At 51.4% G+C, this 141,226-nt stretch overlaps 2 protein-coding genes and 1 long non-coding RNA gene across 14 annotated transcripts; 1 reads left to right on the forward strand and 2 right to left on the reverse strand.

Annotated features, from left to right (window-relative positions):
* Positions 1-396: 396 nt before the first annotated feature.
* Positions 397-13,595, reverse strand: LRRC14B (leucine rich repeat containing 14B). Its single transcript, XM_049707089.1, has 6 exons — positions 13,455-13,595; positions 12,426-12,542; positions 11,988-12,192; positions 10,689-10,849; positions 5,043-6,160; positions 397-1,891 (listed from the first exon to the last, which is right to left on the reverse strand). The coding sequence occupies exons 5-6, from the start codon at positions 5,933-5,935 to the stop codon at positions 1,246-1,248; spliced, it is 1,539 nt and encodes a 512-aa protein (XP_049563046.1). The 5' UTR covers positions 5,936-6,160; positions 10,689-10,849; positions 11,988-12,192; positions 12,426-12,542; positions 13,455-13,595; the 3' UTR covers positions 397-1,245.
* A 975-nt stretch (positions 13,596-14,570) lies between these two features.
* Positions 14,571-73,695, reverse strand: PLEKHG4B (pleckstrin homology and RhoGEF domain containing G4B). 8 transcript variants are annotated; one of them, XR_007476150.1, is made up of 16 exons: positions 73,599-73,695; positions 50,792-50,989; positions 40,194-41,418; positions 37,837-38,028; positions 36,806-36,929; positions 33,000-33,093; positions 28,879-28,965; positions 26,689-26,805; positions 26,245-26,343; positions 25,508-25,650; positions 24,851-24,998; positions 20,750-20,863; positions 20,507-20,668; positions 17,052-17,172; positions 16,599-16,757; positions 15,509-15,654 (listed from the first exon to the last, which is right to left on the reverse strand). XR_007476150.1 is itself a non-coding variant. In XM_049707085.1 (14 exons), the coding sequence occupies exons 1-14, from the start codon at positions 73,647-73,649 to the stop codon at positions 15,547-15,549; spliced, it is 2,862 nt and encodes a 953-aa protein (XP_049563042.1). In that variant the 5' UTR covers positions 73,650-73,695; the 3' UTR covers positions 14,571-15,546. The 8 variants fall into 8 exon arrangements, 4 of the variants coding, with proteins under 4 accessions (XP_049563042.1, XP_049563041.1, XP_049563043.1 ...); XR_007476149.1 differs by having other exon boundaries at positions 16,599-16,848; XR_007476148.1 differs by lacking the exons at positions 16,599-16,757; positions 17,052-17,172 and adding an exon at positions 14,571-14,695 and having other exon boundaries at positions 15,422-15,654.
* LOC125963776 (uncharacterized) lies at positions 60,502-67,508 on the forward strand. Of its 5 annotated transcripts, XR_007476153.1 has the most exons (5): positions 60,502-63,326; positions 63,407-63,604; positions 63,731-63,780; positions 63,868-63,890; positions 63,983-67,508. It is a non-coding gene; the product is annotated as an uncharacterized LOC125963776 (long non-coding RNA). The 5 variants fall into 5 exon arrangements; XR_007476154.1 differs by lacking the exons at positions 63,731-63,780; positions 63,868-63,890 and having other exon boundaries at positions 63,407-63,598; positions 63,967-63,994; positions 64,035-67,508; XR_007476155.1 differs by lacking the exons at positions 63,731-63,780; positions 63,868-63,890 and having other exon boundaries at positions 60,502-63,362; positions 63,407-63,598; positions 63,967-67,508.
* Positions 73,696-141,226: the final 67,531 nt, after the last annotated feature.

The raw sequence follows: 141,226 nt of genomic DNA on the forward strand, positions 1-141,226 counted from the left end.
GGACACAGGTTCGAGCCCTGGTCCTGGAAGATCCCACATGCCACGGAGCCACTAAGCCCGTGCACCACAACTACTGAGCCTGTGCTCTATAGCCTGTGCGCCACAACTACTGAGCCCACGTCCTGCAACTACTGAAGCCCGCGCGCCTAGAGCCCGTGCTCCGCAAGAAGCCACCGCGATGAGAAGCCCGCGCACCGCAATGAACAGTAGCCCCCACTCGCCGCAACTAGTGAAAGCCCGTGCGCAGCGACGAAGACCCAACGCAGCCAAAAAAATAAATAAATTTATATATAAAAAAAAGAAAAAGACATGCCCAGTTTCATGAACATCTGGGAAACACAAATGAATGCAAGATATTTTTTTCGTCCATTAGATTGAAAAAGAAAGAAAACCACATCTGAATAAGCCACACTTTATTCGTATTTAATTACCCTAATACTCAGCACTGCACAAATCAGATCTCAGCAGAAACCAAGTCCAGACGTTGGCATTAACCACTCCTCAAGCACCAGGACTCAAACAGCTTCCGGAGGAGCCTTCCCGCCCTCCCCGCAGCAGCAGCCCCCGCCCGCCGGGCCTAGAGTCGGTGGAGGTGGGAGTGGGGGCGGCGGCGGGCGGGGCACCGCGGTCGTGCCCTCAGAGCCAGAGGCCGCCGGAGCCCGGGGCTCAGCCTGGCACCAACAGAGCGCACGCCTGCCGCCCAGTGGCCCGAGGGCAGGGGCAGAGCTGTCAACTACCAAAGCCCATGTCCTCGCTGGACGGGAGTTTGTAAACATCCAGACAGGGCAGCGCCGCACACCCGCGACGGGAAGGCGCCGGGCCGGCTCCCTGCCCCCCCGGACCCAGCCGCTGCGGCAAAGGGATGCGGCTTGCCCTCGGTTTTACTCTCTCCTCAGCTGCTCGCTTTCATCGCTGTGCCCCGGGAGGTGTCCTCTCACTTCCTCCCCCGCTCACGCCGGCCGGTCGTCCAGCCGCCCCGCCCCCCGCCCCGCCCCCTGCGGCCCGCACTTCACGCGGCTGCCGAGGCGCCGCGACCGGGACGGCCGCTCGCCGCGGGCTGCTTCTCTGGCGCCACCGCCGTGCTGGGCGCCGTGCTCCGTCACAGCTCCTGGGAGGCAGGGCCGTCGCTCCCGGAGCGCCTGAGGGATGCGCGTGCAGCTGCCACTAGGAGATGCGTCGGTGGTGGCGGGGGCGGAGGCTCCGTCCCAGCGCCGCCGCCGGGACCCGCCTCGTACAGTCTAGGGCCTACTCCATTTGCTTCAGCGCTCTGGAGAAGTTTTCCAGAGCAGTTTTGAAGGCTTGCAGCAAGAGCGTTCCGAGTTCATTGCTCGTTTCTTGAATGTCCGGGTCGAAGCTTCCGAAGAGGGGCGTGGAGACCCGGATGTCGTCGCGGCCGGCCCGCAGCAGCAGCGCGCGCAGGTCATCTGCGATCGCGCTGTATTTCTGCTGGTCGAATTTGGACATGGCCAGCTCGTCCTGTGGGTAGGCGCTGCCCTCGGGGTAGCAGTCCCTGGGCACCGGGAACTCCACGCTCTGCAGCCGGGGGAGCCCACAGAGCGCCACGAAAAGGCGCCGGAGCGCGCGGGCCGACATTGGGTTCCCCAGGAAGCGGAGCTCCTGCAGCCGGCGGCAGGGGCCCAGGGCCAGGCTCAGCGCGCCCACGTGCCGGTCCGCGAGGCCGCACTCCTCCAGGGTCAGGGCCCTCAGCGTCGGGGCGGCCTGGCCCAGCAGCCGGAAGAAGGTCGAGGGGAACAGGTCCACCAGGCAGTGCCCGCTGAGGTCCAGCACCTCCAGGTGGGCGGCGTGGGTGCAGTTCGCCAAGAAGGCCATGTCCGCGTGGTTCAGGGCGCAGTTGCCCAGGTCCAGCACTCTCAGCGGAGTCCGGAGGGGGCTGCGGGCAGGGCAGGAAACAGCGCGGTGAGAGCAGGCCCGGCAGGCGCTCTGGGGGCCACACACACCCTCCCTTGATTGCATTCAGCCCGAGAGCAGAAATGGGTTTTACCTTTTTAAGTAGTCGAACAAGTCAAAAGAAGAATATTTTGTGATACGTGAGAATTATATGAAATTCAGGTTTCAGTGCGGGTAAGTAACGCGTAATCAGAACAGCCACGACCTTCATTTACTTCCCGTTTGTGGCTGCCCTGGGGCAACGGCAGAGCTGGGTCAGTGTGAGACCATGCGTAGCCACTGGCTGCTGTAAAGACTTAACTTCACCCAAAGACAGGCCTGGCCTTTGTCCTCAGCAATTAAAGTGATCGATCTGTTTTGTCAGCAAGGCGTTGTGTGTTCCCAAGCTTGCTAAGGGGGCAGTGAGTTGCCTGTGGATTGGCAGGAAATGAAACACTGGCTTGGCTCTGCAAGAAGAGCCTGAGCCCACAGGATCAGGGCCGGGAGGGCCCTTGGAGCGCCCAGTCCACCCTCAGCACTGCCTGGGACCTCAGAGACCCTCCGTGCTCTCCTGTAGGTGTGTAGGGGGCGGCCACGCGGAAACGCACAGTCGGTGGCTCCCTGCCCAGAAGTTCTCAGAGTCGGGAACAGACCCATAGTGGCCCTCCGGGATCCTGGGCCTGGGTCTGGGGTCACCTGGCTGGGCACTGAGTGCCGGGGCCGGGGGGGTCCGCTCTATTCGCCTGCTGAGGCTGCCGCTCCCACCACCTCCTGCACCTGTACTCTGGGCGCTGAGGGTCGCGGGCCCACCCGCCGCCTCCACAGTCCACGCCGCAGCGGGCTCTGTGTCTCCTTGCCCGGCTCTGAGGAGGCTGTGGCTCAGGTCCTGAGCTATGGGGCGTGTTTCCACCTCCATCTCTCACGCCCACATCCATCCATGAGGGACCCTCTCCCCACCTGCACTGCTCGCAACCCCTTGGGGGGCTTCCTGTGTGGACAAGGGTCAGAGGACAGGCCTGACTGCGAACCGCGTCTGGGAGCTTGGATTTGGGGAGGGTCCCTCACTCAGCTGATAAGGGGTCCCTGGCCTGAGCTGTCTGCACAAGCAACGTGGTCCCTGCTGACACCTGCCTCCTCTGGGGTCTGGAATCTCGGCACATGCCAGGCTGAGGCGCCCACCCAACCAGCCCCCAGGAAAACCCCTGGCCTGGGTCTCTCATGACTCCCCCGTGGACGGCACCTCCCACGTGGCATTACAGTCCATGCTGGCTCCACTGCGACAGGACCCTGGACTCGTGCGCCGTCTCCCCGAACCCCTCCCCACAAGCCCTTTCCCTTGGCAGATTCTGCCCCGTCCGCCTGCTGTAATAAATCTTAGCAGTGAGTCCTCCCAGGGAGTCAGCAAACCTGGGTGGTCTCGGCGTGTCTGCTCTGTCTGCCACTCTCCCTGCCCCTCCAGCTGGGTCTGCTGTGTGGGCCAGTGAAGCCAGAGTGAGCTCTGTAATATGAAGCTGATCACCCACTGCCCTGCTCAGAGGCCTGGCTCTTCCATCCTTCTCCTCCGCTCCCTGCTCCCTTCTTCACCTGCCCAGGACCACAGCCCCCGTCCCCGCTGCCCCAGCCCCGCCCCATCCCTGCCTACGGCCCTGCCACACCCCCAGCTCCGGGCAGGCCCGCCCTGCCCCACCCCTGCCTACGGCCCTGCCACACCCCCAGCTCCTGCCCTTCACCTGCGGGGTTCCTGCCTAGCACATGCTCTCTGGGCCCTCCGCTGGCTCACTGTGCCTGGTCTCCGCTCAAAGGTCACCTTGGGACCTAGCCTTCCCTGACCACTCACCCATCTCCCTCCCACTTAGGCCTGACACACTCCACGCCTGGACCTTCTGGGGCCTTGGACAGGCTCTCAGCAACCAGCTGACTGAAGACCGAGCGTGTAGAACAGGTCAGAGTGTGACAGGCGATGTCAGGGCCGAGCTAACAAGATAGCCCTGCAGGCTTGTGACGTGTCGTCTGGCTTGTGGAACACGTTTCCCCAGAGCACAGGCACCTCTGGCTGAGGGCCCAGGCCAGCCAAACGCAGTACTGTCCTGAGGGTCCCAGGGAGCCGCCACATGGCAGAGTCGTATTTGTGTGTGGGCTCGAGGACCACCCCTTCCCCAATTGGGCGACTGGGTTCCAGGCGGGGAGGAGCAGGGATGGGGGATGGCGACGGGATCCCAGGTGCCCCCCAGGGGAGGAGAGGCAGTGTGGGCCCTGGCCAGCTGCGGCCAGCTACTTCTGGGTTTCCTTTGTATAGAAGAGAAATTCCTGTAAGCCACGGACTCCCTAAGCCAGAAAAGACATCCTTACACCCACTCAATGAGAAATGAGAAGAAATGAGAAATTTGATTCTCATCAAATTTCTCAAGAAATGAGAAGTTTGATTTTCCATAAATTTTCATGAGTATATTCACAGCTGGTGGCCGCCAAGGTGGCCCAACGGCCCTTGGGTATTGGGACCCTCGGTGGTGCCTCCCGTGGCCCAGTGACGGGCCCTCACCACGCAGCGTGCCGAAGCATCAGCACAGTGCTCTCCAGGGAAGGTCACGGGAGGCGGGCCTCCCTCCGGAGGGCCTCTGGCCCTCTGATCCGCAGCCTGTTGGGGGGCCCACGGGCCGGGCAGCCGAGGCCGCCTGCCGACAGCCATGAGAATGAGCGTGCAAGTGGGTGGCTCCGCTTTCCCGCCCCGACAAGCCTTCAGGGGAGACCACAGCTGCCCCCACCCGGCTCCTGTCTTGCCCTCGTAAGCCCCAGCACTGGGGTCATTTGTTACAATGACAGGTAATTAATACAAGGTAATGGCGTTACTTCTATGCTGTTTGCTTGCTGATGAGGACTCTTCTCTTTTTCTTGCGAACTGGAGGCGGTCTCCTTTGGGTCCTGGTGCTCCCGGGTTGCTCCCGGCACCAGCCCCAGCTGGGCCACCTCCCCCTCCGTCTGTCCCCTCCGGCTGCTCTGGGCTGGGCAAAAACTGAGGCGACGGGGGCTCGCGGCCTTGTGAGCGGCCAGGCCTGTTTACCGTCCCCTAGTGCGCCCTCAGCCCGGGCCCCGCGCCGCCCTGGCCTGGGCTGAGGGGCTGTGAGCAGATGCCCTCCTTCTGCTCACCCTAGACTCACCCGAGCAGTTTCTGGAGCTTCCCGGCCAGCGTGGAGAAGGCCACGCTCAACTCGGTGAGCTGCGTCATCCGGCTGAGCTCCCGGGCGATGGAGGTGAGCAGGGCGTCCTCGCCGTCAGGGGCGGGGGTGCTGGTAGGCGGCGCGTCGAAGGCCTTGGCGGGCAGGGTGAGCGACACCAGCCGGGGGAAGCCCAGCTGGGCCAGCAGCTGCTGCACGTGGCCGGCGTGCAGACGCACGTTGTGCACCACCTCCAGCCGGCGCAGCTCGCCCGGCCCCGCCAGACGCAGCACGTGCAGCAGCTGCCCGGGGCCCAGGCTGTCGGCCCGGAAGGAGAGGCAGCGCACGCGCAGTGGGGCAGGACCATCTGGCCCCAGGGCCCGCACCACCAAGTCGAAGTTACCCCCGGTGACGAAGATATCGGCGAGGACCTCTACGGGGCGCCGGGCCGCACGGGGCTCCGCCTGCAGCTCACAGCAGGTCCTGGCCAGCAGCTTGGTGCGGCCCCACCTGCCCAGCGCCCTCCCACAGGGACAGCCCTGCACCTGCACGTCTCGGATGCCCGTGAGGTCGGCCACCCGCAGACGCCGCCGGCCCCCGCCCCAGAGCGTGTGGTCTGCGAGGCCGCGCACGCAGGCCTCCAGGCAGGCCCTGCAGGCCCGGTCCCGCAGGTCCCCGGGGTGGTCTGCGCTGGGGCCCAGCAGAGCACCCAGCCGGAACTCCTCTAGCGGCCAGCGCTCCAGCAGAACGCGGATCACCTCCGCCTGCTCCAGCAAGTAGCTGGCTTTGAAGAGCAGCGGGTAGAGGTTGTGGGCCACCCCGTCCAGGCTCTGCCGGGCCGCCTGGGGGTGGGACGCCAAGGCCTCAGCAGAAATGAAGCGTAGTGACTGCATCATGCCCACCTGCAGCGGCTGGAGCCAGGACAGCGCTCTCCCCTGTGCTTCTCCCGAAGACGCGTCCCCTTCTCACCTATTTTTAGTTGCAGCTGCTGTGAGCAGCTTGCCTTGGACTGCGGTGAGCCAGCCCTCTGGTCATCTGACGGCTATTTTCGTCCTGGGTGCCTGTATGGCTTTGGCTGTGGAGGCGTCTGGTGGTGGCCGGCTTGTCCTGCTGGCGCTCAGCTGAGGAAAGCAGAGGTGCCTGAGTGCTTGGCTAGGGGGAGGGGGCTGGGCCCCTGGAATTACCGCCGTGTCCACTGCAGGGGTGGCCTGTCCGGGGGGTACCTCACCCCTCCATGGCGTGGGTCTGCCCCAACCCTGGGCCATCCCACAGGCCGGGAACTAACAAACCTTTTCTTGGACTCCCTTTGCCCCACGTCCAGAGTTAGGGACGCGGCAGTGGGCATGGGGTGGCATCTCTGATAACTGTTTCCTGACTTCAAGAGAAGCTAAATAAAGGCCCCATGAGGCGCCCGCACACTGCTTGGCACCCCCCTTCCTTTATCGTCACTGAGGACCGCGGCCGAGGCTTCCCCACCGTCCATGGGAGGGAGCTTGGCGCCCTCCAGCTGCAGGCCTCCCTGGGCTGAGCCCCAGGACCCACGCAGTGGGCGGGGCTGCAGATGACGTGCGGGGCCCCCAGGAGCTGGAAGCTCGCTCGCACGGCCTGGTGTCTGGTTCCTCGCTCTGGAGGGTGGCAGAGCATGTGCCCCAGACCACGCCGCTTTGGCTGAAGGAGTATTTTGAGCTAAGGGCGCTTGGCCCCCCCGCACCCCGTTTCTTCCTGAACAGAGATGGAATTCCGGGCAAGCCACCCTCCCTGAACCGGGAGGGGAGACATTCTCATCACCGGAGAGGGCGTCAGGATAGTTCACTGTCAAAGTTACTGTCCTGTGTGTTGTAGTTACTTTTCCACAATCAATCACCTCCTCGCTCAACTTAGTCCAGAAACACTTAGGCCACTGGGGTCTTCGTTTCCTTATGACGGCTCCCATGTCATCAAAAACCTATATTCAGTAAATCTGCGTGCTTTTCTCTCATGAGTCTGTTCTTTGTTACAGAGCCCCAGAAGAGAACCCAAGATGGACAGAGAAAAATTCTTCCTCCCTCCAGCTCCAGCTCTGACGGGTATTCGATCATCTCTGAATGACTTGACCTCCGCCCCACCCCCATATCACCATCATTGGAGGCAGGGCTGGAGCACTTAGCCTGACAGGCTACCCGGACAAGCGCTGCTCTGGGAGGGACCTCAGTGGGACAGAGAGAGAGACCGAGACAGTAAGATAGGGAAAGACAGAGAGACAGAGACCCACAAAGACAGAGATCAAGAGAGGGAGGAGGGGAGAGGCAGACAGAGGCACTAGGAGGGAGAAAGAGTCAGGGGCCAGGGGACATGCTGGGCTGTGTGTAGGGCTGTGGATATGGACGTGGGTGCAGGGGGTGCAGGTGCCGCTCATGGGGACCCACACGGGCCGGACCCCCCAGACCCCCCAACCCTACACTCAGGTGGGACCCTCCGTCAGACACAGTCCGGCTTGCCGTTCCCTCAGAGCCTCAGCAGTGCCTCCCCTAGGGAGGGGGCGGCATCGTGCTCCAGGGGCCCCAGCGTTGCCAGGCAGGCCAGGTGTGAGCGGAGATGGCGGGAACCCCCCCTGCCCTCACCCCCGATGGGAGGCAAGGACGTGCACCAGGCAGACCCCAGAGGGCGCTCTGCTGCCCACGCCCTGCCCCCTCAAAGTCGCAGGGGCTGCGCTCCCTAGGGGAGGCTTGTTGGTGACGTCCCTGACACAACAGAACCCCGTAGAAGAAGCACGACCATGTGGTAGAAAAAAATGTCCCATTTATTTATGTTCCTAAAGTTCGGAACAGTCAGCCCTGAAACAGGGTAACAAGGAAGAGAGTTTACAGCAGCCGGCAGATCACAAAGGCGAGGGCCGTGCCCCAGCCACCTGCTCCTGTTCTGGGTGGATGGTAGCTGATGTCGCCGCTGCCCCAGGATGGGGTCTGGGGGGGGCACCTGTGGCAGGAAGTGCGCTGAGTCCTGCATCTACCCAGGCTCTCCACCCTTGGGTGAGGGGGGGGCCCTCTCAGGGCCCCATCCACACGACAGGACCTCCCAGCACAGGCTGGATCAGAGCTTCCGGCCCAGCTGCTGTGCCCCCAACTCCACCTGGGGTCCACCTGGGACGCAGGGACCCTTGTCCCAGACTCACAGGTGGAGCCCAACTCGAGTGCCGCTGGCCACACACAGCTTGTTGAAAAGAAAACGAAACCGAGATTCCAGCTAAACTCAGGAAAGCTCCCCCTGTGTCCGGGACGCACCCCGTGGGGGCTGCACCTGGGGACTGCCGTCCATGGCCTGCATTGCCTGGAAGGCGGGGGAACATGCTCCCAGAGGGCCCCCTGCTCTGAGACACCCCACGTCCATTGTGGGACTCTGCTCGGGGGTCCACGTGATCCTACCCGGGCCTCTTGCAGCCTAGGAGTGTGGGAGCGTCCAGGGCATCACAGGGCGTCTTTGTAGGCAGGACAGCGGGGGGCCCATGACGTGATGCCCAGGCCCCGAGGGGTGTGCTGACTGGTGGCCCCGTGCCTGGCAGAGGACGTGGTCAGGAGCCTTGGCTTGAGTGTCTCCTTCCCAGACCTCGTGACCTGCCGTGCACACGTCAGGGTCGAGGTTCCTCTGCTCTGAGGGGGATTCTCCCTGAGGGGCCACATCTCATCCAGATGCGTCACAGCTGCCCAAAGAAGGACCTCTCTTACTCGGGTCCCCTCCTCCCCCAAGGTGCTCTCGGGCTCGGGACGTGCATCTTCTGAAGAAGCAGTTGGGGCCCAGCAAGGCCAGGGATAGGGCCCCAGAAACGAGTGCGTCCTCTAAGGCTGACACCCACAGGTCTGGGCGAGTGAGTGAGCAGTGTGCCGGCTGCAGCCTCAGCCAGCAGCCCTGGGCGTCCGAGTCCCAGGGGAAAGAGGTTCGGGCCCTGCAATGTGCCAGTTCAGTGTTCGCCGTTCTGACCCAGCACGTGAGTCTGACCTAGCACGTGAGTTCACCGTTCTGACACAGCACGTGTGCGTGTCTCCCCACGTGTCCCGCAAGCAGCCACGGTGTGAACGGGAGCACTTGGACAACTTCGCATGTGGTTTGTAGGAAACGGTCTACTTGACAGGCACAAGGAATCCACCTTTACCGGCAGACCTTCAATCAGATCTGGGCGCACGTTCGCAGCTGCAGGCCCTCAGTGCAGCCCAGCGCGGGAGCGGAGGGAGGGGCTGTGGGACAGGCGGGCCCCTGCCTGGGACGGTCTCCTGGCGCCCTTCACAGCCCCCCAAGACGCCCAGGCTCTGAGACCTCCGCGGAGGAAGTGGCCTCACAGATGAGGACCCTGCAGGGCCTCCTCCTAGAGACGGCGTGTGTCCCGCGGCTCCCACCCAGGGCGGTGCCGCGCACGGCGCGCGGGGTGTGTGGGGCGCGTGCGGGCTGTGGCGCACGCAGGGGACTCCCCCGCTGAGTCGGGCGTGGGGAGGGGTGACAGTGCCAGCTGCGCCGTCTGGCGAGCAGGGCGGGAGCCTCCTCTCGGGGGGGAGTCGGGGGGATGGGGGAGCAGCCAGGCCTGGCCCGCCGCCCCCTCCCGGCGTGCCGTTAACATCCGTGGTGCATCCGCGCTCTGGAAGCATCGGGACAAGGTGGAGACACGGTCGGGCAGCCTGGGTGGTGGCAGTGTGCCCAGCGCCTCAGGGATCACGGTGGAGCGTGTGGCCTTCCAGTCAAACCACCGTCCAGACGCCCGAGACGTGAGGGGTTTTGTCCTGGCAAAGGGATCAGGTCACTGTGAGTGACCCCGGGTGTGAGCACCAAGGACTGGTCCCTGGACTCTGGCTCAGCACACACTTAAAATCGGACCTCCCCTTCTGGTGCTGCCCAGGAGGGGGCCGGAGGCATCGCCCCAGAACCTGGGACGTGCCTGCAGAGAGGAGAGCTTTACGACCCCGTGTGGGTGAAGGCACTGAACCGGCAGGCCCGGCTGGTGACGAGCGGCTTCCTGTGGGATTGGTCCCCTCAGTCTCTCCTTTTCAGGGGATGATGTCTCTGTGTGTGCGTCCAGGGTTTCTGGGGTCTCCTGTGCTCCCTACTTGTGGGGTTAGGTGTCATGGCTCTCCTGACACCCCTGAAGGTAGAAACACACGTCTGCATCAATGCAGGGAAATACTGCGTCTTGCCCAGGACGCGATCCCGTCAGAAGGCGGGACTGGGGGCCGAGCAAGCGTCCCAGGGAGGGCAGAGCCCCTGAGCCTGGTCCATCTGGGGCTGGGTTCAGAAACCTCCTTGGCCAACCAGTAGCCCTCCTTCACCCAGGACTGCAGGGGCTCTAACAAGGCCCGCCTGGAGTCGGGGCTCGGACGAGCCTGGAACCAGCACATGCCGGATGGCACAGGTGCAGCCTCCGCACGGCAGGCAGAGTCCGGCTGATGCTTCAGGAGGCCTGCAAACCTCTCTAAGTGACTCAGAATCGCTGGAGACGGAGCCAGGCCTCTGGATCACAGGCAGCCCGCTGGGTGCCGGAGTGTGCGTGTGGGGTTGATTCACACACAGGATGGCCCACAAGGGGGGCTCTGTGTGGTCACCGGTGGCCCAGCATCTCTTGGGCGGCTACTGACCCCGCCACCCAGCACCTGGGCCTCTCTCGTGGGGGCCTAGAGGAGGGGTACTCACGGCCGTGATGAACTGGTCCCCGTCAGGCTGCTGCCGTGAGCCCTCCCGAGACACCCTGACAGTCCTCGTCAGACGACAGCTCCGCGAGCGGCAGGGACGGCCTGCGAGGCTGGGGCCGCTGTCCCCTGACGGGCGGTGGGAAGATTCGGAATTCCCGGTCTCTGCAGAGAGAAGTCCAGTGAGGACCGTCCTCCGGCCTGGCCGGCTGCCCCTCAGGCCTACTGTGCCCGGCACTCTGGCCCTGAGGCTTGCACAACGAGAATGATTTACAAGGTACAGATTTATAACCAGATGACCCGTGATGCCGGGCTAAAGCAGGAGGACGGCACTGCCGGAGGTCAGACACCACTTACGCTCATGAACAAGAGGTCTGTGACTTCGCTTTTCTGAAATCAGGAGGCCCAGTGCAGCCGGAAGGGGAAGACCGGGAGGGAGGTCGACCCCTCCCCCAGCAGGAAGCCTCACCCTGGGCGTTAAGAGTGAGCCCAAGCAGGGGACAACACAAAACGTGGCAAGAAGGGCCACGTGGCTTTGACAGAAAGCGGGACAGGACGGGACGGGAGGCGCGCTCCCAGGGGCCTGTCCTGTGCCAACCCAGACAGAGTCGCGGCCGCAGAGCCCAGGCCCGTGGGGTCACTCCCCAGGGTGGGGCCCCTGCCAGGGTGCAGCCACAACCTCGAGTGTGGCTGGCGGGTGGCTTCTGCGGGCCGTGCTGGGGATGGCAGACCTGAGCCCTCCGACACCCTTCCGCCTGGTCTTCCTGCCGGAAGAAGTCCCGCCTCCAGATCCTGGTCTGACCAGAGGCTGCCGCAGCCCAGATGGGGGCCACCCGCGGTCCTGGAGCCTGAGGGGCGTGTCCAGGAGAGCGCGGCCGCTCTGGGCGGGCGACGGTGCGTGCTCCCCGTGGCCGCTGCCTGTTCTGAGCAGCTCCCGCCCAGCGCTTCGCGCAGAGGCGCCTCTGCGGTGGTCGGGACGCCCTCAGGGGTGACTTCACGGTGGCAGTGGTGCATTTTGGGCTTCGGAGGGCACTTGGTTTGCTTTGTCTGGTTTCTCTTTTTGCTTGTTTTAAACTTGTTCCCTGTTCCCTTGTCTTGAGTGGAAATGGAATTTTTTTTTTTTAAGTAAATGAAAATTTCTAATCTGGAAACCTTTGACAGCGTACGAAATCGGGGAAACGATGAGCACGTACGCCGGCCCCAGGCACTCATGCACTCTCACGCACACACGCACTCACGCACTCTCGCACTCATGCACTCACTCACGCAGGGAAGGTCGGCCCCGCCTCCTGCTTCAGCTCACCCTGCTCCGTGCAGGTGTGCACGCCGCACGGACAGGGGTAGCGGGCGGGACTTGTGGGCGCGGGCAGGGGGCAGCGGCCCCCGGGCAGAGGAGGACCGGCTGCTGGAGGAGGACGTGCTGCTGTCTGAGAGGGTGGAGTGCGGTCTCTTGAGGGGGGCGGTGTGGTCACAGGAGGGCACAGCTGTGGACGCTCGGGTCCGTGCCTCTGGACGGGGACAGAAAACGAGGCTTTTGGCCTCTGCTGTAGAGGTGCAGCCTAGATTCAAGAACAAGATGGCCAGCCAGAAAACTACTAGGTTCCTTCCGCCGCGGTCACATCGGGCCTCATGGGGCCGCCACCCGTCCAGCCCGACATGTTGGTCCGTGGGGCCCGGCGCACTGCGGCGCCTGCGTCTGAGCTGGCGGGGCCGAGCGGGAGCTGGGGCTGTGGCCGCTAACCTGTTCCCTTCCCGGTGTAACTGACGGCCCGGTCGCTTATGGCCGCGTTGCTGGGCTTGACGTCCATGGATGGCTTGCTGCCTATCCCAGTGGACACCATCTCCTGTGTCCTGAGTTCTAAGATAGGAGCGTGTGGGGGAGTTTTCTAAGCAGCTCCCTGGGTTTAATTCCACCCTGAGTGTCTCTGGGGGACTGGACAGGCTGAGGTGCCCGTTCCGGCCTCTCTCAGGGAGCCCAAGGGGGTGAACCAGGAAAAAGGAAGACGTGGGACCATAGAAACTGGGTGTCCAACCGGGAGGGGCAGGTCTCCATCTGCGGATGAAGGGACATCCACTTGAAGTGGGACAGAGGCCTCCAGGCAGGGCATGGCTCCGGGAAAGACAAACTGACAGGTATCCGCCACGCTTGAAACTGAGAGGGGATCCAAGCACAGGGTGAGGGCCTGAGCACGAATGAATGCTCGGTAAACCAAGCAAAGAGAGAGGATGGCGATTACAGCGGGGGTGCCCAGAGGGAGGGGACACCAGGCCTTGGGGACGTGCTGCTCCTACCGGGCGCCCCGAGCAAGGCTGCTGCGTGCGTGTGTGCACACGTGTGTACATGTGTCTCTGGGTGTCTGCATGTGTCTCTGTGAACATGTGTGTCTGTGTGTGTCTGTGCATGTCTGTGTGCCTGTGTCTGTGTGCATGGGGGGGTCCACACTTAGAAGGACGTGGCAATGAGGAGGCCATGGGGCATCTCTGGTGACAGGTCAGGGCCCTGGCCAGGGTGGTAGCCTCCGAGTGCCAAGTGGTCGTGTTTGGATGTCAGGGCGTTAGCATATTAGGGTTTCTCAGGCCCAGCGGGGTGGTCAGAGCCGCCAGAAGGAGGGCCAGCTTGGAGGGGTTGCGATGAAGATGGCATGTGTGGCAGCCAGCCTGGATGAACTACCACTCTGAAGTAGACAGAGGTGTCCCAGTGATGAACTCAGGGGAGAGGAGGGACTGGGGGCAGACATGAAGGAGGAGGGAACGAGGTGGGGGGTCTTACCTGTGGGGAGACCACAGGCTGGCCATCGGCGCAGTGTCCAGGAGGCCGGGGCCTTGACCACAGGGAGAGCAGGAAGCTGACGCCACGGGTCTGAGGGCGTCTGGGAGCTGGGGCTGAGACCTCTCTCGGAGCGTGGGGGCCGGGGTCTTGCTTGTTGTTTTAAGGAGAAGTAAGTGTTCGGTGCTGATGGGCGGTGCTAAGGAGCCCCTCGGACCGACCACGAGCCCTGCGCCCAGCCCGAGCCCAGCCCGAGCTGGCCCTGCACGCCGAGTGCCCTCCAGCCGCTCTGCCCACCTCAGCTCCGCAGAGCCTGCCGCCACAGGACCTTCCCTATCACGTCCGTCCAGGAGGTCTTGACCTCCGCGGAGCTCGCCTGGCGAATGTAGGTGTCCTGGGATTTCTGCCGCCTGCGGAACCAGATCTCAAACCTCAAGCCACTGTCCCCGACGTTCTCCGTCATCCTGATCTGTGCCATCTGCAGCCACGAGCACCGCGAGGGACCTCAGATCCTGCCCTTTGGACAACTGACCGCTCTGGCTGACGCTTGACCCCAGTGCCTCCGTGCCGGAGGTCCCCTCACCCAGACACCGAGTGGTGTGGACGAGGCTGGGCCGGGAGCCCGTCGCCCCTGCCCCCCCGTTCCCCCTCGCCCCCACCCCCGCCATCCACACTGGCTCCCTTGTGAGGGCTCAGTGCCCCCCCCCCAGAAGGGCTCCCTGGCGCGTCATCACAGGACCCCTCCGATGAGCTCGCTGGCAGGGAAGGGGTTGTGGTGGGGCCTCTCCCGGGAGACTTCGCCCCCAGGGCCTGTCTGGGGGGAGGGGTGAGGCCCTGAGACCACCCAGGGGAAGGCCGCCTCTGTGCTCTGCCCACCTTCACCCAAACCTGAAATGGAGTCACCGACGAGGAGACATTTGTTTTCTAGCCCCTGGACTGGCACGTGGAACACGAAGGACAAATGGCTCCTTGTGGCTTCTAGAGGCCCCAGTCTCCAAAATTTAGCCGAAGAGCCGCAATAACAAATAACCTGGCGTTCCCTCCGGCCCCCAGCGCCCTCCCTGACGCGGTACCTTGAAGGACTGCTCGTACGCGTACACGTCGTGGCCTCCGTCCACCTTCTGGGTCTTGCTGAACAGGATGAGGTCTTCAAACAGGAACACACGCCTCAGGTGCTTCTTCCCTCGGCAGCAAACGAGGAACTCGTCCTGGCATATCAGCCGCCCCTGTTCCTTCAGATCCACCTGCAGGCAGGCCGGCCTCTCTCAGGGGGACGGGGCATGACCTGATCCCAGCCCTGCCCTCGCGCCCCTGTAACGAAGCCTCCACAAGGCGACGGCTGTGTGAGGGTCAACTGCGCCCAGCCAGGCCGCCCCTTCATGGGAGGTGCCCCCCTGCCTCCCGTGGACGGCCCTGTCCTGGGTGACGCCTGGGCTGTCCCAAATCGCTGGGCTGAGCTCACTGGACAGAGGGCTCGGGGGCCTTTGGGTCTGCGGTGGCCGCCTGGGGCCGATCTGTCGTCTTGGAACTCTTACTAACGCTGCTCTAACAAGGCGACCGCGTCTTCACTTGGGACGGGGAATTCGGGGCGGTCCTGCCTGACCGGGAGGTCCGCTCTTCCTCCTGGCCCTGGGCACTGGCCCCACCATGGCCCCCACAGGGGGCGAATCGGTAGGCTCAGGCCCACAGCCTAAGGCCAAGCTCAGTTTTTCCCATATCCAGTTATTTCAGAGTAGCCCCAAACACCGACGTTTAACATTGAGAGCCCGCCTGCCTCTCCTCCCGTGGCTCCCGCCCCAGCAGCCTCTCCCGGGCGTTCCCTTCCCCCTGGGCGGGGGTCTGGGGGGTCTCAAGTGTGGGCGCCTCCCCGCAGGCCTGTCCTATGGCCCTCAGCTCGCCCAGCGCCTGCTCACGGGTGGGGCAGCCGCCAGCCTCCTGGACCAGGGCCCGGAGCAGCAGTGCGTACTTGCCCACGCGCTGCACGGGCTTCAGCAAGTAGGAGGCCAGGTCCATCTTGTCACCCAGCTCCTGCTGCTTGTTCTGCAAGGCCGGGCGATAGGGTCAGCCCGGGCCAGGCCAGGCCAGGCAGCAAGGCTCACGGGCGGGACGACGGCCTTGAAGAAGGCGTTGCCGTGGCTGCAGAGCAGGGCGTCCGCCCGGGCTTGTTCTTGCTGTACAGCGCGTTGCTGCCAAGCTGCTCCTCCTGCGAAGGGAGGGCTGGGGTCAGAGGCCGCCCAGCTCCGCAGGGTCTCGCCGCAGTCGGGAGCGGGCACTCGGCTCCCCGGACGTGGTGGGAGCCCTAGACTCAGTCTCAAAATACCAGTTTTCAGGGAAGAGGCAAGAGGGGTGCTCAGGGGGTGGGCGCGAGGGAGGGTTTGAAATATTCATTAACAGTCAAGAACCAACTTTGGCTAAACATTTAAAATTCTCAAGATCGCTGTCAACATAAAACAACACGGAAGCTGCACACAATGGCTAAAAGCATTTTTTAAGAAATAGCTGAAAAGACACAACATGTGGGACGTGCTCCAGCACCGGTGCTTTTGTCATATTCATAGTTAACAATGCTGAACCAGGACTGTCACCTGCCCCCAGCACAGACGCTGCCCCGGTGCCCCAAACTGTGTTTGGTAACTAACTACTTGTTGAAAGAACCTTCTTTTCAGAGTAAATTAAGAATTTTATAACGACTCAATATTCATGGTTGAGAAGAGACTTATCAAAACCTCAGGTCTCCTCGGAATGATCTATACACCCATGCGGCTCTCAGAGCTGGTCAGGAGGGTCTGGCGCTCCTCTGGAAGGGGAGCTGGGCAGGCTCGCAGGAAGACCGTGACGGGGACCAGGTGGGCTTCCTACGTGCAGGGAGCAAACCGATTTTGGACGCTGCTTTGCGCCAGCTAGCTGTGAGGGGTGGGTTGTGGACAGGTTAGGTGTGATGACACAGGTGCAGCCCCAGTGCTGAGGGGCTCTCGACCAGGGTGCCGTCTGCTGACCCTGAGGCCCAAGTGTCCAGAGCCAGGTCATAACTGGCAGGGACGTATCTCCTGACCCGGACACAAGGGATCCACTCGCCTGAAACGTGGGCCGCTCCCAGCACGAGTGGGGCTGGCCTCACCCTGTTCACACAGTGGGCTGGGGACTCACATATCTCAGGAACGCGTGGCCCACGGCCCAGGGGCGGTGCCGGCAGTGCTCCAGCCCCGGGAGGAAGCGCCCGTGGTGGAAGGCGTACAGTCTCCCAGTTCCCGAAAATGACGCTGCGCTTCCCTCGGAGGTCCTGGGGCAGGTCCGTCCTTTCCATTTCTGGAAAATAGTTGTCGATGACATATCCTAAGGACCTAACATACTGCCTCTCCGTGGAGATCATCTCGGCCATCACGTGCTGCGTCGGCTGCTGAAAGACAGAGAGCCGAGGGGACGCTCAGGCCTCGCGTCATCAGCGTTATTCCTGCCTCGGAGGAAACCAGAGACTGAAACTCCAGAGTGATGAACGCGGTATGCACAGACGGGAGGCGCACAAAAGCACTGTCTCCCGTGGTTTCCCGTCTTTGGGGACGAGTAATTTGGAGGCGCTTCGCACCTGAGCTGTCCTCTCACCGGTACTGGAGGCGCTCCTCTGGCGTAGCGGAGCGCAGGGAGGTCACAGCAGAAGGAAAGCTGTGGCGACGTTTCCACGCTGCCGACCACGGCCTTTTCAGAAGAGAGATCCCTTCGGAAACTGGAAAGGAGAGATTCGCAGGCTCCCTAACTCCAACCCTGAATCCAGACGGCTTGATTCCAGCACCGACTTAGCGGGCAGCTCTGGCAGGAAGAAGATTCGCACGCCCGCAGCAGGGAGCCCTCTGCCAGGAAGGCTGTGCTGGGGATTTGCGGGAAAACCGGTTTCTGGCGCACACCGGCGGCTAACCTACCACAAGGCGTCCCTGAAAAGTCAGCTTTACTCAGGGACCTCTGACCCAGATGCACAGAAGCCGCTGCAGCAGAGGACGGAGAGTAGGCCTGGGGGCCAGTGTGCTGCGGAGATGGACAGTAGGCGGAGGGGCCTGTCTGGGCTGGAGGTCCCCACGCACACTACGCGTTTCTTCCCTATTTGAGAGCATCCCACCAGCCACCTTCTGAAACTACTCCATCCTAATGACACCAGTGGGGGTTGGTAGAGTTTTTCCTGCCATTATCTGTCTTTACTTTTTTTTTTTAATTGGAAGAAAAGCAGCTAACCATAGGAAATGCACCGTGGTCAGAATGCTGTGAGTTCATCCTGTTTGCAGCAGACCCTGGACGGCCCCTCTCACGCCTGCAGCACGGATTTTACAGGTGCTTCTTGTTTCTAGGAAGACGGCGCCTTCTGGTGGTGGGGGCCCTGGAGCCCTTGGCGGTGGCAGTGCCGACAAACACAGCTGCTGCCACGCGAGGTGCCCTTGTCACACCCACGCACGGCCGCTGAGTCACCTCCTGTAGACACTCGCCGAAAACAAGTGTTCTTCTTCAATATCCAGAAAAAAAATACACACTAGCATGGTCTGGGCATCTGGACCAAGTAAATGGAAATTGACTCATAAAGGATGGAAAGTTCTGGGGAAATGACTGCTGGCCAAGCGGCAGGAGCTCCCTCCAGACAGCTGGGTTTCCGGGAAGACGGGGCGGTCCACGCAAAGCTCCCGCCCTGGCCCCGGCATGTGGGAGGACTCGCTCCCTTGAAGGTTGTGTGCGAGGTCCCCACCGCCAGGCCTGGGCTTGGTGGGTCTGAGGCCCGTGAATGGCGGGAGGGGGACCCATCCCCAGCGGCAAAGGCAGGACAGCTTCGCCAACCTGCTCCCTCCCAGACCCAGGACGTGCACTCTGGGTGGCCAGGCGGCTCCCGGTGAGTGGACCACGCCTACCCCTGCCTTCTGCTGCCCAGACACCTTCAAAATGAGCTGGAAGGCCATCCACAGACACGCAGCTCTCCCTGCGCCTGCCCACACCCCACAAGGTCCACCTTTAACAAGGTGGTTGAAGGTTGTTTCAGAAGAGCATTTTGTAACCGTCTCAGTTCAGATTCGAGCTGCTCTCTGGAGGAAACACACGTGGACCCATCCGATGAGCAAAGGACACCAGGGGATGCCCCTCCAGCCAGGGCTCACTGCAAACAGGGACAAACAACCCAGAGGCTGGGAGGCCAGGCTGGCGTCACGGACTGTCACTGGGGTGGGCGGGGTCCTTGACCACTTTTTATCCAGACAGTTAACAAGAAGTATCTTTTTGCAAACATCTTCCTAAAGATTTAACAAAATAAACGGACATCTTCATTTGGGCAACAGATAAACGGGCACACACCTCTCACCTCAATACTTAGAGACTTTTTTTAAAAGCAATTTTTAAAGTAATTTCTTCACGTTGTGGGCTTGGTTTGCTTATTGTAATTTTCTAGAAATGGGCTCTAAACAACTAGAGTTGGTTGTTTAACCATCAGAGCGGGTGTGCTAGGCCACTACACGCCCCGAAAAAGGAGGCGGCTGTCAGAGATTCTGTTCTGAGCACAGGGAGATCACTAACGTCTTGTTTAAAATCAGACGTGAGTGCTTCAGCCTGGACCTGACGCGGAAGGCCCGGGGGGCGTCCGTGGGTTTCCCACGCTGGGGAAGGGCATTTCACGGCTCTGGGTCTCTAGACCCCACTGACCACTAGGCCCACAGGTTGAGGGCATCTGCCTCACCTTCTAGCTTGCCCTTCCCATCCTCCTCGGAGGGGTGGGTCCTGGAGGGAGAGGACAGACTCCGGTTCCGAGGGAGCCGAGGGCTCTCGGCACGTGGCCTCAGCGGGGGCCGCTTCTCTGAGGCCACAGCAGTGCCGATCACCTCCAGGCCTTTGATGAAGACCCCAGTGTGGCCCAGCCGGAGGGAGTCGCTGGGGCCACTGTCAAGCTGAGGAGTCGTGAAGCTTTGTGCTTTCTTCCTAATTTTCTGCGGGGGGTGCTTCCTGGGGTGGGCGGGGAGCAGGTGCCGCTGCTGTCCTGTGCGTGCACACCTGGGCGCAGGTGCTCGCCCTGCCCACACACAGCAGCTCGTCCGGCGAGGCCGGGCAGCAGTCAGGCCCACTCCCCAGCTCGGCCCTCGGGGTCAGCAGGAGGGGTCCAGGAAGGCTCAAGGGGCTGCCCCTCGGGTCCCTGGGCAAGCTCGTGCTTCAGGGGGCTCCAGCCCAGAGGCAGGGTGCCGGGGCCCGGGGCCTCTTCTCCAAGGGCCTCTTGCCAGTGGCGTCGGGTCTGCCGGCTCTGCAGCCACAAGGTTTGGCCCCGTGGCAGCGCCCACTGGCCGCCGGGGCCCACCACCACCACGCTCGCCCTGGGGAAGCTCTGCACGGCCTGCTGGCGACACCGCTTCAGATCCTCGGTGACCAGCTCTGGGTCCGGGTGCTCTAGGCACTGACTGCACCGCAGCGTCCGCCCGCTCACCTGCCCGGCACAGGAGGGCACCGGTCAGTGCAGTGAAGGACGGTCACGGCCAAGGCGGCCTGGGCGGCCTGAGCCAGCACCCTGAGTAAGCTCAGGTCACGCTCTGCCTGCTGACCAGGTCGCCCAAAGCGAGGACCAGGGTGAGCCAGAGGCCAGAGTGAGAGGAAGACCCTGTGCTCGCGGTGGCAACTGCCGGCCGGACTCGACCGTGGGCATCAGGGCTGGAGAGGCCGTGAGACGGTCCGCCTGGTGTGCGACCCATGGGCCAGGGACCTTGGGCTGAGAGTTCCAGGCCTGCCCTGGCCTCCTGGGTTCTGTGCTCCTGAGGAGTCTGGCCCTGGCGCCCTAACGGCAGGAATTCTAGGGCGCTAGCGAGAGTGCGGGTGCGGCTGTGCTGCAATCGTTCTGGGATCTTTGACAGTAAGTGGACTTTTATAACTGAGCCGGTAAACAGAAAGAACAGTTCACGAGTCCTCGTGGCCTGTCTGTCCGGTACAATAAATAAACCCCTCACAGGTCTACGGAGAGCCTGGCGGGGGGGCGCCCACCTCGCAGCGAATGTCCGCAGCAAGGACTGGGCAACGTGTGCACACCCTGGGAGGGACTGGGCTGGGGCTCTTACCGTCTCGCAGAACTCGGACCCGAGGGCCTGCCTGGCCAGCTCGCCCTCCCTCCGCTCAGCCAGGCCGGCCTTGGCGCTCAGACTCCTTCTGAAGTCCTGGGTCCCTTCCTCTGCACCTTGCAAGTCCTCTTCCATCAGCCGTAGCCCTTTCGGACGATATTGCTGCGGCCCAAGGAGCAAAGAATCAGAACAAGCCCCAGCAGTGCCCTGGGTGTCCCTGCATGTGTCCTGGTGGGCACCCACCGTCAGCCTGTCCGGGAGAGCCTGGGACGCCTGCCACTGCTTTGCATTCCCCAGAGACAGCAGCTCCAAAGGCCCGAGGAATTTCTCTCTTTCTTTTTCAAACCACGATGTGATCTACGTAGGAAAAGAAGGTTTTACTTTTAAATGTGCTAAGGAGTCCGGCCCTAAGACTTCGGAGGACAAAGGAGGTGTCAGATGCCGCCTCGGGGCCGGTGCATCTGATTCCTACAGCCACACGCCTCGTCTGAACGGCGTCTCCTGAGCGCATCCGAAGGCTACTCGGCCTCAGTCTGAACCACGGTTCTCACTTGTGACTTTTCAATCTGTGAGTGGGAGTGACGCTTGGGTTGGAGAGGGACTGGGATGACCACAGACCTCCACGGCTCACGTTTATAACTTTTAATTGTTTGGAGGTGGAAATTAAGATCATTGAAAAATGGATCCAGAAGTTTCAGTTTCAAAACTTGTTACTATGCTACACAAACTCCAGAAACATTCCTCAGGCTGGTGGCACCTGGGAGGGACGGAGGGGCGACGGCAGGCCTGCCTGCACCTACACAGTCCGATGTGGTCACGGTCATCACTTTAGAGACGCAGTTCCCATGGCAACAGCACTACGCTCACTGCGGGCACGTCAGAGGCAAACCCTCACAGGGCAATGCAGGGGCATCCGGTCGTTAGACACCCAGGAAGAAGTTTGCTATTAAAAAATGGAGCGATTGGGCTGGATCTATCAGGACAATAATTGTATTTAATGAACTCAGATGTATGAGCAGAGGAGAGAGACCAGAGTACATGCTCTTTGTGGACAGAGTCATGGAAAAAAACCATCAAACCTAGATTTTTGCAAGGAAGCACCTGCAGTCCTAGAACTGCCAGGTAGAGAAGAGGAAATGGTCAGCAGGGCAGAGGCACCTCAGAGGTGGAGTCCCACTTCCGACCTCGAGAAAAAATAAATTCCAGTCGGTTTGAAAAATTAAATGGAGAAATTCAAACCATGAAAGTCTTATAATGGAATACATTAGTCATTCTGTAACCGAAAGACAGGAAAAGCCACATAAACCATAAGCAAAGTTAAAGGACAAATTACAAATATCTGCAACACAATCAAAGGATTAGAAGTGACATAATGAAACTATTACAAACTGTAGGGAAATTGGCCAAGTACACGAAAAAGCAATTTATTAGGGAAGTAAAAATAACCAATAAATGTAGGAAGAAAAGGTTCAACTGCAGCATAAAAGATCCGAATGCAGACAATGATGAGACACTTTATCGTCACCTGTCAGATGGCAAACGAGAAAGCCGGCCTCGGAAGGCTGCCGAGAGCCCAGGCTGGGCCAGCTGTCTGGAAGGCTGCTGGAAGATGTCTGAAAACCTCAGGAGGTGCGCCCTGACCCTCCAATCCAGCCTAGGAATTTGCAAACAATCACCAAGTGTGAAGGATGTGCAGGTGGCGATGTGAAGGATGTGCAGGTGGCGATGTCTGTAATAGCGAACAGCAGGGCAGAGCCCCGGGGACTCCCACCGGCGTGCGTGCCCATGCGGCCCCACCTCAGGGCCCGCCAGAGGAGCGCGTGAGGCAGGATCTCACTGTGGTTAAAACCTAGGTCCTCTCTAGTTCTTCCACAGTGTGCGTGCAATTGCTTAGGAAAAAAAAGCAACTTAGCACACTATATAGGATGATCCCATTTTTAGGTTAAAGTGTATTTAGTTTTGGGTGAAGACGGCAGGCTAAAACTTATCTAACTTTGATCCCTCCTGGAACACTGCTAAAGCTTCAGTAACCTCTTTCAAGGTATAAAGGATGGGGACAACAGACAGGCTGGGAAGGAGGGACACTGGGGGCCCTGGGCATCCTGCGCAGGTGGCGCAGCTGACGAGGAGGTGAGGGAGACCTGGAGCTGCGAGAGGTGGGGGCCCCAGTGCACGCGCCGTCCACCCCGCAGCGCCCGGGTGCTCTCTGCACAGGGGCAGGCAGGCAGAGGTCACGGGAACACGGAGTCTCACCTCCTCCCTGACGTGCAGCCAGGCCCTCCCCTCGGGGGTCGGAGGCCGCATCTCTGGAGGAGCCCACGAGCCCAGGAGGTGGGCCCAGCAGGGGCCTCCAGCGGCCCCGCCCCACTCGGCAGCTGGGCAGGCAACCTAGGATCACCAGGAGAGCCTCCAGCCAGAACAGGCCTGCAGAAGCCCCCTCGGAGGGGAGAGAGGCTGGGCAGACACCACGACCAGTATTTCAGCCAAGAGTAAGTCAGGTGCTGTGAAGAAGGTCCATTGAGAGGAATAAACAAACAAAACCCCCATGGAAGTTAACAACGTTAGAGCAGAGGCAGAAACACACAAGTGGGGTTAGAAGATAAAGTCGATAAAATCTACTCTGAAAGTAGAGGAAAAGGCCAGCGACATGGAAAATGGAAAAGGAAGAAAACGAGCGGACCAGCAGGAAGCGTGGAATTTGGGAAACGGGGGTGCTCATCAAGAAACCCCAGAATCCCCAGAGCCTAGGGAGGCAAAGGAGGAGCCTCTGCTCACCAGGCGGAGGCGGCCTGAGGACCAGAGGTGGACGAGGTTCCCGGGAGAAAGCAGGGCCCAGCCCAAGGCCGAGAGTGCAGCAGAACAGACTCTCCACCGCAACCCGTGAGGCTAAATGACCAGTACGGTGCCTCTGTTCCGGCGGGAAAATAAACTACTGAGAACTGTGAAGGAGAAGAGACAGCATCGGATGTGCAGGTCTTAGAGTTTCCATCCTTCCTCTGGGAAGTCCTGGAGGGCATTTTATAATAAAATACATTAATATATAAGAAACAGTAGACCCCATAGGATGGAGGAGGCCCCAAAGGCCAGGGAATCGACCCTACGGGTAGACGGGGGACCCCACAGGATGGAGGAGCCCCAGGCAGGGCCCACCCCCAGGCTGGGGTGTCTCGAGTCAGCCATGCTCCAGGCTGCCACCACCGGGCCCAGGTGAGCTGGTCAGCCCCTTGTCTGTGCTTCCCTGCAGCCTGGATCAGCTGGGTCACCATCTCCCACCACCCAGGCCCCCCACTGGCCCGTGGCTGGGCGCTAGGGCTGTTTGTGGGGAGACCAGGGAGGGAAAATACACAGTGTGCAACCCCACTGTGACTGCTTGCTGTCCTGGGGACCAGCCTGGGGTGCCCTGGGGGTGGTGCCCCTCCCACCCTGACTGCCCCACGGTGACCAGACACTGGAGGACGCAGGGCCAGCTGAGGGTCCAGAGAGTCTCCAGCCACTCTTCACTGCCCCTATGCTGCTGGCTGGGCGGGGGGCCCTGGCTTCACATTCACTAACCAGGAAACAATGGCTGATAAAATAATAAGGATTTTACTTGAAAAACATAAGCTTTTGGAAATCGTTATATGCATATGAATATAAAGAAGATCTGGATTCAAATAGTGAGTGTTACACTGGTTATGTCAGGTAGCCCAGTGCCATACCTCCTGGAGCCCTGACTGTCACCTCCCCCTGGAGCCCTGACTGGTCACCTCTCCCAGGACACTGACCTGGTAGCCTCCCCACTGGAGCACTGACTGTCACCTCCCCCTAGTGCCTTGACTGGTCTCCTCCTCCTGGAGCCCTGTCACCTCCCCATGGAGCCCTGGCTGGTCACCTCTCCCGGACACTGACCTGGTCGCCTCCACCCTGGAGCCCTGTCACCTCCCCCTGGAGCCCTGACTGGTCACCTCCCCCTGGAGCCCTGACTGTCACTTCCCCCTGGCTCCCTGACTGGTCACCTCCCCCTGGAGCCCTGACTGGTCACCTCCCCCTGGAGCCCTGACTGGTCACCTCCCCCTGGAGCCCTGTCACCTCCCCCTGGCTCCCTGACTGGTCACCTCTCCTGGACACTGACCTGGTCGCCTCCCCCCTGGAGCTCTGACTGGTCACCTCCCCCTGGAGCCCTGACTGTCACCTCCCCCTGGCTCCCTGACTGGTCACCTCCCCCTGGAGCCCTGAATGTTCACCTCCCCCTGGAGCCCTGACTGGTCACCTCCCCCTGGCTCCCTGACTGGTCACCTCCCCCTGGAGCCCTGAATGGTCACCTCCCCCTGGAGCCCTGACTGGTCACCTCTCCCGGACACTGACCTGGTCACCTCCCCCCTGGAGCCCTGACTGGTGTCCTCGCTCCTGGAGCTCCTCCAGTGCCTGCAGACACCTGTTGGAGGCGAGGACCAGCCTGTGGACCTCTTCGTCTACTTGGTCGTACAGCCTGCAGGCAGCCTCGATGGTGTCCCTGGAAAGAGAAGGCAGCTGTCGGAGTGTTTGTTCACAGCAAGCCCCGAGTCGGTGACACCTGGTTACAAACACCAGCTGCACTCTGTACATCTGACAAAAACGGAAGCCCCCGAGGAGGCCCACAGCCTGAGCAGAGCATAAACACGCCTGTGAGCTGCGACACCCTGCCAGCCACAGGTGCGGGCACCCCGGAGGTGGCAGGGAAATGTGGGTGGGTGGACCCGGTGCCTGGGAGGCAACAGGCAAGGAAGCATTTGGTTAGGACGGATGCTGAATCCCAGGAAGTGACCCTTCTCCACTTGAGCCTTCCAAGGAATCTGCTAGGCTTCCTTCAGTTACAAAGGGAATTAATCTCTGGTCAGTCACAGTGTGTCCGTCAGAGGAATGGAGGTTTGAACTCCTTGGAGACACTGCAGGTGATGAAGACGGGCTTCCCGTGACTGGGCAGAGCACTGGGAATCGCCCCGGCTGGGCTGCGGTCCAGCGCTGCCCCAGCGGGACACTCACTGGTAGTCTTGGCCGGCGCCGTGCTCCTCCCTCCTCAGCCGTGCCAGCACGGTGCCGCCTTCCAGCCGGAGGGCCACCAGCCGCGCGTCTTCCAGGACATGCTTCATCATCGCCCTGTGCTTGCCGATCAACTCTGCGACCTCCTGCCCGGGGTAGGAGAAACGTGCTTGGAAGCCCTCCTCCAGTCCTCCCAAGCCTAGCGCTAATGGACACGTCAGTGTGACCCACGTCCTTGCTCTGTCAACCGAGCTAAAAGTGGGTGGGCTTGGCACACCCCACACGCCGCCCAGTCCCCGTAGGAACGTAGCACAGCTCCAGATGCCCTTGCCCAAGGGAAGGGAGATCTGAGGGCAGAAAGCAAGAGGGAAGCTTAAAGGCGGCAGCAGGAGGAGATGCTGGCATTTAGACGAGGCCGTGGATTTCACCGCGCACCCTGGGACCGGGAGGCATCTCCAGGGCCCTGGTTCCTAGGCTGTCGAGGTCCCTCCAGCCAGTCCACCTCTGTGTCTCCTGACAGCAAATCACTTGTGCCTCGGTGGCATGTCAGCAAATGTAGTGGTGATGTTTCTTTTCTGGGCAGAGTGGGATTTTTTTGGTCACAAGGGAAGTTTTTTGCTAATTGAAAGGGATCTATGAATGAAAAAGGGCTTGAAAATTTTTGCTGAGGATGATGGTTTTGACCCAACTGTTGTGTTCCCACCTATCTGTCAAATAAAATAAAATACACGAGAACCTACCTGTGCTGTGCTTGGGGTCCTGTGGGTGTTCAGGGAGTGGACTGAATTTTGTAGGAAAACAATGGCTTCCTCGCAGTTTGAGGTGAAGGGCTCCAGCTTCTATTGAGGTTTGAGAGCCAGGAGACAGAAAGACAGGTTCTGTTAGATGTTGAAACAAGCAGCTGTGAGTTCCCACATTTAAACCCATCTCAGGTTGCAAAGCCTGCCGTGCGGCCGCCCGGTGACCTCTGCACATCAATAGAAGTTCCTCCCCTGCCCAGGGAGGGGTTTCAGTGGCATTCTCAAGGGTGCCATGGTGTGGCTGTCCAGAAACAGACTGTTGATGGCGACTATGACAGGTGTGACACTTGGTGGGGGGATGCCCTTTTCTGATTTAAGTAAAAAACCCATCTAAGGAGAAGCCCAGGAGACTGGCATGTGCAGCAGCTGTGAGTTGCACCTTACCCGACGGAAGCAGATCCAGGCACTGTGGCTGTAGGGAAAGGAGCCCTCGAGGTCTGCAGTCAGCTGGGAGCTGTCGACAAATTTGTGCAGGGCCTTCAGGGAACCCACCAGCTCACACTGCCAAGGAAGGCATTCACTGGTCATGGCCATGGACGCAGCTCTCGGGAAAAACCACTAGAATGGCTCACTCCTGGGAAAACTGCGGGGTTACTCGGTTGGGAGGATTGAGAAGCAACTTTAGGGTTCAGCTATCCTGCCTGCTGGCGGCATTACTGGAGTATATGTGGGTGGACACAGGAATCTAACTGAGACGTGAAAGGAGAGACAGCAAAGAGAAATAGAGGAAAGACCAAAAGAATGGAAAAGTTGGGGAAGAACAGACGGCAAGATGTTAACAGGAAAAGGGAAAGGGCAGGACGAGGAAGGGAAAAGTGAGAGGATGAATCAAGGATGAGCTACTTCTGGTTTGGCAGAGTTGAACCTCCCCAGACAAAACCAGACTCTGGATAAAGTATAATGACAGCCATCCGAAAGCTCTGGAGGGTGAACAAAGCCACCATGGAGGCAACTGAAACTGGGTAAAGGGACTGGCATGGGGTGGCTCCCTGTTTTTGTGGCTTTGGCCTGAAGGCAGGCTGCCAATATGGTGAGGCTGGAGTGGCTGAAGCTCTGATAGAAAATGGGCATCTTTCTGGCCTAAACAGCCAGAGGATAGAGCTGGGGCAGAACGTGAAGGTCAATATCCACCCCACGGAGAAAGCTGGGGAAAGGGAGCTCCAGTTGTGTGCAATTGGACCTACTCAGTCTAATCAAGTTAAATGCATGCTAAAACAGCATTCTGTGAAGGTTTATAATAGAATCCAGAGTCTCTACAACAGAATATTCACAATGTTCAAAAGATAATCCAAAATTACTTGACACACAAAGAATCAGGAAAATGTGACTATTCTGAAGCTTCAGGAAAAGACAATCAACAGAGATCAACCCAGGAAAGACCACAGATGTTGTAATTAATTACGACAGGACTTTAAAACAGCTATTATAACTATGTCAATGATGTAAAGGAAAAGATGCTTGCAATTAATGAGACAATAGGAAATCTCAGCAGAAACATAGAAAATCTATTTTAAAACCCACTGAAAATTTTATAGCTGAAAAACACAATATCTGAACTAAAAAACTCACTGGATGGGCTTAATAGCTGAATGGAGTCAGTGACCTTGAAGATAGGTCAAGAGAAACAATCTGATCTGAAGAAAAGAGAAGAAAAAAAGTGAAAAAACCTCCCAGATTCTCAAAGACTTATGGGACAATATCACTACTGTATGTGTAACTGAAATCAAGAAAGAGAGGAGAGAATGAGCAGAAAAGACTCTTAAGAAATAATGATTGAAAACTTCCTAAATTTGGTGATAAACATAAACGTAAATGTTCAAGAAGTTCAGCCAAACTTAACAGGATAAATAAGGAGAAAACCATGCCGAGTCACGTTACAGTCAATTTGCTAAAAAAGAAGGAGAAAATCTTAGACGTGGCCAGAGAAAAACGACACATTTCCTATAGATGAACTTTTTTACTATGAACTTTTCATCGGAAACTAGGAAGGCCAGAAGACACCAGAACAACATCTTTAAAGTGCGGAAAAAACAAACAAACAAACTACTGTCAAGCCAGAGTTCTATATCTAGCGAAAATATCCTTCAAGAATGAAGGCTGGGAACTCCCTGGCGGTCCAGTGGTTAGGGCTCTGTGCTTCCACTGCAGGGGGCACGGGTTCGATTCCTGGTCAGGAACTAAGATCCCGCAAGCCACGTGGCATGGCCAAAAATAAGTAAAGAAAAATAAAGAAAAACAGAAAAGAAATCTGAGGGGAAGAGAGAACATTTTAAAAAAATGAATGAAGGCAAGGCAAAGGCATTTCCAGATAAAAGATAAAGAAGCAAGAAGAGAAGGAAAGAAACAAACGAGGTGGAGAAGAAAAGCCAGATTTTAAGGTTTTCTAATGTTATGCTCTGCAGGGGCCCTGCAAGAATTCACGGCATTGGAGACAGGTTTCCAGGCTCCTGTACGGAAGCAACTACATCTTACAGAAATTCTTCCGTGCGTTATCTCATCTAGGTGCCCTAATATTTAATTTTATGCATCAGTCAGGGTCTGTCTGTCAGTCATCAGTCAGTCTAAAACCATTACCTGAATTGTTGCATCCTTGTCAGGCCTAAATGCTGATTCTTTATCCACCAGCAGCAAAATACTATGAATTAAGGGAGGAGATGTGTTCTGAAATAAGAAATACTGATTAGCTTTCTAATTTTTAACTTCATTGAGTTAATAAAATTGTCCAATTTTTATTGGTTCTACTTTGATATGTTCCAAAAGTTCCTAAAATGCATAAAATGTAGTTGCCTTTGCTGTGAATATAAATTATTTGCCCTTATGAATTTTAAGGTAATCAGGTTTATTGATTATAATTAACATAGGATAAATTCACCCTTTTTTGTGTACAGTTCTCTAAGTTTTGACATAACTTATAGTCATGTAACCACCACCACAATGAAGAAATAAGACAGTTTAGCATCCCGCACATTTCTTCATGTGCCTTGTAGTCCAGCTCCGCAGTCCCTGGCAATCACCCATCTGTTTTCTGTCTCCGTAAACTGCCTTTCCATATATCATATGAGCGGACTCATGCAGTGCAGTATCGGCTTCTCTCACTTAGCACACTGCCCTGAGACGCATCCCCATTGCTGGGAGGTCAGTAGCTCACGCCTCTCACTGCTCATCATGTTACCTCGACTGCAGGCACCACAGTCTTGTCGTTCACTCAGCAGATGAAGGACATGTGTGTTGTTTCCAGTTTCTGGCAATCATAAACAAAGCCTGTAAACACTGTGTTTTCATTTCTTTTGTGTAACTATCCAGCCATTGGTTTGCCGGGTGCTATGGTTAAGTGTATGTTTAGCTTGTGACTAACAGCCAAATAGTCTTCCCGAGTGGCTACACTGTCCTGCATCCCACCAGCAACACCCCGGTCTTGTTCTTGTCAAGTTTGTGGTTGTAGTTGTATGTGTGATCTCATTTTGGTTTTAATTTGCATTTCTCCAGTGACTAAAGACGTTGAACATATATATATTTTTTTCTTTAGCGGTACGTGGGCCTCTCACTGCTGTGGCCTCTCCTGTTGCGGAGCACAGGCTCCGGACGCGCAGGCTCAGCGGCCGTGGCTCACGGGCCCAGCCGCTCCGCGGCACGTGGGATCTTCCCGGATCCAGGCACGAACTCGCGTCCACTGCATCGGCAGGCAGACTCCCAACCACTGCGCCACCAGGGAAGCCCTGACCATATTTTTATGTGCCTATTTCCCGTTCATCAATTGTTTTTGGTAAAGTCTGTTCAAATATTTTGCCCATATTTTACTGGACTTTTTTTCTCTTTCTATTGAGTTCTGAGACTTTATATATTCTAGATACAAGTCTTTTATCAGATATGTGTTTTGCAAACATTTTATCACAGTCTTGGCTTTGTATTTTCATTTTAGTAACAATGGCTTCTGAGGAGAAGTTTTAAATTTGGATGAAGTTCAATTTATCATTTTCTTCTTTTACAGATTATGCTGTTGGGGTCAGAGCTAAGAAATAGTTGACTAAACCAAGGTCATGAAGATTTTCTGTTTTCTTCTGGTGGTTTTGCAGTTTTAGATTTTACATGTAGGTCTAAGATCCATTTTCAGTTAATTTTTATATATCATATGAAGTATGTGTTGAAGATTTCTTTTTTCTCTTTTCTTTTGCATACAGATGTCCAATTGTTCTAACTCTATTGGTTGAAAAAAATCTTATTTTTAGAGAGTGTTTATGACTTTAATCAAACTCCTGTTTCTGTCTGCTAGATTATACTGAGGCCAGATCATTCCGCAATAAGATGCTTTTATTTACCCAGTGTTTCTTCATTCATATTCCCTAAGGCTTTACTTTTTAATACTTTCTTATAAACAAATTTTAGGCTTTTTTGTAATCCCCTAGTTTGAAATGAATTTACTGGATGAGCCTCAGGACTAACTGATATCTTATCTATTTTAAGTTCATCCTATGTACTTATATTTTTGTTAAGTGGCTTCTTGTGGATGACACGTTGTAAATATTTGTTGAATGAATAAGCCATAGAAAAGCCACAGAAAAGAACAATCTTGTTTTCCTATTTTAGAGCCATATTCTATTTCTCTTACTCAGTTTAGCTAAAATTTTGAGTTATCCTGCATTAAAACTACAAACAGTTTGGAAAAGTGTTTTATATTTCTTATATATTCCTATTTGAGTGAATTTTTACTATTAGGATTTGTTACTATTCCAAAGAGAATTAATGTTAATTCTCAGATAAGAGAGAACAGTTAATGATTTATGACAATTACCATGTTAATAAGGTAATAGTTACCTGCTGTGAGTGGGGTAAGGGATGCGCAAAGTCCCAGGAGTTTCTTCCACCAAGGGAAAAAAGTCACTATTCCCTTTTCAAAATGGAAAGCTTTTTATGGTATCTGAACTTTAATAATTTAACAAATTTGAAGTATACTTACTTGAGGTAAATATGAAGAACAGCTGAAAGTTTTTGCCCTTTGTAAAAATATTTAAGTACTTTTATACATCCCTCAAAATTTAAATTGAAAATGGACACATGATCCTTAAATTCCAGCTCATTTCCATTCCTCTCATTTGCATCGGAAATCTTGCTGTCAGCTGAGCCAAAAACAGGGCAGAGGTCTGCAGGCCAGCTTTCTCTGCAAGGCCCTCAGGGCTGTCTGAAAGCCAGCTTTGTGGAACAGTTATGTCCAGACATGGAAAAGAATTGGATCTCCTCTCGTAACCCCATCATGAAGCTCCTTAGACTATTCGCGTGTGATAAAAGGTCCCAGACGTAGCTGACGTTTCCCCAGCTCCTAGCTTCTGCTCTGGGAGTTGCGTGGGTGGTCAGGGACCACCGCTCTCAGGCCTGACTCCCGCATGGGACCCGAGTGGCCCAGGATTTAAGGGAAGTCTGAACAAAAAGAAATGCTGAGGAAACCGGTAAGTGGCCAGGTCCGATCTGCCTAGATCTCAGGTCAACAGCTAGGGTGGGGAAGCGCGGCAGACTTTCTGCGAAGGGCTCGCTCGTCTCCGCCTGAGGCTGGAGCCCTGATTTCCACGGGCTCTTCATGGTTGATGATATTCACGTTCCCATCGGATGCCAAAGGAGCAGAGCTGCCAGTCCTCCCGCTTTAGGAAACGCCCGCAGAGTGTGCAGACGTGCATCTGCGTCTTCCTGGCTGTCTGGCCCTGCTCTGCTCCGTCCCGCACACAACACACACGCGGTACAGCACGCGGCACGGCATACAGCACGCTGTGCCCACCTCTCCCCTCGCCTGGAAGTTCGGAGCCTCTCCCCAAGCCGCTCCGGCCTGGCCTCCCCCGAGCCCCGCCCCGCGCAGAGCCTGTCTGCTGGGCCCCTCTTTGCTTTCCCCAGACTCTGCTCTCCAGCTGGTCAGACTTGCTCCAACCTCACTCACTAAATCTTTCTTTGAAAGAACTTCTGTTCGGCGTCCCTAAAATGTAGGCGCCTGGGTGAGAACAGTGACCAGTGCTGTACCATTAGAGATGGAACAGAGGAAACGGTGCTCAGGAGCCGCCGGAGCAGCTGCAGCTCCAGGTGCCTCTGAGAGCCTGGACCCCAGCACAGCGCTTGGCACACAGGAGCCCTGTGTGCACACATCTGAGGGAGACTGAATGTTCTCAGGCTCCCATCTGGCCCTGGGTCCCTGAAACATGCAGTGGTGCCTCTCTCCCTGTTCCAGGGACTCCCTGGATTCTACTCATGACCTGGAATCCAGGCTTGGGGCTTCCTGAGGCCACCGCTAGACCACTGGCCTTGACCCCGTCCCAGAGGGCTCCGGGACTCCTGGCCGCCCAATGACCAGGGCCCGCACCCCACAGTGAGTGGCGGCCGCCCCTGCAGGCCTCCATTCCTGTCTGGGAGGGTGACTAACTACCCTGCACCCGGATTTAGTCGGACAGTAGACACGGAGACGGTGTGAAGGGACGTCATCACCGTTCCTGCTGAGTCAGAGCACAAAGCAGAACGTCTGCACGGCTGACCCTGGCCAGCTGGACTTGAAGGTCTGCAGCGAGGCCGGGAGGGGGCAGAAGCAGGAACCTGCTTTGCTCCTTCCACCTCTAAGCACAGGCCCCTCCCCACATCTCCAGATTCACACGAGGGAGGTGGCGGCCGCTGACCCCCTGTGCCTGGAGAAGCTCAGCGCCCCAGGACGGGACCCACCTGCTCACCTGCAGGGCTGCCAGGGCCTGGGAGAGGGCGGGGGCGGCCAGGCTCTTGCGTGCGTCCACCAGGATGACCAGCCCCAGCTCCCGCACCTCTTTCCTGGAGAAAGAAAGACAGGACGTGTTAAATCTTGTCCAGAGCGAGCTTCCCTGTCTCTCCACGAGACGCGTCCCCACCGAGATGCTCTTGGCTCTACGAGTTCGGGACTCTTGGCTTGATACACATCCGCCTTCCGCTTCCTGAGGAATCAGCTGCTTCTCAGTTGGAGGTAGGGCAAGCGGGACTCACTGTGGTGGACCAGCAGTGGGGAGGTCTGCTTTCTCTCTCCTGCCCACCGACATCCACGCAGGTGCAGCTCTGGGTGAGTGAAGCAGGGCCTTCATCCAGGAGCCAGAGGTTCCTGGGAGTCTTTGTACTCGTTTGTGTGTTTGGGTTGATGCAGGGCTGCAGAGCATCCCCTGAAACTAAAAATCTCGCCACGTGCTTTTGAAAACCCCGTTGTCTGTATTGTGTGATCAGAAGCTTCAGTTCCAGATTCAATAGGAAAGAATAATAGGCCGGGACAAGTTGGTATATTCATTCTTCAGAACTTTCAGTGTCCCTGGGAACCGCCTTCCACTGTAGCTTCCGGTGTCAGCGAGTGTTCTAACTCAGCTGCCTGTCTGGACGCTGATCTCTAGATGCACACGCAGCAGTGCTGAGCCCGGGCCCTGATGCCTGCTTACACAACGCTGCAGAGCTGCACAGCTTTAGTGCCATGTTCCTGTTCGCCCCCCAGTCAGGTGTGTTCCATTTGGGGTAAAACTGCTAAAGAGCATTTGAAGGGTGTTTCTTGGGGAGGCCAGGTACGAGGACAGAAGTGGGGCTGCGGAGCCCAAGCTGACGCGTCTGGTGCTGGCGGCTCCTCAAGGCCCAGGTGGGAGCAGGCAGGTGGACGCTATGTCTCTGCCCAGGGACTTCTCGGTGCCCACCTGCTTGGCCACACGGGTCCTGGTCAGTGCTGTCAGGAGCTGGGCGAGATGCTGCATTTCGTCGGAGGGTCTCGTGTCCACCCTGCCGGTCAGACCGGAGGCCTCCAGCAGGGACGGCTGGATCTCGCTCTGTCGTCGTGGGCCTCCCTTCTCTGGCGCCCCCGGCCCTGGGGTTTCCCTTCATCTGCCAAGTCAGTCGTGGCCCCAGAGCCCGGCAAGTGGCCTCACCAGGACCACCGGGGCAGTCGTGCTCAGTGACTCACAGGCTCTCCTCTACGACGTCACCCACTTGGCGGCTGGCAGGACAGCCCCGCCCTTCCTGGGGGCTGTTCCCGGGGTCAGACGGCCGCTGGACCCTGGTCCTGAGTGGCTGAGACGGACCCCTTTGCTCATTCCTGCATCCACATTGGTACCAACTGGAACCCCAGAGCAGATCCCCTCCCCTTCTGCCTGCCCCTGCTCTGGATCCCCTGACGCCTCTGCTTCACCCTCACTCCCAGCGGCAGGCAGCCTCCAGGCCCCCCAGTCTGGCCCCTTGGGGTCCCTGATCCACCCCAGGCCGCTGTGCAGACCTGCCTGGATGTCTCGGTCTGCATTTCTGCGGAAGCCTCCGAACTGTCTTCCTGAAGCTGCAGGCCGCTCGGCCTGCCACACGCCATGGTCTTCGGCCCAGGGGGGCCTGCTGTCTTCACAGCGTCTTCCGTCCTCACAAAGTGCCCGACGGCTCCAGGCCTTGTGTGTGCTCTTGCTTCCCCTCTTGTCTGCAAACCCTCTCCCTCCTCCAGGACACAGTATGTCTGGGAAGTCCCTCTCGGCACTGTGGGCTTGTCTCACCATGGGAGCTGCGACAATTCGGGTTCACCTGTGTGTCTCCATCAGGGCAGGAACTTCTGCTGTTCCCTTTTGTATTCCCAGGTAAGTGTGGATGGCAGGATGGATGGGTGGATTCCTGCATGGCGCAGGAGGGTGCATGGATAACAGCCAAGATCCTTTCCGAGTTTAAGGTTCTGTGTATCTAAGAGTTTGACGGTAGTCCTTTCACGAGGCCAACTCATAGGAATGCGGGGCTCCTTGTAACACACCTGCAGGAACCGACGATGAGACTCTCCCGGGCGCTCCTCCCAAAGGTGCGGCATCTCAGGTGCCTCTTCCCAAGAGCTGAGGGCAGTGGCTTCTCCCGGTGCTGCTCTCTATCAGGACGTTCACGGTTACAGCCCTTGTTGGGGAATAACCAGACAAACCTTCGGGCTCCAGAACAAGCTCCCCTAAGTCTTCAGAAACATTCTTCTCCCAGGTCTTCATGTGCAGGTGAGCAGCGGCGCACTGTCTGCACCGTCTGTGGCAAAGTGGAAAAAGCAGGGGTCTGGACGTCCAGCTCAGCCCCGGTCCCACAGACTCCACAGCAGTCTCACTCCTTTCTCTCGGGGGGCCCTGGTCAACCAGGACCTCCCTGCAGTGGTCAAAGGAAAGCTTCTGGTAAATAGAAAATGTCATTATTCTAGGGCTTTGAAGGTGTTTACCTGAGGCTTATAGAGTATGAACTAGTGCAAGGATGAAAGTAATTTTTTTCAGAGTCGTTTCCTTATATTTTGAAATCTCTGCTGAAAGATAAGTTTGAAATCCTAGGCTCAGCGCAGTGAAAGTAGGCCCTGCAGATAACTGCGAGCCTCGCTCTGCGAAGGAGCCTGGGGGATGCGGTATTTTAAGTCCTTTCCTGCCTGTGTGTCCCACACTGACTGTACCCGTGCTACTTCAGAAAAAATTTCAACAGAAAGTCAATACCCCACAAACAAGCATGAGGTCACGGGTGGTCCTGTACCAGGAACGCTCCCACGTCACGCGAGGGCACACCAGGTAGCATGTTCCCACACGTGCGCACACGTGGCCATGAGTCACCCAGCACGCTCTCACGTGAGGTCATGTGACTTCACTCTAGGGACTGCAGAGAGATTATTTCTAGCCCCTCTAGCACACCCACGAGACATCCCTCCATCACGGCACACTACCGACTCCAGCCAAGGGCAGGGCTGGGACTCGGGGCCGGGATTCAAACCTGGGCCGTTGACCTTAGGACTGAGCCCTGGGGCTACGTCCACCCGGCACCGTGGAGGCTCTTGGTCTGATGGCCGTGAGGGAGCCCGAAGCCCGTCTGCACCTGTTGGGGGTTAGGGGCCCCAAACAATGCGCGTGACTCCGGTTCTCCATCCGCCCCCATCTCTGTCCTTGGTCCGTGGAGAGCCCTGGGGAGGGTCACCCAAGCGTGTCTGCTTCCTTGTGTAGGGCGCAGGAGGCAAGGTCCCCTGGAATTCCACACCAGGAAGGTGCGGCTCTGGAGGGGCTGGTGCACTTTCTTCCTGGCGCGTGTGCTGCTGGTTGCCCGGAGGCCCAGCGATGCCACAAGGCCTAGTTCGTGGTCAGTCTTTCCTGCTTTCTGGCACCAGGTACCTCCTATTTGTACAATTTCTTCACCCGGTTATACTAAATATTCTGTTTCTATCAGCTCGTGTCTTTAATCAAGGTCACTTCAAATCTTTTTTAGAAAGACGTGGAGCATAAAACATGTAGACAAATAATGCTTAAAGCCAGTACTGCACAAGGAAGAGCAACGCAGAACTCAGGCCTGCATTCGGAGGACAGGGGTCCAGGTGCACGGGAGGGACGGGGTGCGTGGGGGGCGGCACGTGAGAGCCCGGCACGAGGGCCCGGAAGGAGGGGGAGGTGGGAGACGGGACCTGCCGCAGTGACGCGCCAGACGGCAGAGCCCGGGAGCCACCCGAGATTACACCTCAGCTGGGTTTATCCTCAAAGGGTCTGAAAACTGGAGGCTGGCTCAGTCCCACCTGGGGATGGTGTGGAGGTACTTCAGCAGACGGGTTAGCTCGGCACTGGACATGTGTTCGCTGGACCAGAGTGGGCCCCTTGTACAGACCTGCACCACCGCTCTTCCCTGACGGTCTCGGGTTCCTGCAGAAACAGAGGTGCTGGAGGAGGTCACTGAGAGGATGTGACCGCTAGCCGACCCCCGAGCTGGACCCAGGCCCCTGTGCTCCTCCGCCCTCCTCGTTCCCGGAACCTGCCTCAAGACGCACCTTGGAGATAACGGTGTGGCATCGAGACCGACTGGAGAGTAACATGACTGAGCCCAGTTAAGGCCTCCCTCCAGGTGAACTTTAAGACTCTGGTGGGCGGGGCGGAGATCTTGAGGCCGCCCATACAAGCCTAGTGTACAAGTTACCTGCCACCTGCCAATGTGGAGCGTGGCCTCTTTCTTCGGTCTCTCTCTGCCCTCTGTGGGCAATTCCAGATTCCACCCGGGAAGGTCCCAGAGGCTGTGAACTAACAAGGGGCCATCGTGAAAGGGGGCAGCCCCCACAGGGACACCCGCGGCTTCAAGCTCGAGGAGATGGAGCCAGGATCTGCAAACACTATTTGAGTTACCGGCTTAGATGTGAGATCTGCTGGGAGGGTAGAGCCCGGCATTCACCTGGGCAGATGACAGCCAAGCTCACCTGGGAGGGTGAGGCCCACTGCCATGCTCTGACTGTTTGTAACCCCCCAAATTCATATGCTGAAATCTTAATACCTGATTTGATGGAATTTGGAAGTGAGGCCTGTGGGAGGGGCTTTGGTCCTGAGGGTGGAGCCCACATGAATGGGATTAATGCCCTTATAAAAGAGACCCCTTGCCCACCTGCCATGTGAGGACACGGTGAAAAGGTGCTGACTGTGAACCAGGAAGGGGCCCTCACCGGCACCCACCACGCTGCGCCTTGACCGTGGACATCCAGCCTCTAGGGCCGTGGTAAGTGAAGTTGTGTTGTTAAGAAGCCGCTGGCCTGTGGTGTGTTGTTAGCAAGACAGCCATGCTCACCTGGGAGGGTGACCGCCCCGGACTGCAGCAGCTCCTGGTTGAGTTCCAGCTCCTGCCTGGGCGCCCGGCTGGGCAGGTCTCCTGTGCCAGGTGCCCACGCTTCACCCTCGGGGCACAGCGGCTCAGCAAGCAGGTCCGAACACCGGCTGGGGCTGCTTCCTCGGAAGCTGCTGCCCTCTGCAGAGACATCAGCTGCACAAAGCAAAGAGACCTGGTCAACGATAACGTGCTTCTCTGGCCTGAAGGCAGCTACAAATGCAAGGAGAAAACAGGAGACCTGTGAACTTGTCCCATTTCTGGTGGGAAAGGTCAGTGAGCACATCTGCAGGTCAGGCTTTTCCTGAGGAGTAATGAATAAATCACATAACTAAACGGGTTCTCAGATCCTGACAACCAGAAAACACCCAAGGGAGAAACATTTTATACCGAATGATGTCACGGATCGTGACCGCAACCTCCTGCATCACCCCAGAGATTGAGGCCTCGAGCTCACACATAACCTCAGAGGGGGCGTCCTCACCCTCCACGCTGTGTAAAAGAAGGGATTCTCCCTCGGCCATCATGTCAGAAGGGGGCCTCGCTTTCACTCGTCCCCTCAGAGAAAGGGTCCTTGCTTCATACATCAACTCAGAGAGGAGGCTTCACCCTCACACATCCGCTCAGTGAGAGGAGCCTCGACCTCAGGAATCACCTCAGACAGGTGGTCGCTGCCTCACACGCCTCTCCAGAGGGAGGCACCACCCTCATGCATCTCCTCAGTGTGGGGGTCTGGCCATATACATGCCTCAGAGAGAGCTTCCTCGCCTCACACACCTCTTGAGAAACGGGATCTTCACGCACGTATCACCTCTGAGACGGGGGCCTCATCCTCCAAACACACCACTTCAATGAGAAAGGTTTCTTTTCGCCCTCACACATCTCCTCAGAGAGTGGGTCCTCGAGTCACTTGTCACAAAAGAGAATGGGGCCTTGCCCTCCAGTGTCACCTCATAGAGGGGTGCCTGGACCTCAAGAATCACCTCAGAGAGGGGGGGTTGCACCCTCACACAACATGTCAGAGAGGGGTTCCTCATCCTTAAGAATGATCTCAGAGAGGGTGTTTCACCCTCACAAATCTCCTCAGACAAGTTCTCACCTCACACATCTGCTAAGACACAGGGTCCTCGCTGTCACACGTCACCTCAGAGAGGGGGGCCTTGTCCTCATGCATCATTGCGACTCCTTTTTGAGCATCACCTCAGGGAGAAGGGGCCACGTCCACCAGCATCACTCAGAGAGTGGGTTCCTGGCCCTCACACATCACCTCAGAGAGGGGGGCCTCACCCTCACACGTCACCTCAGAGAGGGGGGCCCCCTCCTTGAGAATCACCTCAGAGAGGGGGGCTTCACCCTCACACGTCACCTCAGAAGAGGGGGGCCCCCTCCTTGAGAATCACCTCAGAGAGGGGGGCTTCACCCTCACACGTCACCTCGGAGAGGGGGGCTTCACCCTCACACGTCACCTCAGAGAGGGGGGCTTCACCCTCACACATCACCTCAGAGAGGGGGGCCTCACCCTCACACGTCACCTCAGAGAGGGGGGCCCCCTCCTTGAGAATCACCTCAGAGAGGGGGGCTTCACCCTCACACGTCACCTCGGAGAGGGGGGCTTCACCCTCACACGTCACCTCAGAGAGGGGGGGCCTCCTTTTTGAGCACCACCTCAGAGAAAGTGGGGCCTCAGCCTCACACATCTCCTCAGAGATGGGTCCTCGCTCTCGTGCATCTCCTCAGAGAGGGGGGCTTCACTCTCACACAAATGCGACCTTATTTGGAAAAGGCTCTTTGCAGAAGTGAACTAGTGAAGTTTAGGGTGGGCCCTAAATTGAATGATAGGTGTCTTTACAAGAGAAAGGAGAGGGAGCTTGGAGGCACAGTGAGACACAGGGTGAAGGGCAATGAATTTGGCCAAGGGATGCCTGGGGCTCCAGTAGCCAGAAGAGGCAGGAAGGACCCTCCCCTGGAGCCTCTGGAGAGAGTGGGACCCTGGGACACCTTGATCTTGGACTTTAGGACCAGAACCGTGAGGATAATTTTCTGTTGTTCAGAGCCACGAAGTCTGTGGTACCTTGCTGTGGCAGCCCCGGAAATGAATACATGTAAGCATTTTCAACAGTTGATACGGACATGGAGACAGGCTTCTACTGAATCAAGTGACCAGACCAATTGTCACAGGTGGGAGAGGGGAGGAGGAGGAGGGGAGTGGGGGGGGGAGGAGTGGGGGGGGAGAGTGGGGGGGGGAGAGTGGGGGGGAGGAGAGTGGGGGAGGGGAGTGTGTGGGGGAGGGGAGGGGGAGGGGAGCGGGGGTGGACATTTACCTTCCTCTCCTGTGCAGCTGGGACTCTCCACTGTGCCTGGACAGCTGGAGCCTGTGGTTCTGGTCCCCACAGCTTGTCCTCCCAGGAGACCCCCAGGCCTGGTGCTGGCTAAGTGCTGGGAGGCCCGCCAGGTGTCACCTCGGGAGCTTCTGAGGGACCTATCCCAGGATCGAGACCTCCTGGGAAGGGTCCTCCCTGCAGCTCCTGGACCATTCTCTTGTCTCGGGATCTCCTGGGGGTCTCCCGCAGGGCCAGGGATCTCTTTCTGGGTAAGACTGGCCACTGCCCCGGCCCCCCTGGCCCTGCGGCCGTGGGTCTGGGAGCCACAGGCCTCATCCCCGATGGATTCCTCAGAGCTGGAGCCCAGGGGCATAGGGTTCTGCAGGGCCTCCATGTAGGACTTCCTGAACCAGCGTCTGGCCTCCACACTGGCTGGGGTTCTGGGCGGCCGCCTCCTAGAGCTCGGGCTGCCCCCCTCTGCGTGGAAGGCGAGGGCCTTGGAGCCGTCCTTCTTGTCCATGGGGTCCAGCCTCCCTCCTGGTCCTTCAGGGCTCTCAGGACACTCCCAGGGGTCCTGCTCTGAGGGGCCAACACCCCTGAGGCCTCCACTGGGACTCCCGGACAGGGTCCCGGGGCTTTCGCACTCAGCCCTTCTTGGGGAAGGAAGACGGCGGGGCTGGTTACTGTTGGGATGCCCACCGCAGTGGGGCAGGGTTGGGGTGTGCTTGGAAGGTGTGCCTCCCTGGGGAGCGGGGCTGGCCACGGTTGGCGCCGGGGCTGGAGCCTCCGAGGTGCTGTCGGGTGGTGGCTGCTGAGGACCAGGACCGCTGGGGCAGCTGGGCAGGTTGGTTCCGGTGGTGGGGACAAAGACAGGGTCTGTGACGTTGTTCCAGGGGGTGCGGTAGACCACCGAGCCCAAGGTCAGCAAGCAGTTTTGCAAGGGGACACCGTTCTGCTCCCCGTTCACCAGTTCCAGGAACTCTCCCGTGAAGACACAGCCGTACATGGTCTCAGGGACAATGACTTCCTCCGAGCCTTGTCCAAGCCGGGAAAGGCGTTTCAAGACCAGTCTGGCGGGCTGCCTCCCCGCCGCCACAGTGATCTGCAGGTAGAAGTCCCCAGGCCTGAGCCTGACTCCGCGCAGGGGCGCCAGCTGCACCACCACCTTCTCGTGGATGCACAGCGGCCACCCTTCGTGCAGGAAGAGGAGGCCTGCGTACCTGGCCTGGGACAAGAGAGGGATGCAGGGAGATTAGCGGCTGACGTGGAATCTGTCAGAGCCCCTGGCCTCTGTCCAGCAGGATGGTGGGCGACTGGGCCTCCCAGCACCCCAGAACAACAAAGGGATCAGGACTGAAGACAGGGCGTTAGAAACGCATTTGTACTGCTCTTCCTGGGTGGCTGGGGGAGGCGGGCAGCTGGGGATGGGGAGACACCGCAGGCACAGTCTCAACCCCAGGGGCTGTGGGGCGAGCCGCTCCCAGGGCCGGCCCCACCTGGGCAGGGCTGGGCTTTCACCCTCTCGCCCCTGCAGCCCTTGGTCTAAGCTCGCGGCACCCACGGGCAGCCCCCAGCCTCTGGAACTGCAGGGTGGGGACCATGGTGAGAGGGCACGGATCTAGGGCCCCGATCTAGGGCCCCCACATCACGCCAGCTCCCACCCACAGCAGCCGTCCTTTCTGCTTATTTGAAGGGGTCACTGGAGTTTGCAACCAAGCTGTCAATGATGGGGTGAGTCCTTAACCACCTCTTTGAGAAGAACTTGCTCTAGAAAAAAGGTTTCGACTTCAGGATGGATGAGCCAGTGTCTCCGTGGGGCAGGAGGGTGTCAGGCTGTTAGGGAACAGCGGTGGGACGCCCACCTGCCAGAGCTGCAGACACAGGTTCTGAAACGGGATCACAGTCTCCTGTTTGGGTTTAGTTCCAGCATTTTTTTTTTGCAGCTTTCCCTACTCCAGCGCTGACTTACTGCACAAACCCTAATTAAATAATACAGAAAATGAAAAAGAAGAGAGGGCTTCCCTGGTGGCACAGTGGTTGAGAGTCCGCCTGCCGATGCAGGGGACGCGGGTTCATGCCCCGGTCCGGGAAGACCCCACATGCCGCGGAGCGGCTGGGCCCGTGAGCCATGTCCGCTGGGCCTGCATGTCCGGAGCCTGTGCTCCGCAACGGGAGAGGCCACAACAGTGAGAGGCCCGCGTACTGCAAAAAAAAAAAAAAAAACTCATCCTAATATACCTCTAGAGACTTTTAACTTTTCTGTGCCCTTATCCACTGTTTATTATTATTAGTTATTTAAACTGCAATAGTAATGTAGACAGAATTTGGTATTCTTGTCAGCAGTCACCCTAAGCGAGCACTTCTGTTACTCAGTTACCATCCTGATGGCTACTTAACGATCCTCTATTGTCAGAACCAACAGTGCTTCTGTGGATTTCTATTGTAAATTAAAAATGCAAGGAACTTGTTCATGATATCATTTTCATGATATTCTTTTAAATTATCATTTTCTGGGATTAGGATTACAGGATCAAAGGCTATGAATGTCTTTTATGATTCTTGACAGTATGACCAATTTGTCATCAAGAGACATACTGTCAGCAGTGGGGTATCACAGTAAGGTATCACCGTGCCCACTGATTAGCAGCGTAAGGCTTTACATCAAGAAACTGTTTCCTGAATTAACACGTATGCTGTGGAATATTGTTGTTTTAATTCACATCACGTGACTGTGAAGCCAACGGTTTCCTGATGCTTGTTTTCTGTGAATTCTCATGTACTTTTGCTCTTTCTATGAATCGTGGTCCTATTTTTGCCTTAGTTACTGCGAGATTTAAAAAAAACATTTAACAGACAGTAATTTTTTTGCCCTCATCGTTAGCGGACACGTATCCACCACAGTTCTGAAAGGCAAACTCTCTACAGTTTTGATTGTAAATCTTTCTACTCCTCTGGAATCCAAATTCAACAGATGCTATAAATATAGTCATGTTCTGAATAGTTCCAGTTCTGAGAAAACTCCAGGTTGAAAAGGAGCTTTCTTTCTCCCATTTCAACGCCTTCTCTAAATGGTTGTTTGAGACTTCCCTGGCGGTCCAGTGGTTAGGGCTCCATGCTCTCACTGCTGAGGGCCCGGGTTCAGTCCCTGATCAGGGAACTAAGATCCTACAAGCCGGGCGGTGCAACCAAAAAAAAAAAACCCAAAAAGAACCCAAAACAAATCAAAAAAAGGTTGTTTGAGGTGTTTCAAGGAAGAGGTGTTAGAACCAAAGCTTTTTTATTCAGAAGGAGGTGGGTGGGCTTCACTGTTTAAGAGCTACAGTTCAGCTGCTAAAAACAAGTGCAGACTCTTTCTTTATAAGGAGCTTTCACAAAGCGGTTCAGGAACCTGCATGTCACAAGATCACAGCAGGTTTTCAATCATCATAGACGCATCACATCAGTTATTACAATATTCCAAAAATCTCAGCATTCCTTTCCCGCTTGGGTGACTAAAACCAAAACAAAACACAACTTTTCTGGTCCCTTGGAAAAGCCAGAACAGGGGCTTGGCTGTGGATTAAATGTGAAAACTACTGCTGAGCTTCCCTGGGCCCTTGACAGCTTCACACACTGCTGCTCCGTGCAGACCATCCACTGTCCAGGCTGTCCTGGGCAAGGGGGCAGGCGACCTTCCTGGGCCTGACTGGGCACAGCGGGACGAGCTTCCCTCTGCGTGTGTCCATGGAACACTGTCCCAACTATCTGCCTGTTGGGGTCCTGTCTCCCTGACCCTGTGGCAGAGGATGGTGCCCAGGTGGTCCGCTCAACAACGTATTACCAGGCTCCAGAAGCACCTGAACATATTTGTTCAAATTTCAGGAAGACTGACCAGCCTCCCAGATGGTGACTAGGTGTTCTTCAACGTGCCCTTGGCCTGAGCTCTGTGCATGGGGTCTGGCTGCCACATGCAACTTGCTGCCTCCTCAGTGTCTGTATGTTTCAGCCAGGGCTGAGAATTACACACCCAGGTCCGGAGCAGTCAGTTAAAGCTGCCATAGGCTACAACATCACCTTTTATCTCCAACTTTTTAAGGTTTCCTTTCTATCTTGCTAATTGGGGATGTTTCCAAAGTGAAGAAAGTAGAACAAGCAGAACTGCCCTGTATCCACACTCACGGGCCTTCAACAGCACAACACGCTGAGGTCACTGCATGTCCTCTTGCGCTTGTTTTATTTATTTATTTGTGGCTGCATTGGGTCTTCCTTGCTGCGTGTGGGCTTTCTCTAGTTGCGGCGAGCAGACTCCTCGTTGCGGTGGCTTCTCTTGTTGCGGAGCACGGGCTCTAGGCACATGGGCTTCAGTAGTTGTGGCACGTGGGCTCAGTAGTTGTGGCTCGCAGGCTCTAGAGCGCAGGCTCAGAAGTTGCGGCGCACAGGCTTAGCCACTCCGCGGCATGTGGGATATTCCCAGACCAGGGCTTGAACCCGTGTCCCCTGCATTGGCAGTTGGATTCTTAACCACTGCGCCACCAGGGAAGTCCCTTGTGCTTGTTTTTAAAATGTATGTTAAAAAACACAGGTATAAAAGAAACTTACAACCTTTTTTTGGCTTAATATTATATCACAATCTGTGTATACTAATCCATCAAATTTATACATTATTGATTTAACCTTTCTCCTAAAATGTATACCTGTTTTTTACTATTATAAGTAACATTGCAACACATATTATTGGGAATGAGTCTGGACCTGCATTTTATTTATTTATTTTGTTTGTTTGTTTGTTTTTTTTTGCAGTACACGGGCCTCTCACTGCTGTGGCCTCTCCCATTGCGGAGCACAGGCTCCGGACGCGCAGGCCCAGCGGCCATGGCTCACGGGCCCAGCCGCTCCGCGGCATGTGGGATCTTCCCGGACTGGGGCACGAACCCGTGTCCCCTGCGTGGCAGGCGGACTCTCAACCACTGCGCCACCAGGGAAGCCCTGGACCTGCTTTTAGATCACTTGCTGTGGCTAAACTTTCTGAGTCAAATTGTGCATGACAATTTAAAGATTCTGCATTCATTAAAACAACTGCTTTCCAGAGAGGTCATCTCAATTTTCACCATGATGAGAAGAGCGTCACCTTGTCTATCGTACTGAACTCTCTCTGCTCTGAATACTAACCTGTCTATTTTTCTGCTCATTAGTAAGCAAAAATTTGTGTCTTGTCATTTGCTTTGCATTTCTCAGACCACATGGTATGTCTGTTTTGATTCTTTTACTTTCAGTCTTTGGATTGTCTTTGCATTTAAAGGGCAATTCTTATAACTAGCATTTAGTTGGTCTTGCCTTTTTTCCAGTCTGACAATCTCTGTATTTTAGTTGGAATGTTAAATTCACTTAATGACATTTAATATAATTATTGACATGGCTGGATTAAATCTATCATCTTGGCATAAAATTTCTATTTGCCCTACCTTTGTACCTTTGTTCTTCCTTTTATCTCCTCTTCTATTTTTTAGATTCCATTTATTTCCTCTATTGAACTTTTAGTTATACCTATCTGTGTTATTTTTAGTGGTTGTTCTCAATATTACGATATGCATCTTTAACTTATCACAGTCTATCTTAAAGCAATAGTTTATTATTTTAAAACAATGTAAGAACCTTACAGCAGTAAGGTAAAATAATGACGTTTCCAGATAAATAAAAGAGTAGACTAGCACAGATGCTATGCAAGAAATGCTAAAGCTATAATTTCAAATTTATAACTTTAGCATTATAAAGCTATAATGCTAAATGCTATAATTCGATTTACTCCCTTCCGCAGTTTGTGCTTTTGCTGTCATATGTCTTATTGCTACATTTGTTATAAATCCCACAATATATTGCTTTAAGTGGTCAGTAATTTTTTGTGTGTGTGTGTGGTCGCTAATTTTTAAAAGAAATTCACACTTACAAATTTAACCTTTCTTTGTGCTCATTTTTCTGTAGATCTGAGCTTCTGCCTGATACCATATCCCTTCAGACTCTAGACCTCCCTTTAGCATTTCTTGCATAGCATCTGTGCTAGTCTACTCTTTTATTTATCTGGAAATGTCATTACTTTATCTTCCTGTTGAGAGAGATTTTTTGCTGTATATAGAATTTTAAGTTGACTTTTCTTCCTTTAACTTTTTAAAGATATTTTTCCATTGTCTTCTGAAGTCCAATGCTTCTGATAAAAAGCCACCATCATTCTTATCGCTGCCCCTGTATGTTAAGATTTCCCCTTGATGATGGGTTTTCAGCATTTAATTACAATGTGTCTAAGTGTTGTTCTGTTGGTATTTAACCTGCTCCGGGTCTGATGAGCTTCCTGGATCTATGTGTTAGATCTGTGTTTTTTAACAAATTGTTAAATTATCCAACAATATTTCTTTGAATATTTTTTCGGCCCTATTTTCTCACTCCTCCCCTTCTGGGAATCCTCTTGCACATGTGTCTGACCTGATACTCCCGTAAGTTACTAACGCTTGCTCACCTTTTCCCCTCCTCTCTCTCCTCTCTGTGCTTCCATCTGCTTCGTTTCTTCAGGCATGTCTTCAAATCATGTATCCTACCTTTTGCTGCATCCAGTCTGCATTAGTCCCATCCAGTAAGTTTTTTTTTTTTATTGCAGTTACAGTATTTTTAGTTCTAAGATTTCCATTTTGTCCTCATTTTACAGTTTCCAAATCGTTCCTGAAATTCTTCATCCACTTCATCCATATTTACTTGTAGATTATTTAATATGTTTATCATAGTTTTTAGAAAGTCGGCCTTCTAATTCCAAACCTGGGTAGTCTGTGAGTCTCTTTCTATTGACAATTTTTTCTCCTTTTTATGGGTTGATAATCTGGTGCCTTTGCACATTTTGTAATTTTTAAATTTTATGCCTGAACTTTTGCCTAAAGCTGATAGTTTTTAGAAAGAGGAAAGCTTTACTCTGTTAGACAGCTAGGATGAAGGGTTTATCAGTTTAAAGCACTTAGAAACAGAGCAAGTTGGGGGTGGGTTGTGGCTTTAAACTCTCCAGGAGCCCAGTGAGGTATCTCTTCACTTTTCAGCTCAGCCCCGACTCTCTTGGCCACCAAGAATAGCTTATAAAATTTACATTGCTTGAGGCTTGGTTCAACTTTCAGAAATTTCGGTTTACCAACTGTTTCAAGTGCTCCAGTGGTTGGGTTCACAACTCTCCATCCAGGGAGGCCTGGTACCAACTGCTGCTGGACTTCTGAACTGGGACATGTTAAAACTATGAGACGAAAATTTTAAGACCGTGAGACCATGAGACCATGAGACCATGAGAGTTGGAAATCACACTTTGAAACTGTGTGATTTTAAGATTTTGATATATTTTGCTTTCTGGTCCCACCCCTCGGTCTCCACTTATTCTGTCAGAGAATTTCTAGGGTTAGTAGAGAGGATCATCGTTACATTCGAGGCTCCTCCAGACTCCAACCTGGTGCTCCAGCCCTGAGGTCTCTGAAGCCCGGTTCCTCCTGGTCTGAGCAGAGACGGTCCTTCTCTGGCAGCTCGTCGCCCGTCCTCCCTGAAGCCTCAGTGACTCGCCCCAGGGATGAACGCGTCTTCTGCTCTTTGCTCACTTAGGAAGGCACTGCCACTCCACGGTTAAGTTCTTTTAGCTCTTTGTGTATCCACAGGTCTTGGATGGCTTTAAAGGAAGGTGTAATTGTTTGGTTCATATCAGAATTTCTTGTTGTTTTGGCAAGAGTAAAGGTCTTTCATACACTTCTACATCCTAGATGGAAATACGACTCACCTGTTCATCAGCTCTGTTTTGCCAGTTTCCTTTGTGGTTCTCTGTTAGGAGTACCTTTACAAATTTCCAAATAGAAGGGTGTCTTTTAAAAACTTGATTTCTAGCTTTATTGCTTTGTGGTCTTAAGAAATCAATTCTTTGGTATTTGTTACCATGTTATTGCTAATGGTCAATTCTGGTCAAATTTGGTAAATGTATATGAATGCTTAAGAATGTATGTTCTTTAATATTCTCTAATTGTATACATTCTTGAGATAAATGTATATCTTCTAATGGTAAAACATGGCTAGAATTTTATCAAATTTGGTTAAGTTTGGAGAAGGTTCCATCTGTGCTTGGGAACTATATGTATTCTAAAATTGCTGGGCTCAGCACTCCGCGCATGCCCGTTAGCAGAGAGAGCTATCGTGTTCAGATGTTTATCTTAAGTAATATGTGGCTGCTTTTCCTCTTTGCTTTGGAGGGAGGCGAAATCTCCCACTTGTAATTCCCTCAGTTTATGCTTCAAGCATTTTCAGGCTGTGTTGTTAGGAGTTTACGGATTGTTACACCTTCCTGGTTGTTAGCAGTATTATTATCGAATGGTCCTCTAGCCCTATCAATGCATTTGCCTTTTACTATATTTAGTTTGTCATGAACATCGCTACATCCATTATCCTTGGTTAGAATTCTGCTGGCCTACCATTTTCAACCTGTTATTATATATGTTGTACTTTTATTTCCATGTTTTTATCTTGTTTATTCCCTTCTCCTTTTCTGATTTCCATTTGATTTCATTTTTTAAGTTCTAATCCCTTGCCCCTGCTTTCCCCCCTTGCAGAAACATTCTGTTTTATTTCTTTCTGATTACTTTTCTTTTTTTTCTTTTTTTTTTTTTTTTTTTGCAGTACGCGGGCCTCTCACTGCTGTGGCCTCTCCCGTTGCAGAGCACAGGCTCCGGACGCGCAGGCCCAGCGGCCATGGCTCATGGGCCCAGCCGCTCCATGGCATGTGGGATCCTCCCGGACCAGGGCACGAACCTGCGTCCCCTGCATCGGCAGGCGGACTCTCAACCACTGCGCCACCAGGGAAGCCTTCTGATTACTTTTCTTTAAACTTCTCCAAGCATTTTTTTGACACAAACCGTGATGAAACAAAGTTACAAATAAGTCAGCCAGTGATTTTAAGCCTGTCTGGTTTCTACAGAGGGATGGGAAAATAGTGGTCATCGAACTCTCAGGTTAACATAGAAACTTACCGTAAAATTAATATGATTAATAATGATCTCCAAGCCACATGCTTCGATGACACTTGGTAAATGAATAAAAAGTGCATTGAATTTACATTAACTAAAGTATTTTTATATTCACAGTTGTCAAGATAAGTTCATTTTCTCCGATGTCATACAGATGATCAAATTTTAATTTCTTAATTAAAAAGCAATATAAATATGAAAATAGTAAGGCTGTCCCTAAATTTCATTTTATGCTTTTTAAATACTTATAAATATGCATCATATTAAAGAGTAACATTATTCATATGGCTTTTTCAGAAGATAAGCAGTTTGGAAGTGGGAAGGGTGATGACTTGTTAAAATGGAAGGAAAAAGAATATTAGAAGAAAGAAGACAAAACATTAGCTCAGAAGAGCTCTTCAAGACACGCCTTTGAAAGGGAGCAAGTGTTTTCAGATCCAACTTAACGCAGCTTGGTTGTGTGTGCTGCTTTTTTCTCCTGACAGGCAAATTTCTCTGCTTCTTCCCTATCAATAAACACCCTTTACATGTGCAAAAGGTACATAATCATGAAGGAAATACCCTAGGCAGACTACTGCGAACCAAGAATTAAATCGAGGATATCCATGGTCATTTCTCTACCACACTCAGTTAAAAGGCATTCAAAGAGTTTAAGAAATCAAAGTAGCCCAGTGGTAGTTTTTCAAAAAGCCCTAATTCAATATGAATGGAGCAGTAGAAGGTGCTGATTAATAAATGTCTTACTTTTTAAGATCTAGCCATGAATCTCTGCAGCAGTTCACTGCAACATACTGCAACGTGGCTGTCATTAGTTTTAACACTGCCTCAGAAACAACCTACAATAAAAATATCCTCCAAATAACTAAACACATAAGAGATTCACTCAGCAGGGTCTGTCTGTGTTACTGGAACTGCTCCCGTACGTCCTGAGATGACTACTCAGGAGGGGGACTCAGTCCCTTCGTACATAGACTGCAGCGAGAGTCCCCTGGGGCACCAGAGAGAAGCCTGCGGACAGTGGGCTCCGTGCTCACTGGCAGGTTGAGAAGCCCTGTTTCTGGGACATAGGCCTTATTTCACCAATTATTTGGAACCAGGGAAAGGTGGAGCCAGAAGCCAAAGGGAGTAAGCGGAGCCAGTGCCCAAAGGACCAATGGAACAGAGGAAAATGGGACGGTTTCCCCAGTCATGTGTTTAAATGCTACCAAAACAATGGCTGAGACTACAATTTATTTTTATTTTTTAATAATACCCTGCTTTCTTTCAGAAAGAAATCAACAAATGCTCACTTGAAGGATGTCCGCTTAACCCCTGGATTAGTCTGAAATGCACAGAAGCATATCCTCCTCCTTTGCTTCCTTCACCAGTATATTCCCCTGGATCTAAAATCCCTACAGCTCAGATGAGGTATTTTCCAGCTACCAGATTAAAACCCTGCCTGTCTCTTCTCCCTAGTCAAAAGTGAGCGGGCGGGCCTCACACGGGCCCCATCCCCGAGGAGGTACTCACACGGGCTCCATCCCCGAGGAGGTACTCACACGGGCTCCATCCCCGAGGAGGTACTCACACGGGCTCCATCCCCGAGGAGGTACTCACACGGGCCTCCCGCTGCAGGTGCTGCAGGGCCCTCTTGGCTGGGATGAGGAAGTCCAGGAGGCAGCGCAGCCCATCCCCACTGTAGAGCTTCTCGGCCACGCTGAGCAGCTGCCAGAGCACTGTGGCTGCCGTGGCCTCAGAAGGTGGGTAGAGGGCAGAGAGCGTGTTCTGTATGTAGGTGTCGAGGGATTCCAGGTCCTGAGGTGGAAGAGAGGTTTGCGAAATTTAATACATCTAATAAGACAGGTGCACTGGACACCTTCACAGGCTAGCACTGAGGTGTCCACTGTGAAGGCACCTGCTGTATGTCCGGGGATGTGAGTTATCTTTGTGAAACACAGGAGGTATGGGCGAATCCCCAGCACAGAGAAGAGTTCCTGTCGGGGAGGATCGGTTGGTCCTCACGTTGTCACAGAGCAGAAGCATCTGAGGAAGTGCTCATGTCTGTAACGGGTACACCTGACACCTGTGCCCACGAGGGGAACCCTACCTAATGCCTGTGAGTGACGGCTGTCATTGTTATCACGGGAGGCACCACCAAGTTTGGTCTGACATAAGTTCCATCCCATCAAATTCTGAAACATGCACCTTAAATGATGCATTTTAGGATCTTCCGTGGAGCGTGGGGAATTTCTCAGGGGCTTCCCCCTTCCCCAGCACTCCTGGCTCTGCATAGGGAATGGGGGGCCCTTGTGGGGAGGACAGAGCTGGTCCATATGCCATTTTATACTCAGAAAAGAAGTTCATCCTAGGAAATACATTTTACTTGTACCGATGATTTTTTTTTAATTTAAATAGAAACCATTAGGGCATCCTGCATCATAATCCCAGAATTGTGCTCATTCAGTCATTCCAAAAACAGCTATCATTGGTATCTGATTTCCCCTTTAAATTTTGGTGCAACATGCTTTTATATAAAGACAGAGAGCTTTTAGTTTAAAAAATACTTAATTCTATTTTTAGATGTAACATTTCCTGAGGAATGCCATAAGGTTTATTTGTTTGGAGAGGAAATGCAAGGCCATAAATAACAGTTAAAAGCCAAAGAGGTTAAAATTGCATAATTGATTTTTAAAGGAACAATGATTACTGTCTGAGACTCCTCTGAATGGTAATCATACTTTCCCAAGGAAACTGAAAATAAAGCAGTGCATCCTCTTAAGTCTGCAGTAAATGAGGACTCGAAGAGAAGCCATCTGTGCTGCCCGAGAGCCGAGAGCCGAGAGCCAGGAGCCGGGAGCCAGCAGCCGGGAGCCGGCAGCCGGGAGCCGAGGGCCGAGGGCCGGGAGGCGGGAGGCGGGAGGCGGGAGCTGGCAGCCGGCAGCCGGGAGCCGTGTGCTGCAGGGTCGGTTCAGAGGCTGGAAGCCCTCCACCTCCCCATCAGCCTGGTGAGGCCCCCAGGCCCGCACAGGCCTTCCTGCCACGTCCTGTCCCCTGCCAGACAGGGCCACTCCCTTGTCAGTAGGAATTCTCTAAATACTGATTTTTCCCCAAAGTGCCACGTGCTCTGGCTTCCAAGAACTCAAATCACACCTGAGCCACAGACAAACGTCAGTCTAGGGACTGAACGGAGCTGGTCTGGAGTGGGGGCAGGCCTCAGCCTCCCCGGAAGTTACTAGAGATCCAAACCGGCTGGAAGGAGGTGGGGTGTGGCCCGGAGCACAGTCTCTAAGGGCCTATTTTGAATTGAAATGCAAACTTCAGGCCCTCCCTGGGAGAGACACCGCTCAGATGCCCTAACCCAGGCCCATTCCTCCCCCGGACCCGCGGGGCAGGTCCTGACTCCTCGGTCGCCCGTGGTCAGCAGGATATCGGCCCCCACCTCACCAGCTCACCTTCTGCAAACTGACCAGTGTCGGGGGGAAGGGAACGCTCCTTGAGATCCCACAGCCTTGGTCACCCACGGGGCAGCAACGGCCTCCCCGGCCGCTTCTCTGCCCTTCGGTTCCCGTGGTGACGGGGTCTGGGCCCGCACTCAGCCTGGGGGACACCCCTCCACCAGCCCCCATGCCCTGTGTGGTCCCCCCACTCGGAGTCTGGTCCTGGCAAGAGCTGCCCAAGGGGAGCTGCCTGCCGTCCGAGAGGCCACTTCCCAGGTTAGGTCAGTCGAGGAAGCCTCGGGACAGCCAAGGGAGCGGCTCCTCCAAGACTCTCCGGCTCCTCCAAGACTCTCCCGAGGGCGCTGCCTGCGCAGCCCTGTCCGACTGTCGCCGCTCTCTGGGAACTGCTGTGGGAGCCCCCTGCCACCCTGGTGACGGGGCTCACTCCTGTCCTTGGGAAGAGAGTTCTGATGCACCAGCCAGGTTACCTGACCGGAGGTGGACATCCAGGGCCTGCAGCCCAGAACAGACACGAACCACCCTGCAGCCTGAAGGGTGCCCCAGGCTGGCGTGCTCGGTATAGGCAAATGTTCCTACTTGCACACAAATTATAGCAGGCGGCAGCAGACATACAGGAGCCTGAGAGCAGAGAGGCAGGAACTATTACATTATAGCAAAACCACATTACCTTGAATACATTCAATTCTGCTTAAGAAAACAGCAAAGTATACAGTATGTTTCAGAAAGATTTCCATAAGAAATTCTTAAAAAGAGAACATTGTTTTAGTATCGTAAAGGGTGAAGTTCCATCATCTGGTACATTTGTCTGTTTAGCAACGTCTTCCCTGATGTTCGCTGGGCTGTGCGTGTGTGTGTGTCTGTGTGTGAGCATGTGGGGTGTCTGTGCATGCGGGCGTCTATGTGTGTGCCTTTGTGGGGTGTCTCTGTGTGTGTGTACACCTAGATAAGTAGGGAGCCAAGTGGGCAAATCCTTAAAATAGTCCCCAGGCCTCTGGGTGCAGAGGCAGAGGAGGGAGAGTGGACACAGGGAGGGAGGATGTCCGTTGAGCATTTCTGTTTCCACCTGGCCCCGCTCTCCATATGGTACAACTCACCCATTCACCAAAACCTGGCAAACCAGCAAATCATCCCAAGTAGACAGGAAAGGGCTGACTTCTGAAACGACTCAGGATTCCCGTCTGAAGCAAATGCACATACGGACATGGCTGGCTTCAGAGCGTAGGACTATGCCTGTTTACTTGATCATAAGTCTAACCGTGCCTTAGACTGTGACAAGTGTGAACACACATTAGTGGGATGGCTGAGACAGCACTGGGGTGAAGACATTTGATTACCATTCCGCTGCACTGAGAATCCTGTGTTATCTGGCCGACAGCAGAACTGCTTTTGCCTTTTAACAACAGAAAATTTACATCTAGAGAAACATTGTAAAGCTTCACTCTTGACGAAGGATTTTTTTCCCCCGCTAAGTTTAGTAAAATTGGGGTGACATGAGAGTGACTTCGTGGCAGTAAGCTCCTCCTGCCCTGCGCCTGCAGGAGAGGACGCAGTCTCGGTGCACAGGCCCGCCCCGTGACCCTCTAAGCTCGCGTGTGCTGCAGGAGAGGAGACAGAGGCTGGGGCCTAGTGGCGGCCAGTCGCAGGGACTCGGGAAAGATGCCCGCTGGAAACAACCTGCTTCTCCCTCCCGGGGGCAAGCAACAGGCAAATGTCACAGCAAACGGAGTCTCTTCTCACTTGGAGGCTTGTGCTGACTGAAGGATGCCAGCTGCACGGGCGAGGGACCAGCAGGGTGCCCGTCCAGGGGCCGGCTGGCTGCAGAGATGCAGCTGAGGCTGGCCCGCTGTGCGGTGCTCACGTTTTAATTCAAGTGCAGCGTCCCTGAGGATGAGTGAGGGTGTGAACCCAGGATGGAGCCGCAGGCCGTCTGCAGCCGTGGCAAGGCAGCGCACACGTCAGGAGAGGGTCTGCAGGGGCCACCCCAGGGAAGGCACCCAAGACGACAGAGTGCTGGGTAGAGAGGGTCCCCAGAAGGTGGCGCACAGACCAGGTTCCGAGACCCTCCCCCACTATCCTGAACAGACATGCGCTGGCCTCTGACCCAGTGCAGCCCCTCACATAGCGATGGGGACAGAGAGTGCAAGGAAGTCAGAGGCATCGGCACAGCCACCTTGGGGACGCCTGCCCTGCGGCCACCCTGACGACCAAGGAGCCCAGATGCCCAATCTTGTGGGTGACCCCTTGACGTCTGGGTCATCACGCCCAGGGACAGTAGGGCGCGTCTAGGACACAGGACGCGGTCTTAGATGGGGTAAGGGGAAGACCGGGCAGCCAGTCCTGTCCACCCCCCTCAGCCAGGCTGGGGGGCTTCTCCAGGACACAGTCATGTCACCTCGCTCTGAAAATCCACAGTGTGCTGATGTCAGGGTGCAGAGAGCAAACAGAAAGTGGCCTGGGGCACCGTCCCAGAGGCACCATCCCTGGGTGGCTGGGTTTGGGGGAGGGCAGTGGTCACAAAGGGCCCCCTTCTCGTCTGGGAGTCGGCCCCTCCTGCATCCCCATGACCAGCCCCCAGCCATACCCCAGATGGCGCACAGCCTAGGATGGGACCATCGGAGCTGGGGTGCCTGTCAGCCAGGCACTTCCACCCCAGAAATTCACCACTGTGGCCTTTGCCTTGGCCAGATTTTATAAATAAAACTCAGGCTGTAAGGGCGGCAGCAGGTACCCATCATGGGACACTGGAACCCTTCCGGCAGTCCGTCCGAGCAGGGGCCCCGGGGGTGGGAGGGGTGCCCACAGTGGGCCTCCCTGTGGCCCACTTTCCATCAATGGCCACTTTCTCAGCCCCATCGGCATGAATGAGGAGGCTGGCATGCAACCCACACTCCCCCGGAGGGCTGCTCTGGGCAGCCGACCTGGTTACAGCCACTCAGCTACTCTTAACAGAGGCCTCCTTCCTGCAAGGGCCCAGTGATGGCCCCCGGTGTCCTGTCCAGGGCCCCGATGGCCATCTCTGATTTCCTGTGTGCAGAGACCCAGAAACCACCTTTGAGTCAAAGGAAACCTGTCTAGGAAGCCTGGTCCCCTTGGCTGCGCTGGCGTGCTAGCCTGTCTATACCAGATCTGGCTGCATCCAGCCTGTCCACTCCCGGCCCTGCTCTCCACTGGCCAGCGGCTGCGTGTTAGGGCTTCGTGGCCCTCCCGGCTGTGGAGGCTGAAGATGCTCCTAAGCCCAGACCCGTCCAGGGAGGGAAGCGTGGGGAAGGGACAGCGCCTGGCCTCCTGAGGCCCGCGCTCTAGGCTCCCGGAAGAGTTCGGGGGTCACCGAAGGCCTCGTGCGCCCCAAACCCCGCTGGCCCAGCTTCAGAGGCCCCGGGCCTTGGTGAGCAGCCGCCTCCGGCACACGTCTAGCTCTCCTGACCCGCGTTCTAACGACATTGGCACAGGAAGCCTCCGGGAGACTGCGGATGCCAGCAGCTGGGGAGGGGGCTCCAGGGAGCCCTCGACTGCTGAGACCCTTTCTCTCTGAATTCCACAGCCCATCCAACAGCCACCTCTTAAACCTCGGTTATAACTGAGCCCAGGGTGGTGACTGTGCAGGAGGGGCATGGCTTCACTGCTCTCACTGCAGTGCCTGTCCTCCCTGAAGCCCAGGGACACTGGCCCACCTGGGACCCAGGTCTGATGCTACAGTCCCACCCAGAATTCTCAGGACCTGGGGGTGGCCTGGCTGAGCACTGGGCCTCGTGGTGACGTCTCATGCTGGTGACGGACACCACTGTGATCTGGCCAGAGGCCCCCTTCCCATACCAGGCTATGTCCTCAGGATGCCCACGGCTGGCCCAGCTCCTTCCCTCTGTCCACACCAACACAGCCAGCAAGCCCCTGCCCAGGGAAACTCTGCCCTTCACTAACTCACAGTCTGCAGGGGAGGGGATCCCCAAAACCTGACCCCAGGGAACGAGGCCAGATCCAGGGGCAGGACATGCAGGCGGGGGCACGGGGCAAGCAGACAGGCAAGCCCGGAGTCCAGGCTGGCCTTGCCACGGAAGCAGGGGGCAGCTGTGGGCGAGAAGTATTCCAGGGATCCCTTCTCTCTTCCTGCGATAGCCAGGTGCTATCCAGGAACCCACAGCAGGAGGACAGGATGCGGCGAGGGCCCGAGTGCCTGGGACGGGAGATGGGCAGCTGAGAGGGGCCAGGGCCCGAGTGCCTGGGACGGGAGATGGGCAGCTGAGAGGGGCCAGGGCCCGAGTGCCTGGGACGGGAGATGGGCAGCTGAGAGGGGCCAGGGCCCGAGTGCCTGGGACGCGAGATGGGCAGCTGAGAGGGGCCAGGGCCCGAGTGCCTGGGACGCGAGATGGGCAGCTGAGAGGGGCCAGGGCCCGAGTGCCTGGGACGGGAGATGGGCAGCTGAGAGGGGCCAGGGCCCGAGTGCCTGGGACGCGAGATGGGCAGCTGAGAGGGGCCAGGGCCCGAGTGCCTGGGACGCGAGATGGGCAGCTGAGAGGGGCCAGGGCCCGAGTGCCTGGGACGGGAGATGGGCAGCTGAGAGGGGCCAGGGCCCGAGTGCCTGGGACGGGAGATGGGCAGCTGAGAGGGGCCAGGGCCCGAGTGCCTGGGACGCGAGATGGGCAGCTGAGAGGGGCCAGGGCCCGAGTGCCTGGGACGGGAGATGGGCAGCTGAGAGGGGCCAGGGCCCGAGTGCCTGGGACGGGAGATGGGCAGCTGAGAGGGGCCAGGGCCCGAGTGCCTGGGACGGGAGATGGGCAGCTGAGAGGGGCCAGGGCCCGAGTGCCTGGGACGGGAGATGGGCAGCTGAGAGGGGCCAGGGCCCGAGTGCCTGGGACGGGAGATGGGCAGCTGAGAGGGGCCAGGGCCCGAGTGCCTGGGACGCGAGATGGGCAGCTGAGAGGGGCCAGGGCCCGAGTGCCTGGGACGGGAGATGGGCAGCTGAGAGGGGCCAGGGCCCGAGTGCCTGGGACGGGAGATGGGCAGCTGAGAGGGGCCAGGGCCCGAGTGCCTGGGACGGGAGATGGGCAGCTGAGAGGGGCCAGGGCCCGAGTACCTGGGACGGGAGATGGGCAGCTGAGAGGGGGGGTTCAGCAGCGTCCAGTGGGCCAAGGAGGATGTCTGCGTGGGCTAGGTTCCCAGAAGGAAGTGTCCCGTGGACGCCAGGGGCTGTCCTCGCGGGCACACGCCCTCCTCCAGCAGTGAGAGAGGCTGAGGCTGGAGCTGACTTTACAGCTGCCGAGATTGATAATGAGCCCGTTGTGTTTAATTCCTACAGCCTGAGAGTGGCAGGTCTGCGCCAGCACGTCCCAGGGGGCAGGCCCCAGAAAGCCACATATCCCAGCCTGCTGCCTACAATCCGCACTGAGCAAATCTCAGAGCAAGTCAAGCGGACAGGATGCACCCCGTACCTCGGCCTTCCCACATGCACACACACACGCACACACACACGCACACACGCATACACTCCCACACGCCCACACTCCCACGTACACACATGCATACACACACACATGCATGCACCCATGAGAACTGTGCCCTGCACCTTCATCTCCTTCTCACGCACAATGCACACACATGCACTCCCACCCTCGCCCCACTCCTGCCATGCACCTCCCTGGACTCTGTGTCTCACTTCTGCAGCCTTGTTTTCCATCAAGATCTGCTCTGGATCCAGCAGCGCGTGTAGCTGGCAGAGAAGAGGCATGAGAAAACACTCTCTAATTTGAAACTTTTAAAAATGCAGTGCTAAATACTTGTTACATTAAACATTAAATACTGCTTACAGATTTTATCAAACTAACAACAAAGGTATTAAAATAAATAAACATGCTAGTATTAAAAAAACCCAACTCTTTGTATTTAGGCCTAAAGTGTTTTTAAAATCCCAAAAGGAAAATTTCAGTCTAAGGACCAGGACCTTCATCTGAAGAAATGAGGGGGCTGGACGTGGACCTGCCCCAGTGTCTCCACAGAGCAGCCTGTGTTTCCTCAGGTCACTGAAAATAATTAAGGAAGGAACCACCTTATGCTATTCCTAGCTCTTTCATATTCAAACAAGGGTCCTTAAATTTCATGGCAGTCAGCAAAGCCTCTAAGAGAGCCTGTTCTCTGAGCTGCGGTTGGCTCTCCAGCCCTCCCTGTCTTTTCTGATATTAATGACTTGCCGGTTTAGGGTCTTGAGTGAGCGTAAACCAGGGTTCCTACACCTGCGATTTCCTTCCTGAACTGGACCTTCCACAGCTATCTGTTAGAGCGCCCCAACGTTGCTAAGGTTACCGGCTGCAGAGGAAGCAGCGGGCCTAACAGAGATGGGGGTCTCTAGTTAAACCCCTTGCAGGTGTCAAGACAGATGCAAAAGGCGGTTGTTTCCAGCGAAATTCTGGCTCCTCTGAGCAGATGTCCAGGAGTTGGGTTCTAAGGGTTCAATGAACTATGAAGCCAGAGCAGGGTTTCATAACAAGGGGCAGGAATACCGCTAGGCCCGCGGGAAGCAGCCTCGGCAGCTCCTGCCACCTGGTCGACTCTCAGGTGCCGATGGGTCCCAGAGTCAGAGATGCACATGGGAACCAGCTCTAGTGAGGCCCTTCATGTGATGATCCCGAGGTGGGGGGGCTAGGCGTCCATCCACGGGGGACTGGAGGTTTAGGACGGCCTTGCTGCAGCTGCCTCTAAGCGGAGGGCCTGGGGGAAGGGAGGTTTACAAGATCAACATTGGTGTGACCTGCCTGTCCTTGGCTGGGGAAGCAGGAGCTGGACCGCTCCATCCAGCCACCACCTTTGGGCCTTTCCTGGGCCGCGGCGGCAGCACCTGACACCTGTGGGGTGAAGCTCCTCTCCCGGCCAGTGCTTCTTGGGCCCTGACCCTTGGGCCATTGTAGCTCACCTCACACCCTCCACAAATGCTTCTCGGCCTCCCTAATCCAGGCGAGCTCAGATCGCTCACTTAGCACTTAACTGTCTTCTCGTCCCGTGTCTCCAAACCAGGGTCTGCTTTCAGCCAGTGCACCGTGTGGCCCACCCTGCCTGTTGATGGAGCGGAGTTACAGCCACAGCATCTTTAGAAGAGAAAGGCAGAGGAATGTTGGACCAAACGTTTATGACAAAGAAGCTCGGACTCTAAGAGAGCTTAACTTACATGGAAAGATCCCTCTGGGGGGCAGTCAGTCTCCAGGATGCTGGACAGAGCAAATGTGTTCCACTAAGGTGCCGAGCTGGCAGAAAACAGGGCAAACCCTCCGTGGGGCTGTTGTTCAGGGACCCCTGCTTCCCCAGGGAGGACGGTGCGCCCTGCCCGCCCGCATCAGGCGTGGCCGCGTGGATGCCAGTTCTGGCAGAAGCTCTGCAAGCAGGCTCGTGCTCCACCTTGAACCTTCCACGAGCCGCGCAGCACCAGAGGGGGCCATTCCATGATTTACCTGATCACAGATAGAGTCGATGTGATGATTCCTGGGACTCAGGGTCACTGGTGACCACAGCGTCCGGGGGACACCTCCCACGAGGGCGGGCAGGGCACACATCTCCACCGAGGGGCCCCCTGGACAGGTGTTCTGCAGTGCACCTGCAGGGACAGAGCTGTCTCCACAATCCTGAGCTGGAGCTTCCTGGGTGACCGAGTCCCGAGAGGTGGGACCGGGAGCAGAGCATCATGAGGCATCGAGAAGCTCCCAAACTTGGGAGCTGTGAAGGTCTTGGGAGGGTCTTTCACACAGCATCCGTCAGACAATGATGGACGCACATGGGAAGCCCGATCACATGTTCACTTGGTCTTTACCCAGGACAGAAGCAGCTGCGAACACAAAGTCCCAGACCAAAGCCTGCCCTGGGCTCAGGAACCCATTGCACCAGCAGAGCCTGCCCTGGGCTCAGGAACCCACTGCACCAGCAGTGACCAGGGAGCGACCCCTGCTTACTGTTCACCTGCTGATCCCACGGTGGTCAGTCCAACAGACATGGTCCTGCCCTCAGCACAGAGGGGAAACGGACCTACCGGGGAAGCAAAGGAAGGAAGGGCCAGAGGGGGCTGGTGTGGAGGGGCCAAGGAAGAGGGGTCTGGCCAGGTGGTGGAGGGCATCCCCTGGCTGAGGCGAGGGCGTGTAAATGTCAACCCTGGTCTATAGCAGCTGTGGCACAGCACAGAGTCCCCGAGATTTCTGCACTTCTGTTTTCTCCATTTGTAAAATGGAAAGGTTACGATGAATCTACTCCACCAATTATTCCACAAGGTAACAACGTATTTCATCTTGAAAGGACTTCAGAGCTTTTCATTTTTTAGTACAAAATGCAAACTGACAATGAAATGTTGGCTTTTAAGGCATTTAGGCTGAATTTAGCTCTTAGTTCATTTAGTTCTTTGAAGGTGTTCGATAAAAAGTGTGCAGAACTGCCATTAACCACCATCAGTCCAGATTGGTGTCCTCGTGATGAAATATGATTTCAGCTGGAAGTAAAAGTTTTGTTCATTCTAAACCAGAAAAGGTCACGTCAACTTAGAAAATCTCCCGTATTCTTCATTACAGCAAACCAAACTTTTCTACCCCGGGTCCTCCGTGGAGACCCAGTCCCAGCAGAGTGTGCGCGAGCTTCGGGGCCTGCAGACGAGTTTGGGCTGCTCGGCCAATGGACACCGTTTGCCTCTGCAGCCATATTTACAGTTCTTTTGGAGAAAAATTGATAGGAGCCATTCTTTCCTGCTTAATTTATCTGGAAAACCCTTTGTCAGGAAAGAAAAGTGCTCTTGAAATTTGTCAGCTCAATCAGACGTGTGGCTTCTCACGTACAAAGATAAAAACTCATTTTCATCCCTCCAAGGTTTTGTTGTCCTTTTTTGTTCACATCACTGTTAAACTGAGCCAAAACAAAACGCCTTCAAAAGCAGGTTCCCTTTTGCCTGAGTCCAGCTGCTTTGCGGGCGTCTGTCTGCGTGGCATCCTGTCTTCAGCCAGCACACCTGGCCTCCCTACGCCTTTCGCATGTTTCCAACAGAGAAAAAACTAATTCCAGACGACATTCAATGGACGACTGAAATTAATTTTTCTAAATTGTAGATCTCACAGCCGATTTCACCTAAATCACCAATTACATGTTTTTTTTTTCTTTGCTTGCTTTTGTTTTCACACTTTTGGATTACATTCCTACATAAATAAAGAAGCAGCAGGTACAGAGACGGGAAGTGGGAGTGTGATATTGTATGTTTGTACTACTAGGTTTAAAGTGTTACCTAACATCTTTCCAAAGCATCCCTGAGTGGGGACCCCCGACCACAGCTGTGACACAGCAGCTGCGAGGAAAGTTGGGAACTAGTCTCACTGGGGTTCTTCAAACAAGGGTGCAGGAACCCTGGAAGAGTGCCCCTCAGGCTGGCCCTGCTCCTCGCCTGATGGCGCCCTGAAGGTAGCTGCTACCGGATCCTAACTCGACACTAACCACTGAGGTAGGAAGCCCACAACGTCTGGGCTTTTACACGTGGCTCCTGTGCTTTCTTAAAGGACCTCATGATTTAGCCTTAATCTTTAGTTTGGTGGGACAGGTGAAGACTGCTGACACTGGGCTGAGGTTGTTTGGGAATTGGGGCTGGGCCTGGGCCTGCGCTGGAGCACCCTTGCTTTTTCCAGAAGGAAGGTGGGGTGAAAGCTTCAAGTCTGCAGACATTCTAGCAGGGAAAGCGCTACAGGGACACCTCACGAGGCCGTATTGGAGTGCAGGAATGTAGAGGTAAGTGACAGCATGTTTAAGCAAAATTTAAGGTATTTTATGGGAAATGCAAACTCTATATGCATGATTAGAAGAACAAAACAGATATTCTAATAAGAAACCTGTACTGTGTGTACTTGCAATGCTAAACGGTGCTTTTCATGCACCCTCCCTGCCACCGAACTGCCCCAAGAAAGTGACCACAAAGCATAATGGTCCCAGGCACAGACAGGCAGGGCATGTGTGGCTCCTGCCATGTGAATGGGCCCTGGGTTTCCTGAGAAAGGGACCTGAGAGGGACAGAGAAGGACTTGTCACACAAAACTGGGAGGGATGTCGACTCTGAAGATGAAGCTAACCCTGGAGCCCCAAAGCACACTCTGAAAGGGCCTGGCAGGCACTTCCAACTCCTGGAATTACACAACAGCGGGAGCCCTGGGGGCAGACACAGTAGAGAGGGGGTGGTGCTGGTGGTGCAAACTAGAAGCTCCCAGTGGCGGCCAGGCTCAGAGTGCGAGGAGTCTGACGGGCAGAGCCGGACAAGTGCCGGCTGGTGGCTCTGCTGGGGGCCGCGTAGGCAGCATGTCTGCACAGCCTGGCTCTCGGGCGCTCACTGGGAGTCACAAGCCTGGTCCACAAGGAGGTGGGCAAACACCTGTGCATGAGCACTCCTCACCCACGGAGAAGAACGGCCCCAGGAGGTGGAGATACCCCAAGCCACAGACCGGCAACCAGGGCAGGGTTTCCCACACAGTTTGGGTTTTCACCTGTGGTCAAGGCAATAGCTCTCTCTTTCTCCTCAAAGTGTTCGAATTTGGACAATAAATGATATGGCTAGTCTGCTTATAACATGTGGGTTTCCTTGAGCCCATAAGGGGATAGCTGTCAGCTCAAGTCCCAAAGTTTAACCCTGAATTTTCAGTTTGATTGCTACTATAAATGGGTATACCACACTGAACAAAAGGAGGGAGTGAGTGAGTGTGGAGGTGAGTGTGGAGGTGAGGGTGGAGGTGAGTGTGGCGGTGAGGGAGGGTGGGGGTGAGCGTGGAGGTGAGGGAGGGTGGAGGTGAGTGTGGAGGTGAGAGTGGAGGTAAGGGAGGGTGGAGGTGAGGGAGGGTGGAGGTGAGGGTGGAGGTGAGGGAGGGTGGAGGTGAGGGTGGAGGTGAAGGTGGAGGTGAGGGAGGGTGGAGGTGAGGGTGGAGGTGAGGGTGGAGGTGAGGGAGGGTGGAGGTGAGGGTGGAGGTGAGGGAGGGTGGAGGTGAGGGTGGAGGTGAAGGTGGAGGTGAGGGAGGGGAGGTGAGGGTGGAGGTGAGGGAGGGTGGAGGTGAGGGAGGGTGGAGGTGAGGGTGGAGGTGAGGGAGGGTGGAGGTGAGGGTGGAGGTGAGGGAAGGTGGAGGTGAGGGTGGAGGTGAAGGTGGAGGTGAGGGAGGGGAGGTGAGGGTGGAGGTGAGGGTGGAGTTGAGGGAGGGTGGAGGTGAGTGTGGAGGTGAGAGTGGAGGTGAGCATAGAGGTGAGGGTGGAGGTGAGTGTGGAGGTGAGGGAGGGTGGAGGTGAGCGTGGAGGTGAGTGTAGAGGTGAGGGCGGGTGGAGGTGAGTGTGGAGGTGAGTGTGGAGGTGAGTGTGGAGGTGAGCGAGGGTGGAGGTGAGGGTGGAGGTGAGGGTGGAGGTGAGGGAGGGTGGCGATGAGTGTGGAGGTGAATGTGGAGGTTAGCGTGGAGGTGAGGGTGGAGGTGAGGGTGGAGGTGAGTGTGGAGGTGAGGGTGGAGGTGGGGGTGGAGGTGAGTGAGGGTGGAGATGAGTGAGGAGTGGGTTTTTTTGTTTTAGTTTCCATTTATAATTCTGTTTTAAGCCGATTCAGGATATGTTGAACCTCACTTTATGAAGACTCTGTGCTGGGTCCGCCCATGTATTCAATGGCTCAGGAATTTGATGAGACACTAGTAAATATTTGACATCTGTGCCCTCAGAGGACAGTGTTTCAGTAGCAGAAGGCCTGACCCGGGTTACTGAATCCTCACAAGGACTGGCGGCAATTCTGCAAATAATGGCAGTAAATCCTGAGTGAGGTGGGAACGTAGCGCAGGGGTGTGTGTAGTCGAGCAAGTCGCAGGGGTGTGAAAATAACACCCCTGCGTGCAAGGAAACCGGAGTGTGTGAGGTTGGGACCCGCACCCGGGTCTCTGATCAGTGCTGTGCAGAAGCCCCTCTCCTCCCAGAGCGGGACCGCTGCTCTCCCCCGTCACTTGCTACATTTTACTGACCGTGTTTGAATTCAAGAGGCAAAACACATGGGCCCTGAAATATGTCACTCTGTGAACTAAGGGGGAAGGAAAAGGGAGAATGGAGATCAGTGGAACCCTACTCACGCAGGGCTGGGCCTGGCAGGGATGATGCACTTCGGCAGGAAGAGCGAGAGGTGTCAGTCTCCACCCAGCAGCTTGCTGTAAGTGTATGAGGTTGGGGGTTAACAGAAGACCCCTGATGCCGTCACAGAGCGGTGACACCCAGGTCTGTCCTAGACCAGCCGGAGCAGGGTCCAGAGAGGAAGTCGTGCCGCCACTAGGAATGGGAGGTGCAAGACTCAGGAGGCCTTTACCAGATTTGTTCCTAACAACCACCCCTCCAGGACTGCAAAGGGAAAAGCCACGTGCAACACCACCACCTGGGCAGCGCTCGAAGGCTGTGAGCACCTAGGAGATCTAAGCCAGCAGTGAAGAGGCTGCTGTCCTAGTATAATTCCCGTGCACAGAGGTAAGTGGGCCAGAGGCCAGTGGGTGCACAGGCTGCACAGAGCTCAGGCGTCCTGAGGATCTAGGGCCCAGGGAAGAACTAAGAGCGCCGCCCCTGTAAGGCGAGGGGCAGGAGACCCGGGGAGGGGTTGGCCACTGCCAGCACCCCATGCAGCCTGCCCGAGACCCCCAAACTCATGGTGGTTGTGAACCATTTGGAGTGTGGTTGGAAGGCATCTGTTTCCTCTAGCTGGGAAGAGTGTGATGGATCTAGATGGGCTGACAGGAGGGACAAAATATTAACTGATGTGAAAACACGGAAGACAAAGCTTACGGGAATATTGAAATAACATCTGTACTTTTTGGCAGCGTGAAATTGGCTAATAAAAGCATCTATGAGTGTTGGCATTTCAGGATTTGAGAGGTGGGCCCTCGTTTGCCTAAGCACCGTTGAAGGGGCTGCCGAAACCCACTGCAGGGTCCAGGTGCCTCTCTCCAACTGTCGCTCCAGCCTGGACCAGGTGCTCTGCTTCCTCTCCCCTTGTGGTTTGAGCAGAAATCCCACAGGAAGCACAGCGTCAGGGGACACTTCCTCCCAGGCCTGGTACCGATGTGCTAACCCTGTGTTTCTGCTCTTTCCTCACTCCTTTCCTGTGGTCTTTCTCATGATACACTGGTCACAGAGGCACCACTCTCCTGGATCACTAAATATTTTCCACTCTCAACACCAAAGTGCATTTACGGAGTACCTACTGTGTGCTAAGCACCCTGAAGGATACAAAGATCAATGTCCTGAGCTGATAGCCTAGTAGCGGGTGTATCACAAGAAAGTGAAAACTACAGTACTGAGGCGGGTATTATCACAGGAGAGGACACAAGCACCTCTTGGATGCTTGATTGTACCCCAAAGACAACATGATGGAAACGTGTGAACTCTGGTATGTGTCAGACACTGCTTAAGCATTTTATACGGATTAACCTCATCACAGTCCTTCCCCAAATGGCTTTTTACCCAGTAGCTACATTTTGAAGTCTTAAACTTCTGCAGATTTCCTAGTAATTTTATATTTTGGCCTTCGACACAAACTTGTTTCTTAAAGAGGTTACTTCTTATTTCAAAACATACATTCTTAAGAATTAATCTTCTACAATATAATGAAATCTTAAAGCAGAGTTATAAAATTTGTTCCAAATTCTCAACAAAATACTAGGAAACCATATCTAACAGCATATTACAAGGATTATTGACCATGACCAAGTGGGATTTAGTCCAGGAATGCAAGGGTGGTTCAACAATCAGTCAATATAATACTCCACATGAACAGAATGAAGGAAAAGCCCCTATGATCATCTCTAATGATGCTGAAAAAGCATTTGACAAACTCTAACACTTTCCTGATAAAAACACCCAGAAAACTAGGAATAGAAAGGCTCTTCCTCAACATGATAAAAAGGCACTTATCAGTGCCCACAGCTAATTTCATACTCAACAGTGAAAGACCAAAAGGCTTTCCTCTAACAACAGGAACTAGGCAAGGATGCCCACTTTCTCCACTGCTATGCAACACTGCCCTGGAAGTTCTAGCCAGAGCAATTAGGCAAGAAAAAAATTAATGGCAAATTAATTTAGAAACGAAGAAGTAAAACTATCTCTATTTGCAGATGACATGATCTTATATATAGAAAATCACAAAGAATCTACAAATAAAGCTACTAGAGCTAATAAGTAGATTCAGCAAAGTTGCAGGGTATGAGATACAAAATCAACATGCAAAAATCAGTTGTGCTTCTCTACACTAGCAATGAGAATCCAAAAAGGAAATGAAGAAAACAATTCCATTCTATAATAGCATCTAAAAAGAATAAAATACTGAAGAATACATTTAACCCAAGAGATGAAAGACTTGTACACTGAAAACTCCAAAGCATTACTGGGAGAAATTAAAGAAACCTAATTAAATGGAAAAACATTCCTGGTTCATGGATTGGAAGGCTTAACACTGTTAAGATGTCAATACCATTCAAAGTGATCTACAAATTCAATGCCATTTCTATCAAACTTTCAATTGCTTTTTTTCTAGAAATGGGGAAAAAAATCTTCAAATTAATATGGAATTTCAAGGGGTCCTGAGTAGCTAAAGGAATCTTGAAAAAGAAGGACAAATTTGGAGGACTCACACTTCCTGCTTTCAAAACCTGCTACGAAGCTACAGTAATCAAAATAGTGTGGTTTTGGCATAAAGACGGACACATAGACCAATGGAATAGAACTGAGGGTTCAGAAATAAACCCCCCAAACTACAGCCAACTGACTTTCAACCAGGGTTCCAAGACTATTCAATTGGGAAAAAATAAGTTCTTCAAAAAATGGTGATGGGGCTTCCCTGGTGGCGCAGATGGTTGAGAGTCCGCCTGCCGATGCAGGGGACACGGGTTCATGCCCCGGTCCAGGAAAATCCCACATGCCGCGGAGCGGCTGGGCGCGTGAGCCATGGCCGCTGAGCCTGCGCATCCGGAGCCTGTGCTCCGCAACGGGAGAGGCCACAACAGTGAGAGGCCCGCGTACCAGAAAAAAAAAAAAATGGTGATGGGAAAAGTGGATATCCATATACAAAATAATTAAGTTGGCCCCCTATCTCACACCACACACAAAAATCAACTAGAAATGAGTCAACGACCTAAATGTAAGCACTGAAGCTACAAAATTCTTAGAAGAAAACATAGGGATAAATCTTCATGACCTTGTATGTGGCATGACCTTGTATGTTTTCTTAGATACGACACCACAAGCATGAACAACGAAAGAAAAAATATATAAATTAAATTTTATCCAAATTTAAAACTTTTGTGCATCAAAAGATACTATCAAGAAAGTAAAAGGATAGCCAACAGATGGGAGAAAATATTTGCAAATCATCTATCTGTTAAGAGTCTAGTGTCCAGCGTATATAAAGAACTCTTAGAACTCAACAATAAAAAGACAAACAACTCAATTTAAAATGGGCAAAGAACTTGAATAGACATTTCTCCAAAGAAGATATGCAGATGGTCAACAAGCACATGAAAATAAGTTTAACATCAGTAGTCATTAGGGAAATGCAAACCAGAACTACAATATCACTTCATACCCACGAGGGTGACTATAAAACTGGAAAATAAAAAGTCTTGGTGAAGCGGTGGAGAAACTGGAACCCTCATACATTGCTGGGAAAATGTAAAATGATTAGGCTGCTGTGAAAAAAAAACCTGGTGGTTCATCAAAAAGTTAAACATAGTTGGGGACTTCCCTGGTGGTCCAGTGGTTAGGACTCTGAGCTTCCACTGCAGGGGGCATGGGTTTGATCCTGGTCGGGGAACTAAGGTCCCACATGCCACGCGGCAAGGCCAAAAAAAAAGTTAAACACAGAATTACCATATGACCCTGAAGGTATATACCCAATAAATGAAATAAATGAAAATATATGTACACACAAAAACTTGTAAAGACATAATCATAGCAGCATTATTCATAAAACCTAAAGGATGGAAACAGTCCAATGTCCATCAACAGATAAATGGATAAACCAAATTTATGGTCCATCCATACAATGGAATATTAATTTTTTTTAACTTTTAAAAAAATATTTATTTTGGCCGCGCCAGGTCTTAATTGTGGCATGTGAACTCTTAGTTGCCGCGTCCATGTGGGATCTAGTTCCCCGACCAGGGATCAAATCTGGGCCCCCTGCATTGGGAGTGTGGAGTCTTACCCACTGTGCCACCAGGGAAGTCCCCTACAATGGAATATTATTCAGCCATAAAAGGAATGAAGTTCTGATAATGATACAACATGGGTGAAACTTGAGGACATTATGTTCAGTGCAGTAAACCAATCATAAAAAGACAGATACCGTATGATTCCACTTACACTCAGTGGTACTTAGTGTAGTCACAATCATAAGGACAGAAAGTAGAATGGTGGTTGCCAGGCTCTGGGGGCAGGGCGGAGTCAGGAGTTACTGTTCAATAGGTGTAGAGTTTCAGATTTACAAGACCAGGGAGTCATGGGAATGGACGGCGGTGATGGTGCACAACAATGTGAATGTATGTAATACCACTGAACTAAAAAATGGTTAAAATGGTAAATTTCATGCTATATGTATTTTAACACACAAAAAAGTCACATATTTTATGATTCCACTTATATGGAATATTCAGAGTAGACAAATCCATAGAGACAGAGAGCACATTAGTGGTTCCAGGGGCTGAGCAGAGGGTGGAATGGGAGAAGCTGCCTAAGGGGTGTGGGGTTTTGCTTTGGGCTGTAGGAATGTTCTGGAACTAGACAGAGGTGGTGGTTGCACAGCATTGTGAATGTACTAAATGCCGCCAGATTGTTTGATTTAAAATGGCTACATTTGTGTCATGTGAATTTCACCTCAGCTGTTTTTTAAAGAATTAGTTCTGGTACCTTCCAGTAATTGTGATGGTAGTTTCCTTCTCATATGTGGCTTTTGTTGCTCTGTCCCCCCAACAACCCTTCCACATGCTCCTCCTATTTAAACATGTGCTTTCGGGGGAGCTTATACTGGGCTTTGAGGCTCGTCTGCTCGGTTCACATCGCCGTGATTCTCTGGGTTGCCGTCTCTGGATGGGCAAGAATCAGTTTGACGCTCATTCCTTACCCAGCGTGGTACTCTGGGCTGACTAAATGCTTCTTCCAGTTACCTTTTCTTTAGTCTCTTTGAATAATCCATAGGGAAAGCTCTGGGACCCTTGAACTCAAGTGGAGCTCATGACCTATTGATCTGGGCACTTTCACAAAGCATTTCTTTAAAAAATTCACAAATACATTGTTAAAATAGCACATAATTGTAGTTGTAACTCCTCTTCCCTGGTGATATCTTTGAGCATCAACATACCTTAAAGATAACTTCAATGAATATTTTGCCTTAAGTGATTCAAGGAAATATTATAACTCAATCGTTTTTCTCTCTTATTTGTATGAAAATCTCTCTTCCTCTCTACCACAGTCACAGAATAGCCAACATTTACTGAGCACTTACTGTATGCTAGACAGTATTCTAAAAACATCGTAATACTATTATCTTCCCCATTCTAAAGATGGTGAGGTTGAGGGGCTTACCTGCCCACCCACTCAGTGGGGGAACCAGAACTGAACCCAAGCCACTATGGCCACATAGCCTGCATCCCTAACCACCAAGCCCACTGCTTCCATCCACACTGCCCTGTGTCTCATTCTAGCCAGAGACAGAGCCCAAGAGCTCTCAGAAACTCTTTCCAACCTCTTCACTCTCCGGGCAAGGCCACCTGATGGCCCGCAGCTAATTCCAAACCACTTGACAATGAAGGGAAGGGTCAGCCTTTTCCATTCACTGAAAATTCATTCAGGCATTTCTTCTCTTCTGCACCGTGCACTATCATCTCCACCTCAAAAACTACATGCAAAGTTCATTCATTATGTCACACCAGGTATTGCCAAGCTGTTCTCTGTACTTGCCTTGAACCTGCTTTACTAGATTGCACTCAGGCAAGTAAAGCTTCCCAGAATCAGCTGTAACCTGGCTGCTCCCTCTGAGGCCGTTACTTTATTCTTAAAAATCTCAGGAATCGTGTTAGCTCAGGTCACCGGGCAAGCCCTGCATCTGTGTAGCCCCGTGAGGTTGCGACTGGGCAGGGGAGTGACAGTGAGCTTCAGAGGAGGGGATACAGTTGCCACCTTGTGACAAATACTTGTTGAGCACCTACTGTGTGCCATGCACTACTCCAGGCACCAGGGAAATACGGGGAATGAAATAAAGCCGGTGCTGCCTGGGGGAGCAGGCTACTGAGGGTAGTCAGGATAGGGTGATGTCAGTTCAAATCGTTGTGGGGCGGGGGACTGTGGAGGGGGCTGCGGCACATGACCCAGGGGAGCTTTCTGAGGCTAACGCGTACCAGGGTTGGGGGTCCCACGTTGGGGGGCTGCAGGCAGGTGAGACTTCGCCAGGGGAGGTGCACATACTCATTACCTGGCAGACTTGCACAGTTTTAGTGCAGAACTTCAAATTAATTCCTGTCCCAAACTGTTGTTGGCATTAGATTTAATCCCTATCCTAGGTCTCAGAAACATAAGTAGTTTTAAAGTCATATAAAATAAACTCACCACAAAGTGAGTTTTCCACAACCTGATTTTCTCACTTTTGGGGAAAGTTCTGTAAGGTTGGACACTTGTCTAAAAGTATCTGAAAGCTCTGTCTTTGAGAATTTGGGCCCAGGTTTGAACTGAGACACCTGGAAAGTTGTCCCAGATATCAGGACAGAGACAGCCTTCAACTCAGGAACATTCAGCTCGGTGATGACCTGGGTTTCCTTTCAAGAAGCATCAACTCATCCACTTTAAAATTAGACGCTATGGTGCTCCAAGAGGTGGGTGGCCACAGGTTATCCTGTAAGTGAACAGACTGAAACTCCAAGAGGCTGAACCACCGGCCCAAAGGCTGACAGATAACAGCGGGTGGATATGGGTGCACATTCAATCCAACACCCCAGGCCTGTTCTCTGGGCACCAGGTGGAGGTCCAGAGCCTCTTCTCCACTCCCAAGGCACCTGCCCTCCTTGACCCCCTTGTAGGGTAAATGGCAATTGTGGGATGCCTTCTGCTCACAGGATCCCAGATTCCCAAGGCTTCTCAGGACCAACAGGTTCAGGGCAGGACTTGCCACCTTGCAGCCCACCCCTCTGTCCCACCACCCTCCTGACCCCTTCGGAAGTGTGCTGGGCTCTTAGGTCAGACCAACTGTCTCTCTGGGATCATTTTTCTTGGCTGGACCAGTGAGCACTGGCCGCTGCACACCTGCTGAGTGCCAGGCCCTGTAAGGGGCAGAGGGATGCAGGTAAAGAAGCTGCAATCCCGAGGCGAGCAGGGCACAGAAGCCCTGTTCTGACAGGGCAGGAGGATCAATACAGAGCAGAGGCACCACTGCCCCGGGCACAGCCGTGTGGAGAGGAAAGCCACCGCTTCCAGGCCGCTTCCTGGCTGGGAGCCACAGGTCAAGTGCGGAAGCCTGGCTTTCCACCATTTGTAGAATGGGTACCCTGTCCTGGAGGATGGCTGTTAGGGCTGGGTGGCTCTAAGTGACTTGATTTTTGTTCAAGCACAAAGAGAGGACACATTAGTTCTGTTTGGAAGGAGGAGGCATGGGAACTGGGCTTGAATGATTCTCATTAAAAGAATGCCGTGATCTGGGAGTCTGGGGTCTCCTGTGTTTGCCTGGATGATACAACCTGTGAACACACATCTCAGAGTCTCGGGGCAAATTCAGGCCGACTTTCTTTCCTTAGACCAGCATTTTTGGGATGCTTTACAAGTAATAAAGTATTCAGGTGAGACCACCACCAAGCTCATGAACTACAGACACAAAGGTCCACATTTCACAAAGGCGATTTCAGACTAGACCTACACAGGGGCCCCTCTAACGGGATAAAACCACAGGTCACCTGCACCCAAGCCCCCAGTCCCCTGGAAAGGTCAGGGCTCTGTTCTCTGTGGCCCACCTGGGCAAGTCCACTTGTGATCCCAACCCAGACCACTGCTCCTGTTTGCAGACTGGATGCCAAACTATGAGATCAAAACAGGGCATCTCCTCAGAAGCAGAAGTGGGTGCATTATCTCTGTGGGGGATGCCCAGCCCTCCAGTACAGGGATGTGGCTCCACTAGGAATGCAAACATCTTAGAATTTGAAGGTGTCCACTGAGAGCAAACGGTGGCCTCCGAAGTTCCTCCTGATGCAGAGAGCCTGGGAGCTGGAGGGTTAGGGTCAGGAAGCCAAACCTCACTTCTGTCCACTTTGAAATCTCTTTTCAGGACGCTGAAGCCGACTTGATGCTCAGTTGTTAATTATGCAGTTTCAGCTACCTTCAACTTATTTTTTAAATTATGTGTTTTAAGTCTTAATTAGACACCTGAAAGTACCAGCTAAACTTTTAAAGTGAAAATGCTGTTGGGTAACAGGAGTAGAGTGTAATTACTGTACCAAAACACTCTGTAATCTAGTTCACAGGAAAAAGGGAAAGACAGACCCGACGCACTTTTTGCAGTTCACAGGAAGAAAACAAGACAGCTTCCACCACACTATTCTAGACCTGAAATCACTGTCTTCTTTACTAGGCAATGTTCATTATTTAAATCGACTGCCTTTCCAATATAAGTCTATCCTGGATTTTTTAAGTAAAAGTTCTTTGTCTTCGTGCACAAAGTTCATTGGTTTGTCCCACCAGTTTTGAGGTAATGAATAACTCAGGAACATTCTCATTGTTGGCGACAACTTCACAAGCGTCTTTTTGTCCTAGCCCCCTCCCCTGCACTCCCTTCACACCCCAGGAATGCAAATCTGTCTTGAAAAGCATACTTCTCTCATAAATATTCATGAGGTTAAGGGAAAAGTTTGCTAACCCTTCGTTTAAGTGACCGGAAAAAGTGAAAGCTCCCTCCCGCCGCCGCAGCCGCGGCCTCAGGACCCTCCCCACAGCCGCCGGCCGTCCCCTACCTTGTTGCCCGAGCCCCGGTCGCCCCGGCCGAGCGCCGCGCTGAGGGCCATGGTGGCGCCGCCTTTGTCCCGGCCGCGGGGAGGACAGCGCTCGGAAGGCCCGCCCGCGGGGCGTGGGAAGGCGGCGGGCTAGGGGCGGACCCTCCCGGCCGCGCCCCCTGCCCGCCTCACAGGTGGGGCGGGGGCGGGGCCTGGGGCCTCGGGGGACGGGGAGGGGCGCCTCTCCCCCAGGGGCTCCGGCACGAAAGTGGGAGGGGGTCCCACCCCGGGGGCTACGGGGCGGGAAGAGGCGGACCCTCCCGGCCGCGCCCCCTGCCCGCCTCACCCGTGGGGCGGAGGGGCGGGGCCCGGGACCGCGTGGGGACGGGGAGGGCCGCCTCTCCCCCGGGGGCTCCGGGGCGAAAGTGGGAGGGGGTCCCACCACTGGGACTTCCGGGGCAAAGGTTGGAGGGGGTCTCACGCCGGGGGCTACGGGGCGGGAAGAGGCGGACCCTCCCGGCAGCGCCCCCTGCCCGCCTCACCCGTGGGGCGGAGGGGCGGGGCCCGGGACCGCGGCAGGGGCGGGGGGAAGGGGCCTTTCACCCCCAGGGGCTCCGGGGCGAAGGCTGGGGCGGCTTTCATCCCCGGGGACTCCGAGGTAGGAGGGGTCGTCTCTCCCCTGGGGGCTCCGGGGAGAAGGTTGGGGGGGGGGTCTCACTCCCGGGGGCTCCGGGACTGGGTGTTGGAGGGGGTCTCATCCCCGGAGGCTGCTGGGCGAGGCAGGTTGGGGGCGTCTCAGCCCGGGGGTGTGGGCGGCCTTGTAGGTGCCTCGGGCCGCACCCTCACCTGGGAGAAGACCCCGCAGGGGCGGAAGGCTGGGGGCGAGCTCCTCCCTCCCCGAGCAGGGGCGGGGGCGGAATTCTTTGTGACTTTTATTCTCGCAGAGCCTGGGGACCTACCATTTTGTTCGCAGACCAGTGGCAGTGGCGCTGCACCCGGTTTCCGTGGGTGTAGACAGACTGGACTCTGATTTCTGCTGGTGAACGCTATTGGATTTTGATTTCCCCCAGTGTAGATAGATTCACACCTGACATGCAACGGTGTAGACAGACTAGTGAAGATAACTGGACCCTGATTTCCACTGGTGTAGGTGGAGCGGACCGATTTCCGCCGGTGTGGAAGGACCGGCCTTCTCTTCCCGCCAAGCGAGCTCCCTGGCTTATGGGACACTCTCTGACGGGTAAACAGAACTCGTGAGCCTCTGGGCCTCAGCGAGAGGCCACGTTCCCCTCCTTGGGGAGTCGGGCGCGCGGACAGTTGAACAGGCTCTCACTGGCTTTGCAACTGGAATGCCTGGGTTTCTGGAGAACCTACAGAAACAAAGTACCCCCACCTCCAGCCCCAGCCCGGGGAGACAGACGCCTTCCTTGTAGCTAGGCGACTGTAGGGCTCTGGCTTGAGGAGCACTTGCTGTGTGCTGGGGATGCAGCCGGGTTCTGAGAGGAACCCGTCCCCTCGGCGGGGGGGCGTGTCTCCCCACCCTGTCCTGTACTGTGTCCCGACTAGAAACAGGGACACTGACTCAGTGCCCCCACTGCGGACAAACGCCCTCATTTAGAGATAAAGTTCAGTTGTGCTGGAGCTGCATGGCTTCAGGTACAGAGTGAAAGGAGCTGAGGGCGGCGGGATGAGTTCTGCCCCCTCACCCAGTACCGGTTCTTTGAATTCCTCTGTGGCTCCTCTGTTCTGCTTCCTGGAACCTCCAGCCCTTCCCGCTGGGCCCAAGCAGACTCAGCCCCGTCTCAGTGCTGGGGTGTTACTCATTGTCTGCACCTCCCTGAGGCCCCCTGCCCCATCCTCTGCTCACCCCTTACCTGCCCATGACACTGCAGAAACAGGAGCCACATAAACCTCGACATAAACAGGCGCTGCATAAATCTCTGTGGTCCCAAAGCACCTGCCAGGCCAGAACTGGGCTATGTTGGCATGCCTCCAGAACAGGGGACATTGTCCCTGTTCAGCGCCTCCAGGATCCGGGAGCTGACGTCAGGGGAGGACAGCAGTGGCCTGGATGCCTGGTTAGGGTGCAGCTCTGGAATCTCACTCTTACCGGAGATTTTGGGGCCCATAGGGGTTGTGCCTCTGTTGCATCTAGGCAAAGCTGGGCCTGCACTGGGAAAGCCCAGGAGTCCTCATGCGCCGTCTCCAGCCGCAATTTCTAAGGATCTGATTCTTTCTTTGCTGTGTATCCATAGAGTCAGGGATGTCTTCTAAGAAGTTTTCCCCAAAACTGGGACTATTGAAATGGCTCAGTTTATTCAGAAGGTATTTATTGGTCACCTACTTCTGGCCAGTCACTGCATGGCACCTGTCAGGCCCCTTGGGGATCTGACATTCCAATGGAGAGAGACAATAAACCAATGAACAGAGAATACCTCTGAATAAGGCAGATGGTCAAGCCAGAGAAGACTGTTCAGGGACCAGAAGAAAGGGAGGGAGGGAGCTGCTTGTGATTTCCAGGCAGAAGGAGCCACCTGTGTAAAGGCCCTGAGGCCGGAATAGATCTGGTGTGCTTGAGGGACAGCAGGAAAGCCGGTGTACCCAGGAGCACGGTGAATGAGGGCACGCATATGCGGAGGAGACAAGGCTGGAAAGGCTGAAGGGATGAGTAAGTCCTAGTGATGAGTTTTGTTTTATTCTGAGTGTTGTGGGAAACCACCGTGGAGAGAGTTTGGAGAGGAAGCAACATTATCGGATACATTCCAAACATCTCACCTGGCTGCAGTGTGGACACCACAGCTGCCTGAGGCAGGAAGAACGGTCAGGAAGCCCCACTGCCAGGATCCTGGTGAGAGCGATGGGAGCTGGCTTAAGGTAGGAATGCCAGAGGTTGTGAAAAATGGTCAAAGCAGGATCTATGTAAAGGCAGAGAGAGCTGAGAGGAGTGACCCATCTCTGGCTCTGGGGAGTGAGGGAGAAAGAAGCTGAGGAGGAAGGTGGCAGGCAGAGAATTAGCTGATCGTGGCCTCTGCGAAACGCTTCACATGCTCCCCTGGAGACCGCCAAACCACATGCCCCAGACATTACAGATGTGCCTGTTTTTGCTTTTCCGTGCACCACATAAGACGTGAGAGGAGCCACGGGAGTAGTGGCTGTCTCAGCAGATTGGCAGTGGAGGTGATTGGTTCCTCTGGGGCAGTTCATGTCTTGTCCCTGGCAGCACTGTTGTCGAGCAGAAGGGAACAGGGCAGTGGGGATTTTCCTAACACAATCCTATAGCATTATCCGTAGTTCCTCCAGGTTGCTGACGTTTCTGGCTATTCCTGGTTCCCTGACCCTCTCAGAGATGGTATAGTCCACCTGATATGTTCTTTTTTTTAATGGAAATATCGTTAATTTACAATGTTGTGTTAATTTCTGCTGTACAGCAAAGTGATTCTTTTTCATATGCTTTTCCATGATGGTTTATCTGAGGATATTGAACGTTCCCTGTGCTGTACAGTAGGACCTTGTTTATCCCACCTGATATCTTCCGTACTGCTTAAATTAGCTACAGTGGATTCTGCTGTCTGCAGTTAAGAATCAGCACCAAGACAGCAGCTCAGGGATTTGGGGCCTGATCAGCAGGTGGAAGGTGATACCATTTACTGAGATGGGAGAGACTGGGGGAGAAGCAGATTTGGGAGGAGAAGACACATTAACACTGAGATGCTGTTAGACGTGTTGAGTGGACGGATTGCTGTGTGAGTTTGGCACTGAGAGGGGAGGTCAGGTTGGAAATCAGATCTGGAAGTATCCACACATAGGCATGTTTAGAGATGAGGGAACTAAATGTGCAGACAGAAGGGCAGAGGGACCAGGGCTGAGCTGAGCAACATGACGTCACAAGAGCAGATGGTCCTCCTTCTGAAACTCTTCCAAAAAACCGAAGAGGAGGGGATATTTCCCAGCTCATTCTCTGCAGCCAAAGCATAACAAGAAAAGAAACCTGCAGGCCAATATCTCTGATGAATAAAAATGCAAAAAGATCAATAAAATTGTAGCAAATAGAATCCAATAGTATATTAGAAAGATTATTCACCATGAACAAATGAAATTTATCCCAGGAATACAAGGGTGGTTCAACCTAAGAAAATCAATCAATGAAACGCATCACATTCACAGAACAAAGGGAAAAAAAGGATCATTTCGATTGATGCAGAAAAGGCATTTTAAAAATTCCAACATCTTTTCACGATAAAAGCTCTCAGAAAACTAGGATTAGAGAGAAAATTCTTCAACAGATTAAGCAGTATTTACGGAAAACCCACAGTTAACAACACACACAATGGTGAAAGGCTGAAAGCTCGCTCCTTAATAAGATCAGGACTCAGACAAGGATGCATGCTTTTAGTACTTCTATTCAACATTGTACTGGAACTTCTAGCCAGTACAGAGAACAGAAAGAGCTGTTACAGATAGCAAAAAGAAATAAAAGGCATTCAGACTGGAAAGGAAGAGGTAAATTGTCTGTATTCACAGTGACATGATCCTATATATATAGAAAAGGCTAAAGAATCCACAACTAATAGACAATTCAGCGAAGTTGCAGGGTACAAAATCAACACACGAATCAGCTGTGTTTCTGTACACCATCAATGAAAAATCCAAAAGAGAAATTTAAAAACTAATTCCACTAATATAGCATCTAAAAGAATTAAATACTTAGGAATATATCTAATCAAGGAGATGAAAGAGTTGTATGCTGAAAACTACAAAACATTGCTGAAAGAAATTAACGATGACCTAAATAAATGGAAAGACATCAGTTGTTCGTGGATAGGAAGAGTTAACATCATCAAGACGTCAATACTACCCAAAAATGATCTACAGATTCAAGACAATTCCTATCAAAATTCCAGCAGGCTTTTTCACAGAAATGGAAACTCTGATCCTCAAATCCACATGGAAATGCAAGTGGCTACTGATAGCAAAAACAATCTTGAAAAACAGAAAAAGTTGGAAGACTCACAGAACCTGAATTTGAAACTTACTACAAACTTACTATTGAAACTTACTACTATGTCTGGCATAAGGACAGACATATAGACCAATGGAACAGAACAGAGAGCCTAGAAATAAACTCTTACATATATGGTCTAATAATTTTCAACAAGTGTGCCAAGAACATTTAGTGGGGTAAGGACAGTCTTTTCAACAAGTGATGCTGGGAAGATTGGATATACACATGCCAAATAATAAATTTGGGCCCTTATCTCGTACCATATACAAAAATTAACTAAAAAATGGGTCAAGGGGGAATCCCCTGGCGGTCCAGTGGTTAGGAGTTGGCATATTTACTGCCGGGGCCCGGATTCGACCCCTGGTCGGGGAACTAAGATCCTATAAGCCAAGAGGCCAAAAAAAAAAAAAAAGAAAAGAAAGAAAGAAAGAAAAAAAATGGGTCAAAAAACCTAAATGTAAGAACTAAAGGTATAAAATTCTTTTTTTTTTTTACATCTTTATTGGAGTATAATTGCTTTACAATGGTGTGTTAGTTTCTGCTTTATAACAAAGTGAATCAGTTATACATGTATAATTCTTAGAAAAATACAGGGATAAATCTGAATGGCCTTGGATTTGGTGGTGGTTTCTTAAACTGACACCAAAAGCACAAGCAACAGAAGAAAAAAATATATAAATTGGACTTCATCAAAATTAAGAACTTTTGTCCATCAAAGGACATTGTCAAGAAAGTGAAAAGACAACTCACAGAATGGGAGAAAATATTTGTGAATTATGTATTCTATAAATTATTAATATCCAGAATATATAAGGAGCTCCTAAAAACAACAGGGACAAATGACCCATTTACAATGTGCAAAGGACTTAAATAGACATTTCTCCAAAGAAGATATACAGATGGTCAACAAGTACATGGTAAGGTGTTCAGCCTCATCAGTCATTAGGGAAATGTAGATCAAAACCATAATGAGATACCACTTCACACCCACTGGGGTGACTATAAAAAAGGGGGGAATAATAAGTGTAGCTGAGGATGTGGAGAAATTCGAATCAGTGTACACGGCCCTTGAAATGTGAAGTGGTTCAGCCTGCATGGAAAACAGTCTGGTATTTCCTCAAAAAGTTAAACACAGAGTCACTATGTAACACGGCAATTCCATTCCTGAGTATATGCCCAAGAGAAATGGAAATATAAGGTCACACAAAAATGTGTACACAGATGTTCATAGCAGCCCTGTTCACAATAGCCAGAAGGTGGAAAAAATCCAAAGTCCGTCGTTCATAGACGAATGGTAAACAAAATGTGGTCCATTCATACAATGGACTATTATTCAGCCGTAGAAGGGAATGAAGTTCGAATGCACCCTACAACGTGGATGAGCCTTAAAAACATTTTGCTAACTCAAAGAAGCAGGCACAAAAGCCATACATTGTATGATTCTATTTGTGTGAGACATGCAGAGCGAATAAAGCCAAAGCAAATGGTTGTTTGCCAGGGGCTGGTGAGAGGGCCTGATGGGGAGCGACTGCTAAATGGGTATGAGGTTTCCTTTTTGGGAGATGAAAATGTTCTGGAGCTAGAGAGTGGTGATGGTTGTGTGACATTCTGAATGTACTAAATGTCACTGAATTGTACACTTTAAAATGGTTAAAATGGTGAATTTTATGTTATGTGCATTTTACCTCAGTAAAAATAAATTGCAAATAAACTGAAGAACTAAATATGAGAAGCAAAAGCTTAAAAAAGAAAAGAAGAACATTATAAACTTGGAATAGGGAAGTATTTAATAAATGATGAGGCACAAAGCTCAGACAATGAATAAAATGATTGATGTATTTGACTACATTAAAATTTCATACTGCTGGGTGATAAATTTAAAAGGTGAGCCATAAAATGGGAGGTGTTTGAAACTGTCATAGCCAACTAGTGATCAGAGTACAGAATACATAAGGGGCTCCTGAAAACTTATAATGGGAAAATCGGCAAATTATGAATTGGCATTTCAAAATGTCAGTCTTGAAGTTGGCATTAAACCCTAATGCTCAAGAAACAAAAAATGTTCACTCTTTCTAGTAATTAGGAAAATGCAAGTGTAAACAAGCTTTCATTTCATACCTGTCATTTGGCAAAATACTGAAGGCCTAAAAATATTTAAAGTTAAAAATATTTTTTCTAAAATGTAATATAAAGCTAAAATATTTCATATTTTTTAATACTGAGATTAAAAAACCCCAGGTGTTTTGTTTGCTCAGTGTTGGCGGATGTGGCAGTGAATTCACGTCAGCAGATCGCCTCAAGGCTCACGCCTGCGAGGGCAGTGGAGTCACAAGTCCTCACCCAGCACCACAAGGGCTCAGGGTCAGAGGCATCCTAAGTGCATCAACGTGAGAATGGAAAAGCGAATTGTGACCTGTGTGCAGCGGAATACAGCGCATACAGTGAATGAACACAGAGAAGCCTCAAAAGCAATGTTGAGTAAAACAGACACCAAATTACAAAAGGATCAGAACGGTATGGTGTCATTTAGGTAACCCTAGAAATACCCGTAATGCTCTGGGACTGCTACCAACACACGCCCATGCGGTTAAAAGCATAAATTGTGCGTGGAGTGACACACAAGGTTTTATTCCAGGAGCATCCAGTGCTAGCGTCTGCCCAGATCTGCTTTTTCTCTGTGTGGGATGTTGCATGAGGAACCCCCAGGCTCATTGAGAGCTGCACTGTCTGGGGTTTCTGCTATGGGAGCTGCCGAGGGCTGGGCTACGGATCAAATTGCTTTTCAACTTTAAAATTCTATTCTAGTCTGCATTTGCTATGGCTTTCATTTTAAGCTGTAATCAGAAATTATCTTGGGAAATATACTGGCCACAGACACCAATTTTATGTGAAACAGGTGTGTGTCTTGGGAAGGCAGAGGATGGGTGGGGAGTGTATCAAACGAGACTTCCATAAAGGAGCAGCCCGTGCCACCCTCATCGGTGCGGGGCTCCTGCCCAGGGAGCCCCTTGAGGGAGGCTGCACACGTATGGGGTGTGGTGGAAGTTCCCTGCAATGACAGCTCCACCCTCAGGCCAGAGGAAACCCTGTGCGGCCAGCTTGGGTGCACTCCTCGGAGCAGCTGTGTGCACTGACCAAGGGCAACGCAGACCTCAGCAAACCGTGGTGATGCCAGCGCCATCCCGGTTCAGTTCTTTGTGCCTTCCCACATGGACCTCCCGCCCCCTGTAGGCTCCGTCACACCCACCTGGCTTCTTCCCAGCCTCCCTTCCTTCCTGGCCCCAGGGCTCCTCTGCGTCGGGCGGCTCGCCCCATCTGTGCTGTGAATTTTTCACCCCTTATTTCCCAAGGTAAAGGAAATGCAGAGAGTGGTAGACAGAGGGGAAGTGTACTTGGGGAGTGGGTGTGGGGGCCATGAGGTCTGCCTTCCAGGGAAGCAGCAAGGAGACGAGGGAGGCGCTTGTGGGCCCAGTCGCCTCTCCTGTGCACCTGCTCTTCTTTGGGTTCTGAGTTGGTCACAGGCAGATGCAAGCCCTGCCCTCAGAGGCCTCCAGTCCCAGTGAGAGAGAGGCCCCAACCAAAGAAAGGACTAAACAAGTTGTGAGAGCACCAGGAGGAGACAGGAGGGAGTGGGGCTGGGGTCCACGTCAGGCTGAAGGGAGAGAGCGGCTCACCGCCCAGAGGTCAGAGGCCAGGCCCACCTCGCAGAAAGAGCAGCCGGCAGGGTGTCCCCGAGGCAGGATGAGCGCAGTGCGTTCCGAGCCTGCCAAGAGCCAGTGTGACCCAGAAGAGAGTCGGGGAGGGGCTGGGGACCCGGCCAGTGTGGCCTTGGGCGGCCCTGGGGGGAGGCCCGTGGCTATCTGCTGGCTGTCCACAGCAGGAAATAGGAAGTGTCCGGGTGTGGGATGGGTGACAGGGCTCCAGCCCTGGCAGGCTGTGGCCACAGCTGCCGTTAGCTTTTAGTGTTTGAGCTTTTAGGTTCTGTTGTTTGTTCATTTAGAAGTCTTAGATAGACATTTTGAACATGTTCAGTGACCCAGATTTGTTGTGAACTCTTCAATAGCTTGTTTGTAGAACATTTAAACTTTTCATAGTTTTCGTTTTACAGACCTCACTTACATTTAAAAAGTGGAAAATTCATTTCGTTTTGTTTCAATCCCTTGTTGTTCCAATAGATTATAGCAAAGAATATGATAACGGGAAATATGTCCACGGTCACCAAACATCACAGAGCAGCCCTGCCAAACGGATGTGACGGCCACTCAGGGACACAGCGGCACAAAGATGGACTCTTCTTGGACCCAGCACGGGACTTTCCTTTTGAGCCCATGTGCCCTCGACAAGGGGCCAGCTGCCGACCCTGTTCACGGGTCACCAAGCATGCTGGCCGCTGGCTGTGAGGGGAGAGCGTTTGTCTCCCTGGCAGCCCTGTCCACACAGCCCTGAGGGGAAATCCCCATGTCCTGAGTACCTGATTCTTCTTTTCCAGAAACACTTAAACAATTGCTTGCTGTGGACAAAGTAGGAAAGCAAGGATGATCAACAAGTGCCTGTGTGAAGCAGCTGAAAGTTTTACTAAAGTACAACAAGAAAAGAGCTGCATTTGTTTAAAAGTTTTGCTGCCGTGTTTACATGTTTTTTCCTCAAACTATTGGCATTTGAAATTTCAATAACGATTAGAATTCTAAGACCACTGAGATAAAGCATTTTTAACATGTTAAAAGTTTCTAACACATTCATTTGCTGATTCTTCCAAGAAAAAAATAGTAGCTACCCGCCTTGGTCACTAGCAGTGCATCTTGGAGCATATAAATTAAAATTATTTTCATTTCAGAAAGAGTCAAAACCAAACAGTATGAAATCCACCTGCTGTAAACCTGCACACCTGTCTCCAGGGCACTCAGTGGGAGACTCAGGGAGCGGTGTGCTCACACCAGCCCCGCTGACGCACCAGAGCACAAATGGACATGTTCCTCGCTCCCTGGAGTGGGAGTTTGTTCAGAGCAGGGCCACACGAGAGGACAGGAGGACCCACGTGCACGCAAAGCATGGCGTGGGCTCAGAAGCTGCAGGCCCAGACACCGAGCGCCAACCAGCTCTGGGCTTCAAGGACATGGCAGGGCTCTGAGGTGCTGCGGGAGGCGTCGCAGCCTGCCTCTTCCTGCTACAGAAGCTTGCTGACTGCCACGGAGCTCGGTCTGAGCTGCCTTGGGTGGAGAGTGAGGGGGAGGGGCTCACAGAGCCGGCAGGACACCCCACCCCGTCCTGCAATGAGGACAGCAATGGCCGGCAGGCCAGCTGTGCCCATAGGGACTCCACACATGCTGTTCCCCATGCTGTTCCCACCATCGGGACGGCTCTCTCCCCACCATGCCCCACCCAAGTCCTGCTCATCCGCAGGTATCAGCTTCAGCCTCCTTTTGCGAATCACTGGGTCCCTCCGGAAGGCTCTCTCTGCAGCTGCTGCTGTTCCCAGTGTAACTTTGCATGTTATAACTCAGTTGTCCGCCTTCCCCACTAGGGCTTTGCTCCGGCAGGGCAGCACCTGTCCCCCTCCCCGTCCCCATACCCCAAGAGCCTACAGAGGAGGGACGTACGGTGGAAAGAGGGCCTTCAAGCAGCACCTCCGGTAAGTCTGCTGAGCTCAGGGAAGCCAGCTGGCACCGTCTTCTGAGTGAGGGACTAGAGCAAGGGCAGTCGGTGCAGGCGAGAGGCAGGGCTGGCTGCAGAGTGACGTCAGGAACACACTGGAGAAGACCTGCCATTGGCGCGCTCAGCGCACTCTGCCTGCAGGGCTGCAGAGGGGCCCGAGCTTGATGCTGGAATCCATGGGAACCTGGCATTAAACCTAGGACAACGCGCAGTGCAATTCCTCTAGTATGAAAATAGTATTGTGAGTTCCTTATCAAGCAAAGCGGGTGCTCCGGGAACATGGCCACGGGAATGGAAAAAGCTGCCAGAGAGACACTCTAGGCCCATGGGGCTGAGAAGCCCAAGAGGCACCCCCGCGACTGTCCTCACTACAGGATGCTGGGGGGTGTCCTGTGTCCTCCCAGTGTCCTCACTGCAGGACGGGGTGGGGTGCCCTACGTCCCCCCGGTTTCCTCACTGCAGGGGTGTGATGGGAAGCAAGCTGTTAGGGCCTCACTCCTGTTGCGTCCAGCACTTTCTGGTCGGTGCCCGTAGACCATTTCTCTTGTCCACCAGAATGATCGATACTGGTCCATACACTGCCTTTGGTGCACAAGATCCCAGCCCAGCTCCAAGCCGGCAACTGTGCTGAACTCCTGCGAGGGGAGCCGGGCCCCCATCCCTGGGCGAGGGCCTAGAAAGGGAATAGGAAGCAGGCTGGCATCTGAAAGCTTCCGCTAGCTGCATATAAAAAGGTGAACAGAGGTAAACATAAACAGATGAAATATATTTTAATAATATATTTTCGTGTAACTCAACATGGAGAAAACATTGTACTATAACTCCTTACTGATCAGGGTTGAAATTACTGAGATATTTTGTGTTTTTTTCTGCACTGGGCTTATGAATCCATGTGTTCCTCAGTTCCTCCGAGTCCAAGCTCGTACCGCTCACCTCACCACACGGCAGGCCAACCAATCGAGAGACAGGTGTTGTGGCACAAAGAGCAGCGACTTTACTTGGAAAGCAAGCAGACCGAGAAGACAGTGACATCCTAAAGAAATGTCTTGCCTAGAGTTGGATGTTAGTTTCTTTTATGCTACGAAGAGGGGAGGGGTGGGAGGAGGTATGGTCCTTGCACATGTCTTCTTGGTGCCGGCCAGACCCCGGAGGGGGTGTGTTAAATTCTTTGTTCTTGCAGCCATTCACATGTGGGCCTGGTCAAGATATTCCTGTGAGCTAAATGAAGGTGTTTTAGCTTAATGCTCGGGCATGGGAAGCAGGGTTTCCCGAAAGGGGCCATTTTGTATGCTTTAAGGTTATAGGCAACATGCCTTTAGTGATTAACTTGCAGCAAAAACAATAGAAATACAAAGGTTAAAGTAAAAGAAACAGATCCAATATGGAGTCAGATTTGTTCTTCCCTATTACACATTCACAGGCTCTCACTTTGAAGGAGCCACAGTTCAACTGCTCGACCGCCACGTGTGGCCGTGCCTCCTGCCCTGGGCACTGTGGGCTTTCAGGTTGCCCGTTGCCCTCAGCCTGCAGCCATAGAGGGGCCCCCAGGCCACATCAACCTGATCTGTTCTTACCTCTTGCTGCATTGAGGGCCAGGTGTCCCACCTGGGATCCTGATGCCCGGCTGGGCACTGAGGCCGTGTGGACCGCCTGCCCTGCCTTCCTAGCCTGGCCTTGCCCTCCGCCAGGTCCCTCCCGCTGCCAGCCTCCAGGATCCCCCCCCGAACGTACTGACACCTGGCCCTGTCAACGTGTCAGAAAGGAAAGAATTTCCATGAAGTTATTTATGAAACCTACCTTGACAAGTCAGTCTGCTGCTTTGAACTAAAAGACAGTGTAAAAGCCAACTAAGTGCAATGTTTTGAGATTTCCTGCAATCTGACCATTTTATTCATGGAAGATGAGTTAATGAATTCCATTAAAACCACACTGTTCAGTAACTGCAAGCAGTGCTCTGGAGATAACTCTCATCGATTCCTTTCACAATGGCCCCTCTTGAACATCTTGATTGTTTCTACTCTCGGAACCTTGGTTCCAAAGAGACCTTTCCCATGGATTCCTGACGACAGTGAAATCCGTGGGGTGCCCTGAAGGCGGGGCTGCAGGATGGAGCCTCTGGGCTCAGCCTCTTTGATCTAGCATCTCCTTGTTAAGATAAGGCACTTTAAGATCATAGTGGCTCCTGACTAGAAAAACAGGACCGAAGTGTTCTGTGGTGGGAGCTAAGTTCAGAGATCTGACCTGTGAGTGACCCCCCAGGGCCACACTTTCCACAAGAGGTTCGTTGTCCAGGGCCTGCTGACTAGTGACAGGAGTTAGCTCTTCGCTGTGAGGTTTCTCCTAGATAAAACTTGGTTTTTTTCCCTTTTGCTTACATATTATTTATTTTCCCAGGCAGACAGATTTCTATAGTTTTGACTAAACTGCTACGCTCTTTAAACTGGCTTTGCTTTGGCATGTGTGTATTTCTGGTTATCTTGATTTGATGTATTGTATCCTGGCCTCTCAATTAAATTTGAGAGACACCTTTTTTTTTTTTAAGTTAAATGTGCTAGACACTCGATTTCTTGGTGAAGATGCAGGGAATGCCCTCGCCCCATGCCCCGCAGGTCTGGGTGATCAGGGCAAGGGAGGCCCAAGCAGAGGCCAGGGCCGGGAAGGGGGCTGCGGCGGCTTTAGGGCTCCAGTTTTATTTCCCTTCTCTCGGGGATTACAGCCCTGCCGCGCCCATTTTCCAAAGTCTCTAAGCAGCTACTGCTGTCTTGTTCAGTTTTCTCGTTGCTTACATGGTTCACAGCTCAGACCAACAGCAAGACCTGGAAATCTTGGTTCCCTACCTGCCTCCTCCCCGAACACAGCGCGTTGTGGGTTTCTGGCGAGCCCTGATTTGGAAGCAAACTATGCAAAGGCCCACGCGGACCTTCTCATTCACTTTCTTTTTTCGCAGACGATAGACACTGTGTGGGCTGCCCAGCGCCCTGCTTGTGTCTTGGGGAGCCCTCCACTCTTCCACATGGGGACCCTCCTCTTGCCTTTTTAACCAAAAAAACATTATTTATTTGGTTGTGCCGGATCTTAGTTGCAGTACATGGGCTCTTTAGTTGCGGCTCCAGGGCTTCTTAGTTGCGGCACGTGGGTTCCTTAATTGTGGCATGCAAACTCTTAGTTGCGGCATGCATGTGGGATCTAGTTCCCTCTTCAGGGATCGAACCCAGGCCACCTGCATTGGGACTGCGGAGTGTTACCCACTGCGCCGCCGGGGAAGTCACCCCTCCTGCTCTTTATGTGCATAGTTCTGCATATGCAGATGCACTGCAGTTTATTCAGCCAGTTCCCTGCTGAGAGACATTTGGGTTGTTTCTAATATTTTGCTTTTACAAATATTGCTTTAGGTGAAGACCTCAGGCATATAACATTTTGACTTGTGGAGGTGTACCTTCAGGATAGATTCCTAGAAGTGGGATTGCCAGGTCAAAGGGCAATGTACCCATAACTTTGTTAGATGGAATCAAATTCTTCTCATTGATAACATACTCTTTGTTTTTTTTCCATTTGAAATGAGTTGGTTTAATTCCAGGTGGAACAGAATTCAGGATAGAACAGAACCCGAAGAACACACATTCTGGGCTGGGTTTACTCTGATCTCACAGATGAGGTAGAAATGGCTGTGAAGAACTAAAGAAAAGATGAGCCACTGTATGTTTCTTAAATGTACAATAGGTTTTGACACAACACTTTATTCTAGCTGTAGGTGGCAACAGATGTTATGGCAGGGAATCCAGATGTTTACGCAAGAGTGGGGCTAAGGATCATCATTGCCTCGGGCAGAAGGAAAAGCTTATTTTTTTGGCCAGATTTCTGAATTCCCCCCGTGGCAGGGGCCCTTCCCCGCGGCTTCCCTTTTAGCCCCTGGCGTTCCCTCTGCCCATCCTCCTGTTTCTGCGGGAATGCCTCACCTTCCTCATCACCCCCTTGGCCGGCTTCCTGGGCTGCTCCAGGGGCTGCTTCTTTCAGCTTTGCCACCGGACGTGGCACCTGCCGCCCGTTCCCCAGACCCTGCCTCTGAAGCTGGTAACACGCTCTTTGCCCATATTCTTCCACAGCTTCTCCAGCGGAGCATTTCGTCAGAATTCCGGATTTTTTTCGCCTCGATAGACGAGAACTAATTCATGATGTCAGTGTAATGTGATTTGCATTTCTCTATTATTGGTGAAATCAAGCATCTTTCTCTATGTTCAAGGGCATTTCTCTTTTATTAGTGGAATCAAGTGTCTTTATGTTCACGGGCATTTCTCTATTATTAGTGGAATCGAGCGTCTTTTCCTATGTTCAAGGGCATTTCTCTATTATTAGTGGAATCGAGCATCTTTCTCTATGCTCACGGGCTGTTCGCTGTCTTTTCTGGGAACAGACTGTCTGTGTATTTTGCCTAGTTTTTTTTAAAGGGCTTTAAGTTTTTTTATTTTCGATTTTTAAAAGCTCTTTATGTATTAGGAGTATTAGCCGCCCCTTAAAAAATGATGTAATACTTGCAAATTTTTGTTTTAATTTATTTATTTTATTTTTGGGTCTTCGTTGCTGTGCGCGGACTTTCTCTAGTTGCCGCGAGCTGGGACTACTTTTCATTGCGGTGCGCGGGCTTCTCGTTGCAGTGGCTTCTCTTGTTGTGGAGCATGGGTTCTAGGCACGTGGGCTTCAGTAGTTGTGGTTCGCGGGCTCTAGAGCGCAGGCTCAGTAGTTGTGGCGCACGGGCTTAGTTGCTCCAAGGCATGTGGGATCTTCCCGGACCAGGGCTCGAACCCGTGTCTCCTGCGTTGGCAGGCGGATTCTTAACCATTGCGCCACCAGGGAAACCCCGTTAGCCCCCAATTTTTTAATGAGATAAGTTGTGTGGTTTTCTGCCAGTCATTTGGATTTGTCTTTGCTCACGGGACCACCAATTCCTTCCTGAAATGTCCTCTGCCCTTGGCCTCTGGCTCCCTCTGGCTGCCTGGCTGCCGCTCCTCTGAGGCCCTTCTCTCTCTTCCTGCCAATGTCTGTGTCCTGTGCTCTACCCTCTTCTCTCCCGGCACCCTCTCTGGATGGTCTCACTTGGAACCCAGCCTCAGTGAGAACCTCTGTGCACATCTCCCAATCCGCACCACTAGCTCGGACTCTCTGCCCATCTGCCCCATCGTCACTAGACCCTCCACTCACATGTCTGCCAAGCATTCAGGCTGCGTGGGCCCCAGGCTAGAGTCAGACACACACTTACCTTGTGACCGCGCTCCTGGAGGCGGCACCCCTCTCTTAGGCAGAGATCTTGTGGTCCCAGTTCTCTGAGCTTCCCTACATCACACCTACAGGTTCCTGCTCGGATTCTGGGTGGGGCAATGTCTTCTCTTTTTACAAACTTTGTGGTGCTCTGAGAAGTTCTCAATATCCTGGTCCAGGGAGATCTTGACTGGGGGTTGAGGGTTCCACTGGGCAGGACGACCCCACCTCAGAGGCTTGGTGGCATCTGCTTCCTTTGACTTGCTTGGGATCCAGTGCCCTCGACTAAACGTCATGCTTCTGCGCCCTGGGAAGGGCCATCGTGGCTCACATAAGTAGGAGCTTCCTCCCGGGCATTTTTCCTCAGCACCTACACCACACTCCTCACCGTGCACTTCAACCTCCAGGCCCCTTCTGCACCTGGAGTGCTGTGTGCCCCCAGGAGGCTCTGATCCTGCAAATCCAGAACCCTATGGGACACTTGGGCAGTGAGTTTTTCACCCAAGTATAGATGTGCCCAGCCTGGCGTAGCTGGACAGAGGTTGCATCTGCACAATGGGGTTTCCTCAGCATGAGGAGAGTTAAACTCCTCTCTTGGCCCCAGAAGAAACCCTGTCTAATTGACTCTCTTTAGAGCAGAATTCTCAGCGCTCTGAGGATCCTTAACGGGCACCTAAAACCTAATGTAACCAAAATGGCACTTAAGCTCTTCATCTGAAACTTGCCCCGTGTCAGCACCCACTGTCTCAGCAGCAGCTCACCTGCCCACCTGATTAAGGCAGAAATCCAGATCTTATCTACAATTTCTCCCTTTCTCTCAGTCCCCACACCTGTTTGGTTCCCAGTCCCACCCTGTATAGGACCACTTTTTTTCTTTGTGGCATCAAAACTCATGTCCTCAAGCATCAGCGGCCCCAGGGGCCTGCAGGGCTGGACTCGTGGTGTGGAGTGAGGGAGGTGGCCTGGGTGCACAGAGTGGATGGCAGAGCAGACGTGCTATGTAGCACCCTTGCATTGTTGCCGTGTGGCGACGGCCCAGTGCTGGTAAATCTTCTGATTTTTTTCAGAAGCTAGGACTCTGGATTTGAAAACTGAAATTTCCTTTTCTTCCCTTTCTTTGGCAATCATCTGGGCGTGCCAGCCTCCTCCCTGATTTTTATTTTATTTTCTTCTCCATTCCCTACCCTAATGTCTCCGCAGCGTCTTAGACCCCTGAGCGAAAGCGTTGAGAACATGTCTTAGGTTATGTGCATATCCTTCATGCCCTGCTTGTGTGTGTGTGCTTTTGGTCTCTGTGCACGTTACTGGGCTGCAGACCTTGCACCTCTCGCTCAGTGCAATCTCAGTGCGACGTTACATGTGCACAGTGCAGCTGTCCTGTGTAGGCGCCTGCCCCGCCCAGCTCGCCTGCCCCGTGATGGGCCGGAAGGAGCCTCCAGCTCCCAGGTAAAGCTGCGACGGGCACCCTTGTCTCTTCAGGAACGGCCTGGAGCTGCAGTGCTGTGTCATGGGACACGTGTGTTCAACAGTACCAAGTGCTGACAGATTGCACTCCAGAAAATGCTTCACCGGTTTACACTCCTCCGGCCTCCACGTGCCCCACCCTTGCCTTGCCAACCTTTGTACATGCACAGGGGTAAAGTGACATGTGATTTTTGTTTTAATTCACTCCGTTTGAACAGTACTCAAAATAGCTTTATAAACAAAACTTTTCATGAGAAAAATGTTGCACAAGCAAAGGGAAATTTCTTCTGCGCTGAATACTTGCCTCCATGACTATCCTGTGAAAAGGTGAGACATTTAGACCTTTCATAACTTATGTGATAGAAAGTGGAGCTGTTACAGTTCTCTGAGGGCAGTAAATTTCATCCTGGCATTTGAAACTTTGCTTGCAATTTTGGAATCAGAAAAGATATTCAAACAGCTGTTTGAGTAGAAAGACCAATGAAGAAATACAGTGTGGAAGGCTATTTTAAGTTCTGCTATGATTATTTTATCTTCTTCTAAATCTCTCTTAATAAAAAATCTGTTATTTTATCACTTTCTTTGGTAATAGTTGATGAAACCATTCATTTCCTATTCCCAGCTGTTGGCATATACTGCTTTATACCTGACTCTCCACCATTCCCACGTTGAGCGAACACTTGCGTGTCGCACCAAGAGCTCCAGAAACTTGCAGTCGCTCTTGGTTGCTACTAGGATTAACTTAAGTTCACAATATGGAAAAATCATGCTTCAACCTTAATGTTGTGACTTTTAACGTGGGTACTTCCTGATAGAGAGACCAGCCAGTAGACAAAAGTGTATTTATTACTTCATTGTCTTAGATACATTTTTTAAAATTGGAGTATAATTGCTCTATAATGTTGTGTTAGTTTCTGCCGTACAGCGAAGTGAATCAGCTGTATGTATACATATACCCCCTCCCTCTTGTGCCTCCCTCCCTCCCCCCAATCCCATCCATCTAGGTCATCACCGAGCACCAAGCTGAGCTCCCAGTGCCATACAGCAGGTTCCCACTAGCTATCTATTTTACACATGGCAGCGTATATATGTCAATCCTAATCTCCCACTTCTTCCCACCTTCCCCTTCCCCCTCTGCGTCCTCATGTTCATTCTCTACGTCTGCGTCTCTGTTCCTGCCCTGCAAATGGGCTCATCTGTACCACTTTTCTAGATTCCACATTTATTAGGTACATTTTTGATTTATCGTTTTTTAGAGAATGTCAGGGACGCACAAACTGATGTGTGAGGATTTCTAGGTTAATATGTGAGAGTTTTGGGGTAGTATTGATACACCTCACTCTTCTGTCCTGTGGCCTCCTCAGGACCCACGAAGGGAACACAGAAGGGATGCTGCTGTGCTCCTGGCATCCTTGTCCCAGGTAAGCTGAGGCTTTCCTCCCCTTTCCTAAAAGTCATTTGTCTTTGCTATAGGTAAGCATATTATCTTCCTTGGCCTGGTGCTTCACTGCTCTTCTAAAACCCACCCGTGGAACCTCAGTTCTTCTTTCCTATACAATGGGCACCAGAAGGCCCAGTGTGGCAGGTGGTGAAATTTCCTCTCTGTGAACTCCTGAGGCCTGGGCATCAGCATGTTCTCACAAGGATCATAGTGTTCCTTGTCTCTTCCCTACGTAACATTTACACACACAGTCAGTTCACATCTTCTCACCCACTGTCAGAAATGCGTTGGGCCCACAGAATGTTCAAGAGAAATAAATAACTACATCTTTCTTCCAGGAACTCATAATTTCACATGGGGACACCATCAATAGTAGTGAAAATGAATAATTGCTTACTGTGTGCCAGGCTGTGTGCTAAGCCCTTTACGTTAATTTTCTTAAGTAAGTTCTCTTCCACAAACTATAGTGCAAGCAGACTGGGCTGCTGCTTTTATCCCGGGAATAATTCTGGGGTCTGGGGACATAGGAGCCAGTATGTCACGGGCAAGGAAACTTTGCGGGTATGAGGACAAACTAGGCACACTTTTGATGTGTTTGTGTTGGCTGGCATGGTAAAAGGGAATCTGGAGGAGCCCTGAAGGGTAGAGTGCATCTTCCCGGCCCACCAGTTTCCCACATGGTGCTCCTGTTAAGTATACAGCAGCACTGGGCATTCTGAGCATTGCGGTGTCTCAAAGTCCCGTGGGATGCAGAGGCCTGACCCCACCATCAACACCTTTGAACCAGAGGTGAAGTGAAACTAAAGAATCAACCCAGACCTAATGCTGTTTAATTGGAAGAGATCACCCTTCACCCTTGTTGCCTGACAGAGGAAATAGTGAACGCTTTCTGGGAGAAACATTTTCTGTCTCTACTGTAGAGTGTCTGGGATACAAAATCAATTTTGAGACATGAAGCAGCAGGAGAAGGTGACCCATAATCAAGAAGGACACCCACAGATGACTCATGTGTTGAAATCAGCAGAGAAGGACTTAAAAATAATGAATCATAAATGTGCTAAAGGACTTAGAGGAAATGATGGAGAAAAGTGGGTGAAAAGATAGTGTAGTTCAGCAAAAAAATGGGAACTAGAAAGAACCAACTGGAAAATTGAGATCTGAAAAATACAGTATTGAAATGGAAGAATTAATTCAGTCTGTCTGGGCAGAGTGGTAAAAGGAACCATGAATTTGAAGACAGGTCAATAGAAATTATCCAAACTGAAGCTCCAAACTGAAGCACAAAGAGTAAAAGGAATGGATAAAACTAACCAGGCATCCAAGACCTGTTGGATATTATCGAAAAGTCTAACTTAGGTATAATTAGAGTCCTGAAAGGAGAGGAGAGGAAACAGGGAAAGAAATATTTTCCAAAATTGATGAAAGATGTCGATACACAAGTCCAAGAAGCTGAGGAACCCCAAGCATGATAAATACAAAGAAAGCCACCCCTAGACCTACCATGGTCATCACAGGACGAGTTACCTGGAAGCGGATGCTGAGACGGCATCAAACGTGCAAGATGCTTGTTAGGGAGTGTGGTAGCCCTAGATGGCCTCCAGTAACCCTTGCCTCCTGGTGTTCGTGCCCTGTGAAATCCCCGATCCACGACTGTGAGGTGGATCTAGTGAGTTTCAATTTTCATTATAACTTTTGATTTTGAAAAGTTTGCACTCAAAAGACCTTGCAAAAATAGCACAGAAATTTCCTGTGTACTCTACTCAGCTTTACCCAATGATAATATCTTACATAGTCATAGCATACTGGTAAATCAAGGAAACTGATTTTTGTACGATTTTATTAACTTAGTTACAGAACTTATTTGGACTTTGCCAGCTTTTACATGCACTCTTTGTTGTATAGTTCTATCAGGTTTTTTTAAAAAATAAATTTATTATTTATTTATTATTTTTAGCTGCACTGGGTCTTCGTTGCTGCACGCAGGCTTTCTCTAGTTGTGGCTAGTGGGGGTTACTCTTCGTTGCGGTGCATGGGCTTCTCATTGCAGTGGCTTGTCTTGTTGCGGAGCACGGGCTCTAGGCATGCGGGCTTCAGTAGTTGTGGCTCGTGGGCGTCAGTAGTGTGGCTTGTGGGCTCTAGAGTGCAGGCTCAGCAGTTGTGGTGCACGGGATTAGTTGCTCCGTGGCATGTGGGATCTTCCCGGACCAGGGCTCGAACCCGTGTCCCTTGCATTGGCAGGTGGATTCTTAACCACTGCGCAACCAGAGAAGCCCCTATCAGGGGCATTTGAATAAACATCACCACAATCAGGATACAGAAATGTTCCCACTTCACAAAGAAACTATCTCATGTTATTCCTTAATAGTCACACCCTTCCCTCAGCCCTAACCCCTGGCCACTACTGATCTGTTCTCTAATACCATAATTTTATCACTTTGAGAATATTAATGGATTATACAGCATGTAACGACTCATAATGTCCTGAGATCCACCCAAGTAGCTGCGTGTATCAATAATTTATTTCTTTTTACTGTTAGGCAGTGTTCTATTGTATGGATATACCACAGTTTATCTATTCACCCATTGAAGGATATTTGAGTTTCCTGTTTTTGGCTATTATAAGCAAATCTGCTGTGAACACTTGTGTACAGGGTTTTGAGTGAACCTAAGTTTTTAATTTCTCTAGGATAAATACCCAAGAATCAAGTTGCTCTAGTCACGTGTCCACCAAAACCTCCAGCAAGCTATTCACTTCTTACCCATCTAATCTGATCAACATAATTTCATCAATGAAATGGATCAGTGTTGTGCTCTGCAGCATGCCATGATGTTCAGATCTCTTTGGACCATATTTTGACAGAGGTGAGAGAGTAAATGTATATTGTCCATTCCATGTGAATGTGAACTGTTTCTATTTTCTGAATGGGATAGAAGAGAATACAAGTACCTGGTGCCCAAGACAGGATCCTTTCATTTACCACCATCATCAGCCATGTTTTTCAGCAAATGGAAGAACTTCTTGCTGTCGCGGGAGGACAGCAAGAGCATCGGGTGGGTGGCTGCAGCCCTGACCTTATGTGAATCCTCTCCGACCTTGGGCTTCAGATTCTGTGCTGTGCAGCGGGCTGTCATTGACGTGGAATCTCATACTTTCACCGAGCCAGCATCTGTCCTCATGTCCACGTGCAGCACCTAGCTTTCCTTTGGGAACTACATCTCACCTGCTTCCAGTCCAAACAGTTTCAGAGGGCTGACCCATGTTCCACCCACCTGGAAGATGAATGTATGATCCTCGTCTAGACAATCCCAGTTTCAGTCCTCTGCCTGCTGTCTTTGGTTCAAGGATGAGAATGTGACCCAAGCCAGGCCAAAGGCATTCAAAGTAATGTGTTTGCATGGAGCCTTAGGGAGGGAGAAACCCTTCCCAGTAGAAGGCACGTCGAGTGTGTGTCATCCTGCAGATGCAGTGAGGGAGACAGCGCCTGTGAACGGGGCCCCCAAGGCCCTCAGCAGGACTGACAGTTGGAGAGGGACCAGGCCACACTATGAGAATGTGAGCCCTTGGACCTGATACCTCCAACCCCACTCTCAACTTGTCTCTTGGAAGCAATAAGTTATTTCTGTCATTTAAAAATAATATTAATTTATTTTACTTGAGTAAGCATGTCTAAACTCTTGTAATTAAAAAAGTCCTGAGATGTCAGGACCAATGGTTCCTGAGACACCCTCTGGCACCGTGTCCTCACTGGGTGGGCATGTCGGGGGGAGATGAAGATACTGGGTGGGGTCAGATCTAAGGGGAGCTGCCAATCCACTCTGTGTCTGTTTCTTCTGTGTCCCAGGAGAGGGAAACACCAGAACAATGAGAGGAGAGCTCGCTGGGAAAAAGGGTCATAGCATGGTTAATTGGTCTGCTTGTATTTTCCATATTTTAGTTTCATTTTATTTGTGTGTTATTAGGAAATCACCCTTTTATTCTAGATTTACAGGGTGATGCAATAGCTTGTTCGTATTTGACTTTTAATTTCACCTCTCATTCTAGTTTTCTACGGAATTGTCACAGTTAATGAACAAATATGGATACCTTATTATGAACTAAAATCCGTATTTTATTCAGGTTCCCTTCATTCTCCCTTTTTCTGTCCTAGGATCCCACCCAGGCTATCACATGGCATTTCGTCATAGTGTCACTTTCGTATGTTCATGGCTCTGACCTTTTCTCACACTGCCCTTCTCTCAGTGGCCTAGGCGGACTAGCCGGGCTCCGTGCAGACTGTCCCGAGTGGGGATTTGCCTGGTGTTTTTCTTGTGATTAGAATGGGGTCGTGGGTTTTGAGGAAGCAGATCACAGGGATAAAGTGCTATCTCATTACTTTGTACCATGGGAACATACGTCAAGGCAACTTACCACTGTTCATGTTAACTTTGCCTTCCTGGCTCAGGTAGTGTTTGTCAGATTTTCCCCAAGTCTGTACTGTGTGTCTTCCTTGGGATGAAGTTACTATGCGGCCCGCACACTCCAGGAGAGGGGAGTCAGCCCCGCCTCCTTAATGAATGGCTGAGTATCTACAGCAACTCTTTGGAACCCTTCCACGTAGGAGATTTCTATTCAGCGCTCCTGAGGAAAAGAAACCTCCACTGCGTAATTATTTATTTTAACCGGTGTGGATGCCCACTCGGGTAGTTATTTTAAGCTTTTGGTTAGAAGCCAGCAGTACAGTATATGCCTGCTCAGTTCATTCCTGCTCTGGCGAGTCAGAGCTCTTTCCATTGGCTCCTGCTTTCCTCTGACATAATTCCGTCTTGGGGGTTTCTTTCTTTCTTGGTACACATCTTTTTATGTGCTTGTTCACCATTTGCATTTTTTGTCTGGTCCTTGTTGAAGTCCTTTTCCATTTTAAAATTTGGGTTGTCTTTTTGTTGATGATTTGTATAAGTTCTTGATGTATTCTGAAGAAAAGTCTCTTGTTAGCTATATCCTGTGCAAATACTTTTTTCCGTTCTGTGGGCTGTGTTTTCACTTTCTGGATAGCACCTTTTGATGCACAAAAGTTTTTAAAATTGAGGAAATGTAAACTATCCATTGTCACATGGGTATTGTAACCATTGGCCTTTGCTTATCTGTAACATCCTGCTCCGAGGGTAAGAAACCTGGCTTCCGCCATTTGTCCTTCATTGAATCCATTGCTTGCTCCACTTCGGATTACAGATGCAGTGGTTTCAGTATTGTTAGCCTCTACCACCTTGGGAAAGAACTTACAGAGTCCAGTGTTTACGCATGGCACAATTTGCCCTTGTACTGCAGATTCCGTTCCCTCCCAAAGCTAACTAGCTCAAGTACCTTTCGTTCCACCACCAACAGTGGGTTTTCTTCAGTGAAGGACTCTCATGTTTTATGACAGGAGGCAAGGAGCACAATTAAAGGCAAGGCACCCTCAAGTTAGAGTTATTTCCTTGGATGTTCACATTTAAAGACTCAGTTCTCAGGACCAGGAGGACAGCTCTTGCTGGCAGAAGGTTCTGAGGAAGGATGGAAGCATCTTAAAGGAGAGCTTCTGGGGCCAGTATCCTATTATCAGAGGTGTAGGGCAATTACCATTTAAGTGTTTCTTCTTTCTAGAGTGTAGGACAGTTCTTTTCCCAACGCCCAGACATAAGAAGAAAGTGGAGACTTTGATATCCGTAAGAAGGTTGTGTGGGCTTTGAATTCCTCCTAGAGCTGCATTTCTGCTTCTGTATAGGTGAGATTAGTAAAGCACGGAGGGTTGTTTTTTTTAAAAAATAAATTTATTTATTTATTTTTGGCTGTGTTGGGTCTTCGCTGCTGTGCATGGGCTTTCTCTAGTTGTGGCGAGCGGGGGCTACTCTTCGTTGTGGTGTGCAGGCTTCTCATCGTGGTGGCTTCTCTTGTTGTGGAGCACGGGCTCTAGGCGTGCGGGCTTCAGTAGTTGCAGCACGTGGGCTCCAGTAGTTGTGGCTCGTGGGCTCTAGAGTGCAGGCTCCGTAGTTGTGGCACACGGGCTTCGCTGCTCTGCGGCATGTGGGATCTTCCCGGACCAGGGCTCGAACCCGTGTCCCCTGCATTGGCAGGCAGATTCTTAACCACTGCGCCACCAGGGAAGTCCCAGATCGTTGTTTTTAATTCTTTGAAGAATTGCATATCCTACTCAATGATAACTTCAAGAGGCTGACCTGCCCATCTGGAGGATGGCATGAGCACAGTGTATATATGGGTGGGATGATTGATGGTGTACAAGGATTTTAAGTTTTGTTTTGGTTTGGTTTATTTTGCCACGCCATGTGGCTTGCAGGATCTTAGTTCCCCAACCAGGGATTGAATCCAGGCTCACGGCAGTGAAAGCACCAAGTCTTAACCACTGGACAGCCAGGGAATTCTCTTTAACTTTTGTTCTAAATCTGATTTCTGTTCTTTGTTTTGTTAAGGAAGTGTTCTTAGGCTCTCCATGATACTCCTTTGTCTTTCTTTTAATTTGATCATCTGAGAGGTTTCAATAGGATCTTTGTTTTAAGGTGAAAACCTAAAAAAAAAAAAAAAATCCTTGCAAATATTGTTTTATCAGGTGTTTGGCCAGGACAACCGGCAAATTCTCCTCGCAGTATTGAACCTGTTTCTTCCTTGCAGGGGGTCTCCAAGGGTATACCTATTCCAAATGTGAGTCAAAACCAATAAGCCTTTTTTTTTTGGCAGTACGCAGGCCTCTCACTGTTGTGGCCTCTCCCGTTGCGGAGCACAGGCTCCGGACGCGCAGGCTCAGCGGCCATGGCTCACGGGCACAGCCGCTCCACGGCATGTGGGATCTTCCCAGACCGGGGCACGAACCCGTGTCCCCTGCATCGGCAGGTGGACTCTCAACCACTGTGCCACCAGGGAAGCCCCAATAAGCCTTTTAAAAAATTAATTAATTAATTAATTTTGGCTGCTCCAGGTCTTAGTTTCGGCATGCGGACTCTTAGTTGCGGCACGCAGGATCTAGTTCCCCAACCAGGGATCAAACCCAGGCCCCCTGTATTGGGAGCACAGACCCTTACCCACTGGACCACCAGGGAAGTCCCCAATAAACCTTTTCATAGCTTAATCATGGACAAGATGTCACTAAAGAGGGTGAAAAAAGAGCAGCTCCCACGATCCAGAGTCACTCCCAAAGACAGCCCAAAGAAATAAAGAGTAGATGAACAAGAGGAAAGGGTTATTTCTACAGCCAAGAGCCAACCAAAAAAGTAACTGACATGTTAAATGGTGAAAGTTAAAAGCTTATAAACCTAACTTAATAGCAGAAAGGGAGAGGGGAGAATTGGCTTCTATGGGAAGAACAGATGGGTTTCTTCAGGAAAGACAGCAGGTTCTTTGGAATACAACGGGTTATAAGAAAGTTTGTGATCGTGTTTGTCTGTCTGTGCGTGAGTGTTCTCTGCATCTTCTTCAGGGTCATAAAACACCTCACAGAAGGGATTTATGGTAGGTTTATTTTGGTCTCTCTCCTGGGAATAGAAGCCACCCTGAAGAAGGAACTTATGGCCGTGGTCATTTCTCAAAAGTTTCTGCTTTTATTCAGATGAGGGGAACTCCGAGAAGGCTTTTTTTCTGTATCTGTTGAATGTCAAGTACATTCAGGTATGAATGGTCTTTATACCAATCGTGGGGCTCCGCCTGACTCTCCATACCTCCAACGTTTTCTTCTTTTTCGAGATTCCTTGATCTCTTTTGAGCCCCTTGCATTTTTCACGTGAATTTTAGATTGGTTGTCAGTTTCTGCAAAACACAACCTGGGATTTTGGTAGCAATTCTTTGACTCTTTAGATCTATTCATGGAGTACCTCCACCTTAACAGAATTAAGCCTTCTGACCCATGACTATGGGGTTATTTTCCAGAAATTTAGAATTTTTTCTTAATTTATTTAACAAGCTATTGTTGTTTTCAGTGTGCAAGTCTTTTTGCGTTTTCTCAATGTCATCAGAGCAGTGTACAAGTCTTATCCACCTTTTTCCTCACTTCTACTGAATGCTGATTCAGAACATACACAACCTCCTGGAGAAACTTGCCCCAACCCTGCCGTGTACTGCCACCTAGCTGGCCTGGAACTGAGTCACCAAAAGCCTTTGTAATTTACTTAATTCTTAATTCCTTTAGAATTCATTATTGTCATAAGTATTTATTGTCCTTGTAATAAATCATTTTAAAATAAAAAAGAAATAATGTACTTTAGTTACTCCATAGATGAATACAAATGGATCACACGACATACGACTTTAATCTTTGTAGAATTATTAAAGTACTACACACATTATAAAAATTGAAGTATCACCTAAGGGAGAAGAGGAGAGCTTTGCAAACCCCACCCCCAGAGGCGACTGTCATGGATGGCTTGGTGCATCTCTCTCAGGCTCTGTCTCTCCTTCTGTCTCTCTATCTCTCTCTCTCTCTCTCACACACAAGCAGATTCATTTACATCTATGTTGATTTCACATATATGCAGTCTTACAGATGGGATCCTGGGTGCAGACGGTTGGTTTACATGCATCCCACATATAAACCCTGAAGTCTCCCCTGTCGTCAGGTAGAGACCCTGCAACCACTTTCCCAGCTGCACAGCATCCATTCATCCGTGTGGACCAGGACTGATGGATCTCACCCCCTCTCCGTGAACATTAGTGTTGTTTCCGATCACCTGTTTCAGCCAGTGCTGTGATGAGTATCCTTGAAATGACATCTTTGAAAAATGGTGCAGGGATTGTAGTGGGATCGACTCTAAGAATCAGCACTGCTAGTAAAGGGTCACACCTGTGGGACTTTGATGGGTCCTGCACACTGTTCTCCCAGAGAGGAGTGTCTGGTCACTCTTCCCTCTAGGGGATCTGCTGGGGCCTCTTCTTCCTCACTTTGTCCCCTGGGCTGGTGGTCACCAGACTAGAAACCTGCCAGCGTGATGGTGACGAAAGCTGTCTCCATAGTGTTTATGTTTGCATGTGTCCTCATCTGAGAGGCTGAGCATCTCTCACATACACTGGCCATATGCACGGCCTCTCAGTGGAATTGCATGTGTTTGCTCTCTTTTTAGAACATTGATCTTCAAGAGGTTTTTGGAGCACAGGTATTCTCCGGCCTTGGTTATGAGGAATGCTTTTCCAGTTTGTGTGTTGGCTTCTGCAAATCAGTTCATTCTGGGAACCTTCTGTCGTGACTACTGTGGTGCTAGTCAGCTTTGTGATGACAAAGCCAACTCCTCTCCCTGCATGTTTATGAGAAAAGGCCTGAGTCTGAGCCGCTATAGATTCTCTAGATATCTTGGCACATGGACCGAGCCCCACCCTCCCATCCTGCCAGACCCCTTGTACAAACACCTCCATTTGAAGAGTTCTTTCTTTGAAGAGCACACGCCCCTCCCCCCCAATACCCAACAAACAAGCAGACAGACATCCAGCTGGCCTCCTTCCACCTCAACCTCTCCAGAGAGCCCTCTCTTAGAAATACCTTAAGCTCAATGACACACCGCTCTCTCCCTTTCTCTGGCACCATGCCAACCCCGGGTGAGCCCCGTCTTACGTGGGCATGACGGCACCATTCAGGTGAGCTGGAGACAGTACCCCGAAGTGGCCTGATGGTACCACCGTACATTGAAAATGGCCTACACACCAAATCGGCCTTAAACACGGTGGTTCAGAGACCAGAGATGTGCATGTGTCTCCGATAAAATCACTGCTCAGGAGACCCCAGCGTCTGTCAGCGATCTTCTCCACATTTCACTGACCTTTACTCTTCCTTTTTTCAGCTGATATCTTGCTAGATCATTCATGGAGAAGTTAGATCCCATTTGGCAAGAGCAGAATCATCTTCCCAACACATGAGAAGAGAACAGGCACAGGCCCGCACCCATCTTATCCCTCCTTGCCTGCCCCGCCCGTCATGTCAGAAACATGTGTCCCTCCTCTTGTCAGAAGCCTAACCCCAGGTAAAAGGACTTAGATGTAAAGGAAACCAGAATATTGTCTTGAGCTACGGACACTTCAAAAAACAAAGCAAAACCATCTCCTCCTCCCTCCACAATACAGCAGGTGCAGAAGGGCGTTCTGAGCCTTCTCCTCTTTCTTCCTGGAAGCAGCAGATAACATGTCCCCCCGCCCCACCCCCAGGAAGACGCCTTCCCTCTGCTGGAAGGAGAGTGACATTGCGATCGTTAAGGGCAGAGAGTGGAGAGTGAGAGAATTCTGTACAAACAGACCTTGTTCAACCTAATTCTCAACCTCCTTAGCCTCCCCACATAGTGTAGTTCCTTTTCCACAATCGTCTCTCTGTGTTCAACCCAACAGAAAAGAATTTAGGTTTCGCCACTTCTCTGGGTCTTTCTTCATTTCCTTAGGAGGGCGCCCTGGGTCAGGTAAAACTTGTGGGAAATAAATGCGTATGGTTCTGTCCTGTGAGTCTGTTTCACGCCCATTTAATTCTCAGGACCAGCCGTCAGCTCTAAGAGGGTGGAGGTCAGGTTCGGTCTCGGCCACATCTTCCCCGCCGGCATCTTTGAATTCTACCTCCTTCCTTGGCTTGACTCCTCAGCATGCTGACATGCTCTCAGCGACCATCTTCAGAAGCTCTGTGAACGTGGGCTGGGTCTTTCAAAATGAAACGCATTCTTCCTCTACGATCCAGCCCTCAAACTCCTTGGTACTGATGGACCTAAATGAGTCGAATGCTTCCATCTACACAGAAACTTGCCTCTGGACGTTTACGGCAGCTTTATTCATAACTGCCAGAACTTGGAAGCAACCAAGATGTCCTTCGGGAGGTGAATGGACAGATAGACGGGGCTCCATCCATGCAGCAGAATGTTCTTCTCACTGAAAAGAAAAATGAGAGAGAGAGGGAGCCACGGGGTGACAGGTGGGGCACCTTAACTGCATGTCACTCACTGAAAGAAGCCAATCTGGAAAGGTGCCACAGCTTAGGGTACCAACTACCTATGACATTCGGGAAAAGGCGAACCACGGAAAGGGTGGGTTGCTAGGGGTTTGTGGCAGGGTTAAGGGGTGGGGTATGATAAACAGGTCAAGCACAGAGGATTTTCAAGGCAGTGAAACTATTCATTGTGATACATTCATGGCGAGATACATTTGTCAAAACCCATAGAATGTACAACACCAGGAGTGAACCCTAGTGTAAACTCTGGACTCTGATGACCATGATGTGTCCATGTAGATTCAGTGATAATGACCAACACACAGAATGTTGATAGGCTAGTTGGGGAGAGGGAAACTCTGAGCACCTGTGTGGGTGGCGGGGAGGGGGTGGATGGAGAGAGCAGTAACAGCAGAGCAGGGGGCACGTGGCACCTCTCTGTACTCTGCCCAATTTTGCTGTGAATTCAAAACTTCTTTAAAAAAATAATAAACCCCATTTAAACAAAGAAACAAATGAACATTCCAGTAGCATCACATGACTCCTCCTCTTCAAGTCCTCAATTTGCCTGGGCCACTTGAGAGTCAAACTTCAGGAGGCACTTGGCCTTTCAATCAGCATCCTTTCAAAGTTTCATCTGATGCCCGCTCTTTATCTCACTACACTCTTTTTTACACATTTTTAATTAAAAAAAATTTTTTTGGGGCTGCAGCGTGCAGCTTGCCGGATCTTAGTTCCCTGACCAGGGATTGAACCTGCGCCCTCAGTAGTGAAAGCACAGAGTCCTAACCAGTGGACCACCAGGGAACTCCCCAACACTTTTTAAAAAATATGTTTATTTATTTATTTGGCTGCACCGGGTGTTTGTTACAGCACGCGGAATCTTTTAGTTACTGCATGTGGGCTCTAGTTCCCTGACCAGGGATCGAACCCAGGCCCCCTGCATTGGGAGCACAGAGTCTTAACCACTGGACCACCAGGGAAGTCCCTCTTTTTTTAAAAAAAATATTTACTTATATATTTGGTTGCATCGGGTTTTAGTTGCAGCAGGTGGGCTCCTTAGTTGCAGCACGTGGGCTCCTTAGTTGCAGCATGTGGGCTTCTTAGTTGTGGCATGAGAACTCTTAGTTGTGGCATGCATGTGGGTTCTAGTTCCCTGACCAGGGATCAAACCCCGGCCCCCTGCATTGGGAGCGCAGAGTCTTATCCACTGCGCCACCAGGGAAGTTCCCCCTCCTCTTTTTAAGTAGTATTTTTTCTTCTTTTTTAAAATTGAGGTATACTTGACAGGCAATATTATATATTAGTTTTCTGGAACACAACATAGTGACTTGATATTTTTATACTCTACAAAATGATCACCAAGATAAGTCTAGTTACAATTTGTCACCATACAATGTTATTACAGTATTATGGACGTTATTCCCTATGCTGTAAATCACACCCCAGGACATTTGTTTTATAACTGGGATTTGGAACTTCTCAATCTTTCTCAACTATTGCACTCATCCCTCCACTCCCTCCCATCTGGCAGCCACCAGCGTGTTGTTGGCATCTATGAGTCCATTTCTGTTTTGTGGTGTTTGTTCATTTGTTTTGTTTTGTAGATTCTACATATAAGTGATATCGTAAGGTAATTGTCTTTCTCTGTCTGCTACATCTCACTTAGCATAATGCCCTCTAGGTCCATTCATGTTGTCATATGATTTCATTCTTTTTTATGGCTGAGTAATATTCCAGTGTGTGTGTGTGTGTGTGTGTGTGTGTGTGTGTGTGTCCAGTTTTCATACATATATATGAAAACTTCTTTATCCAATTGTCTATTGATGGACACTTTGGTGGCTTCCACATCTTGACTATTGCCAATAAAGCTGCCATGAACATAAGGGTGCATATATCTTTCTGAATTTGTGTTTTGGTTTCCTTCAGACAGATACCCCCAAGTGTAATTCCTGCAACATATGGTAGGTCTATTTTTAATTACTTGAGGAACCTCCATACTGTTTTCCATAGTGGTTGTACAAATGAACATTCCCAACAAAAGTGCATGAGCATTCCCTTTTCTCCACATCCTGAGCAAGACTTGTTATTTGTTGTCTTTTAGATGGTAGCCATTCTTTGAGGTGTGAGCTGATAATCTCACTGTGGTTTGGATGTGCATTTCCCTGATGATGAGTGATGCTGACCATCTTTTCATGTGTCTTTTGGTCAACTGTATATATTCTTTGGAAACATGTTTGGTCTTCTGCCAATTTTTTATTTGGGTTTTTGTTTTTTGGAGGCTAACTTGTGTAAGTGAGTTCTTGGTCTATTTTGTGTATGAACCACTTACCAGACATATTGTTTGTAAATATTTCTCACATTCAGTAGGCTGCCTTTTTTGTTTTGTGGATGGTTTCCTTTGCCATTGAAAAACTTTTCAGTTGGATGGAGTCCCATTGCCATATTTTGCCTTTGTTTCCCTTGCTTGAGGAGACAGGTCCAAAAAGTATTGGTAAGACTGATGTCAAAGAGTGTACTGCCTATGTTTTCTTCTAGGAGTTTTATGGCTTATGTCTTTGTTCTAGTTCACCTAAAAATTCCATTGGTATTTTTCTAGAAATGGCATTGAATCTCTAGATAGCCTTGGGGTGTGGAATCATTTTTTTTTTTTTTTGCGGTACGCGGGCCTCTCACTGTTGTGGCCTCTTTCGTTGCGGAGCACAGGCTCTGGACGTGCAAGCTCAGCGGCCGTGGCACACGGGCCCAGCCGTTCTGCGGCATGTGGGATCTTCCCGGACCGGGGCATGAACCTGTGTCCCCTGCATCGGCAGGCGGACTCTCAACCACTGCGCCACGAGGGAAGCCCTGGAATCATTTTAACAATACGAATTCTTCTAATCCATGAGCATGGTATGTCTTTCCATTTGTGTCGTCTTCAGTCTCTTTCATCAATGTCTTCCAGTTTTCTGAGTACAGGTCTTTCACCTCCTCGGTTAGATGTATTCCCAGGCATTTTATCTTGTTAATGTCACTGTCCATGGGGTTGTTTTCTTAATTTCTCATTCTGGCATTTTGTTGTGAGTGTATAGAGATGCAAGCGATCTCTGTAGATTGATTTTGTGTGCTGCAACTTAACTTTGCTTCCTGATGAGTTCTATTTGGTTTTGGGTGTCATCTTCAAGGTTTTCTGTATAGCGTACCCTGTCATCTGCAAACAGTGACAGTTTTACTTTTTCTTCTGCCATGAGATTCCTTTTATTTTTTTAAATCTCATTACTATGACTAGGACTTCTTAGACCATGTCAAATGAAAGTGGCTGGAATGGTCAGGGCTAGAGTTAGGTTTAAGCATAACTGGCCCTCTTCCCCTTCCTCTCTCTCCATGTCTCTGACACCTCCATGAAGGACAGGACTAGTCCACAGTCACAAATGGCTCAGGGAGTTGAGCTGGACCATTGTTTTTCTGCCCCCTAGTCCTGGGCATAGTTTTGTGTACTGTCTGTGTATCTTCTTTGGCCAGGTGTCCATTCAGATCTTTCCCTATTTTAATTGGGTTGTTTGTGTTAGAGTTATTTGTGTTTTGAGACAAAACCTTTATGAGATATGTGTTTGCAAATATTTTTCTCCTGGTTTGTGACTTGTCTTTTGATTTTCTGAGTAAGGTCATTCACAGAGTACAAATCTTTAATTAAGTCCATGTTATTGCTTGTTTTCATTTTTATATTGCCTTTTTGTGTTGTGTGTTAGAACTCCAAAGCTCATGATTTACATGGGCAAACCCAAGCTCATGTCAATTTTCTTCTATAATTTGAATAGTTTTGTATTTAAAATTTGTCTGTGGGGACTTCCATGGTGGCGCAGTTGTTAAGAGTCCGCCTGCCAATTCAGGGGACACGGGCTTGAGCCCTGGTCCAGGAAGATCCCGCATGCCGCAGAGCAACTAAGCCTGCGCGGCACGACTACTGAAGCCCACGCGCCTAGCTGTGCTCCCCAACAAGAGAAGCCACCACAATGAAAAGCCCGTGCACCGCAACGAAGAGTAGCCCCGCTGGATGCAACTACAGAAAGCCCACGTGCAGCAACGAAGACCCAATGCAGTGAAAAATAAATTATAAAATAAAATAAAATTTGCCTCTGAATAACTTTGAGTGAATTTGGTATAAGTTGTAAAGTTTGCATCTACATTCATTTCATTCCAAATGGTTTCCAATTAGTTGTTCCTCAACTAATTTTAGAAAACTTTTGGAATAGAGACTCCACTTCAGTTTGAATTTCCAGTTTAATGGATTCAGCAGTTCTGTCAGTAGGGCGCGCTGTCTCCAGTGACCTGTGAAGGAGGCGCTGCCTGCACTTCCTGCACTGACCACATGGTGGCGCCAAGCTCCCCTCTCTGACCCGCAGCGTATGCCCGTTCCCCGCGGACTCGATTCTGAGCGCAGCTGAGAGGCGTTGTGCCTCCTCAGGCGCGGGGGCGGGGGCTTCGGGTGGGACGCCCGGCTCAGCGTCTCTGCTGAGAGGAGCTCGGCCTCCGTTGCCTTAGGACTCGCTGGGGTTTCGGCTTCAGGACAAAGTGGGGCTGCGTCCACGCTGACTAGGGAACAGGTTTCCTGAGGACCCAGGTGATGCCTGAGGGAAAGGTGAGGAGACAGTGAGGAAAAGTGGGGAGAAGCTTCCTGTGGGCGACTGACGGCCGAGGGGGTCCCTCTTCATGTGACCGAGGCAGGGCTCGGTGTGCAAAGCTGGGTTTTGGTCAGGTTTGTGTGCAGGGTAGCCAGCATGAGTTATGGGGTGTCCAGTTTCCCAGCACCATTTACTGTGGGGAGTGTCGTGCTCCGTGGTGTGTCCTTGGTCCCTGTGTCATGAATTAACTGACCCCGTCCGTGTGGGCTGAATTCTGGACTCTCCGTCCTGTTCCTCTGGTCCCTGTGCCTGTTTTGAGCCAGTTCCGCGCTGGTTTGGGGACTGTAGCTTCGTGATGAGGTGTGAAGTCAGGGAGGGAGATGCCTGCGGCCCGTTCTCCTTTCTCAGGGTCGCTTTGGCTATTTGTGGTCCTTTGTGGTTCCACACAGATACTAGGAGGATTTGCTCTATTTTGGGGGAAAATACCGTGGAATTTTGGGAGGGGTTGCATTCACTGTGTCCATTGCTTTGGGTAGAATGGGTATTTTAACAATATTAATTGTTCCATTCCCTGAGAACAGGATGTCTTTCCATTTATTCGTGTGTTTTTCAATTTCTCCATCAATGTCTTAAAGTTTTCAGGGTGCAGATCTTTCACATCCTTGGTTAACTTTATTCCCAGGTATTTTGTTCTTTTTGATGCAGTTGTTAATAGGGTTGCCTTCTTTCTCTTTCTGATGGTTCATTATTAGTGTTTAGAAATGCAACTGATTTCTGTGTATTGATTTTGCAACTTTACTGAATTCATTTATTAGTTCTAATAGCTTTTTTGTGGAATGAAGTGGAAAATTGGAATTCAAAAATCCCACTGTTCTACCGTATCCAGGTCGTCCACAACACGGAGGACAGTGGCTCCTAATATAACCTTCCCCCAGTGCCTCTAAATGACATGTGGACTTTGGGTGAACTGGATCTGGGTAAAGCTTGGCTTCTATATGGAAGTTTGATGTTTTCTCTGCTTTTCTGGCGTGCTATTGACATACATGATGTTTTGAAAAGTAATTTACTTTCCAGTAATTTCAAACATACAACTTTACATCCATAAAACAAGTCTTGTACCTTGATTAAATATACTCCTAAATATTGATGTTGACATTATTTAAAACGGAATTGTTTTCATAAATTCTTTTTCAGATTATTTTTTGCTAGCGTATACATATAAGACAGATTTTCATGAATTGATATTTTGTTCTATGACTTTGCTTAATTAGTTGATTAGCTCAAATAATTTCTTTGCTGATTATAGGTAGTTTTATATATAAGATGATGTGACCTATGTTCTGTGAAGAGACACAGTTTTAATTTTTCCATTCACCCACGGATGCCTTTCAGTTTTTCCTCAAGAGTCTGAGTAGAACTTCCAGTACACTACTGAGTAACGGTGATGGAGGCCAGCTTCCTGGCCTTGCTCCTGATTTCAGGAGTAAATCTTTCAGTGTTTAACGTTGAGCATGATGTTTGCTGTGGCTTTTTGTACCACTCTTTTCCATATTGAACAAATTTCCTTTTAGTCCTGCTTTCTTGAGTGTTTATCATGAAATAACACTGGATTTTCACTGTAGTTTTTTTGCATTAATTGATATGATTATGTGTTTTTACGTCACACCATTATTGTGCTTTAATACATTGCTTACTTTTAATATGTTGAGCAACCTGAAACTTCTGGTGTAGAGATACTTGCTTATGGCATTATCCATTTAAAGTTCTGTTGGTTTCATGTTGCTATTATTTTGTGATAGATTTTTACATTCATATTTATAAGTTATATTGGGGTAGTTTTTTTCTTTCTTTCTTTTTTATTTTATTTTGTTTTTACGGTATGCAGGCCTCTCACTGTTGTGGCCTCTCCCGTTGCGGAGCACAGGCTCCGGATGCGCAGGCTCAGCGGCCATGGCTCACGGGCCCAGCCGCTCCGTGGCATGTGGGATCTTCCCGGACCGGGGCACGAACCCGTGTCTCCTGCATCGGCAGGCGGACTCTCAACCACTGCGCCACCAGGGGAGTCCCTCAGTGTTCTTTTTACTCATGAGCACAGGGTATCTTTCCATTTATTTTTGTCTGTTCAGTTTCCTTTATCAGTGTCTTCCAGTTTTCAGTGTGCAGGTCCTTCACGTCCTTGGTTAAATTTACTCCTAGTTATCTTTTTGGATGCAATTGTAAGTGGGATTTTTTTTTTTTTTTTGCGGTACGCGGGCCTCTCACTCTTGTGGCCTCTCCCGTTGCGGAGCACAGGCTCCGGATGCACAGGCTCAGTGGCCATGGCTCAGTGGCCATGGCTCACGGGCCCAGCTGCTCCACGGCATGCGGGATCTTCCCGGGCCAGGACACGAACCCATGTCCCCTGCATTGGAAGGTGGACTCTCAACCACTGCGCCACCAGGGAAGCCTGGGATTTTTTTTTTTTTAATTCTTTTTCTGATGGTTCATTATCAGTGTATAGAATCACAAATGATTTTTGTGCATTGATTTTTTTTTTTTGGTATCCTGCAGCTTTACTGAATTCATTTTTTAGTTGTAACAGTTTTTTGGTGGTTGAATGTGGAAAACTAGAATTCAGAAATCCCACTGTTTCATCTACATCCAGGTCATCCACAGCACCCAAGACATCGTGGCTCCCAATATAATCTTCCCATGGTGCCTCTTGTAGTATGTGGACTCCTCCAAGGGTGATTAGCATCCCCACTGTGGGTGAACTGGATCTGGATAGGGCTTGGCCTCTGCAACAGAGTGTGATGTCTGTATTTCTGGCATGGTATGACATGGTTGTTTTGATAAGTACTTTATTTTCTAGTAAATTTCAAGTGTATAAAAGACTTTAAATAGCAGTAAAACGTTTTCCACCTTCACAAAATACTCCAGTTTGTTTTACCTGTGAGAGTGGGAGGGCCACTCTCCCAGGGAACCAGCACATAACCCCAAAGTGAGGAATAATTAAGGTTTCCACATTATCATCCTATCCACAGACCCGCTTCAACTTTCACCAGCTGCCCCAGCGTTGTGGAAATGTATTTTTCCATTCGAATCCAGTTTTCTCTTCTTGGAACCATCACTGGGGCTTTCCCTCACTTTAAAAACCTTGCTGGATTGAAAGTACAAGATGAGCATGATCTGGGTGGCTTTCTGTATGGCTTCTTTCACTTGGGATGTTTTCACTGTTTATCCGCATTGTAACATTGATCATTATTTCATTCATTTTTTCCATTGGGATTAAAAACACATAACATTTGCCATGTAAACCATTTTTTAAAAAAATTATTTTATTTTCTATTTTTTGGCTGTGTCGGGTCTTTGTTGCTGCACGCAGGCTTTCTCTAGTTGCGGCGAGCGGGGGCTACTCTTCGTTGCTGTGTGCAGGCTTCTCATTGCAGTGGCTTCTCTTGTTATGGAGCACGGGCTCTAGGCGCACGGGTTTCAATAGTTGTGGCACAAGGGCTCAGTAGCTGGGGCTCGCGGGCTTAGTTGCTCCACGGCATGAAGGATCTTCCAGGACCAGTGCTTGAACCCATGCCCCCTGCAATTGGCAGGCAGATTCTTAACCACTGGGCCACGAGGGAAGCCCCATTTAAGCCATTTGTAAGTATCCAGTTCTATGGCATTAACTATATTCACATTGTTGTAAAAATATCCTCACCATCCATCTCCAGAACTTTATTTTCCCCATGTGAAACCGTAGCCATTATACACTAACTCCCCTCAACCGCTGGCAACCTTATTCTACTTTGTCTTTGGATTTGACTTATCTGCATACCTCATACTAGTGGAATCATAGAACGTTTGTCCTTTTTGTGTCTGGCTGGTTTCACTTAGCATAATGACTTCAAGGTTCATCCACATTGTAGCATGTGTGAGAATTACCTTAGTTTTAAAGGTTGAATCATATTCCATTGCGTATATACTACACTGTACTTATCCATTCCTCTGTTGAAGGATGTGTTGTGTTGCCTCCACCTTTTGGCTATTGTGAATAATGTTGCTATGAATATGGGGTACAGATATCTGTTCCAGTCCTTGCTTTCTAATATTCTGGGTGTATACCCTGGAGTGGAATCAAGGGATCATACATTTTCCATGTTTCTGAGGAGCCACCATACAGTTTTCCACAGCGGCTGTATAATTTTACTTCATTCCTTTATATGACAGAATAATGCAGCTTATGGATCTACCTTATTTTGCTTATCCGTTTACCTGCTGATGGACATTTAAATCTTTCCTACCCTGGGCTATTGTGAACAGTGCTGCTATGAATAATTGGTGTACAAGTTTTTGTTTGAACGCCTGTTTTCCATTTTTTTGGTATATATCTAGGAGTGGGGTTGTTGAACCACATGGTAATTACATTTTATATTTTTGAGTAAATGCTAAAGGTTTGTACACATAGACTGAACCATTGTACATATCCGCAAGTAACTTTTAAGGGTTCCAATTTCTCTGCATTGTTGCCAACATTTGTTGTTTTTATTTACATATTTTAAAATTTATTTTAAAATTTATTTTTATTCTAGTGTGTGTGAAGGGGCATCACACTGTGGCTTTAATTTGCATTTTCATCATGACTCCTGACGTTTGACATCTTTTCATGTCCTTGTTGACCATTTGTATGTCTTGCCTGGAGAGCAGTCCATGCAAGTTATTTGTCTGTTTCAAAAATTGTATTGTTTGTCTTTTGTTGATGAGTTGGAAAAGTCCTGGGTATATTCTAGGTAAAGAGTCTTATCAGATATATAATATGCCAATATTGTCTTCCATTCTGTGGGCTCTCATTTTACTTTCTGGATAGCCTCTTTTGATGCACAAAGGTTTGTAATTTTGAGGAAATCCAATGTATCTATTTTTTTCTTTCATTTCCTATGCTTTACTGTCAAATCTAAGAAACCATTGCTAAATTCGTGGTCGGGAAGATTTAATTCCTTGGTTTATTTGAGAGTTCATAGGGTCCTTTCTTGGTACCCACTAGGCCAGGCTTTAGGCCTGGGGCTGAGTCAGTGTCAGGGTTCAGCGGTCACGGTTTAGGGTTATGGGTCATTGTTGGAGAGTATGGTAGAGGGTTGTGGTTAAAGGGTCAGGGATTAGAGTTTAGGAGTCAGTGGCGAGGATCTAGGGGTCTGGGGCTAGGGTTGTTAGGGGGTTATGGTTAGAGGTTAGGGTTCTTAGGGTAAAGGTTAGAGTTAGGTTTAAGCACAAATTGGCCCTCATTGTCCTCCCCTCTCCTCTCTGAAGCCTCCAGAATGGATAGGACTTGCCCAGGATCAAACAGGAGTCAGGGAGCTGAGGTCAACAACTGTTTTTCTGGCCTCCCTTCGCCCAGTCCTGGGCTCTGAGAGAAGAATGAAATGTCTGTTCTTGTCTCAGACTGTTTCTTATCCACCTCAACCTCTGTCAAGCATTGGGGAGGGTGTCAGAAGTCACGCATCGTTTCCTTCTGCCCTCCTACCTGGGAAGGGTGATGCTGGCCCTACTCTGCCTGGGCAGCCCCAGGTTCCAGCACAGCCCAGACTGGAGGGCACTCAGTAGACATGTGTGGATTTATAAAGGACTGGGTGCAGTGACCTGCCAGCCCCCAGATGCTGCCTTATTAAGGGCTGGTGGGGCCCTCCAGGCACTGGAGGCATCCTTTGTCCCATCTGAGTGGGCATGAATAGATGATCAAGTCTCAGGCAGGACAGCCCTCGACCTCTGACTATCCAGGCAGGCATCTGTGGTCCTCTAGCTCAGTCCAGCCTGGGCATTGTCAGGCCCTCATGTACAGTGACGGAGCTGACCATGATGCCGGGCAATTCAAGAGCTACCCGGGCAGTGTAGACATTCCTTTGAGAAGTTTCAACTACCAACATGCATGTGGCTGAGAAGAAGGCCTCCCGCTCACGGCCTCATAGGCTGCCAAGAGAGGTAATAATCCTGTAGACATTGGAGTGTGGCCCTGACACAACACCCATGCAGCAGACCATGGCCCTGCAATCCTCTGTCCTTTCAGTCGTTAGAAACTTTTGACACGCATATTCATTAAGAATCAAAGATATGGGAGCAACTGGATCTCCCAGTGTGAGGTTTACACTGCCACTGCCATTGTCTTGGAGAGCCATATGCATCCATGTGGCCTCTGGAAAGCCTGCCAACTATGGGTTCCATGGCATGGAATAATTCTCGAGCCTCCCGTTACTTCATTGCACAAGAGTTTCCTTACCACCGTAGCATTTGGTTTCTTCCTCTTAGTAAAGGAGAGAGAAGAAACTGGAAAAGGAGCAGTATTGTTTTTCAGGGATGGGCAATTAATATGGCCAGGGAGATGGCATAACTCAAGGACTCTCACCTCTCAGGGGCAGGAATGAGGTCTGTGTGTCTTCTGAGGGCACATGGGCTGTTCTGGGCCAGCCTCTGAGATGTGAGGACCTGATGCCCAAGGAAAGAGACTAGAGTTTACCACCACCAATGATCCTGACTTTTCAGCAAGTGAAAGAACTTGCAGTCTTGGGAGGGACAGTAAGAGCACTGGATGAGTTGCTGCAGCCCCTGACCCTAAGTGAACCCCTTTCTTTTGTGTCAGATTCTGTGCTGTGCAGTGAGCTGTCATTGACATAGAATCTGTTGCTTTATCCCAGCCAGCATCTGTTCTCAGGCCCAAGGGCCTCAGTTTTCCTTTGGGAATTATATCTCACCTGCTTCCAGTCCAAACAGTTGCAGAAGGATGACCCCATGTTCCACCCAGCCCGAAGATGGGTTTACAACCCACATCTAGCCAGTCCCATTTTCCGTCTTCTGGTGATGGGTCAAGGATGAGAATGCAACCCAAGCCAGATCAAAGGCATTTAAAACCATGACTTTTTGGAATCCAAGAAAAGGAGAAACTCTTTCTCAGAAAATGGATGGTGAGTGGTTGTCAGCCTAGAACTGCTGTTGGCCCAAGGGCAGTGAGAGAGCCTGTGCCTGTGAATGGGGTCCCCCAAAGGCACTGAGCGGGACAAAGGTTTGGAGAGAAGCAAGGTCACACTGAGACAGTGTGAGCCCCTGGACCTGCCAGGTCCAAACCCAGTCTTCAACCTGCCACTTGCAAGTATTAATGTATTTCTACCCTTACAATAAATACTAATTTATTTTACTTCCGTAAGTGTGTCCAGTCGCTGGGAAAAGAAAAAGTCCTGGTTGATACATCTGAGTCAATAATCCCTGACCCTTCCTCAGGTGTCCTCACTGGGTAGGCATGGCTGTGGGAGGTGAAGACACTGGGTGGGGTCGTATACTAGGGGAGCTGCCAAACAGCTCTGTCCCTGCTCCTTCCCTGTCCCGGGAGAGGGAAAGCCTGGAACAGTGATAGGATAGCCAGTAGGGGAAGAGCTTCCTCAGTGGTTAATTGGCCTTTTTGTGTTTTCCTTAATTTAGGGTCCATTTGGGTAATGTGTTTTTACAAAGAAATCCCCCTTTTCCTCTAGATTTCCAGTTTGTTACAGTAGGTTTCTCTTATTTGACGTTTAATTTTTCCTGTCTAATTTTCTACAGAATCATGACAAATAATGAACAAATACTCATACTTTACTATTAACTGAAGTCCCTATTCACGTTCCCTTTGTTATACCTTTCCTTGTTCCAGGATCTGAGAGGACATGCGGTCATCATGTCTGTTTAGACTCTTCTGGGCTCTGACAGTTGCTCAGACTCTCCTTGTTTCCATGACCTTGACAGCGTGGAGGAGGGCTGCTCAGGTATTGTATAGACTGCCGGGCGCTGGGATTTGCTTGGTGGTTTTGTCGTGGTTAGACGTGGCTTTGAAAAAGCAGACCACAGAGGTGAAGTGCTTCCTCTTCACTCTATATCAAGAGGACAGGCTCTTAAGGGAACTTCTCACTTATATTCTTAATTTTGGTCACCCAGCTGAAGTAGTGTTTGTCAAGTTTTCCCACAGTGAGGTTATTTTTTTCCCATGTCCATCCTGTGTGTCTTATGTAGGAGGCAGTCATAATGCAGAAGCCACACTTGAGGAGAGAGGGGTTAGCTTCACATCCTTGATGGACAGCTGAGTGGCTATATACATTGTTTAGAAGCTTTCTGCATAGGAGATTTCTATTTAACACCATTCATCAAAAACTATGTAATTTATTTTTACCAGTTTGGACACATGAATATTTATTGTAAACTTTTGGTTATAATCCAGCACTACATTATTAGACTGCTTAGTTCATTCTTGCTTTGGCTGTTGAGAGCTTTTTCCATTTGCTCTTGTTTTCATTTTACATAATTTTTTTTTTGTGGGTTTTAAAAATTTTTGGTACTTCCTTACTTTCTGATTTTTTTTTTTTTGCTGTATGCGGGCCTCTCACTATTGTGGCCTCTCCCGTTGTGGAGCACAGGCTCCGGATGCGCAGGCTCAGCGGCCATGGCTCACGGGCCCAGCCGCTCCGCGGCATGTGGGATCTTCCCGGACCGGGGCACGAACCCGTGTCTCCTGCATCGGCAGGCGGACTCTCAACCACTGCGCCACCAGGGAAGCCCAACTTTCTGATATTTTAAGATTATCCTGCTTCATATATTTACTGTCTCAGTCCTAGCATCAGCCCTTTCTTCAAAGAGCCCTTGTTCCTTTTATTAGAGAATGGTATTAAAAACTTACATGTGGGAGCTAAATATGCTCAGCTGACAGTACATCGAAATATATGCATGTATCCCAGCCTATGCATATACACATAATTATAAAGATTTCCATGTGGAACTATGTGCAGGCTAAAGATAGTTTATACTGATATCTCCAACCGGATCTGTTATGACATGGATATTGTAACCTTCTCCCTTTGTTTGACTGTAACATCCAACTCCAGTGGTAAGAAACCTGGCTTCCACCATTTGTCATTTATGAAATTCAGTGCTTGTTCCATTTGGCGACTGATATAGTAGTTTCAGTACTGTTAGCTGCTGCCCCTCCTGGGAAAGAACATAGAGTCCACTGTGTGTGTATGGCACATTTTGTCTTTGGCCTACAGATTCTGTACATTTCCATAGTTAACTTAGGTCAGCCCATTTGTCCCACTACCAACTGTGAGTTTTTTCATACATTTCTGAATCAGTTAGCTTCTTCGTTACCTTCTGTATTCCAGTCTTTGACACTCCCATATCCTAGGTAGCTAAGTTTGGATAGATTGTAACTTACTTGTTGGGTTGTGACAATCTGTGGGTGTAGCCAGATGCATAGTGCAGGTATTCACCACTGGCGTATCATATGGACTGTTTCAGCCACATGTTCCGTAAACTGCTACCGTGTCAGTTCTGCCCTTTCTAGCACGTCGTGTAAAGGAGGTCACACAGTGCGCAGCCCTCAGGCTGGATTCCTTCACTTAGCAATGTAAGTGTTCGGTGCATCTATTGTTTTTTCCACGGGTTGATGGTCGTCCATTCCTTTGTATCTCTGAATACTATTGCATTGCACATATATGGGAGGAAAAATAATTTTCCCTCTACACTTCTATGTTCTTTATTGAGATCCCCCTTGTAATGAAAAAGAGATGAACTGGAGAAAAAAACCAGAAGTTTAATATATACCCTGCGTACCTCCTGTATACTTGAAAGATACCCAGGAAACCTGAGTCACTCCCTGAAATGGCCCAAGCCGTTACCTTAAATGCTATCTTCAGAACAAAAGCAAGATGTTAGGGAATGGAGGCAGCCATTTAAGGGATGTTATTAGTCAAAGCCCAGTAAACAAGGGTATGGTTGTTACACAGATTTACATCCAGGTCTATTTCATTAAAAAGCTTTTTTTAATTTTTTAAACATTTCTTTATTTGGCTGCACTGGGTCTTAGTTGCGGCCTGTGGAATCTTGAGTTGCGGCATGGGGGCTCTTAATTGCAGCATGCGGGATCTAGTTCCCTGACCAGGGATTGAACCCTGGTCCCTTGATTGGGAGCATGGAGTCTTAACCACTGGACCAGTAGGGGAGTCCCAACAAACTTTTCTTGATATTTAGTCATCATTCAATTCCTGGTCCAGAGAGGGACATACTCTTACAAATGGAGATATCCTTAATAAATGTAAATGTACCTCCTAAAAGGGCATTTTCGACTTGGTTTTGAAAGATTCTCCTGGGTCTCCTGTTTCTCAAATTAATCAGTCCAAAATAATCCTTTTGTCAAATGGGCATATTTTGGGGTGGTGTATTCTGCTCCCCTTGACATGTATGTGTCCTAATTTGCTTATGAATTCATCTACAGAAGGACATCCTGATATCTTTAAGTTTTTAGCCATTATGAATAGAGCTGCTGTGCATTACTTGATGCTAGTTTTGCTTTGAATACAATTTTTCAAAGCAGTTGTCTAAATACAAGAGGTACACTTCTTGGATCCTAAGGTGAGACTTTTTAGATTTGGAAAAAACTGCCAAAGTGTCTTCCAAAGCTGGTTGTACATGCATTCCACCAGCATCTTGAGTTTATTCTTGTATGCTTATTTACTGCCTGTTTATCTTCTTGGGCCAGGTGTGTGTTTCAACCTTTACCAAATTTTAATGGCGTTGTTGGCATAATTTGAGTACAAATCCTTTATCAGACATGTGTTTTGGGAATAGTTTCTTGCAGTTTCTGGTTTGTCTTCCGGTTTTCTGAATAAGGTCACCAGACCCAAAGTCATGTAGATTACCTTTTTTTCCTAGGATTTTTATAGTTTGGTAATTTAAATTTGTCTATGGGCATTTTGAGTGAATTTTGGTTTAAGTTGTAAAGTTTGTGTCTACATTCATTTCATTACATATGGTTTGTAATTAATTGCTCCTTAACCCTCTTTTGAGAAGATACAGTGAGATACTTGGCTCCATTTCAGTTTGGATTTCCAAACTTAGTATATACAGCAGAACTGCCTCCCAGATGAGGCCTCTGGGTTTGTGAGTGCGGCACTCCCGGCACTTTTCTTACATCCCACAGGGGGCGCCGAACCCACCTGTCTGACCCTGGGGGCACAGGTGCACCCTGCCCACAGACTTTGCTCTGTGACAAGCAGATAGGAGCTTTGTCTCCTGTCAGGGCTTAGGTTTCTGGACCATGAGGCATTGTCCACCCTGACAGGAGCTGGGTTTTCTGAGGAACCACTGGTGAGGAGACTCCACAAGAGGTAAAAATGAGCAAGTGTGGAGAATCCTCCTGTGCAGCTGACTGCTGGATGGGTGGGGTGCATCTTCAGGGCACTCAGGAGAGAAAGGGTTTAATGTGGAATACTGTGCGCTTTTAGTTAGTTTTATGTGCAGTGTAGATGGTGACCGGTGTCATTCTTTGGAGACTGGTGTCTAGTAGTCCTGGCACTGTTTGTTGATGGCTTTAGGTTGAATAAACTTTTTTTTTTTTTTTACATCTTTATTGGAGTATAATTGCTTTACAGTGGTGTGTTAGTTTCTGCTTTATAACAAAGTGAATCAGTTATACATATACATATGTTCCCATATCTCTTCCCTCTTGCGTCTCCCTCCCACCCACCCTCCCTATCCCACCCCTCTAGGTGGTCACAAAGCACCGAGCTGATCTCCCTGTGCTATGCGGCTGCTTCCCACTAGCTATCTGTTTTACGCTTGGTAGTGTGTATATGTCCATGTCACTCTCTCACTTTGTCACAGCTTACCCTTCCCCCTCCCCATATCCTCAAGTCCATTCTCTAGTAGGTCTGTGTCTTTATTCCTCTCTTACCCCTAGGTTCTTCATGACATTTTCTTTTTCTTAAGTTCCATATATATTTGTCAACATACGGTATCTGTCTTTCTCCTTCTGACTTACTTCACTCTGTATGACAGACTCTAGGCCCATCCACCTCATTACAAATCCCTCAATTCCATTTCTTTTTATGGCTGAGTAATATTCCATTGTATACATGTGCCACGTCATCTTTACGCATACATCCGATAATGGACACTTAGGTTGTTTGCATCTCCTGGCTATTGTAAGTAGAGCTGCAATGAACATTTTGGTACATGACTCTTTTTGAATTACGGTTTTCTCAGGGTATATGCCCAGTAGTGGGATTGCTGGGTCATGTGGTAGTTCTATTTGTAGTTTTTTAAGGAACCTCCATACTGTTCTCCACAGTGGCTGTACCAATTCCCATTCTCACCAGCAGTGCAAGAGTGTTCCCTTCTCTCCACACCCTCTCCAGCATTTATTGTTTCTAGGGTTTTTGGTGATGGCCATTCTGACTGGTGTGAGATGGTGTCTCATTCAAGTTTTGATTTGCATTTCTCTAACGATTAATGACATTGAGCATTTTTTCGTGTGTTTGTTGGCAGTCTGTGTATCTTCCTTGGAGAAGTGTCTATTTAGGTCTTCTGCCCATTTTTGGATTGGGTTGTTTGTTTTTTTTTGTTGTTGTTATTGAGCTGCATGAGCTGCTCGTAGATGTTGGAGATGATGAATCCTTTGTCAGTTACTTCATTTGGAAATATTTTCTCCCATTCTGAGGGTTGTCTTTTCCCCTTGTTTATGTTTTCCTTTGCTGTGCAAAAGCTTTGCAGTTTCATTAGGTCCCATTTGTTTATTTTTGTTTTTATTTCCATTTCTCTAGCAGGTGGGTCAAAAAGGATCTTGCTGTGATTTATGTCATAGAGTGTTCTGCCTATGTTTTCCTCTAAGAGTTTGACAGTTTCTGGCCTTAAATAGGTCTTTAATCCATTTTGAGCTTATTTTTGCATATGGCGTTAGGGAGTGATGTGATCTCATACTTTTGCACGTACCTGTCCAGTTTTCCCAGCATCACTTATTGAAGAGGCTGTCCTTTCTCCACTGTCCATTCCTGCCTCCTTTATCAAAGGTAAGGTGACCATATATGCGGGGGTTTATCTCTGGGCTTTCTATCTTCTTCCATTGATCTATATTTCTGTTTTTGTGCCAGTACCATACTGTCTTGATTACTGTAGCTTTGTAGTATTGTCTGAAGTCAGGGAGCCTGATTCCTCCAGCTCCGTTTTTTGTTCTCAAGATTGCTTTGGCTATCCGGGGTCTTTTGTGTTTCCATACAAATCGTGAAATTTTTTGTTCTAGTTCTGTGAAAAATGCCAGTGGTAGTTTGATAGGGATTGCATTGAGTATGTAGCTTGATTTGGGTAGTAGAATCACTTTCACAATGTTGATTCTTCCAATCCAAGAACATGGTATACCTCTCCATCTCTTTGTATCGTCCTTAATTTCTTTCATCAGTGTCTTATAATTTTCTTCATACAGGTCTTTTGTCTCCTTGGGTAGGTTTATTCCTAGATGTTTGATTCTTGTTGCAATGGTAAATGGGAGTGTTTTCTTGATTTCACTTTCAGATGCTTTCCTCATTAGTGTATAGGAATGGCAGAGATTTCTGTGCATTAATTTTGCATCCTGCTACTTTACCAAATTTCATTGATTAGCCATAGTGGTTTTCTGGTGGCCTCTTTAGGATTCTCTATGTATAGTATCATGTCATCTGCAAACAGTGACAGCTTTACTTCTTCTTTTCCGATTTGGATTCCTTTTAGTTCCTTTTCTTCTCTGATTGCTGTGGCTAAAACTTCCAAAACTAGGTGGACTAAGAGTGGTGAGAGTGGGCAACCTTGTCTTGTTCCTGATTTTAGTGGAAATGCTTTCAGTCTTTCACCATGGAGAACGATGTTGGCTGTGGGTTTGTCATATATGGCCTTTATTTTGTTGAGGAAAGTTCCCTCTATGGCTACTTTCTGGAGGGTTTTTATCATAAATGGGTGCTGAATTTTGTCGAAAGCTTTCTCTGCCTCTACTGAGATGACCATGTGGTTTTTCTCCTTCAGTTTGTTACTGTGGTGTATCACGTTGATTGATTCGCGTACATTGAAGAATCCTTGAGTTCCTGGAATGAACCCCACTTGATCATGGTGTATGATGATCCTTTTCACGTGCTGTTGGATTCTGTTTGCTAGTATTTTGTTGAGGATTTTTGCATCTATGTTCATCAGTGATATTGGCCTGTAGTTTTCTTTCTTTGATCATGGTGTATGATGATCCTTTTCATGTGCTGTTGGATTCTGTTTGCTAGTATTTTGTTGAGGATTTTTGCATCTATGTTCATCAGTGATATTGGCCTGTAGTTTTCTTTCTTTGTGGCATCCTTCTCTGGTTTTGGTATCAGGGTGATGGTGGCCTCGTAGAATGAGTTTGGGAGTGTTCCTCCCTCTGCTATATTTTGGAAGAGTTTGAGAAGGATAGGTGTTAGCTTTTTTCTAAATGTTTGATAGAATTCGCCTGTGAAGCCATCTGGTTCTGGGCATTTGTTTGTTGGAAGATTTTTAATCACAGTTTCAATTTCAGTGCTTGTGATTGGTCTGTTCATATTTTCTATTTCTTCCTGATTCAGTCTTGGCAGGTTGTGCATTGCTACGAATTTGTCCATTTCTTCCAGGTTGTCCATTTTATTGGCATAGAGTTGCTTGTAGTGATCTCTCATGATCTTTTGTATTTCTGCAGTGTCAGTTGTTACTTCTCCTTTTTCATTTCTAATTCTGTTGATTTGAGTCTTCTCCCTTTTTTTCTTGATGAGTCTGGCAAATGGGTTATCAATTTTGTTTATCTTCTCAAGGAACCAGCTTTTAGTTTGATTGACCTTTGGTATCATTTCCTTCATTTCTTTTTCATTTATTTCTGATGTGATCTTTATGATTTCTTTCCTTCTGCTAACTTTGCAGGTTTTTTTGTTCTTCTTCCTCTAATTTCTTTAGGTGCAAGGTTAGGTTGTGTTTTCGAGATGTTTCCTGTTTCTTAAGGTAGGATTTTATTGCTATAAACTTCCCTCTTAGAACTGCTTTTGCTGCATCCCATAGGTTTTGGGTTGTCGTGTCTCCATTGTCATTTGTTTCTAGGTATTTTTTTTATTTCCTCTTTGATTTCTTCAGTGATCATTTCGTTATTAAGTAGTGTATGGTTTAGCCTCCACGTGTTTGTATGTTTTACAGATCTTTTCCTGCAATTGATATCTAGTCTCATAGTGTTGTGGTCGGAAAAGATACTTGATACAATTTCAATTTTCTTAAATTTACTGAGGCTTGATTTGTGACCCAAGATATGATCTATCCTGGAGAATGTTCCGTGAGCACTTGAGAAAAATGTGTATTCTGTTGTTTTTGGATGGAATGTCCTATAAATATCAATTAAGTCCCTCTTGTCTAATGTATCATCATTTAAAGCTTGTGTTTCCTTATTTACTTTCATTTTGGATGACGTGTCCATTGGTGAAAGTGGGGTGTTGAAGTCCCCTACCATGAATGTGTTACTGTCGATATCCCCTTTTATGGCCGTTAGTATTTGCCTTATGTATTGAGGTGCTCCTATGTTGGGTGCATAAATATTTACAGTTGTTATACCGTCCTCCTGGATTGATCCATTGATGGTTATGTAGTTTCCTTCTCTGTCTCTTCTAATTCTAGTCTTTATTTTAAAGTCTATTTTGTCTGATATGAGAATTGCTGCTCCGGCTTTCTTTTGGTTTCCATCTGCATGGCATATCTTTTTCCATCCCCTCACTTTCAGTCTGTATGTGTCTCTAGGTCTGAAGTGGGTCTCTTGTAGACCACATATGTATATGGGTCTTGTTTTTGTATCCATTCAGCCAGTCTGAGTCTTTTGGTGGGAGCATTTAATCCATTTACATTTAAGGTAATTATCGATATGTATGTTCCTATTCCCATCTTGTTCATTGTTTTGGATGTGTTATTATAGGTCTTTTCCTTCTCTTGTGTTTCTTGCTTAGAGAAGATCCTTTAGCATTTGTTGTAATGCTGGTTTGGTGGTGCTGAACTCTCTCAGCTTTTGCTTGTCTCTAAAGGTTTTAATTTCTCCATCAGATCTGAATGGGATCCTTGCTGGGTAGAGTAATCTTGGTTGTAGTGTTTTCTCCTTCATCACTTTAAATATGTCCTGCCAGTCCCTTCTGGCTTGCAGAGTTTCTTCTGAAAGATCAGCTGTTAACCTTATGGGGATCCCTTGTGTGTCATTTGTTGTTTTTCCCTTGCTGCTTTTAATATGTGCAGCCTGCCATGCTATAGAGGTAAAGGGAAGCTCAACTTGAGTACTTGCCTCGAGGTAAGGCCCTGAGTAGACAACGCACAAAGGGAGGCATGCGGCTGTTTCCACGAGGTCTTCATCGGGGTTCTGCCGTATTTTAAAGGAAGAACCCTTTTCAGGACTCCTAGGCCCCTCCGGTGTGCATCATTTTCCCTGCAGGGTCACTGAGTACCTCCAGACCCCTGTGGGCCTGCTGAGCAACATCGAGGCCGGTCCGTTGGTCCCTCGGAGGCTCTCTGTGTATGCCGAGTGATGGGCAACACACTGCACGTTTCTTCAGGAGAGCTAAATTTCCAGAGCCCTCGAACAGCCTCAGGACCACATTTCTGGCCAGTAGGACGTGCCATGGAAGTCTTCTTCATGGCCCTGGTCTGAGCTGCCATGGGAAAACATTGTGCTTACAATTCTTCGAGGACCTCGTACGTGAAGTCACTCTGCTGGAGGAGCGTGCTGTGTCGCTAACAGGACACTCAGCGTGAGCACTTGCCTCAAGGTAAGGCCCTGAATTCCCGTGCAGAAGCGGAGGAATGCAGAAGTTTCCATGAGGCCGTAGCCGCTGCTCTGCCTTATTTTAAGGAGAGTACGCTTTTCAGGACACCTAGGAGCCTCGTGAGGGCACCCTGTCCCCTTGCAAGAGCACTGAATACCGGCATGCTCCCCTGGGCCTGCTAAGCAACATCCAGGCCTGTAGCCCTTTGGAGTCACTCTGTGTACGCCGAGTGTAGGGCCACACACTGCACTCTTTCTTGGGAGAGCTTGACGTCCCCAGCACTCCCACAGGTTCATGAATACTGCTCTAGCAAGTTCCAACATGCCATGGAAGTCGGAATTACCGCCCTAGTCTGAGCAGAACTGAGGAAAGCACTTGGCTTCGCATTTCATCTATGACCTCCTACCTGAAGTCACCCTGCCTCTAGGGGAAAGTCAGCTTGCGTCCTGACTGCCACTAAAGCCCGGTTCTTCATGTCACACTGCCGGCTTTTGAAGAGCCACAGGCCTGGAGGCCTAGCTAGGGCGTAGCTTGGTTGAGGCAGTTCGCTAGTTGCAGAACACACTGCTTCGAGAAGTTGATTGAGGGAAGGAACCACTGTGTAATCTGTGTCTCTTTTGACTTGTGAGAAACCACAGGGATGGATGCTGCATGTGCCCATGGAAACGGGGACCTGATGGAACTAGCCTTGCTCTCCCAGTTTGAAAGCTCCATTCGTGCTGCCTTGAATCTACCTGAAATTCACTGCTGTTGACAGGCCTCTAGCCACTGTAGGCATGCTCTGGGAAGAAAACGAGATTTCTATAGCTAAACTGGTTGCTTCCATGGCCGTGGTGGAGCTCATACTGCCATGCTCTAGAGCTGACGGGAAACTCAAGGTGACTATTTGCCTGGAGGTAAGGCCCTGAGAAGCCTTGCAGAAAGAGAGGCATGCGGCTGTTTCCACGAGGTCTTACTTGCTGTTCTGCTTTATTTTAAAGGAAGTACCCTTTTCAGGACTCCTAGGCCCCTCCGGCGTGCATCATTTTCCCTGCAGGATCACTGAGTACCTCCAGACCCCTGTGGGCCTGCTGAGCAACATCGAGGCCCATAGGTTCCTTGGAGGTCTTCTGTGTATGACGAGTGATGGGCAACACACTGCACGTTACTTCAGGAGAGCTACATTGCCAGAGCCCTCGGACAGCATGTGGTCCACATTTATAGCCCGTCCAACATGCCATGGAAGTCTTCATCAGGGCTCTCGTCTGAGCTGCCATGACAAAACACTCTGCTTAGAATTTTTCTAGGACCTTGTACCTGAAGTGACTATACTCAGGTAGGAAGTCAGCATCCTACCAAGCTGTGTGGTTAATGGGACATTAAATGGGAGCAGTTGCCTTGAGGTAAGACCCTGAATTGCCGTGCAGAAGCGGAGGCGTGCAACAGTTTCCATGAGGCCGTAGCCACTGCTCTGCATTATCTTAACTGCAGTTCGCTTTTCAGGACACCTAGGAACTTCGCGTGGGCACCGTATTCCTGGCAGGAACAGTGACTAAGCCTAGGCTCCCTTGGACCTGCTAAGCAACTGTCAGGTCTGTAACCCTTCGGAGCCACTCTGTGTATGCCAAGTGTATCGCAACACACTGCACTCCTTCATGGGACAGCTTGAAATCCCCAGCTCTCCCAGAGTTTCTCGGACACCCTTTTGGCACGTCCAACATGCCGGGGAAGTCTGACTCAATGCCCTAGTCTGAGCTGCACTGAGAAAAACCCTGAGCTTCGAATTCCATCTGGGACCTCCTGCCTGAAGTCACCCTGCCTCCAGGAGAAAGTCAGCTTGCGTTTAGACTACCACTAAATCCCAGTTCTTCGTGTAACACTGCAGGCTTATGAAGAGCCACGGGCCCGGATGCCTAGCTAGGGCGTCCCTTGTTTGAGGCAGTTTGCTAGATGCAGAGCACCCTGCTTCCAGGAGTGATTCAGGGAAGGAGCCACTGCGTTACCTGTGTCTCTTTTGACATGATAGAAACCACAGGGATGTATGCTACGTGTGCCCATGGAAATGGGGGCCTGATGGAGCAAGCCTTGCTTTCCCATTTTGAAAGCTTCATGCATGGTGCCTTGAAGGACCTGAAATTCACTGCTGTTGACAGACCACTAGCCACTGTACATCTAGCTCTGGGAATCAAATGAGTTTCCTCTATCTAAACCAGGTGCTTCCGTGGCCGGTGTAGAGCTCAGCCTGCCATGCTCTAGAGCTAAACGGAAACTCAACGTGAGTACCTGCCTCGAAGGAAGGCCCAGAGTATCCGTACAGAACGGGAGGCGTGCAGCTGTTTCTATGAGGTCTTAGTCGCTGTTCTGCTGTATTTTAAAGGAAGTACCCTTTTCAGGACTCCTAGGCCCCTCGGGTGTGCATCATTTCCCTCCAGGATCACTGAGTAGCTCCAGACCCCTGTGGGCCTGCTGAGCAACATCGAGGCCCATAGGTCGGTCCCTCGGAGGCCCTCTGTGTATGCCGAGTGATGGGGAAATCTCTGCACGTTCCTTAAGGAGAGCTACATTTTCAGAGCCCTCGAACTGCCTCAGGACCACATTTCTGGCCAGTGCAACGTGTCATGGAAGTATTTGTCATGGCCGTCGTCTGAGCTGCCATGGGAAAACATTTTGCTTACAATTCTTCCAGGACCTCGTACTTGAGGTCACTCCACTCGAGGAGAAATTCACCCTCCTACTATGCTGTGTTGCTAACGGGACACTCAGTGTGAGCACTGGCCTCAAGGTAAGGCCCTGAATTGCCGTGCAGAAGCCAAGGCATGCAGGAGTTTACATGACGCCGAGGACACTGCTCCACATTATCTTAATGGCAGTACGCTTTTCAGGCCACCTAGGCGCCTCGCGTGGGCACGCTATTCCCAGCAGCAACAGTGAGTCCCTCCAGGCCCCACTGGGCCAGTTAAGCAACTTCCAGGCCCGTACACTTTCGGAGCCACACTGTGTATGCCGAGTATAGGGCAACACACTGCACTCCTTCCTGAGACAGCATGAAATCCCCAGCACTCCCAGAATTTCGTGAACACTGTTCTAGCACGTCCAACATGACGCTGAAGTCGGATTCATTGCCTTAGTCTGAGTTACACTGAGAAAACCCTCGGCTTTGCATTGCATCTAGGATCTCCTGCCTGAAGTCACCCTGCCTCCAGGAGAAAGTTGGCTTTTGTTCTGAATGCCACCAAACCCCAGTTCTTCATGTAAAACTGCAGGCTATGAAGAGCCACAGGCCCAGAGACGTAGCTAGGGCGTACTTTGGTTGAGGCAGTTGGCTAGATGCAGAACACCCTCCTTCGAGGAGTTAATTCAGGGAAGGAACCCCTGGGTAACCTGTGTCTCTTTTGACTTGTTAGAAACCACATGGATGTATGCTGCGTGTGCCCATGGAAATGGGGGCCTGATGGATCTAGCCTTGCTTTCCCATTGTGAAAGCTCCATTCATGCTGCCTTGAAGCGACCTGAAATTCACTGCTGTTGACTGGCCTCTAGCTACTGTACGCCTGGCTCTGGGAAGAAAATAAGTTTTCTCTAGCTAAACTTGGTGCTTCCATGGCCAGGGTGGAGCTCATCCTGCCATTCTCTAGATATAAAGGGAAACGCAATGTGAGTACTTGCCTGAGGAAAGTCCCTGAGTATTCGTACAGAAAGGGAGGCATGCAGCTGTTTCCATGAGGTCTTAGTCGCTGTTCTGCTGTATTTTAAAGGAAGTACCCTTTTCAGGACTACTAGGCCCCTCGGGTATGCATCATTTCCCTCCAGGATCACTGAGTAGCTCCAGACCCCTGTGGGCCTGCTGAGTAACATCAAGGCCCATAGGTCGGTCCCTCGGAGGCCCTCTGTGTATGCCGGGTTATGGGCAACACACTGCATGTTCCATAAGGAGAACTACATTTCCAGAGCCCTCAAAAAGCCTCAGGACCATATTTCTTGCCAGTCCGACGTGCCATGGAAGACTTTGTCAAGGCCATTGTCGGAGCTGCCATGGGAAAGCATTCTGCTTACAATTCTTCGAGGACCTCATACCTGAAATCTCTCTGATCGAGAAGAAATTCACCATCCGACCGTGCTGTGTCACTAACGGGACACTCAGTGTGAGCACTTGCCTGTAGGTTAATCCTTGAATTTCCGTGCGGAAGCGGAGGCGTGCAGCAGTTTCCCTGAGGCTGTAGCTCTGCTGTGCATATCTTAACGGCAGTACGCTTTTCAGGACACCTAGGAGTTTCACGTGGGCACCCTGTTCCCGGCAGGAACAGTGAGTCGCCCCAGGCCCCCCCTGGGCCTGCTAAGCCACTTCCAGGCCCGTAGCCCTTTGGAGCCACCCTGTGTATGCCACGTACAGGGCAACACACTGCACTCCTTCATGGGACAGGTTGAAATCCCCAGCACTCTCACAGGTTCACGAACACGGTTCTAGCTCGTCCAACATGCCCTGGAAGTCTGACTCATAGCCCTAGTCTGAGCTGCACTGAGAAAAACCCTCGGCTTCGAATTCCATCTAGAACCTCCTGCCTGAAGTCACCCTGCCTCCAGGAGAAACTCGGCTTGCGTTCCGACTGCCACTAAAGCCAGGCTATGTATGCCGATTATAGGGCAACACACTGCACTCCTTCATGGGACAACTTGAAATCCCCAGCACTCCCAGAGTTCCACAAACACTGTTCTAGAAAATCCAACATGCCAGGGAAGTCTGACTCATTGCCCTAGTCTGAGCTGCACTGAGAAAATCCCTCGGCTTCACATTCCATCTAGGACCTCGTGCCTGAAGTCATCCTCCCTCCAGCAGAAAGTCGGCTTGCGTTCTGACTGCCACTAAAGCCCAGGTCTTCGTGTAACACTGCAGGCTTTTAAAGAGCCACAGGCCCAGAGCCCTAGCTAGGGTGTTCCTTGGTTGATACAGTTCGCTAGATGCAGAACACCCTGCTTCGAGGAGTTGATTCAGGGAAGCAACCACTGGGTAACGTGTGTCTCTTTTGACTTTTTAGAAACCACAAGGATGTGTGCTGCATGTGCCCATGGAAATGGTGGCCTGATGGAACTAGCCTTGCTTTACCATTTTGAAAGCTCCTTTCATGCTGCCTTGAAGCTACTTAAAATTCACTTTTGTTGACAGGCCTCTAGCCAGTTATAGGCCTGGCTCTGGGAAGAAAATGAGTTTCCTCTATCTAAACCAGGTGCTTCCATGGCCGGTGTAGAGCTCAGCCTGCCATGCTCTAGAGCTAAACGGAAACTCCACGTGAGTACCTGCCTCAAAGAAAGGCCTAGAGTATCCATACAGAAAGGGAGGCATGCAGCTGTTTCCATGAGGTCTTAGTTGCCGTTCTGCTTTATTTTAAAGGAAGTACCCTTTTCAGGACTCCTAGGTGCCTCGGGCATGCATCATTTCCCTCCAAGATCACTGAGTACCTCCAGACCCCTGTGTTCCTGCTGAGCAACATCTAGGCCCATAGGTTGGTCCCTTGGAGGCCCTCTCTGTATGCCGAGCGATCGGCAACACACTGCACGTTCCTTAAGGAGAGCTACATTTCCAAAGCCCTCGAACAGCCTCAGGACCACATTTCTGGCTAGTCCGATGTGCCATGGAATTCTTCATCATGGCCGTCATCGGAGCTTCCATGGGGATATATTCTGCTTACAATTCTTCTAGGACCTCATACCTGAAGTTACTCTGCTCTAGGAGAAATTCAGCATCCTACCATGCTGTGTCACTAACGGAATACTCAGCGATGCGCTTGCCTTAAGGTAAGGCCCTGAATTGCCGAGCAGAAGTGGAGGTGTGCAGCAGTTTCCATAAGGCCGTAGCTGCTACTCTGCATTATCTTAACAGCAGTACGCTTTTCAGGACACCTAGGAGTCTCGCGTGGGCACCGTATTCCCCGCAGGAACACTGAGTACCCCTAGGCCCCCCTGGGCCTGCGAAATAACTTCCATGCCCGTTGCCCTTCGGAGCCACTCTGTGTATGCCGAGCGTAGGGCAACACACTCCACTGCTGCTTGGGACAGCTTGAAATCCCCAGCGCTCTCATAGGTTTACAAACACTGTTCTAGCACGTCCAACGTGCCGGGGAAGTCTGACTCACTGGCCTAGTCTGAGCTGCACTGGGAAACACCCTCGGCTTCGCTTTCCATCTAGGACCTCCTGCCTGAAGTCACCTTGTCTCCTGGAGAAAGTCGGCTTGCGTTCTGACTGCCACGAAAGCCCAGTTCTTTGTGTCACACGGCATGCTTTTGAAGAGGCACAGCCCCGGAGGCCTAGCTAGGGCATACCTTGGTTGAGGCAGTTCACTACATGCCGAACACCCTGCTTAGAGGATTTGATTTGATTCAGGGAAGGAACCACTTGGCAACCTGTGTCTCTTTTGACTTGTTGTAAAGCACAGGGTTGTATGGTGCGTGTGCTCATGGAAATGGTGTCCTGATGGAACTAACCTTGCTTTCCCATTTTGAAAGCTCCATTCATGCTGCCTTAAAGCTACGTGAAATTCACTGCTGTGGACAGGACTCTAGCCACTATACGCCTGGCTATGAGAAGAACATGAGTTTCCTGTATCTAAACCAGGTGCTTCTATGACCGGTGTGGAGCTCAGCCTGCCATGCTCTAGAGCTAAAGGGAATTCAATGTGAGTACTTGCCTCGAGGTATGGCCCTGAGTATCCATGCAGAAAGGGAGGCATGCAGCTGTTTCCATGAGGTCTTAGTCGCTGTTCTGCTTTATTTCATCGGGAGTACCCTTTTTAGGATTCCTGGGCCCCTCAGGTTTGCATAATTTTCCCTCCAAGATTACTGAGTACCTCCAGATCCCTGTGGGGCTGCTGAGCAATATCGAGGCCCATAGGTCGGAACCTCGGAGGCCCTCTGTTTATTGAGTGATGGGCAACACACTGCACCTAACTTAAGGGGAGCTGCCGTGAGAAAACCTGCTTACAATTCTTCGAGGACCTCGTACCTGAAGTCACTCTGCTGGGGGAGAAATTTACCATCCTACCATGCTGTGTCGCTAACGGGAAACTCAGCAAGAACACTTGCCTGTAGGTAATGCCCCGTATTGCCCTGCAGAAGCAGAGGCGTGCAGCAGTTTCCATCAGGCTGCAGCTGCTGCTCTGCATTATCTTAACCGCAGTACCCTTTTTAGGTTACCTAAGAGACTCGGGTCAGCACCATATTCCCGGCCAGAAGCCTGAGTACCCACAGGCCTCCCTGGGCCTGTTAAGCAACATCCAGTCCCGTAGCCCTTCGGAGTCACTCTGTGTATGTTGCGTGTAGAGCAACAGCTTGCACTCTTTCTTGGGACAGCTTGAAATGCCCAGCACTCCCACAGGTTCACGAACACTGTTCTGGTACGTCCAGCATGCCGTGGAAGTCTGACTCATTGCCCTAGTCTGAGCTGAACTGACAAAAACCCTTGGATTTGCTTTCCATCTAGGATCTCTTGTCTGAATTCACCCTGCCTCCATGAGAAAGTCGGCTTGCTTCCAACTCTATCTAAAGCCTAGTTCTTTGTGTAACACTGCAGGCTTTTGAAGAGCCACAGGCCCGGAGGCCTAGCTAGGGTGTTCCTTGGTTGATACAGTTCGCTAGATGCAGAACACCCTGCTTCGAGGAGGTGATTCAGGGAAGGAACCCCTGGGTAACCTGTGTCTCTTTTGACTTGTTAGAAACCACAGGGATGTGTGCTGCGTGTGCCCATGGAAATGCGGGCCTGATGGAACTAGCCTTGCTCTCCCATTTTGAAAGCTCCATTCATGCTGCCTTGATGCTACCTGAAATTTCTGCTGTTGAGAGGCCTCTAGCCACTGTAGGCATGGTTCTGGGAAGGTAATGAGTTTCCTCTAGCTAAACCAGGTGCTTCCATGGCCGGGGTGGAGCTCAGCCTGCCATGCTCTAGAGCTAAAGGGAAACTCATCGTGAGTACGTGCCTCGAGGACAGGCCCTGAGTAGCCGTGCAGAAAGGGAGGCGTGCCGCTGTTTCCATGAGGTCTTACTCGCTGTCTGCTGTATTTTAGGGGAACTACCCTTTTTAGGACTCCTAGGGCCCTCGGGTGTGCATCCTTTTCCCTTGAAGATCACTGAGTACCTCCAGACTGCTGTGGGCCTGCTGAGCAACATCGGGGCCCATAGGTCGGTCACTCAGCGTCCCCCTGCGTATGCTGAGCGATGGGAAACACACTGCACATTCCTTAAGGAGAGCTACATTCCCATAGTCTGCGAACATCCTTCAGGGCCACATTTCTGGCCAGTCCGACCTGCCATGGAAGTCTTCGTCATGGCCACCGTCTGAGCTGTCATGGGACAACAATCTGCTCAGAATTCTTCGAGGACCTCGTACCTGAATTCACTCTGCTCGAGGAGGAATTCAGCATCCTACCATGCTGCGTCACAACTGGGACACTCAGCATGAGCACTTGCCTCAAGGTAAGGCCCTGAATTTCCGTGCAGAAGCCGAGTCGTACAGCAGTTTCCATGAGGCTGAAGCCGCTGCTCTGCATTATCTTAACTGCAGTACACTTTTCAGGACACCTAGGAGCCCAGCGTGGGCACCCTGTTCCTGGCAGGAACAGTGAGTCACCCCATTTCCCCCTGGGCCTGCTAAGCAACTTCCAGGCCCGTGGCCCTTCACAGCCACTCTGTGTATGCCGTGTGTAGGGCAACACCCTGAAGTCCTTCTTGGGTCATCTTGAAATCCCCAGCTCTCCCAGAGTGTCACCAACACTGGTCTAGCACGTCCAACATGCCAGGGAAGGCTGACTCATGGCCCTAGTCTGAGCTGCACTGAGAGAAACCCTCGGCTTCACATTCCATGTAGGACCTCCTGCCTGAAGTCACCCTGCCTCCAGGAGAAAGTCGTCTTGCGTTCCTACTGCATCTAAAACCCAGTTCTTCATGTAACACTGCAGGCTTTTGAAGAGCCACAGGCCCGGAAGCCTAGCTAGGGTGTACCTTGGTTGAGGCAGTTAAGTAGATGCAGAACACTCTGCTTCGAGGAGTTGATACGGGGAAGGAAACACTGGGTAACCTGTGTCCCTTTTGACTTGTTAGAAACCACAGGGATGTATGCCGCTTGTGCCCATGGAAAAGGGGCACTGATGGAACTAGCATTGCTTTCCCATTTTGAAAGCGCCATGCATGGTGCCTTGAGGGACCTGAAATTCACTGCTGTTGACAGGCCACTAGCCACTGTAGGCCTGGTTCTGGGAAGAAAATGAGTTTCCTCTATCTAAAGCGGGTGCTTCTAAGGCCGGGGTGGAGCTCAGCCTGCCATGCTCTATTGCTAAAGGGAAACGCAACGTGAGTACTTGCCTCGAGGAAAGGCCTTGAGTATCCGTACAGAAAGGGAGGCATGCAGCTGTTTCCATGAGGTCTGAGTCGCTGTTCCTCTTTATTTTAAAGGAAGTACCCTTTTCAGGACTCCTAGGCCCCTCTGATGTGCATCATTTCCTTCCAGGATCACTGAGTACCTCCAGACCCCTGTGGGCCTGCTGACCATCATCGAGGCCCATAGGTCGGTCCCTCGGAGGCCCTCTGCATATGCCGAGTGATGGGCAACACACTGCACGTTCCTTAAGGAGAGCTACATTTCCATAGCCCACGAATAGCCTTCAGGACCACATTTCTGGCTAGTCTGATGTGACATGGAAGTCTTTGTCATGGCCCTCGTCTGAGCTGCCATGATAAAACACTCTGCTTAGAATTCTTCGAGGACCTCGTACCTGAAGTCACCCTTCTCAAGGAGAAAGCATGCTACCATGCTGTGTCACTAACGGGACGCTCAGCGTGCGCACTTGCCTCGAGGTAATGCCTACTGCATGCTGTGACCCATATCACCTGTGAGGACACAAGCCACAAGCATACGTTGGGTCCTGTTAGCCTCCCAGCCAGTCCCTGAAGGTGAGGGCGGCCCTGTAGACCCCAGCCCTCTCCACCACGCCTAGTAGGTGGAAGACCCACTTCTCCTTGCCATTCCAGAAGTGGTTCTGGGGCTGTCCTGGGAGGGCTTCTGGGGTTATGCAGGCTGAGCCCCTGTTACTAAGTCCCCACTTCCCCACAAGAGCCTCCAGAGCAAGCTGTTTGCCCTGTTGCCTGACTGACCGCCCACCAGTTTTCTCAAGAAAGAATCAGCGGTTTCTGTAGCAGCGTCTGCAGGCAGCTGTGCATCTGGGCCCACGTTGACATCTTCTGTGTAAACACTGAGAACCTTCCCTGACACGTGCCCCCGGCTGACCCCCTCCGCATGTCGACCACAGGCCCCAGTGTGGGCGTCAGACTGGCCGCCCGTCTCAGCCTCCTGTTGTTGTCAGAGCTGCTCCAGGCTCTGTTCAGGACCCGTGTACCCACTTTTCACAGGGCTGTCCTGCACCCCCACCTTCAGCAGGAGTTCCCCTAAGTATTTAAGTTAAGGGGTCCAGAGATAAGAAAGGAAGCTACAAACAAACAAAGAGATGGACCCGGCTGGGACCAAGATGGCAATGAATGTGACCTCCAACTGACCCTGAGTCTCATCACATGTTGAATTTACTACATCAGCATATTAAGTGACACACCCACCGGCGGCCATGGCTGGACATGAAGGACCAGAAACGGGTAAAAGGAGGTGGTACCCCAGCGCCTTGGAAGAAGCCCCGCCCTTTCCCCAGAAGGCTTCTTCATCCCATCACTAGCCTCCCTCCTCCTCCCTTTGTCTTTACTCTTTAAAATTAAACCTCTCTCTCCAGGAGGGCGAGAAGGTGATCTGTGAACTCAGTTCCCGCTTCTCCATTCTTTGGCCACTGAGTAGAGCCTGTGCTGTGTTGGTCTCGGCTTTGGTTCTGTTATTTGCCTACTTGAACCCACGTGGGAAAAGGAAACCTTCCCCGCTGAGGCAGAGCACCTCGCAGGCTGGGGCCCGAGCAGGGTCCACATGACTTCACCTGGTAACAGTCTGTAAGGGGACGGTGGTCTCTGCCCGCGTGGTGGGGGAGGGAACACCTACAGCCACAGCACCGGCTCCGTGGACGGCACGGCGCCTCATGGGCCTGGACTGTGTGCTCTCGTCCCCCCACGCCTGACACCCCCTGACAGTCGTGACGTGGTGACACTGGCTGCTGGGCGTCCAGTCAGGGGGGACCAGAGGCAGCACCTGGTGCCAGGTGAGATGTGCCTTTTCACGGGCAGGGGACATAGGAGATATTAGGACTTTGTGTCTAGAAAACAAACCAAACGGCTAGAAGGTGATCTGAGCTGTGAACTTGAAACCCACGTGCGAGGTGAGGGCTCCCACTGGACACTGGCTTGGGAGCTTCTGCACAGGCGAGACCACACCCGTGCTTCCCGCCCGACCCCTCCAGGCCTCCCTGTGGGCACAGCTAGACCTGCACCCCTCAGGCTCCCCGACCCAGAGCCTGGAGGGCTGATGCTGCCAGGGCCTGGGGACGCGAGGGGTCCCTCCACCAACGCTGCTCGGCCCCTCCTGCCCAGTGACCAGGGGAGGGAAGCCCCGTGGAGTCTGAGGCCCGGCACAGGCGAAGCTCGTACCTCCCCCCCCGAACCCCAGCCCCGCCCTGCTTCCTCAGGCCCACCGCCTGCCCCTCCCGGTGCCCGCGTCCCACAGACCCACATTCCCGGTGTGGACGTTCACGTTCACAAGCCGCTCCATGTCCTGTTCCCACATGGGACACCCCCATTCCTGCTTCTCCCTAATGAGGGCCTGGACCCCGAATGTTCTGGGCAGGAAGAGGGCCGAGGAGGACGCCGGCCTGTCCCGTCTGCCTCCCGGGGGCCCAGACACAGGGCTCGGGGGCTGCTGGGCCTTGAGGTCTGGATGCTCCCAGGTGTGGGATGAACCTGCCACTGCCCGCTGGAGCTGCTCCTTCCGAGATTCGGGAAACGGGGGGACCCACCAAATGGAGCCCGTCCTCAGGCTCTGCTGCAAGTCTGCTCGGCTTTGCTCTCCCGATCCTGAAGACAGACCTGCGGGAAACAGGGCCTGCGATTCCCATACTGACGGTGTTCTGTGGAATTTCCACTAGACCCCTTCCTACCCTGTTCTGAGCAAATTACTAGTCAGTCCATGCTACCATCACCCCAGGAGCAGACCAGGAAGCTGAGGCTCCGAGAAGCCAAGTAATCCAGCCGGAAGCACAGCTGTGGGACACGGAGTGGGGTCTGCACCCGCCACCCGCCCAGGGGGACTGCCCACTCCTCGCAGCTTCCACGCCTGTTCCCTTCACCCCCTCCCGGGGCCAGCTCACAGAGCCTCCTCTTGGGGGGATTCACTTACCTTCTTCTAACAGGATCCGTCTCACTGTCCTGTTCTGGGATCACCCGGAAGCTTGTCACTGAAGCAGGATCAGCCTCACGTCACCAGGGCAGCTTTCCTGGATCACACTCACCACCTGCACGTCCACTCTCAGCTCAGACCCAGAAAGGCCCCCTCGGCCCCGAGCCCCATGGCTCTGCCTGGGCTCCCACCCCCTCCTGCCTGGTCCATCCCTCTCATGTCCCCCTGCAGCGTCACCAGGAGCTCCCACCTGCCCCAGGCAGGCTGTCTGCTCTGTCCTGGGGAGGCCTCCGTGGTGTCAGGTGGAAGACATAAGAGGTACCCGTGGGGCCTTCCTCACGCAGCCCAGTGGCCAGCACCCGCCTACTCACCTCATCACTCTGGATGGATGGGTTCAGGGGGCCCGTGGCATCTCCTGGTTCTCATTTCATCCCAGCACTGTCCACAGGGAAGTTGCTAAGCAACTCTGTGCCGGCTGCACAGAGAGGGTGCTCATACACATGCCCTACGCCCAGCACACAGGGCTCTCGTGGTCAGGCCCCTCCCTGGATATGGAGCTCACCTGGGCAGGATCCCAGCAGCCCACGGGGCTCTCATGGTCAGGCCCCTCCCAGGATACGGAGATCATCTGGACAGGCACCCAGCAAGGCTGGGCACACAGGAACCGTGCATGTAGCCCTCATTGCAGAGCACCCCCAGCTCACCTGTCGCTCAGAGCTGACCCTGAGCACCTCAGAGCAGGACCTGAACTAACAAACAGCAGCTCCGGGATAGGTCTGTGACCCTGGGCGTCACTCTGTGCGGCCTCCTTCCACCGGGTCTTCCAGAGGCTTCCACTGCAGCTGGGGCACCAGGCCTCTGTCTCCACCCACCACCCCTCCTCTCCCTGACTCCTGGGTTCCTTTCATTAGGAGAGGGTCTTGAAGTTGTCTCCCACTCATGGACCAGAGAAAACGATTAGAAAACAAGCAGGGCTGCAGCCCCATGTCTATCCTGACTCTCAGGACCCCACACCTGTTCCTTGGACCTGGCCAGTGCATCAAGGCCCATTTTCTGCAGCTATGAGCCCCTGAGGGAGAGGATTGGCTGACCTGGGCAGCCTGACCCGGCCCACCAGCCCTCCCCAGGTGTGCCTGGGTTGAGACCAATATAAACACCGCTCCAGGCAGCAAGAGCCCCTGCAGCTGTGCCTGACGCCATATTCTCTGCTCCGTCAGCAGTCTCGGGGCTGGGCTGGTGGGAGGGAGTAGGGCCCACGGCTCTGTGGGTGGCCCGGTGTGAGTGGGGCTCTGCTGGACTTTCTGCAGGAGTTGCCGGGCTGCCACCTGCTAAAGAAGAGGATGTGTCACCCATACCTGCCGCTGGAATTTCTCCCCGGGCAGAGGTGAGGAAGGAGAAAAGCAGTGGGGGCCTGGACAGGAGGGGTTCCTCAGGCAGGGAAATGGAAAGCTTCCAGAAGAGCGCCCGGGACCAGGACCATCCTGGCTGGCCTGCAGGCACAAACTCGGCCGGCGTGCTGTGGCTGGGGTGGCTCCAAGCCCTTTCCTCTAGGCTTTAAAGTCTTTGCACACATTCAGGTGTTTTACCTGGGAAGGGTGGGAACAGTTCAGCAGCAGCTGGCCTGGGGCTCAGCTCACGTTTACTCACAGACGCCTCGGCACCGTCCCCCAGCCCTGCAATGAGAACGCTCCTTGCAGCGGGGGGCTTCTGGCTGCATGCGAGACGATTCCCCACGTCTGTTGGTCAGAATTGTTTATCACTGGGGCAAGTGTTCTGATAGGGTTTTCATCTGTGTAACTAGTGGGTTCTTAATTAGCAACGTGAACAGTGACCTCAGAGGTCCTGAATCAGGATGGAAATACTTATCCCCAACATGTACAGGCGTAAAAACCTGGGGAGGGGGCTTCCCTGGTGGCTCAGTGGTTGAGAGTCCGCCTGCCGATGCAGGGGACACGGGTTCGTGACCCGGTCCGGGAGGATACCACATGCTGCAGAGCGGCTGGGCCCGTGAGCCATGGCTGCTGAGCCTGTGTGTCCAGAGCCTGTGCTCTGCAGCAGGAGAGGCTGCAACAGTGAGAGGCCCATGTACCGCAAAAAAAAAAAGGAAAAGAAAAAACCTGGGGAGGCTGTGTGCAGCCGGCACCCTTAGGGATTGGCTGCCGACTGACCCCTCAACATTCTGGTGTCCAGCCACTGCTTTAGGATTTCTGGGGCCCAATGCTGACTCTATGGGTTCTGCAATCCAGCCTCTGTCGGCCTTTAATGAGACCCGCACTTCCAGGATCCTACAGAGCAGGGTCTGTGTGACTGTTCTGTGGCTTCTATAAAAAATGACCACAAGCTGGGTGGTTTAGAACAACAGGAATTCATCCTCCCCCAGTCTTGGAGACCAGACATCTGAGATCAAGGTGTTGCAGGACGGAAGTCTCTCCAGAGGCTCCAGGATAGGGTTCTTCCTGCCTTTTCCAGCTTCTGGGGTCTCCAGGCGTCCCCAGGCTTGTGGCTGCATCCCTCCCGTCTCTGTCTCTGTCTCTGTCTCTGTCTTCACGTGGTTTCTCCTCTATGTCTGTGTTTCTCCTCTTTCGTCTCTCATAAGGACTCTCAGTTGGATTGAGGGTCACCCTAACCCAAGATGACCTCACCTCTAGATCCTTAACTACATATAAAAGACCCTTTTCCCAGATATGGTCCTGTTCACGTGTTCTGGGGGGGGCACATGTTTTGGGGCCAGCATTCAACCCATTACCTGTGTATAAAATAACACTCTTTTAGGAGATTACCAAGGTCCCGTATGGACTGGCAAAGACAGTAGCCATGTAGGTGGTGAACGTGGGGCCGTGGTGGTCTGGGGAGAATGAGGACCCTGGAATCACCTGTAAAGGATGAAGTCCTGGCTGCATTAGGTGAGCTCTTCCACCACGGGGCCCGTGGAAACAGTCACTCCACTCTGTCCGTGGAAAGGGACCCAGTGCCGAGTCCAGAAGTGGTTATGTTGCAAAGCTGGCTCTTCCGGGATCTCATCATCAATAGCATCATGTAACCAATAACTACGGGCTTGGGGGAATCGGTTTCTGGCACATGATGACAGCACTGTCACTTTAGGCTCATCAAGCCTATAATAGGAATGTTTGAAGGAGAAGAGTTTGGGAGATTGCAAAGCTTGGTTGTCAAGGCAACTGAGCAGGTTTGTCAAGGTTGTCAAGGAAAGTTCCTCCTTAAACTGAAGGCAGGGCTGGGAGAGCTGAACTCCAGGGATCTTTTAAAGGGGCTGCTCTGAAGCACCATCACCTAAGAGGAGGTCTCAGCGTGAGCTGGGGTTTGAGAAAAGTGTGATGAGATGAAGCCTGACTTTCTGTGACAGCTGGGGAGGGGTTTGTAAAGCACCTTGGCTTTAAGGCAAAGTTTGTTGCTGGAACAAAGTGTCTCCCAAAACTGGGCTGAAGTTCAAGATGTCTCTGTCCCTTTCTTGTGAGAGTCCAGGGCAGGTGGGTGTCATGGTCCCAGGCTCTGTCCCCGTTGCTTCTCCTCCGTGCTTCCAGGTGAGGGCTCCAACCAGCAGGGTGGGGTGACCAGGTGGGCATCATGCCCTCCATCCTAGGATGCAGGCTGGCCAAGGCCCTCACCACCTCCACCCCTTCCCCTTGCTAACATGAGACACTGCACCCCATCTGTAAGGGGTGGGAAGGCTGGGAGGTGCAGGGTAGCTGTGAACAGGAAAAAGGGAAATGGGTTCTAATGGGCAGCTGTGCGGCCCTGCTGTGAGGGTCACCTGGACGGTAGCGCACAGACTCTGGGGCCTGTGAAGCTTCGATGTTTTGTGGTTCTGGAAATCCTATAGGAGACGGTCCACAGCAGGGAAGCTAATGCTCTCAGTGGAGCTGGTGAAGCCAAAGATCTGCAGTTCAGACTGAAGGTGCCGATGTACATACAGGACAAAACCATCTCGTGTGAATGTAGTTCAGTCACGTTTAACATGAATGCAGCCATGTTAATGCCTAGCATCTTCTATCTTGTGCCTCTCCTCAGGGACCCCCTCCTCAGTTCCTGGGGTTCCTGTAACTCACATACAGGGGGATGGAGAGTGGGCTCTGTCCAGTCTGAGCCCTGAGCTACGCTGCGTGTGAGTCTGCTCAGCACCGCCGTAACAAATAGCACAGACAGGGCAGCTTGGGTAACAGACCTATCTCCCAGTCCTGGATGCTGTTGGAGATCAAGGTGTGTGCACACTGGCTTCTCCTGAGGCCTCTCTCCTTGGTGCTTAGACAGCCGTCTTCTCCCCAGGTCCGCACATGGTCTCCCCCTGTGCCCATCTGTGTCCTAATCTCTTCTTGTAGGACATCAATCCTATTGGATTAGGACCCACCCTAGTGACCTCATTTTACCTTGATCACCTCTTTAAAAACCCCATCGCCAAATACAGCCACACTCTGGGGTCCTGGGGGTTAGGGATTCAGCATGTGAATTTGGGGGGACGTGAATGAGCC

The sequence above is a fragment of the Orcinus orca genome, chromosome 3, assembly GCF_937001465.1.
Source record: "Orcinus orca chromosome 3, mOrcOrc1.1, whole genome shotgun sequence".
Classification (NCBI taxonomy): Eukaryota; Metazoa; Chordata; class Mammalia; order Artiodactyla; family Delphinidae; genus Orcinus; species Orcinus orca.

Bases quoted from the DNA above. Each gene is read 5' to 3' on its own strand.
- PLEKHG4B (XM_049707084.1), bottom strand. From the start codon at position 73,649: ATGGCCCTCAGCGCGGCGCTCGGCCGGGGCGACCGGGGCTCGGGCAAC. The intron at 38,029-40,193 runs GTAAATGTCCAC...TGCTTTGTGCAG, and splicing joins CAGCTGCACAGGAGAGGAAG to CTGATGTCTCTGCAGAGGGC. The intron at 24,999-25,507 runs GTGAGTGTCCCG...TTCTCTTTCCAG, and splicing joins GGCGCCGGCCAAGACTACCA to GGACACCATCGAGGCTGCCT.
- LRRC14B (XM_049707089.1), bottom strand. From the start codon at position 5,935: ATGATGCAGTCACTACGCTTCATTTCTGCTGAGGCCTTGGCGTCCCAC. The intron at 1,892-5,042 runs GTGAGTCTAGGG...CCCTGCCCGCAG, and splicing joins AAGCTCCAGAAACTGCTCGG to CCCCCTCCGGACTCCGCTGA.